The sequence below is a fragment of the Melanotaenia boesemani genome, chromosome 6 (assembly GCF_017639745.1).
Source record: "Melanotaenia boesemani isolate fMelBoe1 chromosome 6, fMelBoe1.pri, whole genome shotgun sequence".
Lineage (NCBI taxonomy): Eukaryota > Metazoa > Chordata > Actinopteri > Atheriniformes > Melanotaeniidae > Melanotaenia > Melanotaenia boesemani.
In genome coordinates this window covers 9099482-9225786 of record NC_055687.1, presented here as the reverse complement: position 1 = coordinate 9225786, position 126305 = coordinate 9099482, and the positions used below count along the sequence as shown (strand labels likewise).

Genomic DNA, 126305 nt, shown 5'->3' with positions numbered 1-126305 from the left:
ACATAATATATGTTTTGTTGGTCATATTTTGGCATATTTAAATTGTTCTGTATCTGTCCTATACTGTGAATCATTGCCTATAAAACCTTATAATTTGACTCAGGCAATTATGTTGTGAGGGTAAAAATATAGAAAATCATCTGCTCCATATAAGTCTAAATAGTAGGTAAATGTAACCTCAGGTGAAAAAACAAACAAACAAACATTTAAACAAGGTCATCATTTATGGAACAAAGACTGTGCCAAAATGGAGAAGCGATATCTACAAAAACTAAGTACATCCATAAAACTTTCAAACTGTCATTTGGTACTTTTAATTACCAGGTCAGCTTGGGGGATTTTTACATTCCTAAAGCTCATATAAGAACTTAAACAATCCTTCACGGAGAAGTTAGCTGTTTTTTTTTTGTTTTGTTTTTTTTTACACAGCAACAGGATATGGACCAGAGTTGCTTTCTAACATACTTCAAAGATATTTACATCATTAGTGTACTAACTGCACTGGTTGTATAATATGGCAGATTATTTACAGGAGGTGTGCTACTGCTCATTAAAAATAAATGTTTTCATGTGACTACCACTACAAACAACATTTCACACTGTGCAGTTAGTTGCATATAAGAATCTTCACAAAGAACTGTTGCTCATAGTTCTGCCCATATGTGTTAGGAAAGTGCCTGGTGGGTTGCAAGAAGATAAACTGTAAGGTCCCTTTGTTTCTGTGTTGTATTTTAGAAGTCCATATTATATTCATTGCACATGACAAATGTAGGCCAACGAATCAGTATACTGCCAGCAGTTTCACTTGTAAATCTGAATTTTATTTATGTATGTATGTATTATTAAAAAAAATATTTAATGAGTTTTGTTTAATTGTCTTGCTTGATTTTAATCTCAAGAATCTAAAAGGTCTCATCCTATAGAATGTAATGAACTCCACGCTATATAAGCACAAAAATTTAGCCCTGTTACCATTTCTCAGTTAATGTCTGACATAACAATTAGTGTACTAACTGGAGTGGAGGTGTGATATGGCACAATATTTACAGGTATTCTACAGCCTCTAAGAAACATGTTGATAGGGAAGAATGGAAATATCTATATTCATTAATAAACATGCACAAGAGATTTTCTTTTCTGCTAAAAAAAAAAAAGTAAAGCATATGGAGGCAAGAAAACCAAAATGCAGGCAAAATCTTAGGATAACTGTCCTTCTCTTGTCTTGCAATCATTGATGAATAATTCTAATATTTTTATTTTCTCTAGATTTGATATGTATAATTGTTTTCTTTGCAGCTTTTCTTCATAGAATGAATGTATAATGTACATTGTGACGTTCTAAGGTGCAACAAAAGCTAAGGTAAAAAAAAAGGAGGTTGGCAGATCTTGCAGTTTATGTGTATTCCGATAGCTCTTCTGTGATTATTATTTTTTAACCATAAATCTCTAAATGCTAGTCACCTGTGTCACTGATTTCTACATAAACTGCCCATTCATGCGCTAGCCAGTTCATAAAGTAATGATCTGCACTCATAAAAGTAACAGACTCTTAGGCATCTCCTGCAAGAGTATTGAAATCATAATGAGTGCATCAACAAAATTAATGCATTTAGGGAATCTCAGAATCTACAGGAGCCTGAAAAAAAGGGTTTGTCACTGCAGTGTGATTTTATGCATGAGTTATGTTATCTTTTTAAACAAAATAGAAATATTTTGTGTATTTATGCAAGGGTAAACTGTAACAAAAGAAAAAGACTGAGGAGATGATGAGACAAAAGAAGAAGGGAGGAGAGGAGCCTATTTCCATCTCCTAAACTTCACCATCTCCCGTTGTGCTGTGAACCCCTGGCCTACTTTAGCCTTCTCCATTTTTTATGACATTCATACACAATTATTGGCGCACACACAAACAGCAATTCTCTGTGAGTGCATGGGTGATGTGCACACACATACACACTGTTATAATCATGCCCACACAGCTGTGACATGTCAGTGTTGACAACATGCATTAGGAGACATGAATGTGAAAAACAGAATTACTTTGGATTTCAGTATCATCAAACAAAAACATGATTTTACAGTCTCCGCTTTCTGTGTGCCTACACTTAAATATGCTCAGCCAATTTCTTTGGGTACAGTTATTAATTTTAGCATTAACACAAAGCTAATTAGCCAATCACATGGCTGCAACTCAATGCATTTAGGCATGTAGACATGGTCAAGAAATCTTGCTGAATTTCAAACTAAGCAGCAGAATGGGGAAGAAAGGGGGGTTAAGTGACTTTGAACATGGCATGGTCATTGGTGCCAGATGGGCGGGTCTGATCTACTGGGATTCTTACCCTTAACCATCTCTAGAGTTTACAAAAATGGGTCTGAACAACAGGAAATGTCCAATGAGAGGCAGTTGTCTGGAGCAAATTGATTTCAGAGGAGAATGGGTCGACTGGTTGGAGATTAAGCCAAGAGTAACCTAAATAACCACTGGTTCTCACCAGGGTATGCAGAATATCATTTCTGAATTTTCACCACGTCCAGCCTTGAAGCAGATGGGCTACAGCAGCAGAGGAACAGCTAACAACAGGAAACTGAGGATAGAATAGAGTTTGGAGTTTTTTGGCTCATTTTTCTGTGTGGAAAACAAATTATGACTCAGTAAGCTTTAACCAGATCAAATTATGTCATTGAACAGATGCTGCGGTGGCCATGCTGGTTCACTGACACCTTGTTTTCTGAGTAAATTTCCACCAGTGTCACTGTTCGAACCTTACATGCAGATACCATCTGTTTCCCCCCTCTGCTTGTCACAAAGACAAGACAACTGGAACCAGAAATGTCACAGCTGCGTTCATCACATCAAAGTCCACTTGTTTTCTTTTGTTTTTGTTTTTCTCTTAATAAACACAGCTGAGTTGAGCTACAGTTATACCTCACCCTGCTATTTAGTTCATTCTCCAATATCTTGACTCCAGGATGAGCCAAGATCTTGGACACATGATCCCACTGGTTTTAATGGAAAAGTGTATCCAAACTTTTGACTGGTACTATACATACTATACATGGAGGGTAACAGCCACTTACTGGAGTGTGCATGATAACACTTGCTATGTACAGTGTAAAAAAATATGCAAACTCTTTCAGTTGAAGATCATCATACATGTCAGTATAACAGACCCTGTCTTTAGGTTGCTTGGAAGGTGATTTTGTCTGATGATGCTGCTGTTAGAAGATCAGGATTTAATTAAAGCAAAGTGCCTGCCTAGAATTTGTTTTACATCTCCTTCACAGCCATGATTTCAGTCAGGTTTAGCTGTTTAAATAAAAAAAATAGAAAAAACTGTAAATCACACAGCTTTTTTGGATTTTAGCTGTATTACAGACACTTTATGTAACTTTGACCAAACTCCGGATTCCGGACTCATTCACAGTGACATCTATTATGAGCATTTCAGGAGCCGTGGCTGCCCTATACGACTTTTTCTTCTGCAATACTGCGTGGCGTTGCAGCCAAATTTTGCTTTACGCACCATGTCAGAAGCTAGCAAGTTGATATCAACACACCGGCTGTTTTAAATGTACACAGCAAAGCCATGCAAGAAGACATTATTGGGGAAGATAGAAAAGGAGAGAGAGAAAGAGATACAGCAAAAGACGAGTCAAAATCTTTTAGTGGCTGAAAAGCTCACAGTACAGGCAGGATGCAAGATGGATGCCGAATTAGCCGTAGATAAGCGTCACTGAGAAAATCTGCAAAAGTTCTGTAGTGTATATAAAAAAATGTGTAAGCTTTTATGGAACTTTGGAGTTTGTGCTTTGGCCAGTTTGAATCTACTTGAGTTATTTGACCTGCAACTGCAGTGTCTGAGTGTGTTAGCCCGATTTTAGAAGATTCATCTTGTACAATTTTGGTTAGACTAACAAGTTTACATGCATTGAAAAGTCTAGTTATGGTTACACAAGCAAAATATATTAATCAAACTTTACTCTGCTTCCCTCTGACTTAAAGTTGTTGCATTTTATTATGTAATCTACTAAATGACCTAGGTTATAAGTTGAACATATAAGGACAACGCATACCTGTCGTACACATCTGGGTGCAGCACTTGTTTCTACACAATAAAACAGAGAAACGGCAAGAGAAAAAAAAATGTTAAACTCTTGGTAAAGGCAACTGATATTAACATGACTAAACCATGTTCCACCACATTTTAAAAGGCAAACATCATTTTATGCATCATTATTACAATTAAAAACAAACACACACACACACACACACACACACACACACACACACACACACACACACACACACACACACACACACACAAAAGACTATATAAAAAAATGCACAAAACAACCTTGCATTGATCTGAAGTGAGCAGCTGCCATCCACAGCACCTGACTATAAAGACTGTTAAAAGAGGAAAGACTGCCTGCTATGTCACCACAGATTATCACCATCATTTAGAAAAACCTTAGACTATAATAACATAATTTTAATTGTTGGATGCTGTAAGACTTCAGGCTATTTACTTGGCTGCACATGTGGTCAAACATATAAGCATTCATGATCATCGCTCAGCAAATGGCCTCGCATATTTATCTGCCAGACAAAGCTCTGGGTGCCACGTACACTAACTTTGGAGTCATTGCTATAGCAACAGCCTCCTTCAACAAAAGGGCAAAGACCTGTGGAAGTATCAGCTGCTGCAGGATTTATTAAGTACACACACGCAGCTGGATGCCCCCAGAGAGATGAAAATGCACGCAGTCACATAAACATTCAAAATAATACATCCAGCATGTGAGTACAAACAATACCTCCATCCTTCTAACACATTAATCTATTCACAGATGTATAAAAAATAAATAAATATGGTAAAATATTTATTGCCAAAATGGAGAAGCGATATCTACAAAAACTAAGTACATCCATAAAACTTTCACGTATTTTAAGAGGGTAAATACAGCCAGGCCCTGTTAATTATATGCTCTCGATTAACTTACAAAAATAAAAGAAAAAGAAATAAATAAATACTCTAGAGAACGTAAATAACTTTAAAATGAATAAATTCTTGCTTTGAATCTACCTCCATCTGTTCATTATATAATCCTCCTGCTGTTGTAAAGTGTAAATAAATAAACAAAGCTGCAATGTGGTGGATGTTCAGTAAACTTTTATAAAGTCAGTCAGCATTCTTCTGTGAAAATCGGCCAAACCTTTTTCTAAACTTTATCAGTTTGAGATGTAAAGACACGTCTCTTTATTGGAGTTAAGATGTGAGGATGTTTGAACACTCAGCATGTCTGTGGAATGTGTATGTGTGCAAGAGGACACTTCTTTCTTAGATTATTTCATAATTAAAGTGGCTTCTCCATCCAGCCTCCCACGACTGCACTGAATCTGCCACTACCAATGAGCTTTAAGCTTTACAACTCAACCGTTCTTTCAACTTCTGCACATGGAATTTATTTTTCATTCCCTACAGTCCCTTTGCTTGTACCCTCTTTGGCATTTCCACTGCAGACATCCCTTTGCTCATCATCATTTATCTCACAAATAAACATCCTCACACTATGATGTGCTGCCAAGATTTTCCATGTAAGGTTAGTTGGTTGTAAATTAATTATTTTTGCTTTAAATAAGACGGGAGAGACTCAACAAGATGGAGAATCCTTGTTTAACACCACTGTTGATATGAGAGTTTTATGGGAATGAAAGGAAGAAAGAAAAAAATCTTACTCCTAAAATCTTTTTTTTATTGTTTTTATTTCTGTAATCATGGGTTTTGGTTTTAGAAAAGCAATGATTCAATTAAATATCTGTTGAAACAAAAGTAAAGTTTCAAAAGGAAATCTCTCCAACAGTGCTGATTGCATTTTTCATATCATTAAAAGTCTAAATGGTTCAAAACCTCCCCTTTGGGGATTAATTTAGTATTTTACATTTAATTTAATTAAACATTGTAAAACCATCATTATACATTCATTCTTCTGTCACAGGAACTGGTATTTTGTGGTATTTTTCTGTTTAAAAAATGGGACTCTTGAAAGTTGAGCTGTTCTGGTTTTCTCATAGAATTCATTAAAGTTCTGTCTAGGAACCGGCTGGCACACCCTGCCAGATATCTCTTGTATGTGTTTATGGCTTCAGGACATTACCATGATGCCTCAATACAGCTACCCCACACACTGTTTCTCATTTAAACCAGTCCAGATATTTAACCTCCTGAGACGTAGCGTCCACATACGAGGACATGACATATTTGGCTGTTTGCAGCATGATACTAAATTTTGTGTAACTGTAACTTGTTGAAAATTTACATTGCCATTTGTGGTGTCAGAAGAGATTTTGTTTTTCAGTTTAAAATGATATCTATATCTACATCATATATAATAAAATATGGTAAATGGTCTTGTAGTTATATAACACTTTTCCAGTCAGCTTGATCACTCAAAGCACTTTACACTACCTGTCACATTAACCTATCAAAACAACACCCTGTTGCCTCCCGATAGGCACATCGGGAGGCAACGTGGGGTTAAGTGTCTTCCCAAGGACCTACAAGACATGTAGTCAGGAAAAGCCTGGAATCGATCTACCGACAACTGCTCTTCCTCCTGAGCTACAGCTGCCAATATAAAATAAAATATAATCAAATGTGTATAATCATAAATCATAAAATTCTATTTATTGGTTCCTCCAAATTTCTAACCTAAGTCAAACTAAAGCTCGGGTCCCAGGAGGTTAAAATAGATCATTGTAGCCCACAAAGCCCTCTTAGTACACCTGTTAAATTACTTATTAACACAAAGCTAATCAGCCAATCACATGGCAGCAATTAAATGCATTTAGTCATGTTGATGTGGTCAAGATGACTTGCTGGGGTTCAAACTGGGCATTAGATTGAAGAAGAAAGGGATTTAAGTGACATTGAACATGGCATGGTTGTTGTTCTAAGTATTTCAGAAACTTCTGATCTACTGGGATTTTCACACACAACCATGTCTTTATACATTCTTGATGTCAGAGGTCAGAGGAGAACGGGCAGACTAGTTTGTGATGATAGAAAATCAAGAGTGACTCAAATAAGCACTGCAAGGTCTGCAGAATATCATCTCTGAACATACAACATGTCCATCCTTGAAGCAGATGGGCTACAGTTCCAAAGGTAAATTTGAGAATTAGCCTGTTTCTGACTCTGATTGGTCAACTTGAATGTAAATCATCAAATTACTGAAGTACTACCCCTATAAACTTTAAGAAAAAACTATTTCATAGTAGGTAAATATAACATACCTGTATTTTGATTAAACTTTGCTTGAATGTCATCAAGTTTTTCTTCAGTGTTTTTTTTTTAACCCAAAGCATTTCCCACCTTTGTCAAGGTTGCTGCAATCTTAGTTAAAGTGACATTTCATAATCCAGGAATTTTACTTACATAATTCAGTATTTTCAGGCTATTCTATCAATAACTCTTTATTCTTCCACAGTCAGTCAATAATGTCTTAAATTACCTTCATAGGCTTTCAACATTTAGATTAAATTAAAATAATTCTAATTTTGTTCTTTTAACAAGACTTCAGTGTCTACTGAATAAATATCCATGAGAGAAACTTTCCTCAAACACATCACTATGTTTCTCTCACTTAGCTTCATTTTATGTGTCAAGAAAAGGGAGGAGAAGAGACCCTGAGAATAAAAATCCATACCTAAAAATAGAAATATCACAGTATCAGCAGTATTACATTAGTGTGTGAACAAACTTGTCAGTGAAAGGTCAGTGTTTGACTCCATATGTCGAGTTAAAATGCTCTTGTGTCAAATCTTCCACTCAAAAGTCTGTTGTTTTGTCAGAGATTTTCAATGTGCATCAGCAAAATGCAAATTGGTGAGATTTTGTATCCACCGTGGCAAGAAAGGCCTTCTTGTTTTTTTTTTTTTATCTTTTTGTAGTTTGTTTTTTAACCTGTTTTAAAGACTAGTCCAGCAACAGCCGTTTTTGCTATTTAATTAAAACACATTTTATTGGAGAATTCAGGCTCTAAACTTTGCACTTGACTCAAGCAGCTTTAATTAGCAGCAATGGTAACTTTAGGCCATCCTGGAATTTATACAATAAACTTGACAGGTTTCTTTTAAAAATTTCTCCCACTCTTCTTGGCAGAAATGTTGAATCTCAACCAGGGTGGAAAAGTAGAAGCGCACAACTGTTTTCAGGACTCCAGAGATTCGCCCACTGAGTTCAAGTTTAAACTCTTTCAGAGTTTTTTAGAAGCCTCTGGTGTTTTCTTTGCTGGATACTTCAATTAATTTCAGTTCAGCTTTATTTGTATAGCACCAGTCGTTTTAAGGTTCTTTACATACATAATCCATTCAAAACAAATCCACATTAGTCCAATTTACTGTATAATAACAGTGTTCATACAAACACAAACTACTGTCTCTTCTTCTGCAGTTGTTATCAATTTTGAATGGTTTGCACATGTTAGATAGCTATATGCATAAAGCCTTATGATAAAAATGGTATCTAACATAGGTATAATACCTTTGGTTAGAAAGAGATCAAATTGTTATTTTCAATATAAAAAAAAATGCCACAAAACTAGTAGGTACTGTTCAGGTAATGATTAGTTAATGCTTCGTTCCTCAGTAAGTACTTTGTATGATGTTTGACTTTACAGTAATGTCCACAAAAGCAGTAGTTACTGGTCAGGTACTGCTTAGTTAATGATGCTTTCCTCAGTAAGTACTTGGTATGATGTTTGACTTTTTTAGGACACAGCAGTACAAGAATATATAAATGGTACTGCTTTTCATCCTTACAAAGGCTTCCAAAACCACCAGGAAACAGGTTTTTGACTAAATGAGCTGTTCAGAGTCAGAGTAATCCAGTACTCACATGAAGAATTTCTCTTTTGTTCCTTAATAAGCCTGGTCTTTGTGGTCACCAGTAAGTACTGGTTAACTACCCATTACTTACTGATTCACCCCCACGGCATTCCCTAGTAACAAAGCAAATTTTGAGTCCAGTATTGTAAAGTGTTACCCCTAAATTTTTATATACCTGTGGCCATGGAAGTGATTGGAACATCTGGTTTCAATATTTTGGATGAGAGTGAAAATGTTTGGCAATATAGTGTACATTTTTTATTATCTCTGTATTAAAATGCAACTCTTTAGAGATCCAATATTTAATTTCTTACTCAAGCAAAATAACTTGTCCTATATTCTGCCTATCAATCCATCTTTTGATGAGTGCAAAGCTCAAAACTTTTAACTTTTATTAATATTTCATCACAGATGAATGCAAACACTAAATTATAAAATCAGCAGCCTTTAATGTGATATGAGAAAGGGTTCTCTAGTACAGCTGTCCCTTTAAAACCTGGTTTTAATGATTAGCCACCAGCTAATCATTTTTGCAGAATATATTCACAGCTTGACAGCAAATTTCCATCTCATGAAAAACCCACTTTTATTAGAAATATCCTTGGATTTCCTGGTTGATGCCTCAAACCATCATCATCATACTAAACTGAAGGAGCATTCCACCTAAGATGAAATGTTGAAGGTGCACCATCATCATCACATCGGGCTTTAAATTTCCCACCCCCCGCTCCATTCAATCTTCTGCGAAGTAATCTCACTCTGGCCCTTTATTCCTCTCAGTGACAGACCCCTGGCCTCACCCCCCCGGCTCTCACCAGATTGCAGTGCCAGGCGGCTGGGATTAGGTTATAAGTGCAAACAGGACTCATGTTATTCTTCTCATTTCCACTTTGAGCGTTTACAAAGATGCTACGAGCCAAGAGCTAAAACAGCCAAACAACCACCTTAAAAACATTCACATACACACCCACACACACTTTGAGCCTTCCAAGCTAGCAAATACCCAGTTTGAAACTTTTTTATAGTGAACTTGGCAAAAAGAACAAAAAAAAAAAAAGAGTGAAATTTTATATATATATTTTTTTCAAAATAAACATAGCTTTTATGGAGCAATTAGTGTTTATTAAACCAGCAAGCTATTTTAAAGGATTTCATTAGAATATTTGTGAGAAAACTAAAAGCTGCCGTATTTTCCTCTCAGCTAAGCAATTTTAATATCTTTACACAGTTGTTGTTTTAGTAGCTCATGGAGATGGTGTTAGGTCTTTGTTAAAGGTGGAGTTTATGAGCTGCTATTACAACCGTCACAACAGAATAAATCCAACTGAGCTAAAGGTAGTCTGACAAAATCAGACCATTTTTCTTCCACAATAGATGGATAAGCCTGTGATGTCACTGCAAACTGTATATAGTTTACACAATGTGAACAAATTATGTGCAGATGTTTAGCAGCAACGTCCCTAATCCCAACACAAAAGCAAGAGATGGATAATCCACCTTCTCATCCTGAAGCTCCAGCCGGTGAAAAACATGAACATAATGACAGGAAATACAGTGATGCACCTCATCTTCATCAAAATCCAGAAATTCACTTGCCAGCTTATAAGTGTCAGAGCACTTTACTTATATGATATTGTTTATTATTAAATTGGAAAATTATTTAGTTACTGGTGAAAAGCACTAGAAAATACGGATTAGAATAACATTAAAAACACATACATAGTAAATTTTGCATTCTTCTTTCCTGGTTTGATATTCATGGTTGTTTCATGAAACCTACTGACTTAATTGGAATATTCTTTATAAAAACGGTCATTTTAAAGACAAAATACTTTACATTTGTATAATTTCATTTTCCCACTGAGGTTACAGTACTCTAAAACCCCCCTGCCCCTAAAATAACACTTTAAAAGGAAATTACATCCCTATAATAGATTTTCATGACAAAATGTCCCTGTTAAGTGCTGTTTACTCATTAATGCCAAAACATTATTTACAATGTAAGACATTAATTAATCTGGTGCATTAGGCTCTTGCAACTTCAAACACAGAAATCTAAGGACATTAAAAAAAAAAAAAAATCTAAATATATATATATATACAGTATATATATTCATTCCTGTGGTAATGCTACAGGTATATACACATTACTTTTAGAGACTAATCTCAAGTCAGAGTAAACAACCCAAACATACAACAGAACACCACCACTTATAAAAACAGTATTTATAACAGAAATTTTGTCTTGCATTTAAAGGACACCACAGTAAACTAAACAAGTCACACAATTATACCGTTGATGTGTCAGTAAGCATTTTACACAAACCAGTAGCAGAGCGGCATCGCCATTATCACTATCAGGCGTTTCTGGTCTCTTTGGATGTAATCAAAAATATTCCAGCTGTTGCAATTTAAAGTGATTCTGAGTTTAACCCCTTAACACCCAAACTGATTTACTATTGTATAAAAATGAAGTTAATAGGAGAGGAGGGGGGGCAACAAAAAGAAAAAAAGACTGGAATAAAAGAAATAAAATTAAATATAAAATAAATTAATAACAATTCATATAAAAATACATAAATCAGAGTGAGTAAAAGCAAACAGATAAACTAATTAAACCAGTTTGATTATAAGAAAAGGGGTCAGAAGGGGTATGTCAAAATGTGCAACAACAGACGTGAAGGGATTAAATCCGAGGTGTGGAGCATCTTAATACAAATCATATAAATGGTAAATGGACTGTACTTATAGCACTTTTCAAGTCATGTTGACTAGTCAAAGCACTCTACACTACATTTCACATTCACACATTCATTCCCTGACAGACACAAGGCGGAGTCAACGTGAGGTTTAGTGCCAATGGGCATTTAGATACTAGTGCCATATTGCTGTTTTAATGGCATCTAACTAAACTTGCAGAGCTTTACACAGTGTAGTTTGCAGTGTAATGCAGTTAACACTGAATTATGTAATACGCTGTTTAGAGATAATAGAAAAAAATATATAAAACGTGTGATCCAAGATTATAAGCTCTTTATTTCTGTCTTGGTGCAGACTCAAACAGGAAAATCAAATTAAACTGGGAAGAACAATTTTTGAGTTTCCACTCAGCATCTGCAAACAATAAAACAAAATGCTTGTTTGGGATTGCAGCTAGGAAAGAAATGACAAAGTGGCTCAGCCCAGATGCTCCAACTCTTTCAGTATGATACGATTTATGAAATATTTATCAAGGAAGAAGTCAAACTCAAGGAACTTTGGGAATAAGCCCCTCTTTTGTTTAATATTGATTTTTCAATGTACTTCTTTAGCATAGGGTTCTTTAATAACAGCCCTTCCCCAGCTTGATCTCATGCTGTAAAACTGAATCAGTTTGTAGACCTTGCCAAATTAGGATTCACAATGTGAACCAATTAAGTAAAAGTAAAATAAACAGACAACATCATAGAAAACACAGTTTATTTGACAGTGTCTAGGTCCAAGTACCAACAGACCCCATACAAAACAAAATGAAAACAAATGCTACAAAGAATAAAGAAAACTTCCATCTACACAAAACCTCCTTAAAAATACATTATTACCATTAACACAAAAAGTATCCATTAAAGATAATATCTGTAAGAGGGGATCCCATCATATTTACTAAGTGAAATTACAGAACAAGACTGGTAATTATGTAGGAAAGAAGGGCACAGTAAATAAGAGCGTGAGTGAATGACCGAATACGTTTGTGTTTCTTCTTCCTGCAGACGGGCAGAAGAGGGCAGCAGTGAGCGATGCAGCAGTCACGTGGGCAGCACAAAGAAGAGATTAAAGAGGAATCAAAAAAGAAAGGAAAGGCATACAAGAGGTAGCAACAGGGTGCACAGAGAGGTAGCCGATAGCAAGAGGAAGATTTCTAGAAGAGGTAGCTAGCAGATGAACGAGAAAGAGGTAGCAGAGATACTAACAGTGCTAGCAAAGGGACAGGAGCAGTAGCTTAAGAATCTACATTAAAATGACTTTTTGGGTTTAATGGCAACTTGTGTGAACAAGTTACTTTAATTTGAAGCAAACTTACACGTAAAACATACATTTATAAATATAAGTTGTGTTTCCAAACGGTTTAAAGCATAAATTATCTGGGGGGAAAAGAGTACATGTAATTTTCACTGAGGGTTTTATAAATGTAAGAAGTTGGCGATGGGATGATAAGCTGTTCACAGGAAGAGATGTGAACATCTGCAGTCTCAACGAATGCAGAAGACCGTAATTAAAAAGCAAAGGTCCAGCTACACACTGCTGAGGGATCTGCTATTGCAAAGATCAAGGATGAAAAATTTCATTCTGAACTTTTGAGTGAAAATTAATAAAAAAAAAAAAGATCTTAGAATGCACAAAAATATTGGAAATGTTTAAGCACCACTGCATGGCAATATTATATTAAACCAAACAGTTCAGTCAACATGCTTCTCACAGATCAAGAACAGCCTTTTACTGTAATTTGTTCCAAAAATAAGCACAATTGCTGCATTTTTTCCAGCATTTTGGGAAACTACCATGAATAAATTGATGGTGACCTTATACAGGCCGCAGCTGAGGATCTTTTTCATTTATCTGTTAATTCTCCACAAGGGATGAATACTCTTAAGTAGTGAGAAGCCCAAATACTTTGTTCAAAGAAAAACCAGCTTCAAAATGAAAATACTTGAGGTGAAGCCAGAGTTTGCTGGCATTTTTTCTTTTGTCATTTATCAAAGCAGTGCCTGGTTCAACAATTACTAATATTTATTAGTTTCAGTGGTTGCACCCCTTGTTTACATTTACGGCAACATCAAAGGACATAGGGTTTGAGAACTGTCATAAAGTTTGGGATTGTGTGTTTTGACCATAACTGGTTTAAGGATATTGCTGAATTCATAGTGGCTGAAAAACAAGGGAAAAGAGGGGTTAGCGAGGTAGGCAGCGCTACGCGTAGGAAACGGAGCAGAGGAAGGGGGTGAGGTTTATTCGCTACAGTATCAGCACCTAAAAACACCTAGAAGCCCACCGTGCTGAGAAAGAGCGTTGTCACGCTCCGATGTTTCAGCCGAGCTGCATCACAGCATCCCCCTCTGTGTAAAGGCGGTGTGAAGGGTCAGCAGGAGATTATGTGTGTGAGGTTCAGTGCTTTGTGGCAGGGTCTGGCCAAGTCTGTGTATGCGCAGTCTCCAGTGTTCGCCTCAGCTTAGCTGACATTTTTTTGTGTGTTACAGTGCTGTGGGTGGTTTGACAGAAGGAGGAATGGTTGCAGTCTGTGACTCCTCTGATGGCCTCTCAAGCCAATCAGATGGAACATTTGTGTTATGTGGGACTGGATCGGTGACAGGGAAGCTTTTTCCCCCAAACAATAAGGTATCAGAAAACCAGATTATCGTTAAACTACAGCTAAACTAATTTTTTGCTAAAACAAGAAGGATGTTACACAATCTTGTTTTAAGACTTAAAATTTTTTAGCATGGATGTCAGAGAATACCAAAATATTACACTAAATACTAGACAGGATATTCATTCATTTCATTGCCAGGTTTGTAAAAATTAAAGAAAAAAAACAAAGAGGACAAAATTCTGATGCATTTGGAAAACTCTTGCATCATTTTGTAACCAATATTTCCTTAAATATGCAAAGAATAACAGTTGAAATCTGCTTCACAAACACAGGTGATTAAATGATACTATATACAGCTGCCATATTTGTTTGGGTCAAGGAGCGGGAACGCATGCTAAAACAGAAATCAAAACTACATTTCTGCAGATTTCAGGCTTTGTATTTGCAGCTAAAAACCGGCCGCATCATCAGATACTTTCAAACATGCACACCATTTGACCTGCCTTATTTTCAAATGTTTGCACTCAATTAGTGCAGAAACTGAAAAGTGGAGCTGACATTAATGTGTGAAAAAGGCACAGACTGGCATCAAACATCCCTCTGTCTAACACACACACATTCACAGACACACACAGAACTACAGTGTATCATTTAAAGAGGAGCGAGAGGTAGATACTCGGCAAGAGTGAGGGCAGGCTGGGTCCTCTGTGTGTGTTTTAATCATGTAATTGTCAGAACAATCTAATTGCCTTAGGCTGCTCAGCACACCCCTGCATGTCTGATTGGCCCTCTGATCTAACAAGCTCCCCCTAGTGTTTGTCTGGGAGAAAGAAGAACCAGACAAGGGGTGTGTGTGTGTGTTTGTGAGACGAGAAAGGTTAGTGTGTTATTTCAAACATCACTGGGAAGAGAAATGAGGTGAGACAGATTATTTTTATCCATTTTGTCTCTCGTTTGGTTTTCTGTACACAGGGTTATTCTCTATAGCCTCCCTTTCGCCTGACAGAGCAGAAAACAGTGTTAATTACTACACAAACCTTGCCACTGTGCCCTGAGAGGAAGTCTGCATGGGTGTTTGTAAAGTTGGGTTACCTTTGCCTAAGAACCCAGAGTGTAAGTGTGTGTTTGTGTGTGTCTTGTGATGAAGATTGGTGGATCAGGATCTTGAGGAAAAATATCGAGCCAGTAGCAAAGGTCATCAAAAAGGGGGACTGCTGTTTGGAGACAAAGTTAGTTTCACGTGTGTGTGTGTTTTTGGGTGTGGGTCTTAGTTGTCAGCCACTCGTCCACTTGAAGGTGCTGGTGGACCCACTGGAACTTGAGGTATCACCTCAGGTTGTGCAGGTGGGGGGCCAGGATCTGAAAAGACAAGGAAGACAGATTTAAAACAAGGAGAATACTTTATTGAGGAAAAAGGTGTTACCCAATCTCAGGAAACACATTAAAACACAGAATATATTATGCATCAAACTGCATCAAAACAACACACCAACACCTAAGATGGCAATGTTTCCAGTTATGGACCAGACCTGGGGTTGATGACAAAACTTTGGGGTAAAAAAAAAAAGTAGTCTTCACTAAAGAATGTTGAGAAAATTTTTCATGTATCCAGAACATTGTTTCTGCACATCGAAGTGCAGGAAAAAGTTTAAGATTACATGTCCAAAGCGTAGAACACAAACTGTGTGATTTTATGTGTAAATATAGCTTCTCCACTCTTAAAAATGCTTCCTACACACACATAAGCTATGTTCACACTTTTTATAACAGTCTGAATAGAAAAAGACTTTGTTTATTCCGACCTATGCCACTTCCATCTTTGGGGGGAAAAAATAAAAATGTTTTCTAAAAGCAACCTCAGTCTAAACAGTCATGTCACATTACGAACGAACGAAAGAACGAACAAATTGCCATTGCACAACAATACATCAATAATCATTGGCAGTGAAATTCTTAGATCCCAGGCTCTTCTAACAATGCTAAAAAGAATATAAACCACAATAAAAATAGTCAAACACAAAAAGCAAGAATACTACAAATAAGTTATACAGTAAAATATATAATAAGTAATAAGAAGATGCCATTATGCCATTATTACAAAGTCTCATGGGCTGCGATATGAAGCTGTCCCTGAGCCTGGTGGTACGGGCTTGAATGCTGTAACTCGACTGGACAGACCACTGCTGAATGGTCCACATCACTGGTCTGTGACACTTCAATTTCTGTCTATAGGAAGGCAGCAGCAGAACTAAGGCGTGATCAGATTTCCCAAAAGGAGATCGAGGGAGGGCCTTATACAAGTTTGCGTAAAGGGTGTAAACATGATCGAGTGTGTTCTTGCCACGCATAGAACAGGTGATGTGTTGGTGGTATCTCGGCAGAACTTTCCTCAGGTTGGTGCTGCTAAAATCCCCGGCTACAATAAACGCATCCTTCGGCCATGAAGTCTCTGCCCTGTCCAAAACTTCAAACAGTTCTTCTATGGACTCGCTGGTTTCAGCGTGTGGCGGAACATACACTACTGTCATGACAATCGATGTGAACTCACGCAGAAGATAATAAGACCGGCATCTGATCATCAGGTCCTCCAGGTCAGGAGTACATCCCGTAGAAATAATTCCCACATCTGAGCACCATTTGTTGTTCAGCATGAAACAAACACCACCTCCCATGGTCTTTCCTGAATGTATAGTCCGGTCCAGCTGATAAACGGAGAGTCCCTCGGGAACAATGGCGTAGTCTGGGATCGAGGAGTCGAGCCAAGTTTCCATTAAAGCAAAACCGTTACAGACCTCCTGTTGGAACGCCATCCTGCCACGAAGTTCATTCAGTTTGTTGTCCAATGACTGAACATTTGCCAGAAGAATACTTGGTAGAGGAGGCCGATTCCCCCCGTTTCCTCAGCCAGACCAGGACTCTAGCTCGTGACTATCTTTTCTTCCGCTGCTCAGGTATAACAGGTAGGCGCCGCCATGGAGATTCCCCGCTGTAAGCTGGTGGCAGTGGTGGTGGTGATAAGTTTTTTCCACCACTGACCTGATGCATGGTAATTATCTCTATCATATTATATGATAGGGCACACTATAGCAGGTTGCATAACTAAGAAAGAAAAAAAAAAGAATAATAAAAGACCAAATAGAGACTAAGGGGGGAAAAAAAAAAACATTAGGGGAGAGATCTTGAGATGCAGCAGCCATCCTCGGCATCATCTTCATCCAGCTTTTAGACATTGATCAACAATTCTGCATCCGGAGGAGTCAGGATGCAGCAGGATTGAATGTAAACAACGGACCGAATAATAATATGTCTTAATTTTATGGGCTCTTACTACACAATCATTTAAAAATTGATACACATATGCTGATGTGTAGCATCCATATTCATCTTTGTCAACTCAGCGTGCTGCGTGACATCATGTCTTTTGGAGACGAGTGTCATCTCAAGTCCGTGAACTGTTCTCGATGCAGCCTGATGGCGCTCACATTAAATTACAATATTAAAAAACACATGAAAAAATTCAGATCTCAGCTAAATAAAAGCAATTGTGCATTTAGACCTACAGTGTGAATGCAGCCTTAGCCTCAGAACCACTTAAAATTTTCCACAGAGAAACCACAAGTCAACGTCATCACATCTAATAGATTCTGTTTTATGATTTTTCCAGCGCTTTTAATACCATTCAGCCACATATTTTAGCCAGTAAGCTAATAAATTTTAAACTCCAAAATAAAACTACTGCTTGGATTTTAAATTAGCTTCTGTCCCGTCCTCAGTATGTCAGTCTTGGTAGTAAGCAGTCTGATATTATTTTAACAAATACAGGAGCTCCACAGGGAACAGTTCTGTCTCCTTTTTTATGCTCTCTGCACACAGCTGATTACATGGTCAGTCAGCCATCCTGTGTACTGCAAAAATACTCAGATGATACTGCACTTGTGGGTCTGCTGACCCAAGGTGATGACCGTGCCTACAAAAGAGAGGTGGAAGCATTTGTCAGCTGGTGTGATGCAAACTTTTTAAAATTGAATGTAGAGAAAACAAAAGAGCTCATTATTGATTTTAGGAGGAAGAAAGAGAATCCCTCATTAACTTTTATTAAGGGTCATGAAATAGAGGGGGTTGAATCCTACGCATACCTTGGTGCTGTTCTGGACGATAAATTAAATTTTCAAAAGAACACGGAGGTGGTCTTCAAAAAGGCTCTGACAAGATTCTTCTTACAGAGAAAACTCAGACCGTTTAATGCAACCAGAAACCTTCTTTCTGTGTTTTATCAGGGAATGTTAGCCAGTGTTATTTTCTATGCTGTGTTGTGTTGGAGAAGCAGCATTTGTGCAGATGACAAAAACAGGATTAACAAGTTGATTAAAAAAGCTGGGGCTGTGATTGGCATCACCCCTGACTCTCTGGACCTCACCATGGCAAAAAAGACACTGGGTCCAAATTAGGGCTGCAATGATTAGTCTACAATAAAAATAGTCGACAACAAATTTAGCCGTCAACTAAAGACTACAGCGTGAGACATCGTCTTCTAATCCTATCTCTGCTGAGAGTTGCACAATGCACATGTGCAAAAAGGGGGAAAAAAAACTAACGAGTGAGACTTTGGGACACACTTCTTTTTTTTATCTCTGCTGAGAGTTGCACATGTGCAATAAAGTCCGCCAGGGGAAAATTATGGCGGCGGACTAGGGAACAAAACGGTGGGAGAGAACGTCGAAAGTCTGGGATAACTTCACGTTAAACTTACAAAATAAATTAAATACATGTGAGATTTGTAAAGCGGATCTTGTGTACCACGGAAGTACGTCTGCAAACATTTATAGAGGAGGACTTGCATCACAACCTCATGCAAGATTTCAAAGCTGAAAGTGAAATAAGATCCATTTATAATAATCATGAGATACGTAATCCGACTGGTCGATTAGTCACGACTATTAAAATGACTAATCGACCATTAGAACAGTCATTAGTTGCAGCCCTAGTCCAAATTGAAAACAATTTTATTCGTTGAAAACCATCCTCTACATGATGTTTTTAATTGTCTCAAAAGCTCTTTTAGTGACCGTCTTGTTTAGCCTCAGTGTTCTACTGAACGCTTCAGAAGGTCTTTTGTTCCTGTAGCTGTCAGATTTTTTAATGACCATCTGCAGTCTAAAGGTCTATTTCATGTTTTTCGTCATTGTCTATGTATAAGATGTGTGGTGGCAAAGAAATTTCCCCTTTTAGGGGATGAATAAAGCTTATCTTGGTTTCTCAGTGTAAAACGTTAACCTGATGAACTTTAAGGAACATTCTTAATTGGATGGCCAAACAAAATGCAACAAAGGGATTTCAGCACTTTAAGACTAAAGCTTTTGTTTAAACTTGTGTTTTAAATCTTGAGAGACTGTCTGTAAATGTATTATTGAATTTATGACTAATAGAAATTAATCTGGTACTTCAATAGTTTGAAATTCTAGAGTACCTCATTATATGGATGTCTGAAAATATAAAACTACATATGTACAGTATATGCATACAGACTGCATCTGTAATACAAACAAGTACAACTATATCAGCTGTCAAAAACATGCTTTCATCCTTTAGTTGCTGATTAGCTGCAGACGTAACAGGGTTGGAGAAATCGATGCAAATTGCAGACTTGGTGTGTGATGTGATGGTAATGAGCAGCAGAAATCCAAATGTTTAACTGCTGCTGACATTGACTGTAAATACCAGCTGTCAGCTGTTGGGTCACAGTCATGTTTGTTTGCTAAGAAAAGAAAATTTTGTCTTTGGTTGTTTGTGGTGCAAACACAGGATTCTGAAATGTGTTCACAGTTTGGTGTAAACTGGTTTTGGGAAATTAAATATGTATACAGCAGCAAAAGTAAAATCAGCGAGTTTACCTAATCTAATGCAGACTTTTATGTTTTAAACAAACACAATATGACAGTGGCTATTTGTACTCACACATGCCATTGGGGGCTCCAGGGTGGCGTGGAGGCATCATGGGAGGCATGCCTCCAGGAGGGGGGCCAGCAGGGGGTGGACCAGACATCATACGTCCCGGCATTGGCTGGCCTGGTCCCATTGGTCCTGCCGTGTGGACAGTATGAGGACAAATCCGAATGTGAACAGATGTGCAGGAGGCATGATTTATTTTTTTTAACGTTGACTGAATTCTGCTGTGTCACACACCTGTCTGTCCTGGGTGATGAGGGGCCATGGGGTGATGGCCCATGGGGGGGAAACCAGGGTGCATTGCAGCACCTGGTGGGGGTCCTCCGTGATGGGTTGGGGGGGCACCATGGTGGGGAGGAGGTCCTCCATGGTGTGGTGAAGGTCCTCCAGGGTGCATGCCTGGTGGAGGGGGCCCAAGGTGGGGTCCTGAGCCAGGGGCCTGTCCCTGTCCTTGGGCCTGAGCAGCGGCTGCAGCAGCAGCAGCAGCTTGTTGCTCCATCTGCTGCCGCGCCTTCATTTCAGCATATTTCAGCTGCTCCATGTGAAAGGCCTGTCGTTCGGTGAGAAGCTGCTGCCTCTGAAGCTCCAACTGCACAAGGAGACATAGCAAATACCAAGAAAGATTACTTAATAAGGAAACTAGTTAAAAATTCAGGAATAACTGCCAGGTCTTACTAAATATCTTTTATTCCAGCTAGCTAGGCATATCAATTTTGATTCCCTCTGCAATTGCATATGAGCTTAGTCACAGAAGTCGGCCAACTTATTGATACCATAACTGCATAGGTGCACCTATCATACTCCGAGAGTGAAGAAAACTAAAATCTTATTGTGTACAAATGGGCTAATAACTAATGTCACGTAACACTAACAAAGAACAAAATCCACAAAAACAAGCCTGATCCATGTCATCCATGTTGCAGGAGTTGGCAAATCATATATCATAAGACACAGTTAACCCAAAACAAAAGAAGCCATTAGGACAAACATCAACTGTTTTCTGGCTAAGATTTCAACACCAACTCCAACATCAATTTATCCTGCTTGTTATGCTCACAATGGTGAATTAATCCTGAAAAATTAAACTATTACTTGGAGTTAATGTGTCCTTTAAAAACATGAGAACACAAAACAAAGATTTAACTGAAGCCCAGAAGTAAACAATTACCTTTTAGAAAGTGGGTGAACTACCTCTTAAAGCTTTTATGAAAGGAAATAAAAATAGGAAAAAAGTATCTGAAGCCCTGTCACAACCTTAAGGACAAGAGGGGAACACATTTTTTCACGTCACTTCCTGTTTCCACATCTGCAAATGAGATAGAGCAAAGATGGGCCCCTGAAGCCTTAGACTCTATTTCAAACTGTCTTGTGTTTCTTTGCTGTCCAGTGTGGATCTTTATTACTACTGTGTTTAACAGCTCATGGCAGCAGAGGCTCTGACTTGGTTTCTCTCCAGTCCTCAGAAAGCTTTTTTTAAGCAGAGCTCTTTTCATGCAGTGTTTGCAGCTGTGAAACTGGGCTACACTCCCGATGCCTCCACTATGAAAACACTTTTATACTCTTACTGGCATCTCCAGGGATTGTCCCAGGCAGGACACACACACACACACACATGTACACACACAGTTGAAACTGCATCACTAAACAACTGTTTTGCTCTGGAAAATATTCTGTTTGTAGCTTAGTTTCCTCATGTTGTGTCTGCTTCAGTTTCTGTGGAGGACTTGGACAAAGTGGGTGCATATGTTAATGAACAAAACATTTACTAGTTATTCAATCACTATAGCAACCACAGAAGTCAGAAGTATAGAAGATAGACCTTAGAGCAGTGGGACACCTATTATATCATATTTATTTTCCTTTTTGTTCTTAGTTATATTACATAATTCCAATGCTCATAAGTTCATACATTCATATGTTCAAGAAATCTAATTTAAAAAAACCTAAGACATGTTTAATAGTGAATACTATTGTAAGTTATTCTCTTGCCAGATTTACAAAATCAGTGGTTCCAATTCCTTTTTTTCCTTTGAAAACCCCAGTTGGGTCTGGAAACAGCTAGAAATGTTAAGACATATTCTTACAGGTTATTTTTTAAGCGATGCACTCAGTCAGCGAGTCCATCGCATTGTAATTTGTGAAAAAGAATATTAAAGTAACTTGTGTGTAATGTACTGAGCTATTTTGGGGTATAAATTATAAATGGTTTAATTTATTGTTTGAGTAATTTTTATTATCTTTATGTGAACAGAGGAGGGTGGGAAACATCATAAAGGGCACCTCTCACCCTGCAGTCTTTCTGAACTGCTTCCATCTAGCAGGCAGAACCCTGCAGACCAGGACTAACACCGGAACAGGTTTTTCACCATTGCAGTAATTTTATTTAACATATAAACAACTAACTGGTTGAACATTCTGCAATTACACCTCATCACTTATTTTTTTCTTATTCTGCTCCTCTACTTTATATTTGAATTGTATTTCTGTAATAGCTCTGTATATAGTAGACACTGCTTTACAAGAGCCTGTATTATTTATTACCGTCTTATTTTATTCCTTTGCTTATGTTATTGCTTCTACTTATCTTGCTACTTCATACTGGGACAACATCTCACATATTTACTGAATAAAGCTGATTCTTTATATTTATGTAATTATCATAAATGTCCTTTTTCTTGTAACTGAAGCTGAGGTTTTTCAGCAGATTAAGCTAAAAAACTCAGATAATCCTTTAATGAAATATCTAGTATCTTGCTGATGCTGGATACCAGGTAGCAAGCAGAGGCTAGCAGCTGTTTGCTGATGAGTGCACAGGCTGAGCCATTGCACTGTTTGAAGGGCCAAAAACAGTAGTTAAAATGGTTCTGAGGCAATCAACACCCAGACCTTTTAGGACAAGAAAAGCACATTTTCCCCTGGTGTGAAGTGAGAATAGACATCTTCACTGCTATGATGTTCTACATGACCACATATTATCCTTGCCTGTGTGTGAACGAAAATTTAGAAAATTAAGTTATCCAGGATAGACAAGGGGCATCCATATAAAAAAAAATGGAAAATGAATTAGAACATAGCTATATTTATGCACCAGATTACAGATGCTTACACACATACACATGCATTATTAGTGTGTATGGACACACCAATGCAGAACTGCTTCTGTTTAGCATGTGTGCATTACCAAGGAGTAAAAGAGGTTATGCGATGATGTTTCTTCCTCCCTTCACCTTCATCCCAAAGACACAACTGATATTGGGTGTAAAAAAAAACAAAACAAAAACAAAATACAACACAAACACTGACTGCAGATGTCTGCTCCACACAGAAGGACCGACAGTGAGCTGCTAGCTGTCAAGCAGACAAGGAAAAATCCATCGCATACCTTTTCATCTGCCAGTTGTAGGTGTCAGCTAGCGAGCCCCCAGGTGAAACACACCATGGTTCGGAAGTGTGTCTCTTTTTAATGAATAGATAAGCTGTGTAAACTCATAACTCCCCACTAAAGACATGCTTGTGAGCAAGCGTTTGGCTAGCTTTTACAATGGAAAAAAATCTGATCAGCGTGAAAGCTTGTCTGGTGCCAGTCACTGGACAGACTGAAAATGGTCAATTTCTCGTAACCTGCCAAACAATCTGAGCATTATTATAAAATACTGCAGCTAAGTGCCTTTACTGAGCATCATAAAAGAATGTATGCGCATCCCTTAATTAATACTGTGCTACTGTATTTTATTCTACAGTCATTTAGCAGACACTTTTATCCAAAGCGACTTACATTTGAGAGTAAGAACACAACCAAGAATTCAAACAAGATGGGACATTAAAATTAAGTGGTAGTCAGACTGCTGTGAGTCCAGTTGGACCCAGGTGCTGTCTTGTAGTGCTAGAGGCAGTGCATATATATTTTTCTTTTAGTTTTTTAGTTTTTTGTAAGTCATTTTGTTTAAATATAAGATCACAAATTCATCAAACAATATCATCTTGGACATAAGTGCACACAGCTTATTCAGTACTTGGTTGAGCCAAAGAGCTGGACAAATTTTTCTAACTCATTCTGCAGAGTAGAAGAGTTAAGCTAAGTGTGGAAATACTCTTTAAACAACTGAGTCTTTAGCTTGCTTTTAAAAGTGGATAAGGACTCATATGCAAGTCTTCAACTTACAGCCTCTTTCTCTCGGTCCATAATGGTCTCAAGCTCCTCAAAGTGCCTCAGCTTTATTTCCAGCTTCTTCATCTGAGTCTCCACCAGCAAAGCAACCAGAGACTTGATCTTCCGCTCCTCAACTGCTGCCAAGTGCTGGAAGGAAATACAAAGTAGCCAGAAAACAATATAAAATGTTAAATGATTGTTACATTATCTGGATACCATAACATTCAATTACCCTGTTCAACATGCAGTCAGTTTTGAGGTACAGTGAAGAAACACAAGGCATTAACTATACCAGAATAAGAGCTCTGATGAGACAAGCTGTGTGCATTGAACTCACTTTGGCCTTGGTGGCAGCAGATGCAAGGGCAGCAGCAGCTGCAGTGGCGATGTTTCCCTCTCCAATGTCATGCTCCAGCTTCTTCCTCTTGTCCTCTCCCTCCTCTGTAGGTGCCTTCTCCTCCTGCTCCTTCTCCTGCTCCGATGATGATGAAGTCTCCATGACTTCCTCCTTCTCTTTGTCTGATGGGGATAAAACATTTTATTTACAAGATTACAAGGGCTTTCCAGCTGTCAGTACTGGTACAAATTAGCCTTGTTTGAACACAGTGAAAATGGGGAGGCTAACTTTTGAAGGACGCATCAACACAATATTTAAACAATTTACCAAACATTTCCCATTTCTGATATATTTGAAAGCATATTTTCTGCTCTTTTTACATTAAATGTGATGAAACTGACAATTGAACAGATGAGAATAACAAAATTTGTAAATCTTCCTTCATGTTTTTATTAACCCCTTTGTGTTACCTGCTGGAGATGTTTTGTCCTCCCCTCCCTCTTCATTCTCCTCTTCATGCTCTGGTGTCTCAATTCCCTCCTTCTTTACATTTTCTGTTGTCTCTGTCTTGTCACTCTTCTCTGCAGACTCACTGGGTTTCTCCGCCTCGTCCTTCAACTCAGCCTGAGGGTTGACGATAAAGATACAAATAGTAAGAGTCTGATCCCAGAGAAATCTATGACAAGACCACAAGTCTGACTTAAATACTGGGTCTATTCCAGGAAAGATTTTTAAGTCCCAGTAGTGTTTCAAAATCTGATCTTTTCATTGGATTTTATGAAAATTAAAATCTAGGTTAGTGCCAGGGTTAAAGAGCTGATGTTTCTTTCAATCCATTCTTTCACAAATAAAAGTCAAGCCTTATCAGAGAGATGGTCTAACCTTATCAGCCTGCTGGGAGTCCGTGTCTGTGTCCATCTTTTCTGTCTCTGTTGTTTCTGCAAGAGACGAGTGACGAAGAACAAAAATCAACGACATTTACACACAAAAGTTATCAGCAGGTTCTGTGATTACTGTTTGGCAGCCAAGAACATAACTGTCAAAAGTGTGACAATAAAAGAAAATTGGGAAAGAAAACACACACCATGTTTGAGGCTAAATTCAATTACAGATTCACTGAGATTAAAAGACGGAAGGCAGTAAAGAATAAAGGGTTTTATAAACAGGCCCACGGGAAGAAGTATTAGTAAATGTGCACACATGACCGGATTAATAAATGTTTACAGCTGAGAGTTAAATCCTGTTATAGGTGCACTTAAGCGTATGTTAAGGGCCTGAATATTGATTGTGTGTCAGGCAAAGGCTTTAGGCGAAGTAAGGCATGGAACACATTTAAGCTTATTGATCATGAATGTGGTTCTAAAGGGTATTCATTCAGGCATAGCACGTGGCCATTTTGGGGAATATGTGTGTGCAGTGCTGAAAAGAAAAAATATAGTTCTCCAGAAAGCACAAAGCAAAAATTGAGAGAAAACCTTAGGCACATAGAGAGTGATGACCCAGTTTTCTGTTCCCTTGTCCCCACCTCCACCCACTCCTCTGCCCCATCTGCCACTGTTGTTTTAATCCACTGGTTACCATGGCAGGGAAAACACACCATCTCTGCGCTGCTTGCTGCTAAAACTCATGCATATCTCCTTCAAATGTCACGAAAGACAGAGATCATCACTTGTAATCATCTTTGCTAATGGTCTGGTCAAGAAAATTAATGGAGAAAAAACAAAACATGAAAATAACGGATTGTCCAGTCATGCTTAAGCTTCAACATGTTCTAATCTGCATCCAAGAGGCCTCTCCAAGCCCAAAGGTTTCCTCTTGACAGCACATCAATCTGCTGCCCTCCAGTGGCTGCACAAGTCACAAAACCACCAGACATCATGAACAAAGGCTGAATTTAGGCTGCAGGAAATTTGCCAGTGTTTGAGGATCCTTTGCCAGTGTTTTCCACAAAACCAGGTAACAAGAGTATAAACAGAATGTTAGACTGGGGGCACAACTCTGCCAGAGTGACTTCAGACACGCCTCAGTTGCTTTATTGTGAATTCACTGGCTTCCATACACCTGAAATCAGCAGGGGGGCTGTGCGATCCAGAAGTCATGGCTGTGAAGCAAACTCCAAAATGAATACAAAGAGATGGCTCTGACTGAGAAGGGGAAAGTTAGGAATCTGAACAAAAAAATAAACGTTTATCTCTACTGTTTCATAACATTGTTATGTTCTATGTTACATTAAAAAACAAGCACGAATCTGTGTAACATTAACAGATTTAGTTAATCTGTTACTATGGTTCAAGTACACTTCCTGGTTTGACTGACTGTGTAGACGGTTGTGAGACCAACACTGATATCCAATCTACTGGCCTGATCTACCCTGAACCTTCGACCTCATTGTAATCACTGAAGACCCAGGGCTGAAATGATCTTTTTGGTTCCTGAAAGAAATTTAGTTCCTGGGACTGTTGGTAATAAAACAGTATGAAGAAGAAAGAGGATACCTCCCTTTCCCTGACCTGCTTTATGTATTCCATCTTTTTACCAATTATAAAAAAAAATTCACAATGGTGTAGAGACATCTGTTCTGATTCTACTCACCAGTCTTTTCTGGTTCCTCTGGGGCAGTCCCAGCTATGCCACTGCTCTCCAGGCCAAAGGTGGGATCCACTTTGCCTGTGGTCTTTGCAGCCTCTTGCACCTTCTTCACATGAGCCTCCACCAACTCAGCTGGCACCTCTTCACGCACACGAGAGAACTCCTCTGCAAAATCAAAGAGGTCTTTACTTTCAGTTCTGGGGATGGGGGAAATAGTCACATTTGAGATGCTCTGAGATGTGAACATGGGTAATATTAACAAAACTTGGATAAGTGGAAGTGAAGTACTTGGACAGTTTATAGAATGCACAACATGGCTGTAGGGAAAATCAGACAGGCATCCTCTGCATTAAGAACTAGCACATGAAAGCACGTTAGCTGGTATGAAGTTGAACTAGACCTTTTGGAAACATTACAAACATTAAAACACACTGCATATTTTGAGCAGGGGAAGGATGAAAAAACAAGTTATAGTTGCTGCCAACCAGAAGAACATCAAACAACTGACAGTAGAGGTTATTCCAACTTGGAAAGGGCCCAGCAAATAACAAGATTTGTGTCTATATTAAGTCTTAGAATGAATGTGTAGGAATTTTGTGCTTTCTGATGCACTTTGGGGCCAAGATACAACTCCCCATTTTGAAGACATCTTCAACACAGTGATCCCAACACTAAAACCTAAAAGAAAACCTAAACCACAGCCATGGTATCTTAAGAAAGAAGGTAGGATTACTTGCAACTTTATCACAGATGATTTGAGCCTCTAGTATGCTCAAAAGGAGAGCAGTAAATGTTGATTATATTGTTCATTAAATAAAACAGGAAGATTCTAGTTAGATACTCTCGTTTGTTTTTGTTCCTGATTCAGAAATAAACAGAATAAACTAGTGAAGGCATTAATTTATATAAAGATGCTGCTACAGACACCTCTCTTGCTCTTCTGGCTCTTTTTTATGCTAGGAAGAAAGTTGACAAATACAACCATTCAGTCAACTTGCTATAGATTTTATATTTGTTGTATAAACAACATTACGGAGGTTAATTTATTATGAATGATTACAACGCATTCATTTGAAAGTATCAATCAGTCACGTGGTGAGAAACAAAACATACGTCTTCAGTAACAAAAAATAAATTAAAGATGCAATCATAATCATTATGTAATCGCATCACAGCCCTTTGAGTCCACACCAAATCGAATCATAGGATGCTCAGAGATTGCTTTCCCTGTCTTGTTCAAAACTGACATTATTGAATTACTGGAATTATTTATCAATTTATGCTGGAACAGGACTGCACTGTTACTGCAGACCATGCTGATTCACCCCACTATACAGATTTTACCAATACAAACCATCACCAACTGCAGACGGTGTGGAGTTCAGTGCATTTCTGATGTCATCCTGTCTCTGGTTTTCCTTCATGTAAAATTAGCATCTTCTGAACTTTAATGTTTTACAAGAATACATAATTTTTTTATTCTAACTAGTATGAACCAATTTAAATTTCAACAGTTTAACAGGGAAGAAAGGCTCTCAGACTAGGATTTGTGTTGAAAAAAAACAACACATATAGTTGCTCCTCTGTTCATAGGAATAACTGATTATTTACAGATATATTAGTGACAGACCAGTAGTCACAATATCTACTCTAAATAAATAAATGTATGTCAGTTAAGTTTGACTCTATGAGACTAAACTTCAACATCAAAACTTAAATGTTTGATTTTTCCCATTAGTTCTCACCTAAGGCTGCCTTAGCAGCAGCAGATGCCACTCTGGGATCCACTACAGAGGCCAGGAAGGCTACTGTGCTCATGACAGGGTTTCCAGACTGGCTGAACGGTATGGGCTGGTAGGCCAGAGGGCCTAGGGATGTCTCAGTGCTCTCCAGGTATGGGTCTTCGATTGGCAGCCGTAAGAAGTGTAGAATACACTCATCTTGGGTGCGTGAACCAACATGCTCTGACACTTTGTTCCAGTCGTCTTTGTACATCTCGAGGGCCTGTAAGGGGAGCAGACGTGAACAACAGTTAAAAACTGTCAAATACAATTTAAAAAAAAAAAAATTTTTTAAATAAAAAAAAAAAAAAAAGAGGGGCGATGTCATTAGAGGATAAGAGCTCTTAAAAACACCAAGACAATAATCTACTATGAGGAACGTCTGTGTTCATTAGCCTCTCATGTCTTTAAAATTGGCATCTGATTTGCGAGCGTCTGTGCTCACGCTGGTTGCCTGTTCAGTAAATAAATGCACCACGTAAATGTAAAGCAGGTTTTATAAGCTGACAAATGAGTTAACTGACTACACTGCACACAGCACCAGTGTAACTTTGACCAATACATCTTTTCATGTTTCTATTAGATGGTTTATAGACATGGGCCACAATGGCAAGATCATCAACCTAACTTTGTGAGGTATTTCTGATGAGTAATTTGTCCCTGGCTACCTTGGGTTAAGTACATAACAATATTCCAGTCTGGGATGGCTGGAATTCACTGGGTTTTATGATACTCACCTCAAGCAGAAGCAGAGTCTCCTGTTCGGTCCATTCTCTTGTGGTGGTGACTGGTTTACCCTGCTGGGAACAAAAAACATCACAGTTACCATTAATAACGAGAATGATAAGAATTGAAGCAGAGTAAAGCTTATCTATTTTGGCCCAGTTTGTCCTATGTGTACCTGCTGTATGTTTATCTCACCAGCAGCCAGCATCACTTAATCTGTTGAACAGGTTGTGTACTCACCTTGATGTTTTTCTTGTTGTAGAGGTCAGAGCGGAGGCCTAAGTTCTGCAGGTCAATCGGTTTGTCTTTGATTTTATCTGCAAAATTAGGCATCGGCTGCGGAGGGGGAATCTGCAAGGAAACAACCCAGAGTGCGATTTTAGAGCAGATGTAGACCTTTTTATTAGGTTTTATTACTTTACCAATTAAGCTGTAATAAAACCCCACCATGTTCTTCAATCAACTGATGAGTTACATGTTTATCTTTGTGGGATATTTTGTTTGGCCAGAAAAAACAAGCAAAATGAGGGTGTTGCAGTGTCACTTTTTAAGAAACATGGTGTTTTCACAAACCCAAGAGCCAAATGTTAAAAAAATAAACAAAAAAATATCTTGCTGAAATAAAGCTGAAGCATCCCATATGTATTCAAACTCACTCCCCAGTATTTTATCTTCTCACTGCTCAGTCTAATGAAATAACCGCACCAATCATGGACTTTGTATTTTGTATTTTCAAGCCTCCCTCCATCTTCGTTCCTGAACAAGTTGTCCTTACTGTTGGGGGTCGGTGGTTGAGAGGCATGAGGCCAGAGGGTGTGTCAGCCAACACAGTGAAGTGTGGTGTGGGTGGGGGGCCCATGGGCAACGGGCGACTCTCAGAATCCACTTGGTAGTTCACTAAACCCCACTGCTCCAGGAATGCATGAACCCTGAAGATGAAACAGCAAGACCACAAAACCCTTTATTTCAGATTCATCTCATGGCTTTTTTTTCAGGGTCAAAAAGTTTCCAGTTAAATGCTTAAGTACACAAATTAAATCAATTAATTTAGCTGTTAGAGTACATCAAGCTCTATCAGTTCACTCTATGCTTAATCTCTTGCAATGATGCACAAAAGAGTTAGTGCACCTCATGATGGCACAGACGTCCCCAGTCAGGTTCCTGCGGCAGGAGGTGGAGGTGAGGTACTCCTGGGGATTTAGCCGATAAGTGTCAATCATGAAGTTTCGGTAGGCCAGGTATCTGTTTAGGAGACAAGTCCAAAGGAGATTAGATGGCAGGAGTAGGGTTGGGCGATATGAACCAAATCTTATATCTCAATATTTTTCACCAGAATTATGAATATGATAATATATATATATATATATATATATGTATGTCAAGTAACCAAAGAGAGTTCTAATATACAGCTTTCAGTGCCAAATATACTAATAATGTTAATATAAAGATAAGCAGCACATGTGCATCTAAACAGCTGACTGAAATAAAATACCTTTATATTAAATTAAATGCTCCTAAAACAAAATAAATTAAAAATACTTTTCAAGTACCACAACTAAAATACAGCTGTGCAAAATGCTAAAAAATTATGCTTTTAACTCAAATCAAGCTATCTCGATATAAACAATATTCCCTTCTTCTACAGTGTGTGCAGAATTATTAGGCAAATGAGTATTTTGATCACATCATCCTCTTTATGCATGTTGTTCTACTCCAACTGGTACAGGCTTGAAAGCCTACTACCAATTAAGCATATAAGCAATTTGTGCATCTCTGTAATGAGAAGGGGTGTGGTCTAATGACATCAACACCCTATATCAGGTGTGCATAATTATTAGGCAACTTCCATTCCTTTGGCAAAATTGGTCAGAAGAGAGATTTGACAGACTCTGAAAAGTCAAAAATAGTGAGATGTCTTGCAGAGGGATGCAGCACTCTTAAAATTGCCAAGCTTTGAGGCGTGATCATCGAACAATCAAGCGTTTCATTCAAAATAGTCAACAGGGTCGCAAGAAGCGTGTTGAAATAACAAAGCGCAAAATAACTGCCCATGAACTGAGGAAAATCAAGCGTGAAGCTGCCAAGATGCCATTGGCCACCAGTTTTGCCATATTTCAGAGCTGCAACATCACTGGAGTGCCAAGAAGCACAAGGTGTGCAATACTCAGGGACATGGCCAAGGTAAGGAAGGCTGAAAAACGACCACCACAGAACAAGACACACAAGATAAAACGTCAAGACTGGGCCAAGAAATATCATAAGACTGATTTTTCTAAGGTTTTATGGACTGATGAAATGAGAGTGAGTCTTGATGGGCCAGATGGATGGGCCCGTGGCTGGATCAGTACAGGACAGAGAGCTCCACTCCGACGCCAGCACGGTGGAGGTGGGATACTGGTATCATCAAGCTTGAGCTTGTGGGACCTTTTCGGGTTGAGGATGGAGTCAAGCTCAACTCCCAGTCCTACTGCCAGTTTCTGGAAGACACCTTCTTCAATCAGTGGTACAGGAAGATGTCAGCATCGTTCAAGAAAAACATGATTTTCATGCAGGACAATGCTCCATCACACGCATCCAAGTACTCCACTGCGTGGCGTGAACAGATCAAGACACTGACCGAATCTATGGATGGCAGGCTTTTGAGTGTCCTCGCAAAGAAAGGTGGTTATATTGGTCACTTATTTGTTTTTGAATGCCAGAAATGTATATTTGTAAATTTTGAGTTGTTATACTGGTTTCCCTGGTGAAAATAAATAAGTGAAATGGGTATATATTTGGTTTTTGTTAAGTTGCCTAATAATTATGCACAGTAATAGTCACCTGCACACACAGATATCCTCCTAAAATACTAAAACTAAAAAGAGCCCCACTCCAACTTCCAAAAATATTCAGTTTTGATATTTATGAGTCTTTTGTGTTCATTGCGAACATAGTTGTTGTTCTATAATAAAATTAATCCTCAAAAATACAACTTGCCTAATAATTCTGCACAGCCTGTATATTGCGTCTGATAAAGTCTCGATATATTTGAAAATCTCGATATATTGCCCAGCCCAAGGCAGGAGTTGTATGAGTTTTGAGTCTGTGGCAACACATCATAGAAAAATTACTTATGACCGTGTGGCTGGTGCATGTGTGCAAACAAACTCACATTTCTGGAGTTTTGGACTTGTTCTTTCCATTGAAGAACTCAGGCAAGGCTCGCCTCTCGATCTCGTGAATGCTTAAAAGAGGGGAAAAAAAAAAAAAAAAAGATTATATAAGCCACGAATTCTGCTCTTCAAATGAATAATTTACACAGTCTGTTATGAACTCAACACAAGGTGACGAGCCACAAATTTCTATGATAACAGAAGAAAAACAAAAGATCTATATATGAAAATTGATTTCAGTGAGGAGAACACATCTTTCACTCTATCACTACATACCAGTTATAGTCGAACCAAGCAGAATAGCTGGGGATGATGATGTGGTGCGTCTGTTCAGTCACGTTGTCCTCACTAGCGTCCATCAGTCGGTGGACATCTCCTTTGCTCTGTTCTTCATCATCCTGCACACAAACAAATAAAGTTGGACAGATGTGAGACACCAAGCACTAGATAAGAAATTCAAAATGGTTAATGGGCTGTCAGCTCTGCCCATTTTACATGAACCCACACATTACTAGTCAGAACACCTGGGTTGACCAGCATCATTGTATCGTTTAGTGAGACCTCCCTGGTCAGTTGGTTAGTTACACCAGACTGCCTTAATATACCTGACTTTAAGGCAAAACAGTACAGGCGAATAGGGTAAAATTTATAACTAAAAGCTATCAGCTTGAAACTTTCCTTGTTTAGTTCTCACATTAAGACTATTACTTTTTGTTTTGCAAGCTTTTTAAAATGTGATGTTTAAAATGTGCAAATTGGGTATTATATAGCCATAAATGTGCTCATTTGCATTTTAGGGAAGGGGAGGGAGTGTGTATACAGTTATTCTGAAGTGACCTACTTCAAAAACACTTCAGAAGCAAACTGCTATAAAACTATGATTTTGTGAATTGATCTCCACTGAGTTCTATCTCTGCTCATTTGGGGCAAATTAATTTGCTTATAATTTTATTCTTACAGCGTATGAAACAAGGCTGTGCTGCACACTCATCAGCTGTCACCATGCTATGCTTTTTATTGATAGCTCATGCTGATCAACTTGCAGATATTTCATCAGTAAATCTGTGTTTGTCATCTACAGATAAACGTTACCGTTGTCTTCTCTGAGAAAATTTTAGATGCGTTTCTTTCAGCATTTTGACTTTTTCCCACGAAAAGCCAAAGAGCAAACCAACAGAGCGTGTCACGTGACCACTATGATTCAATGACATTGTCCAAAAGTGTGATGAGAGTTTGTGTTTGGCATAAAACCCTCCCATCTACCATCAGGTTTAGTTGCTAACTCTGGGGGAAATGTCAAGTTTGGATGAGAGCACACCGTTCAGCAGAGCCAGCGCTTTCAAACGAAATAAAACATGACAGGGTAGGGAGGGGAAAACCAGCGTTGTGCTTTGTGTTAAAAGGCAAACTTTAGGTGGCTATTGAAGAGATTTGAGAGTACGAGCAGACAAAGTTTAAATAAATAAATACCTAAATCGTTTGTTTTCTTTTCCGTAATCTGAAAGAAGACATACTAAGGAATAAAATAACCCAGAAATCTTAAAATTTACCATGTGAGAAAAAAAACTGGGTTTTTGCCTGCCATGTCGCCTTAAAGGCATCTTCAATCTGTTGAACCTGCTTCGTCCCTGCAATTTTTGAGCTAAACACGTCAAAAAACAGTAATACCAACTGTCCCTTAGACTTCAATAAAAATTGAAAACAGGAGTTTTTTAAATCAATGTCCACCAGTGAGACAAATGTCACATTAATCTGTGCAGGAAAGCCATGCCGTTATCACAGTGGCAGAACTGTCTCAATTATCCCTTAAGAGAAGCCATTTGAAAATAATTGAGTGAAATTTTAGTGTGAGTCAGAAGAATCACTCAGCAATGTTTGATTTGATGACAGCCTAAGATCAGTTATCTTACCTTTCCACCAGACAGCACAGAGTCATCTTCCATGTCATCTGAAATAAATAAAACCAGTATTTAGCTTAAAGTAAATGGCTAATACATCTGAATATCCATCAGTTCATTCACATTATAACTAAGCACATAAATCTATTTAAAGATACAAACCCAAATCTGCCATATTCCCTCCTTTGATCGGAGTATTCTCACTGTCTTTCTTTGAATTTGCTGTGCATGAGGCAAAAGAACGAGAAGATGAACCAAATTAAATAGTAAAGGGGAGAAAAACAAACCAGTGACAGTATAATTCATCTGAGGGCATGCAGGCATTAACCGACACAGGTTTGCAAAAGAGGACACTAAAATAGAACGAGTTTGTGTGTGTGTGAGCTGGAGAGAAAGGACTTTTTTCCTTTCACTAAAGTGGGACATCACAAATGGGACTTGGTCCAAAAAGAGTATTTTTAGTTCAGATTGTGTGTTTGGTTTAAAGGGAATCTTAATCATACAGTTCAAGGGAGGAAAAAATTCCTTAGTCTGTGGGACCTGAGAGGGTTTTCCTGATGCTGAGTGGTTCTTTTTATTGTGTTGCAGTGTACAATACTTGTACAGGTAGTCCCATACACCACACCACAACTTTTTTTTCAAAGGGGAATACAAAATAAAGAATAGGACAGAATTAGATTATGAAAAGGGGAAAGTTTTTATGTAAATGTTTGTAGGCCTGAATTCAGAGCCCTAACCACACAATGCAATGTGAAAATTGGGCTTGAAGATGAAATTTAAAGACAGTAATATTTTACTTAATTCTCACCACACTCCCGAATAGAGAGAAGAAAAGAGCATGTTTAGATTTAGATTGGATGTTATGTTGACTTAGACTGGCTGATTAAAAACCTTGTGGATCAAAACTTGGCAAATACCAAAATCTGTTGGACTTTGCAGTGATGCTAAATTGTAATAATAATAGGTTAATTCAACTCAGGTCACAGTAACAATTCAAAGAAGACCTCTTAAGCAGCTTCTCCACATGCACAGGTGTACTTAAATGCTCTTGAGATCTTCCAAAGCAGCAGAATTTGAGAACATTTGCTCTGGACTTTTTCTTATCCATGTTCCACACAGGCACTGGAAAAAAATCTCCAAACCATCAGCAGGTGAAGTATGAATGTGTCAAACATTTTCAGAGCATCTGACTCTTCTCCACTCTCCCACTATTGCGGATGAGTACAAATATATACAGAACTTAATTAAAAAAAAGGAACTTTACCATCTATTAAAGTGTTTTAAAAAACAAAAAAGATCTCATTGTGAATCTTTTGTGCGAATATTAACTTGTCGTGATTTCTTTTATATTGGAAAAACAGCCTTTAAGTGTGGGTATAATGTCTTCTATAGTTTTCCAGATTTTAGCATCACTATTATATATATATGACTGATGTTTAAACAAACCGAGTAATTTAACACGTTCATCATTAGTTGTATAACAATTTTTTTGACATTTTAAACTAAACTGACCCTCCAAACTCATTATTCATAGTGATTATGTTAAATTAAAAAGGTACCATTCTGTTTTATTGTGTCCTTCAACACATACCATTTTTGGACATGCTGCCCTCCTCCATGCTGGCACCAGCCGAGGAGTCGTCCAAGTCCTTTGTCATGTCCTCCTCTGTGTCTTCTTCCTCTCCTCCTCTGTGCCCCCGTCGCTTCCAGTATGGCCCTGGGTTCCTAAGATAAGTAAATTCTGTTAAAATCAACTAGAAACACTTCACAATTTAGATTTTTTTTTTTTTTTTTTTTGGGGGGGAAAAAAAGAAGCAATTACTGACTTTGTTTTGCCGTTTCTAAATTTAGGTCTGACACAGGAACTAATACCTTAAAGTTTACATGAATGTGAAGATTGTTTGCACACTTTCGGGTTAAATCAAGATGGCCTTCTTACCCCTTCTTTCCTCCTTTCTTGCGGGATTCGGCAGGAGTGCTGGGTGGCGAGGGCGAGCGTCTCCTCTTCTTGCTAGCAGAGTTGGCCTTGCGCTCCTTGCGATCAGGTGTACGGGAAGACTGATCAGACAAACCCCGTGCAGCGCAGGGAGCGAGGATGGAGGATGAGAGAAAGAGCCGCAGAATGAGAGGATGGAACGGTCGCACACAGGAGGGAGGGGAAGCGGTGGGAGAAGGACGGCAGGGAAGGGGGAGGATGCCTTGGTGGGTGGTGGAGGAGACAACCAGGGTTCACTGTCCTTTCTCAGTAAAGCTTGATCACTTCCATGATTAATGCAAAACTAGTGTGATAGTAAATTTTTGGTTGCCATTTTGTTTTTGTTTCATCCTTATTAAATTTATAGTCTCTTCAGTTAAGTTAATGTTGCTGAAAAGCGGGAGCATATTTCCAGTTGGCATCAGTGACCAAGACCAAGATGTTTTGATTGTTCTGAAAAAATTTAGTGTTTTCCCCATCATGTTAATTATGTGGCAGCCTGTGAAATCTGTCATGTGGGGTGAAATTGTTTTTTTTACTGCAGTTTACCAGCCCCTTTCCTGATTTCTAAATCCATGAAATAGATAAAACAAGCATTGACATGAACAGGAACCCTGAAATCCAGCAGGAGACAAAGTGTGAGGAAAGGTCTGAAAAAGGATGAGCAACAAACTGAAGCCAAGTATGGAAGGAGGACCACAAAGCACTATACAAAAAGGAAAGCCATGCAGTCTTGCAGCAATAACATCCTCTCATACATAGGCATCTCAAGCAAGTTTCAGATTTAGATCTTTGATAGATATTTGAAGATTAATTTTTCCTCTAGTGCTCAGATAAGTTATTTATTAAGCTGGACGCAATCAGGTGAGTTACTGACAACAACTTCAGTTTAAGGTTTATTAATGAACTAAAGTTAAATATCAAACACATGCAGCACAAACACCTACCTCTTCCTCTTTGGGGAAGATCCTATGTCGAAAGTTGACTGGCTTCTTGTTCTCGTCCACCTCATAGTCCTCCTCATTCATCCATTCATTAAAGGCACCTGTGTCCAAAACCCACTTTGCATGCACCTGATCAGGAAATGAATGGAGACATGAGATATGTCTTGTCATTCATTCTAATAGTAGTTTCATAGTTTATTGAACAATCATCAAAATGGCTTATGTCATGAATTTACACTAATGCTCTGATCTCCCTTTGTTTCTAATTGAATAGGTCTCAGCTCTACCCACTGAAACCTGAGATACAGACTATTTTTTTTACAGTGGCAAGAAGGGCAAAATATTAAGAACTGTTTAATTTTAACAACTATTACACTTAAAACTCCATTTTAAAAACAATTCATTAGGAACTGTCCATCAGGCAAGCAATTATGTCACAGTGACATGCTGATAATAGATATGGAGAGTACAAAAAATAACAACCTCAATAATACTAATACAAAATAATAAAAAGGTGAAAAAGGAGAGGTTAGACCAAAGATAAAACTTTTACCATTAAGGACATATAATGTGAGAAAAGCACACAAACAAAGTGAGAAACTTCAGTCACTGGTAAGATAAATGTAAATATAAAGCCACCTCTTGCTACACAACCAGTCAGATTCTGATAAAACTCATCAGTTTAGTTTGTAGTCTAAACAGCCTCATTTGATAAATGTGCTGTATCTTCTGTATTCACATTGGCATGTGACCTTTCCGTACGAAGAATAAGTTATTTTGTTTTTCAAAACATGTTAAGTTCAAGATCTAACAAGGGAATAGTTGCTAATCAACACTCACCTTCCAGGGTTTCTCTGTGCTTGGAGGGTCTTCCACATCTGCATCCACCTCACTGGCTGATACCCAGGTGTCATAGCTAGCGGGACAAACACAACCACAGGTCATCGATCAGTGAAATGATAAGCTGTGTTTCTATGCTTACTTTATCATATCAAATAGTCTGAGTTGATTTGAATACAATCATAAAAGATCAAACTATGTATTTCAAACTGTTAAAATGACGAAGCATGAATACATTCCTCTCTATGTTCCCTCCTGCTCACCTGTCTGGGTAAAGGCCCCAGTGGACGAGCACCTGCTTGTCTTTCCTCAGAACAGGACGCAGCCATTCCTCTGAAAGAGAAAAAAACACAAAACCCAACAATGACAAAAAAGTTCACATGTTCTATAACCAACAGTAAATTTACTAAGTTGTGCTTTATTTATTTATTTTTTTCTTTTTTACCATTTTATGCTCTTTGTTATGACTTAAAGGTGAATTTTGATGCGTTTCTAAACAAATCATTTTTTTGCACTACAAGTTAGTTTCAGGTTGTTAGGCTGGCTAATGTGAACAAAGGAAAATAAAGAACTGAACTACCTATAAATGCTTTGCGAGTAATAGCTTAGTCTTAGTTGCAAACAATTCCAACCAACCTTCTTCTTGCTGAGTCAGAGATGGGTAAATGTGATGGGTTGCCTTTGACTTATCCTCAGTGATGGATCCCTGGAGAGGATACAAGTAAAACGAGAATAAACACCTAAAGACACAGATACAGACTGACACAACCTTTTCATGTCCTTGCTTATTGTAAGCTCACCTGGTGTCTTTTGATGATATCTTTGAGCTTACTGGCCTGTTTCTGCTCTATGTCCGGCGACAAGAAAACAATGGGCCGAGTCAAACAGTTGTTCTACAAGTTAAAAAACAAACAAACATCAGAATCAGACACAACATTACCAAAACAAACACTTTAAATGCACAAGCAGGACTGTTACAAATATATATATAAAAAAATAATGAAACAATAATACATGCAAAGCATCTACAGTTAGTCTGTGTTTAGATGCATTGCCTCATACCTGGACCAAGTTCTTCTCTACATTTAAGAACATTTCCACATTCCTGTCCATCCGGGAAGGATTCTGCAGGTCAAATCTTCGCCTGTAAGTGTTTCACAGACAGCACAATTAAAAATATGAGATATGACTATAACAACTTGTGTAATTCTAAATATGTTTTATATTTATTCAGATCAAAATTATGTGCATTAAAAGAAAAATATCAAACTACACTTATTCCAGTGTTTATCTTGCGATACAAAAAGAAGTCAGTTGGTTGAGCTCTATCATTAATACAACAGTCAATGAATGCAATTTGTACTTTAAAGGCTTATTTGCCCCAATAACCATCAGCTAAAAATACAAAACTTTTACAACTATCCCGTAAAGAGTAAAAATAAACAAATAAGAAACACACTCCATTTTCCTTCACTGACTAATTCTTAAAGAAGAGTCACAAGCAAGTAGCCCACTTTGTCCACCGGCTCTGTTGACTAAAATTAACCAAAAAAAATCAACTCACCAGCCCTGCTCACTCTTGAACTTGTAAGCCGACCCCAAGATGTGACAGAGAGCACCTCCTGCCTTGAAATCCAGGAAACACTTGGCCTGAAGAGGTAAAAAGAACAATTACAATGTCATGTCTTGGGACTGATGATACAACTATGATAGTAGTTTAAGATTCTAGGAGTTACACGCATGTGCTTACAGGCAGCTTGGTAAGAGCTGGATTGTTGACCCTGCGTCCAAACGCATCTTCCTGGAACTGCAGGAGCTGGACCACAAGGCCTGCCAAGGACTTACTAGATGGGGAGTCATTCTGGACGTACTGGGACCAGAGAGAGAGTGAGAAAGCATTCATTAGCACAGATCAGTGATGCAAATGAACACAAACAAGTGAAGCTGCACATCTTAACTGCACAATATCACATTTCTGACGTCAACAATTAGGAACAATTCTCAGATTTTCAAATGATCTTGCTGTTATTTTAACACATTTGACAGCAAAAGCAGATGAATTAACAATAATTCAGCTTGAAAAGTGTTTATTAGTTCATGTACTACCTCATGAAAAGAGAAATGTATGTCAATCTAAACAGAATCTCATATGTGTCAAAGTAAGAACAACAACATGATTTGTGCAACAATTAAGACATTCAAATGATCATGATTCAAGAACAATTAAGCTTGATCACGTCTTCTTTGTGATCATAACTGGATTTTCACTTGCACTCAAGGACAGGTCACTATGTCAGGCAAAACTGGATTTTGCTAAAGATTTTAGACTTGTGTCAATGGATGCTACAGGAGGATGATTTGTTGTTTCAGCAGACCTATCCAAAAATATGGTCCTTGTTATTTCTTTACGACCTAAAGAATGACTGCTCAGTCAGTGTATGTTGTGAGTTGCAAGATGTAAAAATGCTAATTAAAACACACATAGCATAGGAAATAATAAAACACTTACTTTACAAATAAAGCTGGAGTAGTTGTAACAAAGACTACGCCAATGTGCTATACTGTTTAAACTTACACTGAATATAGACAACTTTGAATGTCAAGCCCCCCCCCCCCCCCCCCCCCCCCTCTTTTTAATGCAAGCAAACAATTCGTGTTGTTTTACATGTCAATTTTTTTTCCTTCTTTTTTTATCCAAGGAAACAATTCGCGTCGGTGTTTCGCCTGAGAGAGAAACAGTCTTTGTTTAGCTAACTTAGTGGGCGAGTACAGCTGGAGCCTACGCTGTCAGACATGCTACTAGGTTGACAAAACTCAATACAGATCACTACTCTACACTGAATGTAACTGTACCTACAGAAAGCACACACTGATATGGTTACTGGTTTCTAACAGTTAATAAAGAGGCTGGCTGAGTTCTGTCGGGTGTCCCGTGACTTTTCCGTTTGCTTTCTGGGCCTGGTATTGTACGAACTTTAATTATGATTAATCTTTTGATAAAGCAAAGTTACGCGTGTTAATTTTATTACTGCGGTGGCTGCACTGTGCATCTGCCGCTATTTTGTAAACAGCTATCCCACCAAGTGTGGTGTTGTTAGCTACCCTAAGTACTGTTAGCGAGGTAACCATGAGCTGACTAATTGGTAAACAGCTTTATTTAAGTAAAGTTAGAGCCATTCGAAATTGTGAAATGTTTTACACGGACATATCCTACTGTTAATTCATACATAAAAGAGTAAGTAACTTCCTAGTAAAAACCTAATCTCTAGGTAGCTCTGTGCGGCTAAAGCTAACTGAGATAGCAGAGCTCCATTGTGCTAGAGAGACGCGGGCCTTTTATACAAATCAATGGAGCAGCTAGCTCACCTTCTTATAGTGCTTTCCGATCCACAGTCGCACCGTTTCCAACTGGGATATGGTTTCTGAACTTTCCCAGAATTTCGTAGAAGGACCACCATCTTTCTTACGTCCCACCACGTTTCCGCCGCCGACGAGGCCAGTAGCTGGACCGCCTGAACCCGTTCCGCCTGCCGTTGTCGCCGCCGTCGCCATTGTGTGTTTAGTTCGCAACGCTGTCTTTCTCCACCACGGCGTCCCTCACCGTGCAAGTTTTCGAATGATTTTGCGCAGACGCAAACGTGTTGATACATCTCAGATCTCGCGAGATTTAATGTCAGGCACTCATGGGAAAAAGTAGGCAGCGTTTTTATTTATTTATTTATTTATTTATTTATTAAGTCTTTCCATCTTCCCTCATTCATGTTTCGACAGTTACTTTTATTAACAGGGCACTTTTGCTTTCATTAGGCATTTAAAACATGTAATATTTTACTATTTGTTTACTTCAGCTTTGTTATTTTATTTTGTTAGATTTTTTTAAAAACATTTAGCATTTTACCCTTTCAATTAAGGGTTGTTAAAATGTTCTTTTTGACATCAAGTAACAAATACATTGAGTTTCGTAAACACAGCCAATGAAAGTCTACTTCTGCCAATTCAGTACAACCTGCAGTGGCCCATGGAAAAAAATGTATATATTCATGCCTACATGCAGTTTTGTTTATTTTTAAACCCAACTATATTATTTAATTAAAAATACACAAACAGTCTGAATAACACAATATTACTATTAATTCTCCTAGTATTGAATTCTCTTTCATTTGGTCATTATGTATCTGAACAACAATACATACATACAACAATACATACAACAGCTCCGTCTTTAGTCACAAGTTCAGTCACAGGAGGACTTTGTGGTATTGAGCCAGAAGATGGAACACATAAATTAATTTGGACTGAATACAACACCAAAACCTGCACAACAATAGCTAAATAGCAATAGAGTTGTGCAATTACCACTGCTGTTGAGAGGGAGGCAGGTCACATAATCCCAAAAGCCTGTAGGAAATAGCAACTTTACAAAAAATAAAGCTACAAAGGATATAAGAAAAGATAATAATGTCAGAATTAAAACTTTGATACACCTATTTGCATGTCATGTTACTGTCATTATCTCAGGTTACCAATTCATGTTAGGTGTCAGTGATTGGTGCAGTACTAAAAGCTACTAGTTATAAGCAACAAGCTTTTAGTCATTATAGTGTGGAGTGAGCTGAGTTTCATCAGTTTGAATCTTTGCTGATACAACATGTTCCTGCATCCTGTAAAAACATCCATATTCGAGATTGCCATGCACAATGCACTGAAAGGTAAACAAACACATCAACCCAGCCCTTAATTTAAAATTGAATCTTGATAACAACATAATAAACAGTGCAGCTGATTAAGGTGAAAATAATACTGCACAGATGTATTATATCAAATCTTACATGAAAAAGAAAACAATCATTACTGCTTCAGTTAATTTTTTTATTGTAGTATTTTTGAAAAAGCTAAAGTCAAGATCATCTAGTATGTTTCACATCCTCTCTTGTGTTGTTTTTAGTTTTAGTAGTGCTGATTTGTGTTGACAATTTTATAAATGTATGCTTTTATAGGTCATAGATAATGTAGCTATGAAGTCTTGACTCTTTAATCTACAATTTAAAGAAAGTAATACAGTAAATCATAAAAGCCTATCAATCCCTAACCTGCTTGATTACCAGAATGAGGCTTATCAACAATAAAAACAGAACATGTATCATGATAAGAAGCCCTGATAAATATGCATCATGAACAACAGCTCTTCATTGTACATCATTTTTCAAGTCAAGGTATGTGCTTTTCTTTAAATGGTGGAAAATAGTTCCTTTAAAAAACAGATCTGAAAGGTTTTCTGTTGTTTCTGTGTTAGTGTTGTGCACCTGTAGTGGTGTCTTTTTGTTTTCTTTGACTTTTGAGGCTGTTGACTCTATGCAGTGTGGCCCGGCACAATGAAGTCCATCTCAGTTCTGATATTGCTGCTTCTTTTGGGAATAGCCTTGGCTCACGAATATCGTAAGCATGATCTTATTTTATCTGCCAATTATTTGGATTAAAACATGAACGGAAATATGTCTTGAAAAATGCTAGACAGGGGAAGTATCCTGACATTGCTGTATGTTCAACGGTATACAAAACTGTCATCACTCATTTACTCTGAGTATTTACTCCTCTGGCCCAAGAGTTTAATGTATTTCTTTACAAATTTGACAATTTACAAACACTTCACATTGTTTGAAATATTTTCAAACTTCTCATCCACAGGTAATGTGGCCTTGTTTGGGAAAGCAACCCAGTCATACCGAGCAAATAATTTGTATGCAGATGCCTACAATGCTATAGATGGAAACCATGAGTCTAATTACTATGGCGGATCATGTACTCATACTGTAACTCAGACCGACCCCTGGTGGAGAGTGGACCTACTGGAGTCATACATCATCACCTCCATCAAAATCACTAACAGGAAAGACTGCTGTCCAGAAAGAATTAATGGAGCAGAGATTCATGTTGGTAACTCTTTACAAGAGAGTGGTACCGAAAACCAAGTGTAAGTGAACATCACTTTTTAAAAACCTCTGAATGGGCACAAAGGTTGATAGAATTCACTCTCATATAATATTTATTCTATTCACACATTTTTAAACATTTTATTTACACCAGAAAAGTTGTGTGCACAGGGAAAGGAGACCCACAAACTTGCCATAAAGCAGATGACAGCAAGTCAAGGACTTTATCTAAAGAAATAAAGTCTAACAGGAAGGCTGACATAGAAATAGTAGGATGTAGCAATAAGATATCCAGCATTTTAGAATGACTCTGATACTTTTTTGGTTAAGCCTGAACACCCATTTATAGCTTCCCTTGGTTAATTTTGCCCCAGTTCAAAGGTCCATTAAAATGTGTGGTGAAAAAGAAATTTCCTCCACATGCTGTCACAGCTTCCCTGCATCTTCTGTTTGTAGACAGCAGTGTTGCTAGAAAAAACAGTGCTAAACTACATCCAGTGCAGTATTATTCCAATGTATTACAATAATGTAGCATAAACAGTAACATAATGACAGAAGTTTTAGTTAAAAGAGTTTTAGGTGCTAATATTATAAAGTAGATTAATATGTTCTTTTCTCTCTGTTTTAGGGTAGCTGTCATTTCTCATATCCCAGCAGGCAGGACTTTAAAAATAACTTTGAACAGACTTGTTGAGGGTCGTTACGTGACTGTTTTTATACCTGGTCCACGAAAGATACTTACACTCTGTGAAGTGGAAGTCTATGGTTACCGTGCACCAACTGGTGAGACCTGCATGCATTAACCACTTTATTTTCTACCCAGTCAGAGCCACACTAAAAACCTAAACGCAATGGCAACTCTTTGTTGCTGATGGATCTGGCATCCTGCAAAGTGCTTTTTATCACAGCTAATTGTGTCTAACTTGAAGTGTAGTGAGACCTGCTGCATGGGTGAGCTGGTTTAACTTGATAACATCTTAAAATAATTTATTCTGTAAGAGCCATCTGTTGCATCCAGTAGAACAGGCAACAATGTGCAAATAGCAGTTAGCTTCAAGATGTGGAACTATCAGGGGTTGAATTCTTCGGGTATTATCAAAGAAAACTATGTATCAGGATTGACATGTGTTGTTGTGCAGGAGAGAACCTGGCAGTTTATGGTAAAGCTTCACAATCGTCAGTTCATTCTGGAGGGATTGCATACAATGCTATAGATGGGAATCGTGCCAGCTTCTGGAGCCAGGGTTCTTCCAGTTTCACAAATGCAGACTTCATCCCCTGGTGGCGGCTGGACCTGGGCAGAACCCATAAAGTGTTTTCTGTTAACATAACCAACTTGTCAGATATAGATTACGAGCATTTAATCAACGGAGCTGAGATAAGAATTGGAGATTCTTTGGAAAACAATGGCAACGACAATCCAAGGTACTTTATTGTCCACTAATTAAAATGATCTAACTAAAAGCTGGTGATTTTTGAATAACTTCACTTCTACGTATTTTAAGTTTATAAATTCTAATAAGGCAAGTTTGGTACGAAATGTACAGCAAATAATTAAATTGTATTGCTGCATCTTCTTCATGCAGGTGTGCTTTGATCTCCAGTATCCCTGCGGGTTATACTCAAAACTTCCAGTGTAACGGGATGGATGGTCAATACATCAACATAGTAATTCCTGGACTAACTCAGCAGCTGTGCCTCAGTGAGGTGGAAGTGTACGGCTCCAGACTAGATTAGGTCTGAGAATTCTGTAGTTGAAAAACGATTACATTTTTATTAAAATATGTTTAACATATTTTGAGGCGCTTGTACTCTGGTCAACTTTAGTTATTAGATTTTCAGAAATAGAAAAAGTGCTTTTATTTATGGGAAGTTAAAGAAGCATGAATACATTTCTTACCACTAGAGTGCAGAAAAAACTTAAAAACCAACTTAAACGAATCAAAGACCAAATATTACATCCTGATCCAACATTCACAATGTAGTTGGACTATAAAACATTTTTGAAAAAAGGAAAAAAGATTTAGAATTTGAATGACTTTTTAGTAAATATGTGTTGCTGTTCTTTATCCTCAGTTGTATGTATTTGGCAGACAGCGTAACAAGAACATCTATCAGTACAATGATCTTATTAGATTTCATTCTAAACTACAATATATACTTAATTGAAACCATGGTCTTAATAATCAGTAATTAATCAGCTTTACTTTTGCACATTTCAGGCAAATATGCAGTCAAAGGGATCAAAATATAAACTATTAAAAAAAGCTTAAATGATTGTTTTTTTAAAATACCCTAATTTACTGAGATATAATTTAATCTCAAACAGAAATTGCTCTGACTATGGAGATGTTCTTCAAATGACAAAATGCTGCTTATAACACCCACCAGAAGAGCCTGGAAACAAAAAAATAAATAAATAAATAAAAAAATAATAATAAAAATGTGTAGAAATCACCAGATGTCTCATGTCTTCCTTTGAGTCGTGTATGTCTTTAATTTGACCAGTGCATCAGAAAAAATGGCCACATTAAGTTGAGTGTTATCAACAGGGCTCTGAAAACAGATGATATTGAACAATTGGTCATGTACAAATAAAAATAGCTCTAAAATTGATGCATAAAGTGCCCAACAGATAAACCCATAAAGTTAAGATACTAAATAAATAACTTCCAACAGATGTAAACAAGTTACAAATAAATCCTTAATCCATGCAAGCTTCATGTTTGTGGAATATAAAGTTAAAGCCAGTTAGTGTCAGTATAAAGTGAACTTAGTAATACTTCTAAAGCTCACCAATGAATGTAAAACTAATGAATGAAGAGCATTTGTGGTGGTTTGAGAGAGAGTTATGGGATGAAATGCTGTCCTAATAAATAATGGTTTATGGCAAGCTAAATATGCAAACTTGTCAAACCACACTAGTTTTGGGAAAGCTGTTTTTTAAAAGCATAAAAAAATCTAAACTTAACAGTTTGTGCACCTGGTGAGATCCATCATATATAATCCTCAGCTTCTACATATGCAGATGCAAACATCCTCCAAAGAAAGGAGGTGGCTGTTAGTTATTTTTAAGCAGATTTAATTGGGCTACTTTTTGCAACAGAGCAGTTACAATTATTGAAGATGTTTTTATGCTCTCCACCACACACCAGTAGAAGAAATCAGGAGAGCAACAGGATTAAGGTCACCTTGTTTCAACCTCCTCAGGAATTGAATAAATATCCTCACAGCGCCTCTAGACCAAGAGTTTAATGTATTTCTTCAAAAATCCACAGCTGGCCCTACAATAAGAGGTGGAGGAGGAATATGCTATTTTCTCCTGAAGTCTGCCTTCACCTTCTTTGTGTTTTCAACAATGATGCAAAGATTGTTAACATCACCCCAGTCCACAAATTTTTCCACCTTTTCCTAGACTTGTATAAGAGATTACTCCATCTTCAGCCATGCTGTAAACTTTACATCCTACTAAAAAGGCCAAAACATGATATACAGAAGTTGTTTGTTTCAATGACATCCCATCTGGTGGGATTTATCCCAATAGGACACTTAAGCAAGAGACACTTGATTCAAGCACTGCAGGCGCAGTTTGAAACTTAAACAATATGCGGACACTGGACAAGTTCCTGATGCATTAGTAAAAAGTCGTGGCTATGTCTTTAATATCTTGTTCCCCCATATAAATAATCCATGGCCACAATTTAGTTATATCAATCCTACACGTTAATTTGTGGCACAGCTTGTTATTGTTGCCACAGGATAATATGTTATAGTCACACATCAGTAACATCATAGCCATGAGTTCATTTTTTTTTCTAGCGTTGTCACAAGACAGGCTCTGTTTAATTAAGCTGTGAAATGCAGAACTAAATCCAGAAAGAACAGCCAACATGTGAAAACCTGGAATCCAGGTGAGTGAGAGAAGAATGGATCACAGTAGACAGACACAATTCTTTGTGTACTGGTGTGGGTCTACGACAATGTTAAACGTGTTCTCTATGTAGGCCAAAATGAGCTGTTTAAGTTACTTCATAACAAATGCAGTTAAGTCTACAACCCAATAGTCTTTCATGCTTTCACAGCTGAGTTTTTAGGCACAGAGACAGTCCTGGACTTTTTATTGTAAGACTGGTTTATTTGTAGCACATTTTATATAACAGACAACTTAAAGGGCTTTACAAAAAACATTACAGAGCATTCTGGGTTAGATGCAGCTGTATTAGTGATCTTTAAACAATCAGGAATCACAGTTTAGGACAGAGATGTTAAAAATGTCTCTCAGCATCTCAATGAGAGCCTGAGCACATTCTTTCCCTATCCTTTCTGGGATGTTGCCTGGGTCTGCTACTTCATACGAGTTGATCCTGATGTATTCTTCACATTAACCACAGGCACACTGAAGGCAGCTCACCTGGTAGGAGTGTAAGGGCATCAGACTGTTATTGTTCTCAAAGGCATTCAGCATCACTTCTAATGTTATCTGTGTTTTTTTTTTTGTTTTGTTTTTTCTTTCCAAGTAGTCCAGGGATCAGATAGCAATATGAACCTGTGGTTTTTGGGCATTGGTAGTTTTTGACCTTCTAACAGCCACTTCTGGTTGTCTCCTTGCTGCTCTCTGTGCTCTTGTATCTCTGGACTGGAAGGTGAAGTCCTCACCTCTCCATTCAGCCAGGATTTCTGGTTTGGATTGTAGATTACTTCCCTGGTGGTAGTGAAATAAATACATTTAAAATCCATAGACAGATGATGCCTTGTCTTCCAGGTCAACCTTGTCCCTTGATTTGTTTATCAAAGATTTACCAACTGATGCTATATGAAAAATAAGGAATGAAATATTACACTTCAAACCTGGAAACTGTGCAGTTTACTTTTTTGCTGTGAAAAAGAAAATCTACCACGCATCTTCTTCTTCAACAAAAACATGGACATGACCTGTTGCAGAAAATAAATGAACAAATATTTATTAAACCAAAACAAACAGTCTAACTGCATTAAGTGTACACGTGACTAGTTTGCTAACACAAGTGTGTTTCCGTGTGGAGAAAGTAGGGCAGAAAAACAGACAAGCAGACGAGTGCAGGGTTGCTCAACTATTTACATTCAAAGTTCGGTGCAGGTTCAGGATTTATCAAGAATAAGATAAGATAAACTTCCCCTGCATGATGAAATGTGGAGCTTTACTGTAAATAGATATTTGTTGCTTTATAACCCAGATATATTTGATCTGACTCAGTGACATCCAAATCTACTGGCTCATTGTAATAAAGATATTATTAAATCAGTAATTTACAGATCAAATCAAATGTTGAGATGCCTTTATCAGGATCAAAGCATGACAATACACAGACTGATCATCATGTCCTATTGTAGACATTATTCAACGTTATATCAGAGATTCTTAATGGAGCTTTATTAAAGGTATACAAGCCTTTTCAATGGAACCAAACCATGCATACCAAACAAATTAATGACATATTTAATTAATTATTTAATGCTGTACTTAAGAATTTCACAGTGGCACATTGTGTGGAGAGGAAAGGAAGAGGTGGAGCAGAGAAACTGAGATATAAGTAAAAATAAATGCTGCCAAATGTCTAAAGATGACTGACATGTTTGCCACCAGGGCCTTCATATCCAGTCATGATCTTGTAGCCACACACATGCACAGACTGACCCCTGGTGGAGACTGGACTCGGTAGAGTTTTATATTAGCAGCCCTGTCATCACCAACAGAAAAGAAAGGCGCTGGACACCTACTGTACATGTGGAAACAAGGTAAAAGACGTTAAAGGAACTTAAAGAAATTGAGAAGATTTATGGCTGTAAATGGCGTAAACGAGAAAACGGTTTTGATCTGTTTAAGTATTATTGTTTTTAATAAAAAATATTTTTTTATATGAAAACACCTCTCTGCCCCGTGGTATGTTAAGAATCTGTCTATAAGGTGGACGGGGTTGTGACTCACAACTTGTGAGGTCCCTCGGTGGTGCAGTTGGTTGCCTCCTCGGGCTTTGCACCACCCTCTCCGGTCTCATTACAAAATGGTATTTTTTGGATCAGAGTGCATCAAACTTCGTCCCACATTTCAGTGAACACTATAATAAACACTTGATCATGTTTGACACAAAGGGAGTAGACGAAGCAAAGTGATGTGATTGGATGTGTGAAATGACCACAATATTTAAAAGACTGGTTATTCTACTGGCTGAGGTTCTATTGCTCATGTCATTAAAACATCTGTCCAACAAAGAATTCGGGTAAGTATTTACTTTCTCATTCCTCTTCCTGCTTCTTTCATCACAGCTTATTTTAGGCTTAAAGTGTTCTTTCACCTAAATATACTGAAACTTCACTTAGAAAAGTATCGCTCTAGAAATGACCCCTATTTCAGATATAACTCTATTGTTAATCTGCTCAGAGCAGGAACAGCCAAAAGCTTTAAATAAAAGCTAAAAGTTTATTTTATAGCAAAGTTCTGTCATTTTTACGGCACAAGTTGTTTTTTTGTCTAGTGTTTTAATTATTCATTCATTCATTCATTCATTCATTCATTCATTATCTTGACCGCTTATTCCATTACGGGTCGCGGGTGAGCTGGAGCCTATCCCAGCATTTTAACAGGTGAGAGGCAGGTACACCATGGACAGGTCACCAGTCTGTCGCAGGGCCAACACACAGTGGTGTAGTCTACGTGATACGCAGGTATACGCCGTATACCCAGTAGAAAAGGTGACAAATTTCCGTATAACCACAAAAAAAATGCTCAAAGATGCGTATCAACATGTTTCGTGACATAACTTTCACTTTCCCGATCATAAATTAGCCACGAAGCCGGCCCGTTTAGACCATGAGGAATTCTGTCCAAAGTGACGTTGAGCCGCCGCAGAGAGAAAGCAGCTTGACCGTCTGTCCTGATCCTGACCTGCGGTCCTTAACAGCTGGTGGCTGGTTGCTAGACAACCGCGAATTAAAGAGTGGCGGATGAGAGGAAGAAGATGCAGCAGCAGCAGAAAAAGAAGGGGAATAAGATGTTTTGGGCGGTACGCGTAGTTAGTGGAGAGGGAACGCAGAGAAAAAACATGAAAAGAAAACAAAGTCAAATCACACTGTTTCAGTGTGTCAGTGAGCGTGTTGCTACTGGTGCTGTTTCCACTGTCGATTCGGGGGACACTGCAGTTACACATACGGGCGGGGAGGAGAGCCTGACCCTGTCGTCCAACCTGGGCCGCGTTTCAGAAAGCGGGTTGAGTTGGTCAACCCAGAGTTGCACTTTAAACTTAGTTTGTTTAACCTGCTTTCTGAAACGGGGCCCCGTTGAGTCTCTCTCTCTCTCTCTCTCTCTCTCTCTCTCTGTGTGTGTGTGTGTGTGGTCGGAGAAGAGACTTCGACCTGGCCGGTCTTGTGGAGTCTGGTAGGGGAATTTAAAAACAGGCATCTTTGGTTAGAGTGGAGAAATGGAAAGTTAGGTAAATGTTGGACATTTAAAGCTGGTAGAAACTATTTAAATGTACAAAGTTAACGCTATATTTGCATGTTATTATGGTTAAATAAAAATGAAGACAATTCATAGTCATCTTAAATGTCCATTAATAAGGACACTTTGTACACCATCAAATAAATAACTTTGCGTGTTACATAAGTGTCTATTCCAAGAGAGGAATGTTTGCCTCTATATTTTGTCATGAATTTTTATTTATTGAAGATTTGTCTTGTTCTCTCAGTGGCTGTTCATAAAGTGCAGCTGTTAATCAGTTCACATCAAACTTTATTTATTAAGCATTTTTCTTGCCAAAGGCAACACAAAGTGCTTTACACGATGATAAAAATGTATGCATATTAAAGTAAAACAAGCCTTCACACACTATATGACATAGCAAATTAAGAACACACCCATCATTGTCTCTCTCACAGTCACACAGACATCCACATATATGCACAAACAGAGCTGTCCCCCTTCCCTACATTATACACAAACAAGAACTCCACAGTTTCTGTTTATTAGTACAAAAGTAATAAAAGTAATAAACATCTGGCTTGACGCTGCTGTGGGGAAACAATATCTTGGGGATCCGATCACACCGAGAGCCAGCCCACCCATTTCCACAGAGACCACCACAGCAACCACCCAGATCAGGGCAGCCCAGAGTCCACATCACAGCTGTTGGACTGCAGTGCAGGACCCCCAGCCACTGGGACAAGGGCGATCACCACGGCAACAACCCCACTCCAAGCAGGCAAAGCTCCTGGGGTGAAGGATCCCCATGAGGAAAGGAATGGCTGTTATACATCTTGTGTTGTTTACATTTAGATAACACATAACCAGTCTTTCATGATCTCAATTATGTGTGGATCAGAGTATACCCACTAGAATAAACTAGACTACACCACTGCCAACACAGATAGACAAACAACCATTCACATGCACACTCTCTCCTAGGGAGAATTTAGAATAAACAATTAACCTATCATGCATGTCTTTGGACGGTGGGAGGAAGCCGGAGAACCCGGAGAGAACCCACGCATACACGGGGAGAACATGCAAACTCCACACAGAAAGGCCACCACCCCCCAGGTTCGAACCTCCCCCCAGCTGAGGCTCGAACCGGCGACCTTCTTGCTGTGTTTTAATTAGTTTTTTAATTAACCTCTGCTGTCCCGTTTAGAGACGGCAGGTTTTGGGCTTTCACCACCGCTCTGGGGAGGAGTACTGCTGTTTTGGCTTTGTGAAGCTTTCTGCTCTAGTTCAGCCTCCAATCCGATCGCTTCAGTTCGGCTGTGGGGTTGAGGGGTGAACGGGCCACCGCATGAGCTGCATTGACTGCCGAGCCCATAGACTACCTGGCCAAGCAGGCTTGTGTGGTTCTAACAAGTTCTTTAAGGGTTTTGTATTAACTTAGCTGCTTACTTGGATGCATTATTTTGTATTAATTTGTTTATTTTGGTTGCATTATTGTGTATTGTTTGTTGCATGTTTCATAATTTGGCATGGTATTTGGTCCTAAATGTCGTGCCCTAAAGTTAGGTTTTAATTGATTTTCCCTTCTTTATTTTTTTTTTTTTTTTTAGTCAGGTGGGGTGGGCCCAGGGCGGCAATCCAATCCTTGGTGGTTGTTCACGACTCTCCCTCCTTGCTGTGTGTGTTTGTGTGTGAGTGTTAACACGGGTGACGACTCTTTTCCCCTAATTAGTGGTTGGAACTGCCGCATGGTAAGCCCGCGCCCTGACGTGGTTTCCATCCTCCGCCTCAAAACACCCATTTGTGTGTTTTTTGTGATCTGTTTAAGTATTATTGTTTTTGAATGAAAATTATTTTTTTATATGATAACACCTCCTTGGGCTTTGCACCACCCTCTCCGGTCCCATTACAAAATGGTATTTTTGGACCATTTTGAACTTCGTCCTACATTTCAGTGAACTATGTGATAAACACTTGATCATGTTTGACACAAGGGGAGTAGACGAAGCAGAGTGATGTGATTGGATGTGTGAAATGACCACAATATTTAAAAGACTGGCTATTCTACTGGCTGAGGTTCTATTACTCATGCCATTAAAACATCTGTCCAACAAAGAATTAGGGTAAGTATTTACTTTCTCATTCCTCTTCCTGCTTCTTTCATCAGAGCTTCTTTTAGGCTTAAAGTGTTCTTTCACCTAAATATACTGAAACTTCACTTTGAAAAGTATCATCGCTCTAGAAATGACCCCTACTTCAGATATAACTCTATTGTTAATCTGCTCACAGCAGGAACAGCCAACAGCTTTAAATAAAAACTAAAAGTTTATTTTATAGCAAAGTTCTGTCATTTTTACGGCACAAATCTCATTAACAGTCAGTCAAAAATACATGAGATGTGTAAAACAGTGTTAATGATTTTTTCTCTCTTTTAACCAGAATTATGAAACACATCGTGATATTTTCTTTGCTGTTCTGTGTGCCAGTGTATGCAACATACACCCCCCGTGAGTAAGATGGGATTTTTCTTTCTAATTCTGTTATCTTGGGGGAAAAAAGACAAAACATTAGTAGCATCAATCTTTTACCCTCTGGTTGTACATCATTACAGTTTTGGTGAAATGTTATATATTATTTTAAAAGAAGTTGCTATTTGTGCAGCTCATTTAAATTTGATGACAGCAAAATATCTAAAAAAGTTGGAAAAGTAGTTGGCACACATAAAGAACAATTGGAGGAGCATTATGTTAAGTGGTAACATGTAACTGAGACATCACCTCACTTCCCAAACATTTAGTGACAATTGGTAAAAGCAGAGAGGATGCAACACAATACCAAACATCACCAACTTCTTAAACATGTGTTGCTGCCATCAAATTAAAAATGAACTAATATTTTCCATGAAATGATAAAATGTTTCACTTTCAACACATTATATGTTTATAAGATTTGAAAATTATTTATTTATATTTTACATATTTACATACATGTGTTTTATATTTCTATATAAATATGTCTCAAAAATGAGAATGCCATAAAAAAGGTAAATATTTTTTGTCATTAAATTCACAAAGTGAAACCAATATGTTTATATAGATTCATGACACATAGTGAAGTACATCAAGATTTTATTTTTTGAAACTGGGATGGTTATGGCTTACAGATAATGAAAACCCATAAATGTCTCAGAAAAGACAAAACACAAAACAAAACAGGACATTTACATTGTTCTTCCAGAAAATGTGGCTTTACGTGGCAAAGCAACTCAGTCCTGGCGTTACCGTGGAGATAGGGATGTTTTTGGAGCTGCATACAATGTGATAGATGGAAACCGAGAATCTAAATTTGATGCGGGATCATGTAGCCACACTAAAGTAGGAACCAGCCCCTGGTGGAGAGTGGACCTGCTAGATTCCTACATTATCACCTCAATCATAATAACCAACAGAGGAGACTGCTGTGAAGAGAGAATTAATGGGGCAGAGGTTCATGTTGGAAACTCTGCACAATATGATGATGTTAAAAGCGGACGGTGAGTGGACAAGTTAAAAATATAGTTAATGTGACTGTCATTGACAGCTACAGAATGTTTAATTCTATTTTGTTCACCGTATCTGTTCCAGCATTAATGACCATATTTGCCATTTTGACTTTTACTTTAACAGCAACAGATGCATCATTCATATTCAGTTCAACAGATTTTCTTAAAGAAAGACAGAACCTCACCACTGGGAACCCTTCCAATGGATCTTGAATATTGCTGATGACAGTCATTTTTATTTTTTAGGGTTGCAACAATTTCTTCAATTCCTTCTGGGGTTTCACACGTCATAACTTTGACTGAGCGTGTGGAGGGACGTTATGTGACTGTAGTCATACCTGGTTCAAACAAAATTTTAACACTGTGTGAAGTGGAAGTCTATGGTTACCGTGCTCCAACTGGTGAGAACTAACTCATTCGTTTTCATATCAATTCACCAAGAGTTGCTCTTTACAGTTTATTGACTGGATAATTTAGAGGTTTGTTATGCTGTTTGTTCAGGAAAAACAAGGTCCTAAAGGTTAATATGCAGAATCCCTTCTTACAAAAGGCTGCCCTCGTGCAAGCTGGATCATCACAATATGTCAAGTAACCAGAAGAGTGGTCCTTGAATTAAATTCATGATGTCAAATAGATACGCAGTTAAAGAACCACTCAAAACAGGAACAGGGCAGCTTACACAGGTTTTATTTTTATTTAATGCATTGTTACCAGACGTCTCATGGGTGGGATATGAAAAAATAAAGATGTATTTTATTATCCTGTGTAAGGTCAGCATATCTACAGTATCTGTGTGTGGCCACTTTTAAAGTTTGTAGGGAGCTTGCACGTTGCCTCCATGTGCCATCAAGTGTAAAAAGAAAAATTGTATGTTTCTGTCCTAAAGAAAGAGATAAGCAGTGTTGGTTAGCCGTTACTTTTGTCAATAACTAATACTCTAATGCATTACTCCTTAAATACAGTAACTCAGTTACCTTTACCCTATGGTGCGTTTGTCCTTTAGTAGCTAAATTAAAAAAAATTGGCCAACAGCTGTGAGCTTCTTCCAGTTTACAGCACAACATGGACTGTGCTGCAAAGTCTGCTTGTTAAATTTATAAATCGCTTATACATATTGTCACTCGCGGGTTGAGCGTTCCTCTGCCTTTGTGAGGGCTCAACATGCAGCATAGATTTAATTTTAAGCTGCTTTTTATTTAGATGTTTTTTTTTTAACAATCTGTTGGCCTGACTTAAATAAATGACGAAAAATGACTGATTTTGTTTTATATTCCATACAACACTAATTATTAGGACATTAATGGGAGAATTTTTAATTTTTAAAGTAATTAAAATGTAACTTTTAACAGTATAACATTACTTTTTGGTGTAAGTAATCAACAAAGTAAACTAGTTTTTGAATGAAGTAACTGGTAACTGTAACTAGTTACATTTTTCAGTAACTAGAACAACACTGGAGATAAGACAACATGACTTTACATCAGTCACTTTACATGAGAATTCAGTCACTTCAACAGAGGCAAGCAGCTCAGGTTAAAACACAACACATGGTTGTTATCAGTTCATGTCCAACTGTTCATGTTCATAACCTGCTGACTTCAGAGCAGTAAAGTGTGCCCTCTAATGGTCAGAGTTGAAATGGAATCTGACTATTATAATGCTAACATTGCTGCAGAACGTTGCTTAAATGTTCTGTCCTGCTGTCAGAAATTGTGACGAACTTTTTCCTCCTGTTTTTAAGAAAAAAAAAAAAAGATAATAATGAAGCTACCACATGAAAAAAATGTCACCATAGCAACATTTGACTTGCTGTTTCAACAGTGTCTTTCAAAAAGTTCCCTCATTAATGAAAACTTTAGGCTGATTTTAGTGATTAAACTTTATTTTGCAGGAGAGAACCTGGCACTCCAAGGAAAAGCCACTCAGTCATCGTTGAGTGGAAATGGCTTTGCATTAAATGCCATTGATGGGAATCGTAACCACTTATTGGAGCAGGCATCCTGCACTAGTACAATCCAAGAAAACAACCCCTGGTGGAGACTGGATCTGCGCAAAACACACAAAGTGTTTTCTGTTCAGATAATCGCCCTACACAATTATTCACATTATTTTAATGGAGGCGAGATCCTCGTTGGAGAGTCTCTTGACAACAATGGCAACGACAATCCAAGGTAATGTTAAATGGGCGTGCGGACGGACAGACAGACAGACAGATAGATAGGATTTATAAAGCGCTTTACATTGTGTATCCATTATTCATTCACACACTGATGGTCGAAGCTGCCATGTAAGGTGCTCAACCATGACCCATCAGGAGCAATTAGGGGTTTGGTGTTTTGCTCAGGGACACCTCGACATAAGCTCTCCAGCTGGGGGTCGAATATATATATATATATATATATATATATATATATATATATATATATATATATATATAGAGTGTATGTGTGTTATCATCAACTTTGTCAGAACTAACTTAGTGATTTCTGCTTCTCCTGCCAGGTGTGCCATGATTGACAGCATTCCAGAAGATACTACTGTTGAATTTAAGTGTAATGGGAATAATGGGATGGATGGCCGTTATGTTAACATCTTTATTCCAAAACAAGCTGCGTACGTGTCCCTGTGTGAAGTGGAGGTCTACGGCTCTGTCCTGGATTAGATTAACACTAATTTTACAAAAAATGCTTCTTGTTTCCTTAATACTAACCCAAAGACACAATTCCAAAGGCAGACTTTGATTCATGTTGCACAAACTGGTTGTTTTTCATGTTAATTAAGATGAATAAAAGTCAACAAGCACACCACTTGCTGAGACTCTCAGTGTCCAAAACGTCCCACTGAAAGAAAACAAGGCAGCTCTTGCCCACACTTAATACTTTTGCTTTAGCAGTAAAAAGAAAATAGAATAAAAGAAAATAAATAATGTTAAACATTTCTGTCACGCAAAACTTTCTAAAGCCAAATCTTTCTGAATGCCATTTCATCCAACTAAAAATAATCTGTCTGATTTGTCAAATGTTTACCTTTGCAGCAAAAGTGAACAAATAATAATACAAAAATTTCAGAAAAATGTTCAATGTAAAATTGTGAAGTTTTTGAAGTTCCCACCATCTACAGTATATATTGTCATCAAAAGATTTAGAGAATCAGGAGGAATCTCTGTGTGTACAGGACAAAGCTCAAGGTCAAAACTGGGTGCTTGTGATCTTGGGTCCCTCAGACAGCATTGTATTAAAAACTGACAATGACCTATGTTTCTCTATAGGAAATTACTATATGGGCTTACAAACACTTCCAAAAATCACTTGTGAACACAGTTCACCATGAAGTCCATAAATTAAAATACAGCTTTGTCTGTGGAAAGACGATTCAAAAATGCTACCATCTTCTCCCAACCAAAACTCATTTAAAATGATCTTTGGCAAAGTGGAAAAGTGTTCTGTGGTCAGATGGATCCAAATTTGAAATAGTTTTTAGAAACCTAGGATGCTGTGTCTACAGGTCTAAAAGAAAAGGGACCAGCCTGTTATCAATGGACAGTTCAAAGGTCTGCATCTCTGATGTTTGCATTCATTTCTACGGCATAGGCAGCTTCCATTTCTGTGAAGCTCCATCAATGCTGAAAAGTACATGGAGGTTTTAGAGCAACATCTGCTCCCATCCAGGCTCTTCTTTCAAGGAAGGCCTTGCAGATTTCAGCAAGACAATGCTAAACCACATCCTGCATCCATCACAACAGCATGGCTTCACAGGAGAAGAGTCCGGGTGCTGAAATGGCCTGCCTGCAGTCCAGACCTTTCACCAATCGAAAGCATCAGTCATGAAGGAGAATCATAAAACAAATGAAGACCCAGGACAGTTGAGCAGGCTTATTGGTATAAGTCTCCTCTTGATACTCTGATTTATTTACTTCCAATCATGGAATCTATGTAATCTTGCTGAACCTGACCGGAGGGGACAGAAAAAGAAGGAAGACAGCAAAAGGAAGCAAAACGGAAAGAAGAAAGAGGAGACAAAAACACCACAGACAGAAGGCAACGACCCTTCAGTTCAAACTATCAACAGACAACAAACTGTTAAATTTGTACATAAACACACCAGAAAATTTCCTACGGCTTTTACTGAAAAACGGAACTGCCAGCGAGTTCTTAAATAATAACCAAACCAAAAAGACATATCACAAAAGTAGCACAACAACAACCAGATACTAACTTAGAGGGGCAAAAAAAGAAATTATCTCTTTGTGTATAAACCTGCTGGAAAACTCAGTGACTGTGTCAGCATGCAGAGGATGAGGAATAAGGAGTGATCAATGATGAGGAGTGGTGAGTGTGCACATGCGACCACGCCTCTACGGAGGCTAAAGGCAGCCCAGAGACCCGGGCCATCAGCAGCAGCCTCGGTGCACGAACCCAAGCTACCCCACCCCGAAAACAACTCCAGTTCCACCCGGAGGGTGGCAGAGGAGAGCCCCAGCCAGAGCCCCCCATAGTCTTGGGGCACAGGGGCCTGCGGCTGCCAGTCCCCTGTAGATGCTGTTTATGTGTTGTGTGTATTGTGTTTTGGTGTCTAAGTGCAATTAAAACTGAGAGACGAGTCGCCACAGGGTGCAGCCAAGGAGGCCCAGTGGCAGTGGGCCAAGATCGGCAGCTGCCGGCCCCGCCAGGGACTGGCCAACAGGCCACCCCCCATCCCCAAAGGTAGAGGGCCCACACAATGCCTAGGAAAACCAGGCTCCCGCAGACAACCACCCGGCATGGGCCAACACATACCTCAATGTTCCAGCCGCACACCCCGGGAACCAGGGTGCCATCGACCCCCTCCCCCACCCTGCACCTACTCCAATCTCCACCCATATAACCCCACACCCTCCCCTGCGCTGCACCCATAAGCACTCACTATCACACAGTCACTTCGCACATAACCCACCCGCCATCCCCCGTAGGGACGTCCCAGGCAGACCCGAGGGCAGCGAGCCCCAAGCACGGTCCACACCACCACCCCCAGCAAACACGCCCCCCAGATGCTGTTTATGTGTTGTGTGTATTGTGTTTTGGTGTCTAAGTGCAAGACGAGTCGCCACAGGGTGCAGCCATGGAGGCCACTAAATGGCACACACACACACACACATAAAAAATAAAACAGAGAAAAAGGGTAGAACAGGAATGTGAATTAATAGGTCAGTCTACACTAATAATATTTGGCCTTTGTTCATCATTAACTGCTGCAAATATTTTTGATATGAACAGAAGCAGCAGTGAACATTTTTCTAATCAACCTAATTCTCCAGGTTGGACTGATTCAGTTAATTCATTTGAATTAAATAATACATCAAAGCAAGATGGACTTATACTAGTGCCTTGAAAGAAGACGACATCACCTACCAGGACGAGTGTTTTCCTGGATCCAGTCCAGCAGCTCCTCCTGTGGGAGGTTGCTGAACTCTCCAATAATCGCCCACTGGGCCTGCAGATTGGCTACTCCCTGTACGGCCATTATAGCCATGACTGCAAAAACCACACTCTGATGCTTGAGCTTCTCCCCGATCCAACCAAACAACTGACAACAGGACAGAGAGAGAGATCATACAATAACATTTAACAGCAAACATGTATGCATATTAGATAAATAAGAAACTTTTAACACTTACAGGACAAAAAAAAAAGATAAAATCAACAAATATCTTTCTTTTATGAAATGCATTTTAGAGACTTGAGTTAAGACACTGACCTGTTGAAACCAGGACTAAGATCTGAACACATCACACCAGTTTTGAAATCTTTACACTGGTTTCCAGTCAGTCACAGAATCGATTTTAAAACCCTTCTGATTGTTTACAAATCCCAGAATGGTTTAGGCCCAGAATACATCCGTGATATGTTCAAAGAATATAAACCTAGCAGAGCTCTTAGATCCAAAGATCAACTATTCTAAACCAGAGTCCAGACTAAACATGGAGAAGCAGCATTTAGCTGTTATGCTGCAAATGAGTGGAACAAACTGCAAGTGGAGATTAAATTTTCACCAAATGTAGACATTTTTAAATCCGAGTTAAAAACATTTCTTTTCTCATGCGCCTATGCAGGAAATCTGCACGGAAACTTTTAAATTGATCTTGCTTTTAATTATTTTAATGTAATTTATTATTTTATTGTGATTCTTGCCATGTGTTGCTGCCTTTTACTATTAATAAATATCTGTAATGCCTTTGTTTTATGTAAAGCCCTTTGAATGGTCCTGTACATGAAATGTGCTATACAAATAAACTGCCTTGCCTTGCTTTACATGTTTGGAGCACATAAGTGACGCCATGATGCACACGTGCGGCGTCAAGAATAGCTTCAGCCGCATGATGAGGATAGCCAGGACAGCAAGAGCCACCAGCTGCAGGCTGTGGTACACCAGCTTCAGGGTGAGAAAAAGATTATCTTTGGTTACCTCAACAAATATGTCCACAATCCACCTGAAGTCACTCTGGCTGCAGATTACAATTCAAGTTTTTAAATGAATGCTAAATTAAAGTTATCTGGTGGGACGTGGTTTTTGCTTGTGTATATGAATCTTTTCACCTGTCCACCAAAACATATGATAAATGCTGGTTTATTACTAAAATTAAATGTATTCAATATAAAACAAAGACTGAAATAGACCCACACTCTCCTCTTCAGATCTGCTTTTTAAGCAGCAGTCAGAGCCGCACATATCTAGATTAGATTAGATTCGATTCGATTAGACTTTATTGATCTCGCAGTGGAGAAATTCACTTGTTATGTTATCTATGCAACCTTATAACTGGAACACAGAAAGAGAAAATTTACTGCTTTGATCAAAAGTATTTTTAAAAATATACTTCCTGTGCAGAGCAGAAAAATGTCACTTCCTCTGCCATATGGAAACATTAAAGCCATTCAGTGAGGGGTCTGCTGCTGGTGGAGCGTTTGGACACTTTTGAATGATATTAAAAAACATGACAGAAATCAGCAGAAATCTGTCAAAAAGCAACAGAGTGGGATTTTCTTGCAGAAAAGAAACTGCTTTCCATTTCTTTGTAATGAGAAAAGGGATGAAAATCACTTAAGCACACAGCCGCTGAGCAAACTTCACTGCACTGTAGAAAGCTACTGAAATCAAACCGATTTAGAATATGACACAGTAAAAATGCCAACAAGTGAAAACTGAGGCGTGATCAAGAAATTACATCTGCATATATTTATCAGTATTATAAAGTTAAAAAACAGGTTTTTTTCCTCACCTCTCCTTTTGCACGATTTCAGATCTGCAACACAGAGAATATGTGTAGGAAATGAGCTCACAGGAGGAAAATCATGCACTTGAATATAAAATTATGGATTATTTTCTACATTTTTTATTGAAAACAAAGATAAGAAATTATTTCTGGTTAATTCAAAAGTTTTTTTTTTTCCAAAACTGTTTCAAATGGACATGACAGTAGAAGCAGCTATAAGACCAGTGAGGAAGGCTCACCCTCCAGCTTCATCTGCATCATCCGTGTTCCCTCCTTGCCGCAGGGTCCGGACTATATCCTGGACAGTCTGAAGAGGAAAAAATGGTTACAACAAAATGCACAGAATGTTATGTATATATATATATATAAAATGTATATATTTATGTTATGTTTGCAGCTCTATAACAGCAACATGCCTGCAGAACTCTGCCAAATTGATTCATGTATTCTTAGGTTAGCGTGGGGAAGGCATAATAAGATTAAACTACATAAAAGAGCAGTTCCTAAAATATGTTTTTTCTCTGAGGTTTCCCCTTTGAAAAATATTTATGATACAAGAATGAAGAATAAAGTGCTTTATTAAACCACTGCATACATCAACTTCCAAGCAGAGCAAAGAATAAAGCAGAACAACTTTCTAAAGTTGGAATAAGCTAAATTGAAAATGTTTCTTTCTGTAGACTAGCTGTTCAGATGGTTTACATGTATATGTGGTAAGCAGAGCAGAGGGATCTAGCTATATGCAAACAATCTTTTGTATATCCTGGTCAATCCTTGTCTTATTTGACACTATGTTATTCACAGCAACACTGTCCAGAAATACCCATCGATTACTTGTTCAGTTTGAGATTAGCATGTATGGTTAACTGGCTTTTGTTTAAGGTTCAAGTAAGCATCATTGCTGACCTCAACACAATTAATGCACGTCACCATCGGGGTGCTGATAGAGCATTAAAGAGTTACTTGGTTAATTCAAAAGTTTTTTTGCCAAAACTGTTTCAAATGGACATGACAGTAGAAGCAGCTATAAGACCAGTGAGGAAGGCTCACCCTCCAGCTTCGTCTGCATCATCCATATTCCCTCCTCCTGCAGGGTCCGGACTATATTCTGGACAGTCTGAAGTGGAATGTCACCATCAGGGAGCTGATAGAGCATTAAAGAGTTACAAAACTGGACTGCTGCAGGTCACTAGACAGTGAGGCTGTGCACTTGTGGCAGAAGGAGCTGCAGAGGGGTTTCCTCTTGGTGAAGGGAGTTGCAGAATTGAGAAATGCTGCATTACGTTAAAGAGAAAACCTATCTAATTTTAAAACATTGGCCTTAATGGCACATAACTACGGTGACTTTATTCTCTGTGCTTTTAGTCTGCTGTACAGCACTTTGGTCCACTGTGGTTGTTTAAAAGTGTTTTATAAATAAAGTTAGACTGGATTCAGAGCGAGGGATCAGACTTAGAAAGAAATAATAATCAAAACAGCCATTCAAAGTTATCTAACAAAATCAAAGATGCAAATACCTAATGAGAACAAACAACAGCAGTCTAACTCCATTAAATGTACACGTGACTAGTTTGCTAACACAGGTGTGTTTCCGTGTGGAGAAAGTAGGGCAGAAAAACAGACAAGCAGGCGAGTACAGGGTTGATCAACTATTTACATTCAAAGTTCGATGCAGGTTCAGGCTTTATCAAAAATAAGATAAGATAAAATTCACCTGCATGATGAAATGTGGAGCTTTACTGTAAATAGATATTTGTTGCTTTATAACCCAGATGTCTTTCATCTGAATCAGTGACATCCAAATCTACTGGATCCAGCTGTTTACAAAGTTATGATGAAGTTATGAATAGCCTATCAGTAAAACAGTTGTTTTTTTACCACGTCAGTTTGTCTCCTTACATTTATTAAATTAGTTGATGACGTCAGCGCTTCCACCAGGAGAACAACTGGTTAATGAATGAATGAATGAAAAATACTTTATTAATCCCAAAGGGAAATTCAATATTGTAGTAGTAGTAATTTTTTTTTTTTTTTTTTTTTTTTTTTTTAGTAAAGTAAAACAATCACATTAATTAATTAAGGGCTTTGTTCTTCAGCCTGATAGCTGCTGGAAGGAAGGATCTTCTGTATCTCTCTGTCTTGCATCGGACTTGAACAAGCCTCCCACTGAACACACTCTGTTGTTTCGTCACGGCGTTGTGTAGAGGGTGTGAAGGATCTTCCATTATCTTCGTCAGCTTGTACAGAATTCTTTTTTTGATGATCAACTCCAGCGGCTCCAGAGTTACTCCAAGCACAGAACCGGCTTTCTTGATCAGTTTGTTAATTCTTTTCAAGTCTCTGGTTCTGATGCCGCTGCCCCAGCAGATTGCTGCAAAGCTGATTGCACTTTCAACAACAGACCTGTAGAACATTTGCAACATTTTGGTGCAGACGTTAAAAGATCTCAGCTTCCTTAAGAAGTAGAGTCTGCATGGTTGTGTTCACTGGTTAAAACAGCAGATCTTAAATTTAATTCTTCAACAGCTTCTTGTCAACTCCTTCACAATAACACATTCATTTCAGTCAAGTGTGTTAGATCAGGGAAACAAGGAAAACTTGCAGGATACCGGCCCTCGAGAACTGGAGTTTGACACCTGTGGTTTAAGGAGTTATATGGTTAGTATTCACATTTAAGGAAGCACAAAGATTTGTTATGTGCCTTATTCCAGAGGTCCCCAACCCTGGTCCTCAAGGCCCACCATCCTGCAGGTCTTAGATGTCTCCCTGCTGCAACACATTCAAATTAAATGGCTCTCTGACAAGTTCTGCACAAGTCTGCTAATGAGCCTTTAATTTGTGTGTTGCAGCAGGGAGACGTCTAAGACCTGCAGAATAGTGAGTCTTGAGGACCATGGTTGGGGACCTCTGCCTTATCGTATATGGGCTGGTCTGGGCCAAAATGCCAGGGCTGATTTTTTTGTCCCAGTCCGACCCTGGACAGCTAACATATTGCTTAAAATTTGACCCAGTTGGTCGAAGATAACAAGGGTGGCTCATTGCAGTTACAACAGAGCTCTGTGTATCAAGTTTCATAAACAGTTAACATTATTGTGGAGTTTTCTCTTCTTTTGATCTGGGCTATTTATTTACACACTTAAACTACTTCTCTGTACAGCAGTCACAGAATTATTACAGGGGATTTGCACCACAACATTGTAGGGCAGCTCAACCTCCACCAGCGGCAGTTCTCCACAAATGAACAACCTGGGAGCTTTGATCTCCTCAGCTACTGGGCTGAACTACTTCCACACAGAGGTGTTTCACATGTCACAACAAACCATCACATTCTAAAATTTCACTGTCTGGGAACAAAACTACTTTTTATGGCAGTATGTTTACAGTTTATTGGTCAGATTTAAAGCTTTGGAACTTCAAGCCAAACATTTTTACAACAAAGAAACGTGCCAGCCCTTGCAGAAATAACTCATCTATTTCCAAGAAAAACAACAGTCATGGCAGTATAGCACCAATAAAAACAGCACATTATGATAATATTCTAATAAATTTTAACATAAACAACAGTCCCACTTTTTCTTCTAAGAATATTTTACAAGTCGAGACATATGTTTCTTAAAATGCTGTATTAAACATAGTTTGTTATCTGTTGTTTATGTATTTGTACTGCTCACAAACAGGTGATTTTTGCTCTTTTCCAGCAAAAAATGGGTGTCACAACTGAAACACAATTATAAATGTACAATAGTGGTTTAATGACCCCTGGTGGAGACTGGACTTGGTAGAGCCCTGTCATCACCAACAGAAAAGAAAGGTGCTGGAGACCTACTGTACATGTGGAAACAAGGTAAAAGAAGTTAAAGGAACTTTAAGAAATTGAGAAGATTTATAGCTGCAAATGGCGTAAGCGAGAAAACATTTTTGGTTATATTATGATTGCTCATTTTTATACTTAAATTAATTTCCTGAAGAGCACGTTGCTCTCCGGAGAAAAGCCATATAATCGTCATTGAAGCAATTTGGCCTTGCATGATGGGAATCACAAAAACAACTGAACACACAAAATCCACAAACTAAGTCTCTGGTGGCCATTGGATTTGTGGTTTGTTTTTTTCTGTTAAGAACAAGATTTTCACCAAACCAACTCATAGCTGAGATCTACATCAGAGATGCTCAACAACAGTAGCAACATAAATCCTAAGTATTGTGCTGACTGCTACATAAAACCCCTTAATTTGACCAACATGTTGAAGCAGTGGGTGAATGTGTTATTGGCATATTTAGATATATTTTGCAATGTTCAAACACAACACATCTTACAGAGATATCACCAAGCACGCTAGGCAGAAGGCAGTCATCCTGACTGAAATATGAGGTTTTACAATTCATAATCCTGTGCATGGCGGGTATTGGTTATATACTATACTCCGGCTATACAAATGCAGAATGTTGCTTGTGAAGATACCAGTTATGTAACTTTAGAGTTAATAACTGTTATGTCCAGAAAAACCATTAATTAACTGCAAGAGGGTCTACTTTAGAAGTTTGTGCTGGGACGTAGACAAGCGAAGTATTGTGGACAATGAAGAGAAGATACTAAATGCAGGACTGATCAGGCAGGAGATAGACAGGTGACAGGGAATCATAAAATATTTATTATGACCAATTCATACCTAAACAGTTCTACTTAAACAGGGAATCCAAAAACAGAATATAAAACTAACAAAAGGAGACAGGCAACAGCCTCAGATTGATGGGTCATTAGCAGGCTTGAGGAGATCCATTTAATTTGAATCAGGTGTGTTGGAGGAAGGAAACATAAAACCTGGAGAACTAAGGCCATTCTTGGTGTACACCAATGCACGGCTCAGTGAGATGCATTTTTCTTTATTTTCCTAAAGTCCCTGATAACTTCCCTGGTTTTCTTTCAATAGAAATGGAGGAAATTTGCCTTGACTATATTCATTATAGATTAGATTATGAGTAGAAATGGAAGCTGAATCAGTTACTTTAACCTGTTGAAGATCCGAGGCAGTGAAGAAACAAAAAACAAAAAGCTGTTTCTTAAGAATCCAGCTCCACTGAATTTACAGAATCTTTTTCTCCACATGCACTTTCTTCCCAACAGCTGCAAGAAGATCCCCAGATGAAAGTTTGCATACTTTAAAGACTTCCCATATGATTGAACTAAATATGCCCTCTGACTGATAGATTATGCCCCAAAATTGTGCATCTATTTGTGAACAAAAGGAGAAAACTCCTTTAAAGACCAGACTACTTATCCAATACATTTAATGGTGACAGGGACACCTGTCGCTCACCACAGCAAATGCATTTTTATAGAATCGAGAGGAAAATGTGATTCTAATTTTTAGATGCTTGACTGCAGGTGGAACATGGCTTTAAATACCTGCTGTTTTCCTGTAGGAGGGGAGGCAGAAACTGTCTATGCTGGGAAAAAAAAAACTGTATTCATTTTAGGCTCATTGCTTCTCTAAAATGACATGAAATAAAAATGAGACAATTACAGAGGTGGATAATTGTCATCAGATATGTGGTAAGGTTTGACACAAGATATATCACACTTATTTAGACCAAGACAATACGGGTCAATCAGTCATGCCTCCCTTGTCTTTACTATGTAGGATGGTCATGGTTGAGATTCAGTGTTGTCGCTCAGTCACAGGTTGTGTGACACATTAACCTGTGGTAACTGGTTAGCTGCTGCTCTTCCAGTCTGTTAATTAGATCAATCCTTGCAGGAAGGTGTGTTTTGTTTTGTTCTGCATTAATGTGGAATGTTGCTGTTATGATATTGTATTGTCTGCATTTGTCTTCTTTCATTTTAATTTAGAAGATTTTGCTCTTTTGCTTATTAAATATTTCTAATTATTAAATATAAAATTTCTGAAAACAGAAACCATAAGCAACTAAAACCACTTTCAAATGGTACTTTTTGAATCAGAGTGCATCAAACTTTGACACAAGGGGAGTAGACGAAGCAAAGTGATGTGATTGGATGTGTGAAATGACCACAATATTTAAAAGACAGGTTATTCTACTGGCTGAGGTTCTATTACTCATGTCATTAAAACATCTGTACAACAAGGAAGCAGGGTAAGTATTCCTCTTCCTGCTCCTTTCATCAGAGCTTCTTTTAGGCTTAAAGTGTTCTTTCGCCTAAATATACTGAAACTTCACTTTGAAAAGCATCATCGCTCTATAAATGACCCCTATTTCAGATATAACTCTATTGTTAATCTGCTCAGAGCAGGAACAGCCAACAGCTTTAAGTAAAAGCTAAAAGTTTACTTTATAGCAAAGTTCTGTCATTTTTACCGCACAAATTGTTTTTTTGTCTAGTGTTTTAATTAGTTTTTTTAATTAACCTCTGCTGTCCCGTTTAGAGACGGCAGGTTTTGGGCTTTCACCACCGCTCTGGGGAGGAGTACTGCTGTTTTGGCTTTGTGAAGCTTTCTGCTCTAGTTCAGCCTCCAATCCGATCGCTTCAGTTCGGCTGTGGGGTTGAGGGGTGAACGGGCCGCAGCATGAGCTGCATTGACTGCCGAGCCCATAGACTACCTGGCCAAGCAGGCTTGTGTGGTTCTAACAAGTTCTTTAAGGGTTTTGTATTAACTTAGCTGCTTACTTGGATGCATTATTTTGTATTAATTTGTTTATTTTGGTTGCATTATTGTGTATTGTTTGTTGCATGTTTCATAATTTGGCATGGTATTTGGTCCTAAATGTCGTGCCCTGAAGTTAGGTTTTAATTGATTTTCCCTTCTTTTTTTTAATTTTTTTTTGTCAGGTGGGGTAGGCCCAGGGCGGCAATCCAATCCTTGGTGGTGGTTCACGACTCCCCCACCTTGCTATGTGTGTTTGTGTGTGAGTGTTAACATGGGTGACGACTCTTTTCCCCTAATTAGTGGTTGGAACTGCCGCATGGTAAGCCCGCGCCCTGACGTGGTTTCCATCCTCCGCCTCAGGGCACCCATTTCTGTACGTGTGTTTTTTATGATCTGTTTAAGTATTATTGTTTTTTAATAAAAACATATTTTTATATGATAACACCTCTCTGCCCCGTGGTATGTTAAAAATCTGTCTGTAAGGTGGACGGGGTTGTGAGGTCCCTCGGTGGCGCAGTTGGTTGCACCACCCTCTCCGGTCCCATTACACAATGGTATTTTTTGGATCAGAGTGCATCAAACTTTGTCCCACATTTCAGTGAACTATGTCATAAACACATGATCATGTTTGACACAAGGGGAGTAGACGAAGCAGAGTGATGTGATTGGATGTGTGAAATGAACACAATATTTAAAAGACTGGTTATTCTACTGGCTGAGGTTCTATTACTCATGTCATTAAAACATCTGTCCAACAAGGAAGCAGGGTAAGTATTTACTTTCTCATTCCTCTTCCTGCTTCTTTCATCAGAGCTTCTTTTAGGCTTAAAGTGTTCTTTCACCTAAATATACTGAAACTTCACTTTGAAAAGTATCATCGCTCTAGAAATGACCCCTATTTCAGATATAACTCTATTGTTAATCTGCTCAGAGCAGGAACAGCCAACAGCTTTAAATAAAAGCTAAAAGTTTATTTTATAGCAAAGTTCTGTCATTTTTCAGGCACAAATCTCATTAACAGTCAGTCAAAAATATATGAGATGTTTAAAACAGTGTTAATGATTTTTTTCTCTTTTTTAACCAGAATTATGAAACACATCGTGATATTTTCTTTGCTGTTCTGTGTGCCAGTGTATGAAACATACACCCCCCGTGAGTAAGATGGGATTTTTCTTTCTAATTCTGTTATCTAAGAAGAAGAAGAAGAAGAAAAAAAAGACAAAAAAATTGTAGCAATAATTTTTCAAAACACTGTCTGGTTGTATATCATTGCAGTTTGGTGAAATGGTACATATTTAAAATAAGTTACTATTTGTACAGCATATTTTTAATTTGATGGCAGCAAAATATCTAAAAAAGTTGGAACAGGAACAAGAAAATGCTGGAAAAGTAGTTGGCAATAACAAAAAAACAGCTGGAGGAGCTAATTATTAAGTGATAACATGTAAGTGAGCCGTCACCTCGCTTCCTAAACATTTAGTGACAATTGTTAAAAGTAGAGGGGATGTAACACAGTAAACATCACCCTGCGCCAACTTCTTAAATGTGTTGCTGCCAACAAATTTAAAATGAACTAATATTTTCCATGAAATTATAAAATATTTCAGTTCCAACATGTTATACAAGATGTTTATGTTCTATTCACAATAAGATATGGGTTTATAAGATTTGCAGAATACAAGTTTTTTATTTTATTTTACATATTATGTTTACATGCATATATTATATATCTATATATAAAGTCTCAAAAATCAGAATATCATTGATTGATATCATCAAAATATTGAAAACATTGAAATATTTCAAGGTTTTATTTTTTTTTATTTTTATTTCAAGGTTTAATTTCTTGAAATTGGGATGATTATGGCTTCAAGATAACGAAAACCCAAAATTCAGTGTCTCAGAAAACTTGAATATTACTTAGATTAGATCCATAAAAAAGGATATTTTAAACGGAAATGTCAGGCTTCTGAAAAGTTGTTCATGCACTCACCTCCTTTTGCATGAACTACAGTGTAAATGTGTTGTGGCATGGAGGCAATCAGCCTGTAGTACTGCTCGGGTGTAATGGAAGCCCACTTTGCTTTGATAGCTGCCTTCAGGTCATCTGCATTGTTGAGTCTGGTGTCTCTCATCTTCCTCTTGACAATACCCCATAGATTCTGTATGAGGTTCAGTTCAGGCGAGTTTGTTTTTTTCCATATGGTAATGTAGCAAACAAACAAACAAAAAACAACAACAAACATATACATTGCCTTTTCAGAAAATGTGGCTTTACGTGGCAAAGCAACTCAGTCTCAGCTTTTCCATGGAGATTGGGATGCTTTTTCAGTTGCCTACCATGCGATCGATGGAAACCGAGGATCTGATTTTAAAGTGGGATCATGTAGCCACACTGAGGAGGAAAACAACCCCTGGTGGAGAGTGGACCTGCTAGATTCCTACATTATCACTTCAATCATAATAACCAACAGAGGAGACTGCTGTGAAGAGAGAATTAACGGGGCAGAGGTTCATGTTGGAAACTCTGCACAATATAATGATGTTAAAAGCCGACGGTGAGTGAACAAGTTAAAAATATAGTTAATGTGACTGTCATTGACAGCTACAGAATGTTTAATTCTTTTTTGTTCACTGCATCTGTTCCAGCATTAATGACCATATTTGCCCTCTTGACTTTTACTTTAACAGCAACAGATGCATCATTCATATTCAGTTCAACAGATTTTCTTAAAGAAAGACAGAACCTCACCACTGGGAACCCTTCCAACGGATCTTGAATATTACTGATGACAGTTTTTTTTATTTTTTAGGGTTGCAGCAATTTCTTCAATTCCTGCTGGGGTTTCACACATCATAACTTTGACTGAGCGTGTGGAGGGACGTTATGTGACTGTAGTCATACCTGGTTCAAACAGAATTTTAACACTGTGTGAAGTGGAAGTCTATGGTTACCGTGCTCCAACTGGTAAGAACTAAGTCAGTCATTTTCATATCAATTCATCAAGAGTTGCTCTTTGCAGTTTTACTGGATAATTTAGATGTTTGTTATGCAGTTTGTTCAGGAAAAACAAGGTCCTAAAGGTTAATATGCAGAATCCCTTCTTACAAAAGGCTGCCCTCATGCAAGCTGGATCATCACAATATGTCAAGTAACCAGAAGAGTGGTCCTTGAATTCAATTCATGATGTCAAATAGAAACGCAGTTAAAGAACCACTCAAAACAGGAACAGGGCAGCTTACACAGGTTTTATTTTTATTTAATGCATTGTTACCAGACGTCTAATGGGTGGGATATGAAAAAATAAAGATGTATTTTATTATCCTGTGTAAGGTCAGCATATCTACAGTATCTGTGTGTGGCCACTTTTGAAAGGTTGTAGGGAGCTTGCACGTTGCCTCCATGTGCCATCAAGTGTAAAAAGAAAAATTGTATGTTTCTGTCCTAAAGAAAGAGATAAGCAGTGTTGGTTAGCCGTTACTTTTGTCAATAACTAATACTCTAATGCATTACTCTTTAAATACAGTAACTCAGTTACCTTTACCCTATGGTGCGTTTGTCCTTTAGTAGCTAAATTAAAAAAAATTTGGCCAACAGCTGTGAGCTTCTTCCAGTTTACAGCACAACATGGACTGTGCTGCAAAGTCTGCTTGTTAAATTTATAAATCGCTTATAAATATTGTCACTCGCGGGTTGAGCGTTCCTCTGCCTTTGTGAGGGCTCAACATGCAGCATAGATTTAATTTTAAGCTGCTGTTATTTTACTTTTTATTTAGATTTTTTTAAAACAATCTGTTGGCCTGACTTAAATAAGTGACGACAAATGACTGATTTTGTTTTATATTCCATACAACACTAATTATTAGGACATTAATAGAAGAATTGTTAATTTTTAAAGTAATTAAAATGTAACGTTTAACAGTATAACATTACTTTTTGGTGTAAGTAATCAACAAAGTAAACTAGTTTTTGAAAGAAGTAACTAGTAACTGTAACTAGTTACATTTTTCAGTAACTAGAACAACACTGGAGATAAGACAACATGAGAATTCAGTCACTTCAACAGAAGCAAGCAGCTCGGGTTAAAACAGAACAGACACATGCTTGTTATCAGTTCATGTCCAACTGTTCACGTTCATAACCTGCTGACTTCAGAGCAGTAAAGTTTGCCCTCTAATGGTCAGAGTCGAAATGAAACTTGTCTCTCTGTCGTTCATCTGACCATCATAACGATAACATTGCTGCAGAAAGAGCCTTCCTTAAATGTTCTGTCCTGTTGCCAGAAATAGTGATACAAAACTTTTTCCTCCTGTTTTTCTTAAGGAAAAAGAAAAGATAATAATGAAGCTACCACATGAACAAAATGTCACCATAGCAACATTTGACTTGCTGTTTCAAGTCAGTGTCTTAAAAAGTTCCCTCGTTAATGAAAACTTTAGGCTGATTTTTACAGTCATTAAACTTTACTCCCCAAACCTATTTTGCAGGAGAGAACCTGGCACTCCAAGGAAAAGCCACTCAGTCATCATTAAGTGAATATGGCTTTGCATTGAATGCCATTGATGGGAATCGTAACAACTTGTGGGAGCAGGCATCCTGCGCTAGCACACTCCGAGAAAACAACCCCTGGTGGAGACTGGATCTGCGCAAAACACACAAAGTGTTTTCTGTTAAGATAACTGTCCTACACGATTATTCAGATTATTTTACTGGAGGCGAGATCCTCGTTGGAGAGTCTCTTGACAACAATGGCAACGGCAATCCAAGGTAATGTTAAATGGGCGGACGGACGGATGGACTGACAGACAGACAGATAAGATTTATAAAGCGCTTTACATTGTGTATCCATTATTCATTCACACACTGATGGGCGAAGCTGCCATGTAAGGTGCTCAACCATGACCCATCAGGAGCAATTAGGGGTTTGGTGTTTTGCTCAGGGACACCTCGACATAAACTCTCCAGGTCGAATATATATATATATATATATATATAGAGTGTATGTGTGTTATCATCAACTTTGTCAGAACTAACTTAGTGATTTCTGCTTCTCCTGCCAGGTGTGCCATGATTAACAGCATCCCAGAAGATACTACTGTTGAATTTAAGTGCAATGGGAATAATGGGATGGATGGCCGTTATGTTAACATCTTTATTCCAACACAATCTGTGTACATGTGTCTGTGTGAAGTGGAGGTCTACGGCTCTGTCCTGGATTAGATTACCACTTATTTTACAAAAATGCTTCTTGTTTCCTTAATACTAACCCAAAGACACAATTCCAAAAGCAGACTTTCATTCATGTTGCACAAACTGGTTGTTTTTGTTGTTAATTAAGATGAATAAAAGGCAACAAGCACACCACTTGCTGAGCCTCTCAGTGTCCAAAACGTCCCACTGAAAGAAAACAAGGCAGCTCTTGCCCACACTTAAAAGGTAGCAGCTTGTCTGTGACTGACTGATAGCCCTCTAATGAAGTGTCTGAATTTCAATGTATCTTGTATATAATGCTTCCTTACTTTAGTCATATCACTTCTGTTCTTTTTTTGTTTTTGTTTTTTTACTTGTCCTGTCCAGCGTTATAGCAAGCAAAATGATAATGTGGTTGCTGCATCGTGCTGAACAAATTTGCTCTGCCAAGGGGAGGCTTATGGGTATAAGGCTCCTCTTGATACTCTGATTCATTTATTTATTTACTTCCAGTCATGGAATCTATGTAATCTTGCTGGACCTGACCGGAGGGGACAGAAAAAAAAGGAAGACAGCAAAAAGAAGCAAAACGGAAAGAAGAAAGAGGAGACAAAAACACCACAGACTGAAGGCAACAACCCTTCAGTTCAAACTATCAACAGACAACAAACTGTTAAGAACTGCCAGTGAGTTCTTAATTAATAACAAAACCAAAAAGACATATCACAAAACTAGCACAACAACAACCAGATACTAACTTAGAGAAAAAAAAAAGAGAAATGATCTCTTAGTGTATAAACCTGCTGGCCAACTCAGTGACTGTGTCAGCATGCAGAGGATGAGGAATAAGGAAGTTTTTGACAGTAGAAGCAGCTATACGACCAGTGAGGAAGGCTCACCCTCCAGCTTCATCTGCATCATCCATGTTCCCTCCTTGCCGCAGGGTCCAGACTATATCCTGGACAGTCTGAAGAGGAAAAATGGTTACAACAAAATGCACCGAATGTCCTTTTTTAATGTTATGTTTGCAGCTCTATAACAGCAACATGCCTGCAGAACTCTGCCAAATTGATTCATGTATTCTTAGCTTAGCGTGGGGAAGGCACAATAAGATTAAACTACATAAAAGAGCAGTTCCTAAAATATGTTTTTTCTCTGAGGTTTCCCCTTTGAAAAATATTTATGATACAAGAATGAAGAATAAAGCTCTTTATTAAACCACTGCATACATCAACTTCCAAGCAGAGCAAAGAATAAAGCAGAACAACTTCCTAAATCTGGAATAAGCTAAATTTAAAATGTTCCTTTCTGCAGACCAGATGTTCAGATGGTTTACATGTATATGTGGTAAGCAGAGCAGAGGGCTCTAGCTATATACAAAAACTCTACCTGCTTAAGTAACATTTCAAGGTTGGGGGGGAAAAGAAGAAGAAGAAAAAAAAAAGATTTCCTTGTCATATTCAACACTATGTTATTCACAGGGAAAGCACAGAAAATAAAGTCACCACAGATATGTGTCATTTTTAGCCACAGTGTTGCTGTAAAATGACATATAAGGAAAATTAGACAATTACAGAGGTGGATAATTGTCATCCTGCACACACAAAAACATGAATTAAGTCTCTGGTGGCCATTGGATTTGTGCTTTGTTTTTTTCTCTGTTAAGACAAAGACTCTCACCAAACCAAGTCAGAGCTGAGATCTACATCAGAGATGCTCAACAACAGTAGCAACATAAATCCCAAGTATTGTGCCGACTGCTACATACTGTAAAACCCCTCAGTTTGACCAACATGTTGGAGCAGTGCGTGAATGTGTTGTTGGCATATTTAGATATATTTTGCAATGTTCAAACACAACACATCTTACAGAGATATCACCAAGCACGCTAGGCAGAAGGCAGTCATCCTGACTGAAATATGAGGTTTTACAATTCATAATCCGATGCATGGCGGTTATTAGTTATATACTATACTCCGGCTATACAAATGCAGAATGTTGCTTGTAAGGATACCAGTTATGTAACTTTAGAGTTAATAACTGTTATGTCCAGAAACCCCATTAACTAACTGCAAGAGGGTCTACTTTAGAAGTTTGTGCTGGGATTTAGACAAGCGAAGTATTGTGGACAATGAAGAGAAGATACTAAATGCAGGACTGATCAGGCAGGAGATAGACAGGTGACAGGGAATCATAAAACATTTATTATGACCAATTCATACCTAAACAGTTCTACTTAAACAGGGAATCCAAAAACAGAATATAAAACTAACAAAAGGAGACAGGCAACAGCCTCAGATTGATGGGTCATTAGCAGGCTTGAGGAGATCCATTTAATTTGAATCAGGTGTGTTGGAGGAAGGAAACATAAAACCTGGAGAACTAAGGCCATTCTTGGTGTACACCAATGCACGGCTCAGTGAGATGCATTTTTCTTTATTTTCCTAAAGTCCCTGATAACTTCCCTGGTTTTCTTTGAATAGAAATGGAGGATATTTGCCTTGACTATATTCATTATAGATTAGATTATGAGTAGAAATGGAAGCTGAATCAGTTACTTTAACCTGTTGAAGATCCGAGGCAGTGAAGAAACCCCCCCAAAAAAGAAAGAAAAAAAAAAAAAGGGGGGGGGGGGGGTAGTTTCTTAAGAGTCCATTTCCACTGAATTTACAGAATCTTTTTCTCCACATGCACTTCCTTCCCAACAGCTGCAAGAAGATGCCCTGATGAATGTTTGCATACTTCAGAGACATCCTATATGATTGAACTAAATATGCCCTCTGACTGATAGATTATGCCACAAAATTGTGCATCTATTTGTGAACAAAAGGAGAAAACGCCTTTAAAGACCAGACTACTTATGCAATACATTTAATGGTGACAGGGACACCTGTCGCTCACCACAGCAAATGCATTTTTATAAAGTCGAGGGAAAAATGTGATTCTAATTTTTGGGATACTTTACTGCAGATGGAACGTGATTTTAGATACCTGTCTATGCTGAAAAAAAAAGCTGCATTCATTTATGAAGCTCATTGCTTCTGTAAAATAACATATGTTAAAAATAAGACAATTACAGAGGTGGATAATTGTCATCAGATATGTGGTAAGGTTTGACATATGACATATCACACTGGCTTATTTAGACCAAGACAATACGGGTCAATCAGTCACACCTCCCTTGTCTTTACTATGTAGGATGGTCATGGTTGAGATTCAGTGTTGTTGCTCAGCCACAGGTTGTGTGACACATTAACCTGTGGTAACTGGTTAGCTGCTGCTCTTCCAGTATGTTTATTAGATCAATCCTTGCAGGAAGGTGTTCTGCATTAATGTGGAATGTTGCTGTTATAATATGGTATTGTCTGCATTTGTCTTCTTTCATTTTAATTTAGAAAATGTAACTCACTCATTCTTGAGAATTGGGACAAAACATGTCCTACATTATAAACCCAAGTTTATAAAATAAAATCAATAAATCAATCATAACTGACATGCTTAAAAAGTTAAATAGGAAGGAACTGTGTATACCTTTGTTATTGTTTCCACATATTTTTAATCTTTTTTGTGAAATTTTGCTTAAATGTATGGTCTGTGATTAAAAGGTCCAAGTTTTCTTTTTGTCCTCAGCAAGAGTTCCAAGTATTGATCACTTAAAAAAAAAAACTTTTAAAACTCATGAATTGTACATACAAACACTTCAAATTAAAAAGAAAGTTGTAGTTATATAAATTGATTGACAAAGTCAGCATGAAACAATATTTTTAATTAAATTATGCCTATCAAAGTCTTGTCTTCAGTTTATGTCAACTCTGTCAGATCTTTTCATAAACTTCATTAAATCAGGCAAGAGCATGATCAGCTATATCACTGAGGACCCCTTTTATTTCCCTCGCTGTGCTGAATGCAACACTACCACACACACTCTGGTGAGTTTAAAACTTTTTTCACTTTTTGACAAGCAGTGTCAAAATTCCCATGGTCACAGCTGGATTAGGTCAACACCGTCTCTCTGTTATGATTAAGTGTTTGAAACCATAGTGAGTTTAATTTAAGAATTTAAGTGAGGTTATTGAAACAGCTAGCAGCTTAGATAAAACCAGCAAGCTGCAGTGTAGCTAGTTGTTTTTGAAGGAAGAATACTCACTTTTTTGTCAACTCCCATCAGATTCTGTGTATGACGGAGTTGACAAATCCACTTATAATTTTATAATGTGCAAAAATAATATTATTTCTGAACTTAATAAAGAATTAAAATGTTATTTCAGGGTGTAAGAGAGGGATGGGCAAAGGTGGAAGAAAAGAGTTTGAAACAAAAAAAAGGAGAGGAGAAAGATTAATACATAGAGAGAGGAGGGCCTGTCTTCATGTCTTTATCTGTGTTAGTTTGTCATATTTCCATCCATCCATCCATTTTCTGCCGCACACCCTCCAGTCCCTCTTTTTAAAGAGGGGGACCACCACCCCACTCTGCCAGTCCAGGGGAACTGTCCCCAATGTCCATACAATGCTGCAGAGGTGTGTCAGCCAAGACAGCCCTACAGCATCCAGAGCCTTAAAGAACTCTGGGCTGACCTCATCCACCTCCAGGGCCTTGCCACTGAGGAGCTTTTTAACCACCTCAGCGCCCTCAGCCCCAGTAATGGGAGAGCCAACACCAGAGTCCCCAGACTCTTCCTCCTCATTGGAGGACGTGTTGGTGGGATAGAGCAGGACTTCCCACTGTATACAGTGCTGATGTAGCACTGCTTTCCCCTCCTGAGCCAACGGATGATGGACCAGAACCTTCTCAAAGCCGTCCGGAAGTCATTCTCTATGGCTTCTCCAAACTCCTTCCATGCCCGAGCTTTTGCCTTAGCGACCGCCATGGCTGCGTTCCGCTTAGTTTGCCAATACCCATCAGCTGCCTCTGGAGTCCCACAGGCCAAAAAGGCCCAGTAGGACTCCTTCTTTAGCTTGACAGCATCCCTCACTGCTGGTGTCCACCAACGCGTTCAGGGATTACCACCACAACAAGCACTGACAACACAGCTCCGGCTGGCCGCCTCAACAATAGAGGCACGGAACACAGCCCACTCGGACTCAATGTCCCCCGCCTCACCTGGGCTTGTCTCACATGGTTGAGATGGGAGTTGAAACTGCATAAGCACAGTCAGTACCCGTCCCCCCACCAGAAGGCAGAGCGAGGCTACCTTCTCGTCCACCGGGGTAAACCCCAACATACAGGCGCCAAGTCGGGAGGCAATGAGCATGCTGATGAGCATATCCAGCCGGAACCGCTTAACTTCGCACACCAGAGAGGTGACATTCCACATCCCTAGAGCTAGCTTCTGCAGCCAAGGGTCAGACTGCCAGGGTCTGCCCAGCTCACACTGCACCCAACCCTGACCAGGCCCCATGGGCGAAGGTCCAGCCACCAAGCGCTTGCCTCCATGCCCCACCACCAGGCCTTGCTCCACAGGGGGCCCCTAGTGACCCACGTCTGTGCAAAGGAAACCCTGTTCGACAGTTTTTTGCCATCATTGGAGTGCTTTGGGCCGCGCTTCATCTGGTTCCTCCCTAGACACGTGTTTGCCATGGGTGACCATAAAGCCCCGAACAACATAGCTTCTAGGATTGTCAGGATGTGCAAACTCCTCCACCACGGAAAGTTGGCAGCTCAGGGAGGAGGTCATTATATTTCATTATATACAATTTAAATAGGAGCATTTAGTTAATCTTTTGTAACATTAATCTGTTTAAAAATAAATTGGTTCATTAATCAGAAATACAAACACACTTCTTGTGAACTCCGTCAGCTGTTTTTCAAGAGTCAGATGTATGATGTTTGCTCATTTAAAAAATAAAAAAGTTACTTTTCTTGCGTTTGTGTTGTTTATATAATGAAGGAACTTCTAATCTACATGTTTTTATGTCTTTGCTATTCCATGAATTTGTTTTTAACATATCAAAATTAAAATCAGAATTTAGAAATGAAAATATTTGAAAACTTGAGTTTTCAGAATGCTGTGAGATCAGAATATAATTTTGCATAATGTATTTTATTATATATCAGAATAAAAACAAATCTATTACAACACACTTCATAACTTTAGGCTCTTGATGGGCTAGAAAAATTTAAATTTGTTACTTCCAAGTGACGGAGTTGACACAAATCAGGTTCAAACGGGATAAAGGTAAATTTTAAAAAAAAAATGTTAATATTTGGAACCTGTTTCTTTACATGGTTAAATAGCAAAGACTTTTCTCTCCATGAAAATATAACTCTGAAGGAGAAAGTGACAATTTTTGAAAAATTATTTTTTTAAACCTCTTTTGTCCCAATTATTAAGAATGAGTGAGCTAATTTTTGGCTTATTAAATGTTTCTAATTATTAAACATAAAATTTCTAAAAACACAGAAATCATAAGCAACTAAAACCACTTTCAAATGGTATTTTTTGGATCAGAGTGCATCAAACTTTGTCCCACATTTCAGTGAACTCTGTGATAAATACATTTTTGACAGGAGGGGAGTAGATGAAGCAAAGTGATGTGATTCGATAATCTGTGAAATGACCACAATATTTAAAAGACTGGCTATTCTATCAGCTATTCTATCTAACAAGGAAGCAGGGTAAGCATTTACTTTCTCATTCCTCTTCCTGCTTCTTTCACCAGAGCTTCTTTTAGGCTTAAAATGTTCTTTCACTTAAATATACTGAAACTTATCTTTGAAAAGTATCATCACTCTAGAAATGACTCCTATTTCAGATATAACTCTATTGTTAATTTCCTCAGAGCAGGAACAGCCAACAGCTTTAAATAAAAGCTAAGTTTATTTTGTAGCAAAGATCTTTCAACATCTTTTACAGCACAAATCTCTAACAGTCAGTCAAAACTACATGAGATGTGTAAAACAGTGTTAATGATTTTTTCTCTCTTTTAACCAGAATTATGAAACACATCGTGATATTTTCTTTGCTGTTCTGTGTGCCAGTGTATGCAACATACACCCCCCGTGAGTAAGATGGGATTTTTCTTTCTAATTCTGTTATCTGGGGGGGAGACAAAACATTAGTAGCATCAATCTTTTACCCTCTGGTTGTACATCATTATAGTTTTGGTGAAATGTTATATATTATTTTAAAAGAAGTTGCTATTTGTGCAGCTCATTTAAATTTGATGACAGCAAAATATCTAAAAAAGTTGGAAACGTAGTTGGCACACATAAAGAACAATTGGAGGAGCATTATGTTAAGTGGTAACATGTAACTGAGCCGTCACCTCACTTCCCAAACATTTAGTGACAATTGGTAAAAGCAGAGAGGATGCAACACAATACCAAACATCACCAACTTCTTAAACATGTGTTGCTGCCATCAAATTAAAAATGAACTAATATTTTCCATGAAATGATAAAATGTTTCACTTTCAACACGTTATATATGTTCATAAGATTTGAAAATTATTTATTTATATTTTACATATTTACATACATGTTTTATATTTCTATATTAATTAGTCTCAAAAATGAGAATGTCATAAAAAGGTAAATATTTTTTGTCATTAATTTCACAAAGTGAAACCAATATGTTTATATAGATTCATGACACATAGTGAAGTACATCAAGATTTTATTTTTTGAAACTGGGATGGTTATGGCTTACAGATAATGAAAACCCATAAATGTCTCAGAAAAGACAAAACACAAAACAAAACAGGACATTTACATTTTTCTTCCAGAAAATGTGGCTTTACGTGGCAAAGCAACTCAGTCCTGGCGTTACCGTGGAGATTGGGATGCTTTTGGAGCTGCATACAATGTGATAGATGGAAACAGAGAATCTAATTTTAAAGCGGGATCATGTAGCCACACTGCAGAAGGAAACAACCCCTGGTGGAGAGTGGACCTGCTAGATTCCTACATTATCACCTCAATCATAATAACCAACAGAGGAGACTGTTGTCATGAGCAAATTAACGGGGCAGAGGTTCATGTTGGAAACTTTGCACAATATAATGATGTTAAAAGCGGACGGTGAGTGGTCAAGTTAAAAATATAGTTAATGTGACTGTCATTGACAGCTACAGAATGTTTAATTCTATTTTGTTCACCGCATCAGTTTTAGCCTTAATTACGATATTTGTCATCTTTATTTTTACTTTGAAAAATGACTTAAGTTTACAGCAACAGATGCATCATTCATATTCAGTTCAACAGATTTTCTTAAAGAAAGACAGAACCTCACCACTGGGAACCCTTCCAATGGATCTTGAATATTACTGATGACAGTCTTTTTTATTTTTTAGGGTTGCAACAATTTCTTCAATTCCTGCTGGGGTTTCACACGTCATAACTTTGACTGAGCGTGTGGAGGGACGTTATGTGACTGTAGTCATACCTGGTTCAAACAGAATTTTAACACTGTGTGAAGTGGAAGTCTATGGTTACCGTGCTCCAACTGGTGAGAACTAACTCAGTCATTTTCACATCAATTCATCAAGAGTTGCTCTTTGCAGTTTTACTGGATAATTTAGAGATTTGTTATGCAGTTTGTTTAGGAAAAACAAGGTCCTAAAGGTTAATAAGCAGAATCCCTTCTTACAAAAGGCTGCCCTCGTGCAAGCTGGATCATCACAATATGTCAAGTAACCAGAAGAGTGGTCCTTGAATTAAATTCATGATGTCAAATAGATACGCAGTTAAAGAACCACTCAAAACAGGAACAGGGCAGCTTACACAGGTTTTATTTTTATTTAATGCATTGTTACCAGACGTCTCATGGGTGGGATATGAAAACATAAAGATGAATTTTATTATCCTGTGTAAGGTCAGCATATCTACAGTATCAGTGTGTGGCCACTTTTAAAGTTTGTAGGGAGCTTGCACGTTGCCTTTATGTGCCATCAAGTGTAAAAAGAAAAAATGTATGTTTCTGTCCTAAAGAAAGAGATAAGCAGTGTTGGTTAGCCGTTACTTTTGTCAATAACTAATACTCTAATGCATTACTCTTTAAATACAGTAACCCAGTTACCTTTACCCTATGGTGCGTTTGTCCTTTACTAGTTAAATTAAAAAATTTTGAACAGCAGCTGTGAGCTTCTTCTGGTTTACAGCAATGATGCAGCACAACATGGATTTTTTTAAAACAATTTGTTGGCCTGACCTAAATAAGTGTTGAAAAACAACTGTTTGAATTTGTTTTATATTTCATACAACACTAATTTAGTTATTAGGATATTAATGGGATAATTTTTAATAATGTTCTTTTACAAAAGTAATTAAAAGTTACTTTGAAAAACAACACACCATTTTTTTATGTAAGTAATCAAAGTAAATTAGTTTTTTTAATGAAGTAACTAGTAACTGTAACTAGTTACATTTTTCAGTAACTAGAACAACACTGGAGATAAGACAACATGAGAATTCAGTCACTTCAACAGAAGCAAGCAGCTCAGGTTAAAACAGAACAGACACATGGTTGTTATCAGTTCATGTCCAACTGTTCACGTTCATAACCTGCTGACTTCAGAGCAGTAAAGTTTGCCCTCTAATGGTCAGAGTCGAAATGAAACTTGTCTCTCTGTCGTTGATCTGACCATCATAATGATAACATTGCTGCAGAAAGAGCCTTCCTTAAATGTTCTGTCCTGTTGCCAGAAATAGTGATACAAACTTTATCCTTGTGTTTTTAAGGAAATGAAGCTACCACATGAACAAAATATCACCATAGCAACATTTGACTTGCTGTTTCAATCAATGTCTTTCAAAAAGTTCCCTCATTAAAGAAAACTTTAAGCTGATTTTAGTGATTAAACTTTATTTTGCAGGAGAGAACCTGGCACTCCAAGGAAAAGCCACTCAGTCATCGTTGAGTGGAAATGGCTTTGCATTGAATGCCATTGATGGGAATCGTAACAACTTATTGGAGCAGGCATCCTGCACTAGCACAATCCAAGAAAACAACCCCTGGTGGAGACTGGATCTGCACAAAACACACAAAGTGTTTTCTGTTAAGATAATCGCCCTACACAATTATTCACATTTTACTGGAGGCGAGATCCTCGTTGGAGAGTCTCTTGACAACAATGGCAACGACAATCCAAGGTAATGTGCAGACAGACAGACAGATTCCTTCCATCCATCCATTTTCTTCCGCTTATCCGGAGTCGGGTCGCGGGGGCAGCTGCCTAAGCAGGGAAACCCAGACTTCCCTCTCCCGGCCACATTCACCAGCTCATCCGGAGGGATCCCGAGGCGTTCCCAGGCAGCCGAGAGATGTAGTCCGTCCAGCGTGTCCTGGGTCTTCCCTGGGGCCTCTTTCAGGTGGGACGTGCCTGGACACCTCACCAGGGAGGCGTCCAGGAGGCATCCTAACCAGATGCCCGAGACACCTCATCTGGCTCCTCTCGATGTGGAGGAGCAGTGGCTCTACTCTGAGCCCCTCCCGGATCACCAAGCTTCTCATCCTATCTCTAAGGGAGAGCCCGGCCACGCTGCGGAGAAAACTAATTTCGGCCGCTTGTATTCACGATCTTGTTCTGTCGGTCACTACCCACAGCTCGTGGCCATAGGTGAGGGTAGGAACGTAGATTGACCGGTAAATCGAGAACTTTGCCTTTTGGCTCAGCTCCTTCTTCACCACAGCAGACAGATGCAGAGTCCGCATCACTGCAGACGTCGCACCGATCCGCCTGTCGATCTCCCGCTCCATCCTTCCCTCACTCGTGAACAAGACCCCGAGATACGTGAACTCCTCCACTTGGGGCAGGACCCTATTGCAGATTGATAGATTTCTATAGCACTTTCCAAAGCACTTTACATTGTGTATCCATTATCCATTCACACACTGGTGGTCGAAGCTGCCATGCAAGGTGCTCAACCATGACCCATATATCTATCTATCTATCTATCTATATATATACACTGCTCACAAAAATTAAAGGAGCACTTTACACATCTCAATATGAAGTTGGATATCTATACAAATAACGACAGGGCAATGTCTTAGGAACAAAAGGATGCCAAGTCTTTTAATGGAAATAAAAGTTTTCAGCCTACAGAGGGCTCAATTGTGTAGACACCCTGAAATCAGAGTGAAATGAAGATGTGGCAGGCTAGTCCATTTTTTCAAAAACTTAATTTCTGCAACTCAAAATGCTTTTCAGTATCTTGTGTGGCCCCCACGAGCTTGTATGCATGGTTGACAACGTCGCGGCATGCTCCTAATGAGACGACGGATGGTGTCTTGTGGCATTTCCTCCCAGATCTGTGTGAGGGCATCCCTGAGCTGTTGTACAGTCTGAGGAGCAACTTGGCGGCGCCTAATGGATCGAAACATAATGTCCCACACATGTTCTATTGGGTTTAAGTCAGGGGATCGTGAAGGCCATTCAATTGTTTCAATTCCTTCATCCTCCAGGTACTGCCTGCATACTCTTGCCACATGAGGCCGGGAATTGTCGTGCATTAGGAGGAAACCAGGACCTACTGCACCAGCGTAGGGTCTGACAATGGGTTGAAGGATTTCATCTCGATACCTTATGGCAGTCAGAGAACCATTTCCTAGGCAGTAGAGGTCTGTGCGTCCCTCCATGGATATGCCTCCCCAGACTATCACTGACCCACCACCAAACCTGTCATGTTGAACGACGTTGCAGGCAGCATAACGTTCTCCTTGTCTTCTCCAGACTCTTTCACGTCTATCACAGGTGCTCAGGGTGAACCTGCTCTCGTCTGTGAAAAGTACAGGGCGCCAGTGGCGGACTTGCCAATTCTGGTGTTCTTCAGCAAATGCCAGTCGAGCTCCACGGTGCTGGGCAGTGAGCACAGGGCACACTACAGGACGTCGGGCCTTCAGGCCACCTTCATGAAGTCTGTTCCTGATTGTTTGGGTAGAGACATTCACACCAGTGGCCCTCTGGAGGTCATTCTGTAGGGCACGAGCAGTGCTCAGCCTGTTCCGCCTTGCACAAAGGAGCAGGTATCGGTCTTGCTGATGGCTTGAGGACCTTCTACGGCCCTGTCCAGCTCTCCGAGAATAACCACCAGTCTCCTGAAATCTCCTCCATGTTCTGGAGATTGTGCTGGGAGACACATTAAACCTTCTTGCTGCAGCACGTGTGGATGTGCCATCCTGGAGAAGTTGGACAACCTGTGCAACTTCTGTAGGGTTAAGGAATCGCCTCATACTGCCAGTAGAGATAATTACTCAAGCCAAAACCAGCACGAGTGAAAAATTAGCCAAAAAAGATCAAGAGGGAGAAACTTGAAATGACCTCCACATGTAAAACCTGTCCTGTTTTGAGGGTTTTCTGATTGTTGCCACTGTGGTGCACCTGTTGTTAATTCCATGAACACCAATACAGCTGAAAGTGATTAACGATGCCCTCAGCTGCTTAACCAACCAGAAAATTATGAGACAGGTTTAACTGATTTCATGCCAGGCCCAATAAAAAAAGTGTTCCTTTAATTTTTGTGAGCAGTGTATATATATATATATATATAGTGTGTATGTGTGTTTTCATCAACTTTGTCAGAGCTAACTTAGTGATTTCTGCTTCTCCTGCCAGGTGTGCCGTAATTGACAGCATTCGAGAAGACGCTACAGTTGAATTTAAGTGTAATGGGAATAATGGGATGGATGGCCGTTATGTTAACATCTTTATTCCAAAACAAGCTGCTTACTTGTCCCTGTGTGAAGTGGAGGTCTACGGCTCTGTCCTGGATTAGATTGCAGGCCTGCCTGCCTGCAGTCCAGACCTTACAACAATAGAAAGCATCAGTCATGACGGAGCAGGGCTGCAGAAACTGGTCTCTGTAATTTTGTTTTGACAGTTCTGGTGTAGATTGTACCAGCTGTGGTAATTGTATCAAGGCTAAGAGTGTCATATCACATCTGTTACATAACTCAGCTTACTGAACATTTGTATATAATCCAACAATAGATGTGAATCAGGCAAACCCAAAATGTGTTGATGTCAATAACAGTACAATAACGGTATTGTTCAGATCTCTGAATGCATCAGTGATTATAAAGAAACATCAGTAAAACTGCTGATGTTCGTTGCTGACAGAAGTTATGTCAGGTATGTACTGATATAACAGCTAAAGTTAAAATGCAGGTGGAAATGATTTTTAAAAGCAGGTGTGAACACAAGAACTTAGCGTTTTCCATTTGTGATCGGCTCAGCCAGGTTACATGCCAAGACCTAGCGTAAACAGGCTCTTAGTGATCCTCTGACAGAGGAAGTTTAATTATTTACTCCTCTGATTGGGCTAATCTTCAGCTTGCTGTAGCTACATATTTCATGAGAAATCACATTCCACATTTAACCAGGCATGAATCAAATGAGTGGCTTGTGAAAATGTAAAAATTAAGAATTTGTCCTGCTGAAAGAACTGACTGATTAACATCAAGTTTACTGCTACAAACAGTTCAGATTGGCCGATATACAACTCACAGGTTTATGCTTCTCGATCACTAAAAACACATTTTTGGTTTGCTATCGCAGCTTGAAAATGCAGCTTTAATAACAAAACTTCCTTTGGCAATAAACAATTCAAGAAGCACAAAGAACCTTTAAAGGCTGAACATTAATACTTTACAAAACAACAGATTTAATATTTACAAAAGTTATAACAGGGCAGCTTTGTTTTTTCTCGTTTAACTCTTTTGGCCATTAAAAACTAAAAAAGATTAACAAAGGCTCCTCTCTCATGTGAAATTATGTTTAAACAATTGAGTAAATTTTATCTACACAACATTACTACATGATATGTACTGAATTAAAAAAACCTCCAAAAGCAGAGCAGAATTTGCTACTCGTAAGTCTGAAGACTCCTAAAACATTTTGATTTACAAGAAAAAAATCATCCTAAAAAAATCCCAACCTTAAAATTTGCATAAAACTGCTCACATGAATAAATTATAAAAATATTGTACCACTGAAAAATCTGTTCAGAGAATAACACTGTGCATAACAATAGTAGAAGTCAGCGTGTGTCACGTTTGCAAAGGGTATTGCTTCACAGTATGTGGACATTACTGATTGGTCCTATCTGACTAAGTTTACTTCCGAAGCAACATTCAGTCAATGTATGATCACAGTAAAAACTACAGTGATATTTGAACAGCACCCTTTAAAGTAAAAAATTATAGTAACAGAAATAATGCAAATGTAAATGAGGAGCTATGACACATTTTGGCTTCACATTTGCACTGACAATGTTACTGGGTCACAAAGATGCAGCAAAAAAGGCAACTGGACACAAATACTGAGAACTAATGATAAAGGTCAAACTCATGGCATATGGTTTTTAACGTGTCTCACTCATCAGTCCCTCAACAAGTGAAAAAGAGCAATGCACAAACAAAAATAGAACTGCAGGTGTCTGGGTTTTGGGAAGTAAAAAGCAGAAACAAAGTGAGTGACAAGAAAAAAAGAAGAAGAGTTTGAAAGAACAGGCTTGGTGCTGTCCAGTTTGTCCAACGGTGTTATCTGAGATCTTTGGATGCTTTTGGGACTTTGAAAACCTTGTAAATGTCGTTAGAGAAGACTGTGGTGAAATAGGGTCGTGAGTTCCTGGACATGTGAGTGCAGAGGGGAATTTTACCAACATTTTCAGAATCCTCAATGTCCCAGATCTCTGGCATGCTGCACCCAGGCCTAAAGAACAGGCGGGAATATGAAAGCAAGAATGAACAGAAGAACTATTTTTGCATTTTGGGTTTTCTTGATGGTGGTGTGAAAGAGTACCTGGTCCGCCTGGTGCACCAGGAATCCTCCAGAACAAAGAAGTCCACCCCCAGCTTCATGAGGTTCCCCTTCACAGTTTCTCCGGACTTTCGGCTGTACATGGAGTAGACCAGCTTGGTTCTTTCTCTGTAACAATAACACTGGATTTGAATGTGCTTCCATTAAGTTTGGGCACCTCCAAACAAATCATAAAACTTCTCAGACTTTTATAACGGTGCCCACATATTGCTGCCAAAAAAAAACATTAAGTATTAACTTATAAGGGTACCTAAACTTACAAACACTCAGCATACACTGTTTTTTTTCTTTCATTTAATCAGATAAAATTCTCAAGAGTGTGCAGGAGGCAGCACATTTTGAAAAAATTGACACTGTGGAAAAACTACTGTTTATTTTATTACAACATGCTGAGTAAAGCAAGCAGGGGTCTTTCTTCTGTTGATATGAGTATTGCATGTATCTGTATGTGTCTACAGTTGCAGTGAGTGAGCAGAGATGAGCATACAAGTCAGCAGAAAAAGTAAAAACTCTCACTAAAACACACATACTCAAGCAAACACTCCAAAATTACACTCCAATATTTAACATGCATCTTTGTACTTGGGCTGGAAAATCTTGGCAGAAATTATAGTGTGTGGCGAATATCTTAGCCTCTGAAACATCCCTAGGCAAGGCAAGTATATTTGTATAGAACATTTCTCCTGTTATGCTGAGTAAACTGTAGGAAACTGATCAAGACTAGCAACTGTCTTGTAAAATATTCTGAACTCTTTGGGTTTGTTTTTTTTTTTTTTTTGTGATTTTGGAAGAAACATGTTGCATATGCTTCTCAACATAATAACACTACACATAAGACACACTCCTGTAGAAAAAAAGTAAAGGAAGACATTTCTCTTCACCACTGCAGGTTTCCATGATTACTTTGTGCTATGACCAGTTCTTCTTATAATGTATTTTCATTTGTTATTCTTTCTTTTGATCAATAATATCCAGTTCAACCATATAAATTTCCATCAAATCAAATATCATTCAATTTTATTCAACCTGAGAACGAGCATGGCAATGTGTTCCTACTGACCTGAGACCAGCATCCTCGTAATGGGGGTGGTTGACGATGGGTCGACCAGTGGAAAGCTTCACGCTGGCCATAGTGGGCATAGCTCCTGCAAACACAGAATCTGCATGCACGCACACACAAATACAAAACAAAGAAAAAGGGTAGAACAGGAATGTGAATTAATAGGTCAGTCTACACTAATAATATTTGATATGAACAGAAGCAGCAGTGAACATTTTTCTAATCAACCTAATTCTCCAGGTTGGACTGATTCAGTTAATTCAGTTGAATTAAATAATACATCAAAAGCAAGATGGGCTTATACTAGCGCCTTGAAAGAAGACGACATCACCTACCAGGACGAGTGTTTTCCTGGATCCAGTCCAGCAGCTCCTCCTGTGGGAGGTTGCTGAACTCTCCAATAATCGCCCACTGGGCCTGCAGATTGGCTACTCCCTGTATGGCCATCATAGTCATGACTGCAAAAACCACACTCTGATGCTTGAGCTTCTCCCCGATCCAACCAAACAACTGACAACAGGACAGAGAGAGATCATACAATAACATTTAACAGCAAACATGTATGCATATTAGATAAATAAGAAACTTTTAACACTTACAGGACAAAAAAACGTAAGAAAATCAGCAAATATCTTTTTTTTATGAAATGTGTTTTAGAGACTTGAGTTAAGACACTGACCTGTTTGGAGCACATAAGTGACGCCATGATGCACATGTGCGGCGTCAAAAATAGCTTCAGGCGCATGATGAGGATAGCCAGGACGGCAAACGCCACCAGCTGCAGGCTGTGGTACACCAGCTGCAGGGTGAGGAAAAGATTATCTGTGGTTACCTCAACAAATATGTCCACAATCCACCTGAAGTCACTCTGGCTGCAGATTACAACTCAAGTTTTTAAATGAATGCTAAATTAAAGTTATCTGGTGGGACGTGGTTTTTGCTTGTGTATATGAATCTTTTCACCTGTCCACTAAAACATATGATAAATGCTGATTTATTACTAAAATTAAATGTATTCAATATAAAACAATGACTGAAATAGACCCACACTCTCCTCTTCAGATCTGCTTTTTAAGCAGCAGTCAGAGCCGCACATATCTAGATTAGATTAGATTCGATTCGATTAGACTTTATTAATCTCACAGTGGAGAAATTCACTTGTTATGTTATCTATGCAACCTTATAACTGGAACACAGAAAGAGAAAATTTACTGCTTTGATCAAAAGTATTTTTAAAAATATACTTCCTGTGCAGAGCAGAAAAATGTCACTTCCTCTGCCATATGGAAACATTAAAGCCATTCAGTGAGGGGTCTGCTGCTGGTGGAGCGTTTGGACACTTTTGAATGATATTAAAAAACATGACAGAAATCAGCAGAAATCTGTCAAAAAGCAACAGAGTGGGATTTTCTTGCAGAAAAGAAACTGCTTTCCATTTCTTTGTAATGAGAAAAGGGATGAAAATCACTTAAGCACACAGCCGCTGAGCAAACTTCACTGCACTGTAGAAAGCTACTGAAATCAAACCGATTTAGAATATGACGCAGTAAAAATGCCAACAAATGAAAACTGAGGCGTGATCAAGAAATTACATCTGCATATATTTATCAGTATTATAAAGTTAAAAAACAGGTTTTTTTCCTCACCTCTCCTTTTGCAACGATTTCAGATCTGCAACACAGAGAATATGTGTAGGAAATGAGCTCACAGGAGGAAAATCATGCACTTGAAAATAAAATTATGGATTATTTTCTATTTTGTTTATTCAAAACAAAGATAAGAAATTATTCCTGGTTAATTCAAAAGTTTTTTTTTTCCAAAACTGTTTCAAATGTACATGACAGTAGAAGCAGCTATAAGACCAGTGAGGAAGGCTCACCCTCCAGCTTCATCTGCATCATCCGTGTTCCCTCCTTGCCGCAGGGTCCGGACTATATCCTGGACAGTCTGAAGAGGAAAAAATGGTAACAACAAAATTTACTGAATGTCCTTTGTTATGTTATGTTTGCAGCTCTATAACAGCAACATGCCTGCAGAACTCTGCCAAATTGATTCATGTATTCTTAGCTTAGCGTGGGGAAGTCATAATAAGATTAAATTACATAAAAGAGCAGTTCCTAAAATATGTTTTTTCTCTGAGGTTTCCCCTTTGAAAAATATTTATGATACAAGAATCAAGAATAAAGCTCTTTATTAAACCACTGGATGCATCAACTCCCAAGCAGAGCAAAGAATAAAGCAGAACAACTTCCTAAAGCTGGAATAAGCTAAATTTAAAATGTTGCTTTCTGCAGACCAGATGTTCAGAAGGTTTACATGTATATGTGGTAAGCAGAGCAGAGGGATCTAGCTATATACAAAAAATCTACCTGCTTAAGTAACATTTCAAGGTTGGGGGGAAAGAAGAAGAAGAAGAAAAAAAAAAGATTTCCTTGTCTTATTCAACACTATGTTATTCACAGCAACACTGTCCAGAAATACCTATCGATTACTTGTACAGTTTCAGATTAGCATATATGGCTTTTGTTTAAGGCTCAAGTAAGCATTATTGCTGACCTCAGTACAATTAATGCACGTCACCATCAGGGTGCTGATAGAGCATTAAAGAGTTACAAAATTGGACCGCTGCAGGTCACCAGACAGTGAGGCTGTGCACTTGTGGCAGAAGGAGCTGCAGAGGTGTTTCCTCTTGGTGAAGGGAGAGCTTGCAGAATTGAGAAATGCTGCATTGTGTTAAAGAGAAAACCTCAATCTCATTTTAAAACACTGGCCGAGGTGGAACATAACTGAAGAGATTAAAGTTCAGGTGAAGTTACAGCATGTTGACCGAGTTGAGTTTTAGTTAATTTCTTATAAACTACTTTGTGTTTCTTTCTTTAAATGTGTTGTTTTTTAGAACTTCTACCATAAAACGATGGTGAATTGTTGACATAAAATATGCAGACAATGGTCAAAGTCTTGATTTCTATTTTGTCTCGGGTATACTGATTATGGGCTTAGCTGCTCTTACGATTGAACTGTTTCTTAAAATCAATTGATAATAAAAATAAATTAAAATGATGGGTAATAATAAATCTTGATGGAATTTCCATCAATGCTTAAGTTTAGTGCAACTGTGATTCTGACATTCCTGCTGCTACAGAGTGAGAATATAAAAGCGAAAAAGAAAGAAAAGCTTCAATAAGTCTGACGGGAAATTCTTCAATAGTCCTAATTTCATCACAGAAAACCTCAGTCTTCTAAAGCTTGGTTTGTAGCTCTCTAAACCACTTCCAAAAAACTTACATAAGTGACTTCCATCAGTGTCAGGGTCTGCAGTCAATCCCCCCAAATCACTAGCTGATGTTTGTTTGTTTGTTTCATTTTAGGTCTTTTTATTTTGCACCTTGTTTCAAAATGCAAAAATTTGCATACTTATTTATACTTACTGCAGAAATGTAGCTGCTTGTCAATAAATTTCTGCTGACATTTACATGAATGAAAATCAGTCATAAGTCCATAAAACCATTCTAACATAGGCTAGCTTGTTCCAGAAATGATTTGATATTAAGCATTAAATCTATCACCTCTGGTACATTACAGAGTGTAAAAGGGAAATATTATCAAGAGAGTTAGAACCATAAATGTAAAGAACAGCTCAAGTTAACTTTATTTTCTGACTGGGATTAAAACCAGTCTACTTGCTTTTTAGAAAAAAAAAAAGTATTTATAACTTTCTGTTATGTTTCAATAAACTACAATACTCACCCTGCCAGCAATGACAGCAACCACCAGCAAGTTGATGGGCAGCAGCAACGTTTTGAGGTAACGTACTGGTGTCTGAGGGAGAGACAGTGATGTAAGAAGAGACAGAGCAGCTCTCTAATGAGCTTTAAAAACAGAAACATTCACAAAAATCTCTCACACCCTTATTCATGCTGCATCTCTTGTATGACATAAGTTGAAGAATTCATAGAAAAGTTTGGATCTGAAGCCAGAATTCAAGACACACTGTGGCAGAAAATGAGCTGCCAAGTCAGGTTCTATTTTTTTTTGTCAGCACAGATCTGGTTCCATCTACACTCACAATGTAGCAGGCGTTTTGATATTTCTGACATTTCAAAAAAGGAACTGGGTGACATTTTGAAAAAACATGTGCAAGATATTCACAGTGAACCACCACAGACCTGCACTTTATCGGGAGAGGCTGTACTTACAGAGATCAGATACCACCGTTCAGTGGCAGAAAGATAAATGTCAGGTCTGACAGAGCAACAGATATTTGCTGAAAACAGACATTACCTCAAATTCCATGAAGTCAAACTCCGCCGCACACGTGTACATCAGAGTGTGGAAGTCCTTATAGCTCGTGAACTTAGACTTGATTAATCCACTGATATGAGCCTGGAACAACACATTTTGTACTTTAAATTAGTATCAAATACCTAACCTATACATGCTAGAATGCCTTTTCTGAATTAAACAACTTCTGTAATTATAAAGCAAACAGGCTGGGAATCCGGCGTGTGCCATATTTCTTTTTCTTTTTTTACAAAAGAATTAATCAACAGCATACTTAACTACTTTTTTTTGGTGAACTTCCACTATAAACTATTTAACATGCATACAAGAAAATTCGCATTATTCTGTCAACAATATAATAAAACTACAAAGTCATGCACAATCACAAAAAAATAAAATTCTGCAAGATATAAAATGACATTCGCTTACATCATCCGAGGCACCAAAGATGGTGCAGAGCATAAATTTAAGCAAAACGGTGGCGCCAACCCAAGCAAGACCCTGCATGATCTGTGGAGGAGGAACAGACACACACACACAGATAATATATATAAATAATGTGTATATATATATATATATATATATATTAAAAAAAACTCAGGGTGGTTTTGTAATCAGCCTCTAATCAAAGGGTTCTGCAGGGACAAGAGCAAGCCTACATACAGTGGCATCGATTCACCTTGTTAGACTCCAGCTCATTATTATTATTTTTATTTGTTTTTGCCAGATAGTAAATCCAAAATAAGTCTTTAAATTTAGCTGCATGCTTCATTTCTGAGATGTTAGCCATACATATTACATTTACAACTCATTCATTTACGAGATTCTTTTATCAAAAGCAACTCAAATTTGAGGAAAGTTTTAGGGTGACAAAATATGGGGCTCAGCATTTTGGGAAAATCCAGGATCAAAGTTTCCAAACAAAGGAAAACCTCTTAGACAGGGACAGCAACACAAGCAGATAATGTCTACAGTGACAGCCTGGAACAGAATTATCTTTGATAAAACTGCTGTTTTTAAGCAACTTTTACTATTTTCATAACAATAAAGTAAAAATAGTATGTATAAATGCTGGAATGTGAAAATTTATTTGTGATTAAGATGAACAGAAAAAAACTTGAGGATTTAATTATCAGAAGAAACAAAGCTTAAGCTGAAACTGTTTCCAAGTTTTGTCTATTTTTCCTCCTCATTTAAAATTTTTTTTCTTTTCCTATTTTTTTCCCAGTATCACATTTAGATAAAATGTCCATGCAGCAGTGCCCATTTATTTCCTTTCCATCAAGCATATCTGTGCCAGAGAATGTTGGACACTTGGAAGATGTAAAATAATCTGGGAATGTTAGTTTAAGGTGAATCCACCCACGCATGCAGGAGTAAATATACATAACATACGTGTTCAGTGAAGGAGGACAGAATATAAATAAATAAATAAATAAGTTAATTAGTCATACCCAAATGATGACACCGGGTTTGAAGAGCTGAACAAATCGATCCCTCAAAGCAATAATGACCTAAAGGAAAGCAAAAACAATGAAAATCAAAAAAATACACTGGTCACGGTTACATGTTGTTTTTTTAAATGGCAATAATTATTTAGGATTAAATAACTTTGAATTAAAGTATTCTCCTTCACATTACAGGGAAATAGTAATTCCGAATTGAGGTTCACATGGAAAACATGTTTAATCGTCTTTATTCACTTCCGTTTTAGATCAGAATCAGAATACTTTATTAATCCCAGAGGAAACTGTGTGCAGATCTGGGGGTTAAGAAGGTTCTGATGGGAGCGGACGAGACATATTTATGTCTACGGAAAGAAAAACTCCAGTTTCTGCTTCTTTTCATTTCGATTACAACATGGAAGACCACATAATATGAACCATTTTCACTTTGATTTTGATTATAGCTTTGAAGCAGCAGCTCGACACCAGCATACTACTTTACTTTGGTCAGCTGAGGAGGAGAAGGGAGCCAGAGCATCGTTCCGTCATCGCGACAGGACAAGAGAACGAGCATGCGCAGAACAACCGGAATTAATTTAAAGCAGAATGAACGTATATATGATCAAGGAATTATTCAATTTGGATTTAAAATCAGAATAAATCAAGCATAAAGTTTAATTCGGAATGGTCATTTTTATTCTGAATTACGCATTTACAAGGTCATTTTGAAGAGGATTTAATTTTTATTCTGATTTAAAGGGGAATTAAAACTCATGTAAACATGGCCAGTGTCTTGCAACAACACATTTACATTTTCATATATGCTTCCTACGTGAAACATTGTCTGCAAACAGTGTACAGGACTCTACAGTCAAACTCACCCAGATGGAAACAAGCGAGGAGGCATAGAAGGATGTGAGAAGCATGGAGTTACCAAACATCAGAAAGAAGCAGACACCGAGAGTGATCTGTAGGAGACAGGAATCACAGGAAGCATTAGTTCATTATAATCTTGGTATTTGCTCACTTTGGACTGTGCAGTGCAGCAGATCCTGCAGCTTGTTGTTGATGTTCAAAATGTGTATAATTACAAATAACTGAGCATACATAGTTTGACAGTGATCTGATGCTCAGTCAGCTTCTGTGGTTTCCAGCAGTCTAATAAAAACAACATCTTGGGTAGGAGGGTAGTCGGAAATATCCGCATTAAGCATCAATAATACGTCTCACAAATGCATTAAACTGAAATTTCACAGCTGCTAGCAGAAAATAATCCCATTCAGCGAAGACCTAATCCCAGTAAGCAGCAGAATGTTAAACCACTCTGCTTTATGGAACCAGTGATTACTAACCAGAGGAGCCAATAATCAGGGCATTTGGAAAAGTAGTATAAAAGAATGTAGGACATTTTCAATAAAAAATAAACTTTATGCTTGTTGAAGTGTAGAATTTCTGGATTGTAAGATGCAGCTTGATACAGACGTGCATAGCTGCAGATGGGGTCACAGTGAGGAGTTTGCAGCCCTCAGACAATGCTTGCATTCAACAATTTATTGATGGTTTTCTGCTCACAACCAACAATGACAATACAGTGGTGTGCACAGAGCGGCCGAGATCTGACAAAACAGTCACCAATAGGTATGTACGGACGCTTGACAGTAGGGCTGCAACTAATGAGTACTCCGATAGTTGATTAGTCATCGACTATTAAAACGACTAGTCAACCAATCGGATTATGTCTCTCATAATTATTAAATGGCTCATATTTAAATTTCAGCTTTTAAATCTTGCATAAGGTTGTTATGCAAGTCCGACGTGCCTCGTCTTTAAATGTTCGAGCATTGCAGACGTACTTCCGTCATACACAAGGTGCGCTTTACAAACCTCACATGTATTTATTTTGTAAGTTTAATGTGAAGTTATCTCAGACTTTTGACGTCTTTTGCCGCCGTTTTGTTCCCTGGTCGGCCCTGGCGGACTTTATTGCGCATATGCAACTCTCAGCAGAGATAGGGAAGAAGACAATGTCTCACTCTGGTTGTTTTTTGTTTTCGACTATTTTTATTGTCGACTATAGTCAACAACGTCGACTAATCGTTGCAGCCCTACTTGACAGATGTGATCTGAAAGACTCTTTGACATGACCCAGTCTGTTTTCATATATACCAGACTTTCTTGATATTCTGAGTACACAAACTGAGCCAGGGGATGTGACAGGCAAATGGAAAGTAAACATGAAACTGAACAGAATTTGGTTTAACTGTGGCAAAAACACCCATAACTCTAAAGTTTCCAATATGCAAATATTGACAGACAGAAATCAGCAGTTTTCTCTCCTATTTTTATATCCTAATCAATATAGCTGTGCAATTGATTTGAAATGGGTCAAAATAAACATGAGCAAAATACTGTATCAACACAAAAAGGTCATTTAGACTTGACAAAGGACAAGCACAGGGGTTTTCCTTCATGTTCCACAACTAACCCACTTGCACAGGTGCAGAACAGGTACCCTTCTTAATAAGCCTGAAATTAGCATGCAAGTCACATTTCATAAGTTATTTTATTGCATATTTATTAGTAATATCACATATTGCATGTTTTTCTAATATCATGTAGCTAAACTCAATCATATCAAACTTCCGATAGATTAAGTACTACTGAAAATTTCTGGTACTTGCAGGCTGCCGGGCATTCTCTCTGTAACAAATGAAACTTCTAAGGCTTATTAACAGCCTTTTAGGTCATAGAGGACACACATACATGCCTGGTTGTGCATCTTCTTTTTACTCCAACACACATCCAGGGCATATTAATAATTATGCAGAACCATATGCTTTCCTTTGTCACAAATCTCCACCATCTTACCATAAAGTGCCTTCTCTTTAACTGTGGAGCACACAGGCTGTGGCTGACAGCCTTGCATGCTGAGAGGATTAGGGAGAAAGAATGCGGACGAGAGGGACAAACGACCTGGGCAACACACACATGCACTGACCTTATCTTCGCACACTGGTCCTGCCATTGGCTGGGTGGCTGCCCACACATCCCCAGTCTCTCATGCTAAAAAGCCACTTATATATAAGCAATGGTATAATTAGTGCTAAAGAAAGTCATCCCTGTTCTTGCATTTAATGCACCAGCTTAGAAGTTGAGTAAGGTATGAAGAACCATGGCAGAGTCTGTTACAGCTCAAACAAGCTCTTGCTTATACTGGGCCAGCACAGAAAACCAGTCAACAGTTTGTTTTCTCTTGAAATATCCTAATAGGGACAATTCTTTGGTTTAGATTCGCTCACTGTTGAATTTATTCCATTCATGTACAGCACTGAGAAATAAATTAGATACAGACTCAGAATCACTATAACACACTGACTGCTTAATTGGTGGATGAATGTAAGGCTTGGAAAGGCCATCTACTGTACCATATGTGTGACGAGGATAGACTGCATCTTGGCTGGAGAAAGGTAGCCCAGGATATATGATGCAAACAGAGAAGCCACCTGAAAAAGAGGAGACAGCTTATTAGTGTTGCATGCATTTGAAGAAACTCCCACACAAAACTGCACACTAACTAGTGTTTAATTGTAATGGTTACGGCACAAACAAATAAAGAGGCTGAGTAAAAAATTTTCCCCTAACACTTTAGATTTATAATTCTTTCTATTATCACTATTACCTTGATTTGATTTGCTTAAACAAAACTGAAAGTGGTTATTATTAATGGTTACACTGATGCATGTCTGATAGAAGCTTTGATTTTGAGACAGAGCGAATGGCGACTCTTTCACCAGTGGCAAATGTGCTTCTAAGGACATGTTACCAAGGATGCGTTGCCTAGGATACAAATGGAATCAAGCTGAGGATGCAGCAAGCCAGAAAGAAGCAAGGTGAACTGAGAGTTTTTTTTTCCCATTTCTGTGCTTTTTTTGGGCATTTTTTTTTTGGACAATAACTCAGACTTGCTTGGGCTACAGGAGATGAGGAACTCTAACTGTTTTCTCACTGAAACCTGGATCGCTAAAGACCTCCAATATTCAGAAGTGAAACTTTTTGATCAGATATGAGTTTGGTTAAAGAATGGATTCAGCACCAACTAACCTCTTGATTAATTGGAACTGTTCAGCATCAGATGAATATCTCAGTCACAGGCCAACCAGAATATATTTGTGTTCTTGCATACTAAACCTGTACTTGGCTGAGTTGGAAAAGTCCCAACTTGCAAGGTTAGGTCATCCCATCACCATAGCAACAAGCTACACATCTTGATGGAGAGAGTGGGATTCTTTTTTGCTCTAATCTAACTAATACTGGACCAACGTGGTCCTTCGGTTTGGACAAAAAAAACAAGCAAACAAAAGGTTAAATGCTCTAAATAGACCAGCATATTAATTAATTATAATCACAGTCTGTACCTACAAGAGAGGCAAGCAGATGGGATGTTAACTATGTAATTCTAAAATTTTTAAAGCCCTCACATCTCCCTCCCTTTGGGCAGATGAGTAAGCAGTGTGGGTGGATGTATTTGGCCTTGGGGTGCTTTATGCATACAATGAATGAGGCGAAAGGCTTTAATTAGCAGCTTTCAATATAAAGCAATTATATAAATGCTGGTACTAAATGTTGTCACGTGTTAAGATATCTCCACAAAAGAGTCCATGCCCTGAGGGGGCTGCAACAGCGTGGGTTGCATTGTTGCTAGCAAGATGCTTGCAGAAGTGACCCGTTTGTTCTCGAGATGTGGTTTCAACCTTTATTCAACGTTGAAGTGTGCCAACCTACATGCTTTAGCGTAGCACGCCTTAATTCATCGATCCTTCTCACATTCTTTCCATTTAAAATCTTTGGATTTTATGTGTCTGTATACTGAGAGCTTGATGAAATGAAGCTGCAATTGGTGTATTCTTGTGTTTTCTCCTTTCCTTTTCCTCTGTCCTGAAGTCTTTAGCGTCTCTTTATTTCTCTTTTATCATGTTTAACACCTGCACTCGCTGCATCTTCTTTGCAAGAGTCCACTGTTTGCTCCCAGTCTATATTTTCTCTTCAACCTCTCTACCCTCCCTCTTCTCTTCCTACTTTCTCTCAATGAGCCTCTTGCTCTGTTTACCTGAGTGAGCAGCACAAACTGGGCGAACTGCCAAGGCAGCATAAAGCACAAATTGGAGATGCCCAGTGCGACCATAGCTGTCCGGCTCGGGTTCCGTGTCCTGAGGAGAGAAGAGAGAGGTGGGTGGGTGCGGGGGGGTAATGAAGAGGTGAGATGCTGTTTGAGAAGGAAAGATAAGAGAAGCTGCATTAAGATGCCTAAACAGAAGCAGACATATGCACTCAAGCACACACATCTAATCTCACTCTAAAAATACTACAGAACCCTCATTATGTATCACGACAGCTTCAGACATACAAAACAGAGATCATGCTCAGTTTACTGTAAAGCTGATGGTTTCCTAACAGCTCGGACACAACACAGGGTGTCGTCCACAAGCTGTTATGACAGGATTATGTTTCTCCGTGAGAAGTGCTGTGGCTCACCAAAGAGCTCACTTCAGCTTGCCATTTAACTGATAAAGGAGGCAGATGTGCCTCCATGTTTTCTTGTTATTCTTCACTTTAAGCACTGATAAAACTGGAAAAGAGAAGTTAATACAAAAATGCTGCACCATACATTACTTCTACTATGAAGTAGAAGGTTTTATGTAGGGATTTTATTAATTGGTCTGGTGTACGTCAATGGTAACATCTGATAATTTACACATTTATCTAAATATCTTCACTGAAAAAATATATTATATCAATTATTCTTAAAGTGTTCTCTGCATTTTCCCCTTCGTGTTGTTTTTATAGTTAAGACAACTACTTGTACTTAATAACAACCACCAATATGGTTGCCGATGCCTCCTTCCTCTGGTGATACCATGAAATCTAGTCAGAAGAAATGTCTGATTCATGTACTTTTTCTGAAAAAATCTGCTAATGACAGAATGGAAAAAATATATATAATTTGAGACATTTTTTATTTGCCTCTAAAAATGGAATGGCAAAAAATAAGAACTACTGTATGCTATGAGCTACAGCACTGGAGAAATTAAGAAAGGGACAGACAGAAAATCTATAGTAGATGAGAATCTACTTTCTTGACAGACTTGGAGAATCTTAATGCCAATCAAACTGCCACATTTAAAATGCCCCAGCCTGTTGTAGAGTGTTGCTACTGACATGTGGATTGCTTTTTGCATCTTTATTACACACTGTGTTACATGACATAGAGCTCAGTGATGGGGTGCAATCATATTAACAAGGAGAAACATGGTATCCAAAAATGATGCAGTTTTGAGAGCTAGCATGCTTTTGAAGAAAAGCATGTTAGTATTGAATATGCTAAATTTGCTCTGTGAGCACATGTGATGAAGTTATAGGAAATGCAATTTAACACAAAACCAAAAAAACAGAAAATTAGCTGTAACAGACAAAACCTGTAACAAAACCTGACAGACTGATGGTGGGTTTACCGTAGGATGTAAGTGAGAAGAAGCATCTGCAGGACTAGAAAGGGGTACGCAAAGCTCTCCCTCAGGGGTGGAGTCCACATCACTCGGGTGCTCTGATTACATACATGGAGCCACAACAAATAAATTAATTAAAAAAAAAAAATTATATGATAATGAAACATCACAATAGGTGTAAAGAAACCACATCACTTAGCTACAGTTTTTCTGAGGAAATACAAACAAACTGACAGACACAAACATTACTACTCTACCATTTCCTAATAAATCTACTTAGCTAATCCTTTACATACAACTGCATGCAGTGAAGCTTGTAACTACTGGCAGGATGTCATTTGTTGTGTGTAGAAGGGATGATACAATTAGTTGGGATAAATCCCATACCTTTGTTTTACCATTAAAGTGCCACATTTCACCTTAAAACAACCTGTCACACTGTTTTCACACATGGATTGCAGTCCATCCACCCAGCCTAACAATGGATGTCTTGATGATCCGAGGTATGTCCAACTATAGCAGCTCATTTTTCAGAGCATTTGCTGCAAATGAGCGACTGTGTGCACTATTGTCACTTAATTCTAATTTCAGCTAGCCTGTCTGCTACTTTCCACTCCCTATTTGCTGTGGTAGAAACCTTGAAATGCATTCAGTTCAGATATCATCGCAAAAAGCCATCAGAAAGCCTCATTGTTGCCTGTAATTTTCTAACTACTATTTTCCTCAGAGAAAGGGCAGAAAAAGCCACCTGTTAGTGTCTCAGTAAGATGTGTATGACTGAAATATATGCCCTCTGGGGTAGACATAGTCTTGTAATGTGTTTAGAAGTAAACTTAGGAAAAGGTGGCTGCAAGAGCTTTAAATGTTAACAAAAACCAACTCTAACCTCTTCTTGGGGATAAAAACTAGCCCTTATAAACAATCTGCTTTTATAAATAGACAAATTTTTTATTATGAGTTTTAAACATTTAGAAAAATTAAACCTAGATGGAAAGGTGTGGAGCGACACAATTATTTTTTATGATACCTGTAGTGAGTGCACTCACCTCACCGTGATTAAAGAAAAAACACATAGTGGTGACAATTCCACCCAGTCGACTCCCACTAGTGTAAAAAAAGAGAAAAGAAAAAAAGTGAGAAAGAACATGGGGGAATAAGATAAAAGAAGCAGAGAACAGAAGACAGATAGGAGAGGTTATCTTTTATTTGACACTCTAAATCCATAAAGCTGACAAAAACAGGACAAATGTTCTTCGCCTGACAGCTTACTGATGGGATGGACTATTAAAAATCCTTCTCCTCTCTGTGATGCCCATCTGAGCGTTATGGGACAGAGCAAGGAGCCGGAGTGGATTTACCTGAGGTAAGTACCGTAAATGAAGAACAGGCTCATCATTGCGCCGTTCAGCAGGAACACACAGGTCACGTAGAAATATGCTGGGTCACCCATTCCTGAAGTATACAAATAGACAGCCAAAGCATTAACGTCTTTAGAGTCAGAATCGACTGATTACAGCTGTTAACCGAAAAGATATACTAACTGTGGTTCTGATAAATTGATTATCACAAAAAAAGATAAATATTTATTGGTAAATGTAAGGCTTCATTAATGTGGCTACTGCAGAAAGGTTCTACTCTGCAGGCCTCTTCCTTGCTTCTATGAAGAGCAACTTCCAAGTGTAAATAAAGGAGTGTAGCATGGTTACAGTGCTGAATGAGTGAGACTGCATTTGAATAAACAGTGTGAAGATGATTGGGCACAACTCTCCTTTGAGATGCACTGCTTACATTTTAATTATTATCTGGGGCGCTTCAGATGAGGAAGTTAGGTCAATGTAAAAATAGCCCATAAAACAGGTAGTATGCTTCCTGGGCTCTGCTCTTCCAGTGAGAATGTAACATCCATGACCTACTGCTGCAAGCTCAGTTCAAGATCACTCAACTCAAACATTATTCCCTGATATAACACTCTAGGTATTAATTTTATTTATTTTGTAGATTGTTGTTCTTTTAAGTGAATTTATGTAGAATCCCCTAAAATAGGTGGTCTATCGGCTAAAACTAATATAAAATATAATTTTAAAGTCTCTGGTCTAAATCCAAAAGCAGACCTTTGTTTTTTTATTCACATATTTCTTGATACCTTTTTATTGTTTACTATTACAAAATTGTAATACAAAAATATTTTATACAGAGTGAGGGGAACATTTTAGGTCCATTTAGATCAGAGTATCATCTGATCTGAATAGCAGCACATAAACCATGTTTGGCAGAAGAGGACATTACAGAAGAGGACATCAGAAGTTATTCAAAGGAAAAGGACCCCTAACGTTACCAGAAATCTAACAGAGTTTTTCTGATAACAAATGGACTTTGCCAAACAGGTGAGTAGAACTGATATCCTGATTGCAGCTGCCCTTCTAGCTCAGTTTAGGTCATTCCCCCTCAGAGTTTGCAACCTAAGAAGGTACATAATGGAAGCCATCATGGCCATAATGACCAACAAGGCACTCAGAGGTGTGTAGACATTATTAGAAGCAAAATGCAGAAACATCTTGTTCCAGCAACAGCACCTTCTAAAAATGTAAAGCTGACTCAGCATTTTCCAATGTGTAATTTCAAATCATACAAAAATAATATACAAGCTGGTAGTTACAGGAAATGGAGGGCGGCTTACATCAGGTTTATGTAAACACTGTGAAAACAGCCTGCGTACAACGACCCCGGGGTGCTTCTGCTAATACGACTGACAGAAACAAGTGATTGCAGCTCCACTGAGAGCTGACAACAGTTTTTGTGTTTACTCTCAGTAGATTTACCCTTCAAGGAAACATTCCTGCAGACAAATTAAAAAGTGTTTGTGTGCAATAAATCTGAAGCAAATTTCTAACGCTCAGAGGTGCTGTGACAGAAATGAAATCCCTCTTGCTGTCCATATGTGCGTTAATTAGCATTTCTTTGTGTTGGATGCCTTCAGTGACTTATGAGCTGTATTTCCTCATCCCAACTCCCTTTTTTAGTGGCTTAAATGCTGAAAATTCCTTGATTACTTGATTAAATGAAATACCTGAGCCAAACAGCTTGTCTAAGCACAAGTGAAATGTTGAAGCATTTCTTTAATAATATGTCTAGTAACTTTTTTTTAAACATATTTTGGGACATAACATTAAGCTCCTTTTCATAATTTCAAATTGATTTTTTATCAATTGTCAGATACAATTGTTTTTTTTTTAATGTTTTGATGACACATACCATTTTTAACTATTCATAATAATCAATAATTATGATTTGGTGCTATAGGAGTGTTTTAACTGCTGGAATGTGTAGTTTCTGATCACTGTAATTAAACTTTCTATACAGTGTGCATGTGTGTGAATATGTGCATACCAGTGTGTTTGCAGTTCAGAGTGGTGTTCCATGGCAACAGACTTTACCTTCACAGCTATCCACAGGAGTCAGTCCCTCTCCTCTGTTGATGGACCAGCACATCTTTGTGGGAATCCCAAAGTAGCCCATTACACCTGTATACATTCGGTACCAGCTGGCCAAGACCACCTGAAGGGAATAGACAGAGACTGGCAGTGAAATGGCTGTGTAAACATAACATTTTAAAGGGCCTTTCTGTTCTGTTGCTTCATATACTTTGACATTGTGGGGACTTAACTTTACATTTCTTCCAACTATGTATATATTTTAACATTTTTCTGAGGTCAACAGGAAAAAAAAGCCACAATTTCCCATGATTGCTGTAGATAAAGCAGTAAATCAGGAAGTATCTTATTTAAAAAATGTATACATAATCTGTTTTTGTTAGTGGTTCGTTGGATCAATTGTCAGTTGATGTCAGTCAAATGTCATAGTTTAAGCCCACACGTGTGACATTTAATACAACACTGAAACCACAAAGCTCATCCAAAACACAAATCACAATTTATTCTGTAGATAAGGATATCTATAACTTAACAGATAGGAAGAACATTGAAATGTAATGCCAACAAAGACAAGAGCCAGCAATCACAGACACAAATGAATGTGGCCCAGTCGGCAGCAAGTTACTCAGCACTGACTGGGGGCCTGATTCAAGTGAGCTGTTTGAAGATGACAGCAATTCTTACTGAAACAGCTGGTGGAATCGTGCTTTAAAGGGTTCATTTTTATAGATTAAGTACATCATTTTAGATCCTGAACTACTTTCATCAAAATCTTGTATTTCTAACTGAGCAAAGATTATTTACTTTTGCAACCTCTGGTGTGAGATTTTAAACTTAGACACTGAAATTGTTCCAAATCTAGCATGATTTCATCACACTAATAGCAGAGAATAAAGTGTTTGCGGTAAGATGGGTAGTACTGCAACAATGAGAACACACCAAAAACAACTAAATTACCTCTGGATAGAGATTAAACCTCTTCAGTGTGTTAATAACCAGTGGATACTCTGTCAGTCGATCGTTCATGATCATGTGGAGGCCGTTCACAAAAGACGGAGCCTCAATAATGGTCTTGTAGTAGGAATAGTATAAACCCTGGACAAAAAAAAGACAGAACACAGTAGAATTATACAAGGAAAAAAGAAGCAGCAGAAGGAGACTAAATATAAGTCTACAACATGTAGATTAAGTCAGACAGAAGAAATTTGTTGGACAGGCTCAGCAGATGGCAACAGCTCACAGCCCATTTGGTAACACACAGCAGGGGAGAAAAAAATGCTCAAATATTCACCTTCACTGTCATCACAAGAACATAAACAGCTTTTCTTCAGCTACAGTGACAGTACACACTACTTTGACACACATCTCTTCATTTTATCCTGAGGCAGGTCCATTGGTGACAACGAGAATGGAGAATTAAAAAAAAATACATCACAATAATAAAAAAATCCAGTTTGAAAAACTCAAAGTCCAAGTACACATACTGATAAGGGAGGAAACTGGGTAAAACTCGAGTGGTGTTTATACTGGTCAGGGATCATCGTTACTTTGCTTTTTCAATCATGTTTGGATGTCAAACAGAAACTGTGTTTGGAGAAGGCAAAGTCTGCTTTGTCGTCAGCTTGTGTAGTACGTTAATACCCAGCCCTGAAGTTTCTGATCAAGCTGCAAAAAAATCTATTTATGTCCCACACCCAAAACAGGATCTCACATCCTTCCTCAAAGCAGAGTACCAGTCAGTTTAAAAACAGCTTAAGTCTGAACCTTATTATTTTAAAATGGTTAATTAACTGTTGATTTTTTTTATAACAGACCAAACAACTGTTTAGTATGTATTATGATAAAAACAAGGCTGTCATAATATTCAGACAACAGAGCCTAACTGATTATTTTGTGTTCTTTTTTACTGATCAACCTTTTTAAAACCTAAACAATTTCAAGCAGCATTGCACACGCAAAGAAATACCTGAAAATCATTTCTGATATTAATTCTGGGTGTCATCCACTGTCATCTTCAAAGGTTTTGAATACTTAGATGTTGAGATTTTTATTTATCACAAAATGTTTCTGCAGCATGAGAGAAACAACCTCAAACATACAGCCATAATCACAACTGTCTGTATTCAACTATAATCTACTTTAGAATTATCTGAGAAAGACGTGAGCCAGCTTTTGTTGGTAATGCATCATGGTTCACCTTCACCATTAATTAAGATGATTTATGACAAGTGGAGGCTCCACATCCTCCAATAATGAACAATTTCCATACAACACAGCTCCTGTCTCAGAACGTGATAAGTTAATTTTATTCACTAGTTTGAACATTTTATGTTGAGTACTTATAACACAAAAATCCCATGTGACTGAAAGGCTAACATGCATTTAATAACCAAATGGCATTATTTGGACAAAAATGTGAGGTCTTGTAGTAGCTCTATTTTGATTACAAACTAAGTCTCTGGAGTTTGAAGCACAACTGTTCTGTGCAAAGGTCTTGAGCCACCTCCCATTATTTTTTACTTATTTTACTTCTTTATTTTGCTTTCAATAAGCTAGATTTCCTTGTAATCTTTACAGTGGACTTTCTGATGGGCTTTCAAAGGTTTTCTTTGGACATTCACTCTATTTCAGTCCAATCCTCGTGCCTGACCATTTCCAAATATTTGTTTAGCACTAACTCTAGAATTACTGTTGTCTCCACATATAATAAGTTATAATAATAAGTTAGCAAAGCACATCTTGCCATGGTGTGCTGTGTTTTAAAAATTAAATAAACAAAATCAGAGGAAACTTGACAAGCTAAGGACAGAAGAAGTGCTAAGCATGAAAAACTGTCTACACCAGATAAACAGTATCTGCAAGTGATGCCTTTATGAAGAGAAAACCAACCAAACCTCTACGTTCCTGAAACAAGTGTGGGTTCATCTGGACAGAACAAAACAAAAGGCAGCCAACATCCAAAGAATAGCTGTAGAAAGTAAATCAATAAGCCCAGAGAATAGAATTGAACTTTATTGCAACAAAATGTGCAACAAAATTAATAACTATTCCCAAAGACTTAATTAAAAAAATATATATTAAAAAAAGAATGAATGAATAAAAAGATGACTTTCCCTGAGTTAAAAAAAATTTATAAAAGAACATTTCTTTTTTTTTTTTTACCATTTCTGTTCGAAAAGCCATTTCCTTCTCCAGGGTGGACAGATGTGAAAAGTGCCTGTCATTTTCAAAAAGCTGTGAGAGATGACACCTAATCAGAAGATGAGAAATGTGTAAACGAAGAGCAACATTTGTTATTTACTTCAAAACAGCCAAACAACATAACGTGGAAAGTTGGAAATGTTGATGGTGTCTTACCAGTGCAGATATCCAGTCAGACCAGCTGTGGACAGAAAGAATAAACTCACTGTTGCTTCCGATCGTGTTTCAGGATGACTGGAGATGGTTACAAACCGTAATGCCACAAACACCAGTTAAACCAGTTAACGGGTCGTGGTTTGGACAACGATTCAGGGAATTACTGCCGTGCATTTACATAGAATCAAAACGTTAACTTTACTGAATACCTCTTAACACGTGTCAAACCGTTATGTCACATAAACCAGCAGGGAAAATCAGGCAATTTAATATTTTCATGTATTGCAACAAGAGGTAACAACCATTAGAGAGCTAGCGTTATGTTAGCTAATGTTAGCTATGTGATGAGTAACAAAGATAAGTTAATTTAGCACAAACGCTAATGCTACCAAGGCTGCTGTTTTAGCACTAGTTAGCTTTTGGTTCAGCACGAAGCTAGCGAGCTAACACTTTAGACTTACCGAGGAAAAGAGTGAGCCCCAGCTTTACAACCGAAGAGGGAGTTAGCCCAAGCCTGTGTCCGATTACTGAACGCCCGTTTGAATGCGAGCTGTGGGAAGCCTTGCCTTCCCTCCCTGGTCGCCTAATATTACTTTTGCCATGGGGCGAAACTAACGGGCTCCTGTCGCGGTCAGTCTGGGTCGCTGGAGTTTTCCCGGTCTGTTTTCTGTTTTTAGCCACCATGATGTTCAGGAGAGCGAAAAAAGAGCGAGGAGTCGCTGAAAAACCCGAGAGGTGTGAGCTAAAGAGCTCCACCGCCGCTCGTATCTGGTCCTCGGATCTGCCCCTTTACTACCTGAGTGATGCTTTGACTGGTTTCTCGTAGATATCTTTATGAAGCTGCGCCTCCTGTTGGTAGTTTAGCAATACTGCAACAAGCTTCTTATTGTAACCATGGTAACATCAAGTCGTGCGCTCCGAGAACTGGGATAAATAAATAAATAAATAAATAAATAAATAAATAAATAAATAAATAAATAAATAAATAAATAAATAAATAAATACATACATACATACATACATACATACATACATAAATAAATGTGGCAATATCCTTGGTATTTTGCTCTAGTATTTATATGGGGCACGAATAGATTCCCAACTGGAAAATGAGCATAAGAGAGAAAACAATCATTGTATTACTGAAAGTAAATAGAAGTGTTTTGCTTTTGTTGAAATTTAAATGAACATAACATTTTTCATACCAGCATCAAAGAAAAGAAAATAATCCAACTAAAAAAAAAGATTCAAAATCATCAAAACACAATAACTAAAGTGAAACATGTCCTTGGAGAGATGTGCAAACACTGCAGCCTGGCACACTAAACAACAGAAAAAAGTATGTTTATAAAGAAAGAAAAACATTTCAGAGAGAAGTCACATTGCTGCAAGTTGACACATAAACCAAAAACAACAGCAAAAACCACCCAGTAATAGCAAAGTGACATTTCCCAATTAGTAAGAGAGACAGATATGACATGTGTAACACCAAAGACCAGCACAATTACAAATACGAGATCTAATAATTACATATGAATGAAAAATTACCATGAAACATGTACAACTGAAAAGTAAAGTCAAATTATTACAAGACACAAGACAACATGCTCAGAAAAAATATTCCACACTGTGACATAAAATGAGAACAGAGAGGAGAAAATGTTAGATGACTGCAAACTCAAAGTGTTTCTGGCCAATATAACATGTAGCACATGTAGCCCAACAAAGTATCAGGCAGAATTTTTAATCAGCAAAACATGATGCATAAACATATGAGACCAGTAGATGTCACTAAAAGACCACATATTGTCTGCTGGCTTCATCTGCAGCCACAATCTCATGATTCCCTTACAGTAGAAAGTGATATTAAAAAATTAACTTTGTACTTAATTTTTAAAAGAGAAGAAAATAAGCCAATTGACCTGAATAAACTAACAAAAACTTTGATTCTGATGCATTTAGACTGAGACATGGCTGCCATTGTTCCTGACTCGATGATGCAGTCAGAGACACAAACATCAGGGAAGGGATCAGAGAGTTGATCTCGTCTGTTTAGCTTGGCCTCTGGAGGAAGAAGAGAGGGGAAACTGCCTACCCACTGGTGGTGACAAAATTACTCCTTTTCTCAAATTCCACAAACAAGTGATTCCCGCTCAAGGTGGGTGAAGTGGCAGCGGGCATATGTGACAAAAAATTCAGGGCGGAATCAAGGATATTAGGAGATCCTGTTTGTTTTCAAGGTCTACATGTGAGAATTTCCTAGAATTACCAAGTAAAAAATAATAAGATGAACATATACTCTGCATTTGTGCAAAGAGCCGGGTAGTCAGGTGATTCTCAAGACATCTTTTGTTATGGGAAAATGGATATATATGAGGTATTTTGTAGCTTTGATCACCTTTATCTATTCACATTGACATTTTTTATTTATATTTTTGGAAATTATCAATAAAGTGAAAAAAAGAAAAACTGACCAATACTAAAAGATATTGTTTGCTTGTTAAAGCTCATAATCACTTACGATAACAGTTTTATTACATGTTATAAGACACATCAAATATACAGTATATCTCTTCCCATAAGACATCTCAGACCCAACAGGCTGTGATTTTCATCATCACGTGTCAAGCAGAGTGGTGGAAAGCTGATGATATGGGCTTCTTTTGCAGTCACATCCCTTGGACATATTGCAGTCATTGTGTAAACTATGAATCCCTATATGCCAAAGTAATCTAGGGTCAAATGTGAGGCCATCTGTAAGACAGTTAAAACTTGGCTGAAACTGAGTCATGAAACAGAACAATGATCTCAAAGAAAAACACAAAAATCCACAACAGAATTACTGATCAAGAAAAGAATCAAGGTGTTGCAATGTGGCCCAAAGTCCAGCTCTCAACCTGACACAAATGCTGTGAAGATGCACTTCTGACCTTTCTGACTCACTTGATGGCACACTGACATTTATTATGTGCATTTCTGGAGCCATCGCTGCCCTGCAGTGTCCTGATGCTGAGAAACCACACTATATTACTGTTTCTTCCGGGACACCGGGTGATGTTGCAGCTGAGTTAACTGTGTCACATGCTAGCAAGAGAATATGAACACACCAGCCGTTTTGAACTCACACCTTAGCTGATTCAGCAAAGAAATGCAAGAAGACATCATCAGAGGAAGAAAACGAAAGAACAGAGAGAGAGAGAAAAAGGGACAGAACAAGAGATAAGACGAGAATCAATTAACACTGTCTTTTGCTGGCTCGAGGAAACTGACTAGGATGCAACATGGATACCGAATTAGCTGTTGCTACGGGGGGTGTCACTGAGAAAATCTGCAAAAGTTCTTTAGAGCACCTTCAAGGGAGGAAACAAATGCTGCAAACCTCAATGAACAGGAGCAATATTGTACAGAAAAGTGGACCAAACTTCTTCTTCCACAATGATCTTTTACAATGATCTGTGCGAGACAGATAACATCATACACAAAACATGGTCTTCCAAGTTGTTGCTTCTAAAGGTGGTTTGAAAAACTGGTGAATTAGGGTGTATGCAACTTTTTCACACACTGCTTCTGTAGTTTGGCTTTGTTTTTCTTAAACTGATCGTGTTTTTGTACATATGAGTTTACATTCACCTAATATATAGAGCCATATTTTTTTTTTCCCCTGTTTTTTATGTGTATGTGAGTGCAGTGCCCTGATTCATAAAACATTAAAACTGAAAGAGGGTGCAGTGTTTGTTACATGACATGCATTTTCTAAGCTTTTCATATGTGTTAATATAAAAAAATTGTATTACTAATTAGGCTAATGTACAATATGCAGGCTTTAAATATACTATGCTACGAAAACAATTTTATTAATAAAGAAGCATAAAAATATAATGCTTGAGTGCAAGTATTTGAGTAAATGTTGCACTCTTAAAGTTATCTAGCTGAGTTAAATGGTCTCAACATAAATTTCTAACATTGTATTGTCAGATTTCTTTTCTTTTCTTTTCTTTTCTTTTCTTTTCTTTTCTTTTCTTTTCTTTTCTTTTCTTTTCTTTTCTTTTCTCTTTTTTGGACTGGTTAAATGTCAGACTTGTTAAAGCAACCATTCTCAAGGCCTATGCACATTTGACTCTGTGTTTATTGTTATACCACCCTCAACAGTTGGAGCAATATGCATTCTACTTGTCCAAAGCCACCCCGAATACCACCAGCCCATGTGGACTTTGCATGGGAAAAATGTTCATTCTCTGCATGCCAAATCTCTCATCATCATTTCCAATTTCCATCCCACCAGGAGCTTGCTGCACCTCCTCACTACCACTATGTTATTTTCTCAAACTCCCTGCATATTCGGGGTGGCTGGGCCAGGCCATAGCACCATAACTGAAGCCGAGTGGTTCTCCATCACTACCAAAAACACAGAGGTGTTGCTGGACGGCACGCTGGTGAAGGACAAGCTATTGAAAACTGTTGGCTCAGCTTGTGATTACACTGAGAGAATTTGTTTTTACAGCAAACACAGAATGGCAGGGTGGGTACTGTCAGGGGTTTTTGGCTGAGTCTGTTGAACATGAGGGCTGACAACACTTTCTATCCAAGACGCTTGGAGTGTTGTAACAGACCACCTGCTAATAAAAGACAGCTGACTTGTTTAAAAATTAAGCAAGAGCATGGAGAATGGTGTTTTAAATGACTGGAAAACAGCTATTTTTGGGTTTCCTTCTTTATCCATCTCAAACAAAACTGAAAATTTCCTTCCACCCGACAATGTTGGTGGAGCGATGCTTATTTAATTTTAATGACTCTTATCAACTGTGTAGTGAACTTACGCTGATATTGAGTAGGCCCAGCTAATGGACAGTAACCGAGTGCTAATTCCAAAGCCGAGGATAGCATCATTTCATAGTTTTAAGTAAGTATGAGTGGCCAGATTAAGTAATAAAAACAATATATTTATATCTACTTATTCTACTACTACTACAGTCATTTTAGTAGATGCTAGAAGAGTTAGGCTAAGTGCAAAAATGCTCCTTAAACAGGTGAGTCTTTAGCTGCTCTTAAAAGTAGAAAAGGACTCTGCAGCTCTAACAAAGTTCAGTAGATTGTTCCACCGCCAGGGAACAACAAAGGAAAAGTGTCTAGCTACTGATTTCGTACCACATTGTGGTGGGAGCACTAGGCGTCTTTCACTGGCAGATCATAACTGTCGAGAGGGAGTGTAGCTCTGGATTAAGGAGTGGAGGTAGACAGGAGAAGTTTGGGTTATTGTTTTGTAAGTGAGAAGCAGAGCTTTGAATTTGATGCATGCTGCAACTGGAAGCCAGTGAAGAGCGATTAGCAGCGGAGTGACATGAGCTCTTTTGGGCTGGTTGAAGACCAGACATGCTGCTGTGTTCTGAATCATCTGCAGAGGTTTAACTGAGCATGCAGGCAGGCCAGCCAATAAGGAGTTGCAGTAGTCAATGCTTGAAATGACCAGAGCCTGGACCAGGAGCTGTGCTGTGTGTTCAGTCAGGCAGGGTGTGATCCTCCTGATGTTGTAGAGAGCAAATCGGCAAGACCAGGCAACCGATGCAACATGATCCTTAAAGGTCAGCTGGTTGTCTACCATGACCCCAAGATTCCTGGCAGAAGACGTAGGCACAAGCTTGATAGAGTCAAACTGCGGGTGTATCTGTGGAGGTAAGGAAGGATTGGCTGGACAGACAATAAACTCGGTCTTGGACAGATTTAGCTGAAGGTGGCGATCCTTCATCCATGCTGAGATATCAGCAAGGCATATTCATGTTGAGACGGTTGTGTCGTCAGGTGAGAAAGAAAGGAAAAGCCGAGTGTCATCTGCATAGCAGTGGTAGGAGCAGCCATGAGAGCTAATGACTGCACAGAGCGAGGAGGTGTATAGAGAGAAGAGGGCGAAGCACCGAACTTCTTTTTTTCTCTTTGCTGCTGAAATTTGCTCCAAATATTTCTAACATTGACACCTTCAAGGCAGTTACAAGCAGAGAGGGATAGGTTCTAATCCAACAGATGGTGTATAATAATTATTTTACACATGCTGTTTTCAACAATGCACCCGCATATGTGCTATATCTGTGAAAACCATAAATAAATATGTAAACACAATTTTATCAAGCAAGCAAATTATGTCTCTCTCTCTCTCTCTCTCTCTCTCTCTCTCTCTGTGTGTGTGTGTGTAGCAGTGGATTGACTGAATACCAGGGAGAAATTAGTTTACATGCCAAATGGTGACCCGTGTGTGGTTGTAACATATTTATTAAGGAACAGGAACACTTTCTGTCAATGATCACTTGTTGTTTGAGTATCAGTTATCCACCATTAAGGCTCATCAGTATTTTCTGGAAACCAATTCAATTAGAGATCTCTAGGGGTCATGGAGCTGCAGCTTTACATCAATTAGACCACAGAAGTGAAAGCGTGTCACAGCATGGTTGAATAATTACATCTATGTCAGAGAAAGTGTAAAAATTTTAGTAATTTGCCCTATTGTCAATTTATTTCCAACTGACTCTAGCTCAGTTTAAGACTTTAAACTGAATAAAAATAAAGATTCAAATACTTGCTTATTAATTGAGTATCGCCCTCCCAGTGTTTTAGTCTTTAGTGCAATGATTTTTTAATGAATCCACTTTATCTTTAGTGTAGAAGTACATTGTAGCCACAAAAAATTTAAAGAACCATATTTCTTATTTTTGGTCTGCAATCTTTTTTGTTATTTATTTAAAATTAGAAGCTCAAACCTTTAAGCACAGTCAACATATATAAGATTCAGAAAACTTTATTCCATATGGCAGTTCATTTGCTGCTTACCACAGACAGCTGTCAACATTCAGTGCAGCATGAGCAAACACACTGAACAACACATGGCGAGGATCACCGATGATGGTCATTGCTTTATGAACTACCTAAAGCTCCCAGAGGGAAGACAAGTCTCTTTGTCTGACTCTTATACTGAGGCTATCTGTCACGTTCATGGGCTGTGTGGGGGTCATGTTCGTCATTTTCTGGTTGTAGTTTTGGGTTGTGATTCTGGTTTTTGTCATTAGTTTCTGTTTTGAGATCAGGGTTTGGGTTTTTGGTTTTTGTTTTTTTCCTTGTGTGCTCTGTGGTTTCTGTTTCTGCCTCGTTAGAACACCTGGTCTAATTACTCATCCGCTTCACCTGTTCCCCATTACTCCCTCCGTGTATATATGTCCTTGGTTTTCAGTCACTCCTTGTCAGATCCTCATATGTGCTCTTATGTGGTCACATGCGGTACATGTTGTATGGTTTATCCCTGTCTTGTGTTTTGGGAAATAAAACTTTCACCTGCACCAATTCTGCCTCCTGCCCTGACTGCCTGCAATTGGGTCCTCACCTCGCAGAACGTGACAGTATCAATGTTTATGGCACCATATAGACCAGGGCTACTCTATTCGGTCCTACGAGGGCCGCAATCCAGCAGGTTTTCCATGTATCCCTGCACCAACACACCTGAGTCAAATTAGGTGGCTCTAACTGCCAATCAGGTTCTACACAATGACTCATTAATTTGACTCAGGTGTGTTGGTGCAGGGATACATGGAAAACCTGCTGGATTGCGGCCCTCGTAGGACCGAATTGAGTAGCCCTGATATAGACCAACCAAAAAAACAAAATTTATTACTAACAGTATTTTGTAGAAATAGCACACAGATCAACTGTTTCTTCCTTTTCTTATCTGCATGTCATCCTCTCAAGTCTTGGCTTTACAGAGTAAAAATATTGGCACTGGAACAAACACACCAAAAATGGCATATTTACACTCCAGATTTTTATGCTACGATTTACCTACTATCCTCACAAAACCAACACCAACTCAAGACATTTTTAGTGCAATTGTCTGTCAAACCGTCTTTGTTCTGGCTTTGTTCAAACGTATAGAGCAGCAGTCCCTAATCCTGGTCCTCAAGGCCCACTTCCCTGCAGGGATTAGATGTTTTCCTGCTGCAACACACTGATTCAAGTTAAACAGATCTCTGACAAACTCTGCAGAAGTCTGCTAATGATCCATTAATTTGAGCCAGGTGTGTTGAAGCAAGAAGACATTAAAAGTCTGCAGGACAGTCGCTTGGTGGTCGCTTGTTGATCTTTGGCTGCTTCTGATTGAATTTCAGCTCTAATTGGTGGAAATTTTGATGGGGAGTGGCTTTATTATAATTTCCAGGTCAAAACAGAGGTCTCTTAGCAATATAGTGATAGCATAGTGGTGATATTTTTTTATTACAAAAATGTGATAAATAATGGTTTTATCATTGATCACTCATTGTGGATTTACTATATAGTCTTTGAATAAACACTACACTTTGCAGCTGGACGGCAGTAAATACCTGGAAGACTTCCATAGAACACATAGAGGGTATGCTACTGATCACAATTCCCCCCTCACAGTTACAAACTACCGTTCCTGAGAAATTGTTCTACATATAAAAGATAGCACTAGGGGACACCAGCGATTTGGCAGAATTTTAAGGGTTAAATGGATTTGCTGATAGCTGTTAGTTTATTGAAAACTTACTTGAGTGCATGAATGACAGAGTTATCAGGTTACTCTGTGTGTCTTCACAAAAATGTTACATTTAGGAAAACAATTAGGAGTGTGACCTAAAATGCTTAACAATGTGGAAAATAGTACCCAGAGCATCCTATAAGCAATGCTTGTTAGTTTTTGTGGGTGTGGAAATTAATCTGGGCTGCTTCGATGTGAATTATTTGCTGATGTCATTGCTTGATTGTTCCTGCTATCATATAACTGTATGGAATTTCAATGAATGGGTACTCCACCATTTATTTTTGGAAAAAAAAAGAATCATTGATCGTTTGAGAAAGAGAAACTAACCAAAACAGATCTTGTTCTATTTTATTGCTAGTTGATGGTTCATAAATTATTTTTTGCTGAACTCTGGAAGTGAGATGAAGTACCACACTTTGAAATAAATAAAGTCTGACTTTAATTCTAATGTTCAGATGTTTTGTTTTAAATCTAGCAGGTGTTTTACCCCTAGGTCATTGTCATGGCAACACCTGTTTAAGGCAGACACAGTGATGCCCTTGGCCTCATTTTAATCCTGGTAACACAGCTGCTTGGATTACCGGCGCACCTTGACCTCGGGTGTCTGAATCCCTTGCTTCCAGAGACAAAGCTGACAGAAGGGTTCACCTGCCGCTCTGCTGATGGAGAGATAAATCGAGACATCAGACTCAACGTCAGAAATACACCTTTGTCAAACAAATAACTGCCACCATTATGTGTAGGAAAGAGATTTATTTTGCTTTAGCACCTTGCAGACCCATCCGCTTTCTGGAAATTGTTTGGATCTTGACATAAGAATTCCTGACCTAAGATCTGTTTAAAGATACCCAGAAGACATTGTAAATCAGATAATCTGATATGTTCAGGACTGTTTATTTTGCTGCATGTCAGCATGTTGCAGTATAAAACCCATCCCTTTTCATGTACATCAGATTAGGACACAAGCCAAACTAAAATTCCACAAAATATTATGTAACATACAGTTATGACTTTGTTTGATCCCATGTCCAGAATAATTTTATAAAAATTAAGTCTCTTTTTAAAAGGCTCCCAAATGAATATTAGAATTTCTTCATTTAAAGAAACCAATTTAATAAGAGTGGAGAATGCAATTATCAGCCACCTTTTTAAATCAGTCCATTTAAATGACAGCTGTGTGATTTTTTTATTATTGATTATTGATTAAGTTAAGTGGATTTCAGAGAGGGAAATAAGTGGCATAATAAAGCATTAAATGAGAGAAATATAAGGTTAGCTGATGTACTTGGATGTCACAAGAGATTTCAATCATGGAAACAAACAGACTGGAGACATGGGCCAAAAAAAAAATGCTGGAGGGCAAGAAAAAAGTTAGAATTTTACAAATAACTTGGACTTCTAGTAGAGACGAGCCACTAATCATAAACATGTGAGGAGTAATATTTTCACACCAAATGAAATCAAAACATCTTTATTTGTGATGCACCACTTCACAAGTCATCACAAGGCATTTTTAAAGTTACAGTCCAAGCTTAATATAATCCAACTCAACCCATTCACTGTAATCCAATTAAACCAGATTGATTACATAATCCACGTTAGTCCAATTCATAAAAATTGTGTTCATCTAACAACCATTTGGCTAGGGAAATCATCATCACCAGGATGAAGGGGACCTATCATGTCTTTGCAAACAAATATGTTCCAAACAGTGAGCACAGAATAGATTTGAAGTTGTTAAAAAGATAAGGAAGTAGACAGGGAGCAAGTGAGAGGCCATGCAGTGGGTTGAGAGAAAGGCCATGATTGGCTTAAGTCAGTACAGAAAGATTGTTTCCCTTGGTGCTGTGCCGTGATTTCCTGTCCTGTGATCATCTCTTCCATATGATTAGGCGATGTGCAGAGCATGCAGTCACATGATGGGCTTTGCTCCATGCTGGCTGTTCAAACAAATTAAGCAAAGCAGTGACAAAGTAGGCAGGTCAACACACAGAGGAAGAAACATGGGTGATGTGGTTTAACTACCAAGGCAATAACATGTTGGTGCTGTTAGTATTGGCACCCTGCCTCCCTAATATCTGGTTGCACTGTGTTCTAGGGATGGAGAACATTATGACAAGCTGTGTGTTATTTTAAAAGTTTCTGAAGCATTGCACAAGTGTTTGGTTTTTACACTAGAATCTAAAGTCTTTTGAATCATCCTTTGAAAAAGTGAGAATAGGTTCAAAACCAGACTGACATACACAAACATATGCACACACATGGACACAAATGAACATAGACCTAACCAGCTATGAGTAAGCTCTATGTAATATAATTAGCCTAAATCAGTGACCTCCTATTCAGACCCTACACAATGTCACAGGGGGCCTCACTCTCCCCCTGAAAACACCTCCCAATACACACTCACACACAGTTAAGTTATCTTACCACAATCGACACAAACCTCCAGAGTCACACAGCTGGGGCTCTGTGTATAATGGACCAGTTAACAATGACGGACTGTGTGCCAAACACAGAGAGGAGCATGAAAATCCACACTGAAGTCAAACCAGGCAAATACAAAGTCTGGAGTCATGTTGTCACATCAGTTTTCAAATATTGTGTCACGACTTGCGTTTCAAGAGATGCAGACAAAATTAGAGAAAAGCAACCAAACTGAAGGAAGTAAAGTGACTTTTAGAAAAGAAACCCAAAAAGCACTTAAAGTAGGCTTAAAGAAGAAATGATAAAGGAAAGGCAAGCTTATTTGAATGGCACCTTGTGCTGTGTGAGGGCTTTACAGAGGCAAAGAAATCAGATTAAAAGTCAAATAAAATAACATTAAGAGAGTAGAACTATAACTAATCACAAAAATTATTTAGGCATAACAAAAAAAGTGGCAAAATGGAAATTCAGTACCGATTAAAAACTGTACAGCACCACAATTAGTTAAAGGAACAAGCAGCATAATAGCTAAATGCATTTTCACCCATAGCTGACCCCTTCATAAAGATCTCAGTGCTCTACTTGGTTTTATAACTGCAAGAAGATCAGAAATGTGCTCTGGCCTCATATTATTGATTGATTTGTAACAGCAACACTTTTAAGTCTATTCTGTAACTATATGTAGAGATTTGTGTGCAGGGGTGATGCACTCAGTTTTCATGGCTCTTGTTGGAACGCTGATAGGGATGTTTGGAAGAAGCTGAAGCTGTCTAAAGGATCTCTTTGAGAGGACCACTTGCTGGAGAAAAAAACATCCCTAGCTTCTCTAAGTCATCCAAACAAAGTAATCCAAACTCAAAAGCATACCAAAACAAAATGCAGAAGGGAAAAGATTACTTGAAAACATAATAAAACAGATACTAACTGAACAAAAAATGTGAGCTGAATGAAGGAAATGATTGAATAAACCTAATGAGTCAAGGGAAACTTCATAAACTCATTAACCAGATCATGACTATTTATATACATGATTAAAGTTTCCCTGCAGGGATTAATAAAGTGTTTTCTTTAATTTCATGACATATTATGTATTTGTTGTGGAGGAAACCCACACAAAGTTTGTCTTTAACTCCTTCAATATATTTTCAATGTTCATATCACAATTGCCATGTCTTAAATAAATAATACAGTATGGCTGTAATGTGGTTCCTCTTAAAAGAAAATGATTAATTCATAAGAGCCTGAATAAACATCTTTTTTTTTTAGTTTCCCTTTTACCTGAAAGACCTTTTTAGTCAATGGGGAGTTCAGCTCATAACACCTTTGGGACTAACAAGATGCCCTTTTGTGTTCATATGTAGGAAATATTTTTTTATTTTATTTTGCTGGATCCTAAAATATTATGAAAACTTCTAAAAATAAAAATCCTATGAAAAAATGACAAAGTGTTGTAAATATATATATAATAAAAGGAAATATTTAATAAAAATCTGCAAATCTTCACTTTAAGAGCAGCAATGCAAAGCAATGCATGTCACACATACTTTGGGAATGTCTGAAGTTAAATTAGTAGAAAACTGTGTCATAAAGTATTTTTTCTTGTTTTGTTATTTATTTATTTTTTTTACAATCATCAAATGAGAATCCCATTTATCCCTAATTTCCCCAACTTTCTCTCCACCCTGCTCGTCCAGTGTTACCCCCTGCTCTCATTACTATCCTTGGTTCTAACTAAGCCTCTTACTGCTGCAGATGTACCTGGTCGAGTATTTGGGAAGCTATCTGGAAAGCCAATTGTTTTAATTAAAGCAAAGAATGGCTGGCCATTTGGAAAGGGGGGTAGCAACTCTGCACGCATCGTGTGAATGTATGTGTATAAGTCCACCAACAAGGTTTTCCTGTCACTTGTCAACACCATGACGGTTTAATCTTTCCTGCTTTGTGCAAGTATTAAAAGATTATGAGTGTTCTGCATGGCTTCTTGCACACCGCATAAGGGGTTGTTTCTCCAGGGGCCTCTTGGTTAATTATCAGAGAGGTATGAGGTGAGGCTGATGGGGAGAGAGGCACAGAAAATGTGGAGATGGTTGTAATAAAACGCTTAAGGCATTTTTACAGTTTGCTGAGATGTAAAAGATAGATCAAGGATTTGCTGGTGGTCACATTTTCTCTTGTGACCCGACGAGACTCCTGAGCTTTAAGGCCCATTTGTGTCAGTTTTCAAGGTTTAATTGTTATCCAAGAATCGAAAAAATGCAAATAAACTTACAATACTGTTCTGACCCACTGCAAGGCACAGAAGTCCTGTTGTTACTGATGCTAGCCACTATTTTCTACATTTTGCAGTAAGTTGTTAAATTACTGCTCTATGATTTAAATCTGAAGTAGAAAATTGCAATAATTGTACTTTGCATTGCTTATCAATAACTAACATCATGACTATGTTAGACTTAGCTTCATCTGATCACAGAACAAATCTTTGTCCAGTTTGACTTTTGTCCTTCCCAAAGCATGGCAAAGCCGAAGGCTCAACAGGAGTACCAACACGTGCCCATACTTCACATTGTTCCACATACCTCCAACTAGCAGCAATTCATTCTAACATGTTTGTGTGTGTTTTACAACAAAGCTGAAAGTAAAGAAGTTGCTGAAGCATGTTCACAGACTGCTGGATTCAGATTTTACAGGTTATAAATTATACATGGGTAGAATCGAGCTGATGTTAATATTTATTTCATATGTAATCGTAAATAATGAGAAGTTGGGTCTCTCTGGGAAATCCAAAGAAAAATAATCTTTACTCAGCACTGCATCAAGATCTGGTTTTCATGATATTACCACAAGGGGAAGGAATTATTGTGGAAGACCTCTATCAAGCATAAAATATGGAGTCACAAATGCTACTTAAAGCCTATAGTGAACCTTGTCTGGAGACCATGTCGACTTCTCTGGACTCTGAGGCATGTGGGATGGATCATTACACACTGAAAATGTGTACTGTGGTCAGACCAATCAGTATTCAGTATGTTTATTTATTATTGTTGTTATTTTTCCTTGTATTCTTTTCTTAAATGAAAGCCAAAGAAATAGTCCCTCATCTGGTTGTGCTACAGACAAGAAGATTAATTCAAACTGTTGTCAGAGACAAACTGAAAAGCAAGGTTTTATGCTGTATGGTGTAGAAAGAGTGGGTTTACACTTCTGTGATGGCAGCATTCATACAGAAAAATGAATGGACATTTTAAGATAGCATTCATCCCACATTATAAAAGCTTGCATGAAAAAGAAGATGCCACAGGTGCTGAGTTAGACAGCCTGCAATGGATCATGTGTGGAAAATGTTAAAAGAAAACACACCTGCTACACACCTTAAGACATGTTTGTAGGGAAATTAAACCCTTAATCATAATCAACAAATCAAGAAGTATGTTAGTTTTATTCTGAAGGCAAAGACACGAGTCACTGTAAATGTAGGAATCACTACCAATCTTTTTAATTAGCATTTTCGATACTGCACCTTTTTCTGATTTCATATTACCTACATTATGGTAAAAGACACTAATCTGTGATATAATGAGTTTTTTAAACAAACACAATTCCTCAGCACTAAGATTCTGGAAAAAAATCACATTGTTTTCACAATCATAAGATGCTGCTGTCTCACTCAATGCAGAATTAACACAAGTAAATAACTAAATTCAAATAACTGCATGCAAGGCATCCACTTTTTAAAAGTTATTAACCTGTTCTATGTCCTTGTATGTAATCTAATGATTCTTCTGCTGTGATACTTTTAATGTTTTATATAAAGCACTTTGAACTGTATCGTACATGAAATGTGCTACAAATAAACTTGCCTTGCCTTGCTGCTCTCCCTAGCTCCTCAGTTTAAATCTGTTCAACTATTCCCAATGTTCCCAACTAATGAACCAGCTGCTTTCAGGTCTGCAATGAGAAAACAGGAACTATAATAGAAATGTGTAAATTCTCAAAAAATGATTTGACAAGCAGCTCCATAAACCTGCTTGCTCCTATTAATTATCGTTATCTATGATGATTACAACCCCCCCACAGTTCACAGCTGTCAGTCTACACATCTGTATTCCTTTACAGCATGTGAGGTTGGAGGAATACTGTGAATTTTTCCTCCAGGCAGGACATGTATAAGTGTGTGTTCTCATTAACACATGGTCCAGGTACAGAGGCGAGCTGTAATAGGCTCTTTCAGCGCCTTGGCTGGCTGGTGTACTGCAGTGATCTTTCAGCGGCTGGGTGCCCCGCTTGCACCTCTCTACTCACTGCAGTCCTTCAATTAGCAGTTTATTATTGCAGGGGCCCTTAGCTTCAGCCCCCTGGACGCTGATAGCTACATGCCAATACAGCCACTGACAGTGTGTGAGTGTGGTGGAGTGTGTGAAAGAAATGGGGTGGCTGAGTGTGGAGTGACACATTTCAGCAGCAGTATTTGGAGTTTTAGACCAACGTGCAACAAGTTAAACAGAAATTATTAAGTGTAAGTGTTTAAGTCCTGCAGACTACACTGATGCATTTTGTTGGTCTGCATGAGTCTGTTTGTACATTTTCACTTCTTCCTTAAATGTGTCTTCATCATGGTGCCAGCATGGACATCATTTAGAATAAAACTGCAGAGCAGTTACCATTTTATCCTTCAAGACTGATTCTGTTCTTATTCTTATGCACACTGACATTTTACTGGGATACTGTCTGTTATGTGATATTATTTAATTATCTATGGCCGTGTTTTAGTATTAAATAGTTTAAAGAATGTTAACTGAATTGCATGCAAGTCTGAGCTGAACACATCAATATCAGTTATTCATGCTGTACTCTCAAGGACCAAGGTTTTGTATTAAAAACTTTCAAATGCCTTCATGGAACATGGAAGCACAGCTGTAAAGAGATTTTTAGGCCCATAGGTGAGGACTTCCTCTGACCAGTTAACGCTCTGCAGTCTTCCACTGTCAGGACAGTTTTAGCTTGGCTCACTTGAAACTTCATCTGAGGTGGCGCCAATGAAAAGTACAGGACCGTATTGGTTTCTTGGTATGACCTACAAAACACACAGACACAAAAGAACAAAAATAAAACAAAACAAGCAATAATAATAATAAAAAAAGCAAACTGTACTGTACCATGCGATGGAAATGAACTACAAGCTTTGGACTTTAAATTAATCTGTTTTGTTTTCAAGATTGGTTTATGGTTAAGGGGGACATGGGAACATGCAAGTTAATAAAAATCATGTAGTCTAAAGCTAATGAGTGCATTGGTTTTGTTTTTGCTGGTTACTTACCTTCTGATTTTTACAATATGCCATGCATTGTGTTAGTAGTAAATATTTAAAAAAAAAGGGCTTCAGAAATGAGTTTCTATGCTGGTCTGTCTCTACAGGCTTTAGCATAACCCATCACTATCAGAGATTGTAAAAGTATTCCAAATATTACAAAAATATGGAAATGCTTGAAACTAAAACAGAAAAACTGGAAATGTCATGAAGTGGAGGGTAGGATCCAAATGTAGCTCATCACCATAAACAAACAAAAAGTGTTGTAAAGGTAAGAAATCCAAAAACAAGAACGACAAAATTGAGGTGTCAACAAAAGTTCAAGTCTTTTTGGAGTGCAGCTTTTCTGGCTGCATGTGGAATGTGTCTGTGTTTCAACAATTATAAAAGTTCCTACTGAATAAAGAAAAGCCAAAGCATATTTATGAAGAGGGGATCTAAAGAGACAAAAGGCAGCTGTGCTGATGGGCTTGTTTGATCCAGGTGTGAGAGAGCAGAAAGCAAAACCAACTGAGACAACCCCACGAACACGCCAAGGAAATGAATAAAGAATACAAGATATGAAACCAAACAGAAAATTAAATATAAACCAACTAGCACAGAAAACATGGAAACCAGAACAATAAAGT

The 126305-nt window shown here is 38.2% G+C and overlaps 5 protein-coding genes and 1 long non-coding RNA gene across 12 annotated transcripts; 3 read left to right on the top strand and 3 right to left on the bottom strand.

Annotated features, from left to right (window-relative positions):
* Positions 1–12338: 12338 nt before the first annotated feature.
* smarcc1a (SWI/SNF related, matrix associated, actin dependent regulator of chromatin, subfamily c, member 1a) lies at positions 12339–42196 on the bottom strand. 5 transcript variants are annotated; one of them, XM_041987041.1, is made up of 28 exons: positions 41945–42196; positions 40329–40448; positions 40143–40228; positions 39641–39722; positions 39379–39471; positions 39215–39284; positions 38842–38911; positions 38579–38654; positions 37742–37867; positions 36759–36877; positions 36411–36544; positions 34982–35041; positions 34832–34869; positions 33198–33319; positions 32921–32992; positions 30898–31011; positions 30545–30698; positions 30010–30120; positions 29781–29843; positions 29008–29266; positions 27266–27427; positions 25556–25611; positions 25144–25297; positions 24674–24855; positions 24349–24483; positions 20424–20775; positions 20196–20321; positions 12339–15599 (listed from the first exon to the last, which is right to left on the bottom strand). In XM_041987041.1, the coding sequence occupies exons 1-28, from the start codon at positions 42128–42130 to the stop codon at positions 15508–15510; spliced, it is 3414 nt and encodes a 1137-aa protein (XP_041842975.1). In that variant the 5' UTR covers positions 42131–42196; the 3' UTR covers positions 12339–15507. The 5 variants fall into 5 exon arrangements, with proteins under 5 accessions (XP_041842975.1, XP_041842976.1, XP_041842977.1 ...); XM_041987042.1 differs by having other exon boundaries at positions 29781–29840; XM_041987043.1 differs by having other exon boundaries at positions 36759–36853.
* A 780-nt stretch (positions 42197–42976) lies between these two features.
* Positions 42977–46931, top strand: si:ch211-215k15.4. The gene is made up of 7 exons (XM_041987062.1): positions 42977–43791; positions 43937–44014; positions 44264–44549; positions 45137–45291; positions 45648–45933; positions 46095–46264; positions 46369–46931. Exons 1-6 carry the CDS (start codon positions 43743–43745, stop codon positions 46243–46245), a joined length of 1005 nt encoding a protein of 334 aa, XP_041842996.1. The 5' UTR covers positions 42977–43742; the 3' UTR covers positions 46246–46264; positions 46369–46931.
* A 7358-nt stretch (positions 46932–54289) lies between these two features.
* On the top strand, positions 54290–74745 carry LOC121641365. Its single transcript, XM_041987454.1, has 11 exons — positions 54290–54471; positions 55202–55496; positions 55752–55906; positions 57397–57676; positions 58008–58166; positions 68767–68868; positions 70465–70532; positions 71644–71938; positions 72194–72348; positions 73869–74148; positions 74442–74745. Exons 1-11 carry the CDS (start codon positions 54408–54410, stop codon positions 74599–74601), a joined length of 2013 nt encoding a protein of 670 aa, XP_041843388.1. The 5' UTR covers positions 54290–54407; the 3' UTR covers positions 74602–74745.
* On the bottom strand, positions 61886–63086 carry LOC121641125. Its single transcript, XR_006010657.1, has 3 exons — positions 62994–63086; positions 62761–62784; positions 61886–61913 (listed from the first exon to the last, which is right to left on the bottom strand). It is a non-coding gene; the product is annotated as an uncharacterized LOC121641125 (long non-coding RNA).
* A 6332-nt stretch (positions 74746–81077) lies between the features above and the next one.
* LOC121641121 (fucolectin-7-like) lies at positions 81078–87574 on the top strand. The gene is made up of 6 exons (XM_041987063.1): positions 81078–81187; positions 81504–81571; positions 82297–82591; positions 82864–83018; positions 84385–84661; positions 87127–87574. Exons 1-6 carry the CDS (start codon positions 81126–81128, stop codon positions 87284–87286), a joined length of 1017 nt encoding a protein of 338 aa, XP_041842997.1. The 5' UTR covers positions 81078–81125; the 3' UTR covers positions 87287–87574.
* A 490-nt stretch (positions 87575–88064) lies between these two features.
* Positions 88065–110224, bottom strand: dpy19l1l (dpy-19-like 1, like (H. sapiens)). 3 transcript variants are annotated; one of them, XM_041987048.1, is made up of 22 exons: positions 109870–110224; positions 109409–109433; positions 109214–109301; positions 107009–107146; positions 106055–106175; positions 103979–104072; positions 103667–103724; positions 102627–102718; positions 101225–101324; positions 99543–99620; positions 96999–97085; positions 96127–96186; positions 95102–95182; positions 94673–94774; positions 94139–94210; positions 92271–92338; positions 92038–92062; positions 91071–91169; positions 90727–90901; positions 90392–90491; positions 89314–89439; positions 88065–89223 (listed from the first exon to the last, which is right to left on the bottom strand). In XM_041987048.1, the coding sequence occupies exons 1-22, from the start codon at positions 110090–110092 to the stop codon at positions 89052–89054; spliced, it is 2184 nt and encodes a 727-aa protein (XP_041842982.1). In that variant the 5' UTR covers positions 110093–110224; the 3' UTR covers positions 88065–89051. The 3 variants fall into 3 exon arrangements, with proteins under 3 accessions (XP_041842982.1, XP_041842981.1, XP_041842980.1); XM_041987047.1 differs by having other exon boundaries at positions 91071–91190; positions 103672–103724; positions 103992–104072; XM_041987046.1 differs by having other exon boundaries at positions 91071–91190; positions 109870–110223.
* Between the last annotated feature and the right edge of the window lie 16081 nt (positions 110225–126305).

Excerpts from the sequence above, each read along its gene's own strand:
- smarcc1a (XM_041987041.1), bottom strand. The coding sequence starts at position 42,130 with ATGGCGACGGCGGCGACAACGGCAGGCGGAACGGGTTCAGGCGGTCCA. Across the intron at positions 36,878-37,741 it reads TCTTCCCCAAAGAGGAAGAG|TCTTCCCGTACACCTGATCG; the intron begins GTAGGTGTTTGT and ends TTGTCTGATCAG. Across the intron at positions 30,121-30,544 it reads TCAACCACCGACCCCCAACA|ATTCCCCCTCCGCAGCCGAT; the intron begins GTAAGGACAACT and ends GTTTCCTTGCAG.
- si:ch211-215k15.4 (XM_041987062.1), top strand. The coding sequence starts at position 43,743 with ATGCATCATGAACAACAGCTCTTCATTGTACATCATTTTTCAAGTCAA. Across the intron at positions 43,792-43,936 it reads ACATCATTTTTCAAGTCAAG|TGTGGCCCGGCACAATGAAG; the intron begins GTATGTGCTTTT and ends GACTCTATGCAG. Across the intron at positions 45,934-46,094 it reads AATGGCAACGACAATCCAAG|GTGTGCTTTGATCTCCAGTA; the intron begins GTACTTTATTGT and ends TTCTTCATGCAG.
- LOC121641365 (XM_041987454.1), top strand. The coding sequence starts at position 54,408 with ATGAAACACATCGTGATATTTTCTTTGCTGTTCTGTGTGCCAGTGTAT. Across the intron at positions 57,677-58,007 it reads AATGGCAACGACAATCCAAG|GTGTGCCATGATTGACAGCA; the intron begins GTAATGTTAAAT and ends TTCTCCTGCCAG. Across the intron at positions 70,533-71,643 it reads GTATGAAACATACACCCCCC|AAAATGTGGCTTTACGTGGC; the intron begins GTGAGTAAGATG and ends TTGCCTTTTCAG.
- LOC121641121 (XM_041987063.1), top strand. The coding sequence starts at position 81,126 with ATGACCACAATATTTAAAAGACTGGCTATTCTATCAGCTATTCTATCT. Across the intron at positions 81,188-81,503 it reads CTATCTAACAAGGAAGCAGG|AATTATGAAACACATCGTGA; the intron begins GTAAGCATTTAC and ends TCTTTTAACCAG. Across the intron at positions 82,592-82,863 it reads AATGATGTTAAAAGCGGACG|GGTTGCAACAATTTCTTCAA; the intron begins GTGAGTGGTCAA and ends TTTATTTTTTAG.
- dpy19l1l (XM_041987046.1), bottom strand. The coding sequence starts at position 110,092 with ATGGTGGCTAAAAACAGAAAACAGACCGGGAAAACTCCAGCGACCCAG. Across the intron at positions 101,325-102,626 it reads CTTCTCACTTACATCCTACG|GACACGGAACCCGAGCCGGA; the intron begins GTAAACCCACCA and ends TTCTCTCCTCAG. Across the intron at positions 97,086-99,542 it reads CTATCCTCGTCACACATATG|ATCACTCTCGGTGTCTGCTT; the intron begins GTACAGTAGATG and ends TGTCTCCTACAG.